Consider the following 106,362-nt stretch of genomic DNA (forward strand, 5'->3'; position numbering starts at 1 on the left):
CATGACAGAGCTAATTTGCCAACGCTGATGGAGTGATAAAGTTTAACTCTTTCAGAATAAACAGAAGGAAGAAATAAAGTACAAAAACATGTACAAATAGCTCAGAATAACAAATAGAGGTGGTATTCTCTATAACTGGCCATCTGGAGCTACATCTGGAGCCTCGGTTGAGTCATACTGGTGAACCCTGTGCTTTGAGGAAAAAAGCTCCATTTCTTTGCTTTGGCCATCAGCATTGAAAACACAAACAGCGTTGAAAACACAAACTGGAGCAACCAGTTTGACTGGGAAGTGAAAGCAGCGGGGAATTGTGGCTCCCTCTGAAGCAACGGAGCAGCAGAGGATCACCTCAAGGAACACGCCAGCAAGCTAGCAACACCCCCTAGAAAAGGCCACTTGAACAGCACAGCACCATCCATCACGGCCTCCCGAGGACAGCTTTATAGCCTCTAGGAACCAGGCTGGTAATTGCAACACAGAAACTTCGCACGCAGAGGGTTCGGAGCCCAAATGGCCCAGGGAGCCAGCAGCCTGCGGGCAGGCATTTGCATTTCCATCCTACAAGCGAGCGGGGCCAGGTCTGCTCTGGCTGGCCTAACTCCGGAGTTGTTCAGCTGAAGTCCTCTCCTCCTCTGCTTCAAAGAGAGGCCAGATGATCTGGTAGCATTATGTAAAACTATCAGTTTCTAATTATTCTCAAAGCGCTTGGCTCTTTCCGTGTGAAAGGCCAGAGCTGAACTCTCCCTGGAAAGGTAACAGAGTACGGATCCCGGCGTGAAAACAGCCAAGAGCGCAGGATGTTTGCAATCTGTGCGAAGGGCCTGAGACCCTGCCTGGCAATGTGAGAAGCCTGTCCAAAATCACGAGTTCTAAATTTAGCTCAGAGCACAGAACATTAGATCTGAATCTGTTTTTTTCCCTGGCAAAATGTATGTTCTGCAAATCTTATGATTTATTCATGTCGTTTGTTTTCCTTGGTCATCCCGGACACAGGATGGGAGCTGCTTGCAGATGCGATCCTGAAGAACTGCGATTTGCCTTTTGGTATCACGGGAAAAGTGTGCTGTGCAAATGCAAGATTTGGAAAGATGATGTGGAGGCTTCCCAAGCCCCGAGGCACCACTGGCACTCGACACGCCGGGGGCCAGCATAAGCAGCAGCACGGCAGCACCAAGGGTCCCCGCTGCAGCACCTGCCTTACGCAGCCCTGCAGAGATCTCTGCAGTGAATGAGGTTTCGCCGAGCCCACCAGCAGCTCTTCCACACGTGCACCACTGGACAGCACGGCCACAGATGGATGCTGAACAGTCCTCAGGGAGCATAGGCTGTTTCTCTAACATGCGTTTCCTACAGGAACATGTGTTATCTTTGGTTTCCAGCAGGACTTCTAAGTATAAGTACCGTTAACTACGCTTTTAGTATTTGTGACTTGCTGTTTTGGCAAGATCGTGGCTTATCCCATGGGCTTGGGCGCCACAAGGATTTGCCTGACATACCGGTGGCTTGCAGGGTGGGCGGGAAGCACAGCAAACCTGGCCACGTACCAGGTAGGGGTATCACTTCTGTTCCCAGTTCTCTTTGATTTTTCCAGTACCAGAATCAGGAATACTTTGACTCCTCAGAGCAAAGCACAACCTCAGCAGAGGTCCCCAAAGAGGGCAGGGCTGCTCAAGAGGCTTGTTGGGAAAGGACTAGCACTAAATAGCATCTGTAGGACCCCAGAAACCCAGCTTTAATGGGGACGTGTGGCCCACAGTGCCTGGAGAGCCCAGCACAGGGCACAGATGAAGAGCACAGCTCCTGCGTCCCCGCACACTCAGCACCTCCTGCATCCCAGCCCAGCACCTACACGCTCAGCTGACAGCCAGCTCTTGCTCCTCTCCGGACTAATTGCTGGCAACTTGTGTTTTCCCAGGCCTTTGGTACAAGCGGAGCAACTGCTCCATCTGATTTTATGTCGTCGTTCCCACGATAGCGCTGGGTAATTGTAACCAGCAGAACTCCTCTCGCTGTGCCTCCAAGGGACGGAGTTGGTCCTGGGCAGTGAGCACGCTCGTCTCTCTCAGCTCCACGCTAGCCACCGACGTGCCTTTGAAACCATTTGCATTTCAAAACCTGGGCAAATAGCTTTTCTAGTGATTAGGTCAGTTGACAGACAGCCTGTGTCCAAGGCAGAAAGAGGAAGGGAGCCTTGGCAAAGTCAGCAGGAAAGGGCAGAATGCTGCGTTTGGTGTGCCTGAAGCCACCCAAGGCCAGGCTGAGAAGGGACTGATAAAAGTGTCAGCATACGTCTATGGCAGCTATAAGTTTGCATACAACACTTACAAACTATTCAACAACACCACATTCACCATAAAAAAAGCTATCTGTTGAAAACTGGGACGAGATCTCCATCACCAAACTAAGAGGTGCTGGTAAAAGTGGGTGCCCTGTGCTCACCCGGACCTTCGGTGCCTCAGCTGTGCAAGGGCTGCAGGAGATGGCAGAACGGTGATGGATCAATGCTGGTAATTCCTCGGAGAGTCTGAGATCAAAAGTACCACTAGAGGAGGGCAAAGCATTATATTAGCAAGAGCCAGTTGTTCTCCTCCTCCCTTGAGATCTCTTGCAGGTGATGTCCAAACACAGAGCTACACGCAGACCATTCCTGCGGCTCGGTATTTTCTTTCTTTTGCATTTATCCTGACTGAAAACTGGAAGGTAAACGTGACAAATATATGCATGCAGAGGGATCTACATCCTTGCTGGGCAGAGGCAGGCTGGATCTGCTCCCACTTCCCATTGCTGCTCACTTGTCAGCACTCCGAACGTATTTAATACAGGCACAAGAAAGGGAAGAGGCTTGAGCAGGAACGTGGGCTCAGTCCAACGCTTAGATCCTGAGAATGGAAAACTTGCTGTCCCTGAAGAGGAGAGTGGCTGGATTGTGGTTTGGGGAGGGAGAAATTTAATATGAGCCTGTAGAGTAAATAAACTGCAATCTCATCCCCATGCCTAGCGTGTGAGAATCGGCAGTCCCAGGCTGCGAGGGAGAAGCCCTGCCTTCGGTGGGTGCTGCAGCGAGGAGCAAAGCGAAACCAGATGCACAGGCAGGGTCAGCATCACCCTGCCATGACATGGGTGTGATGCCCCAATTTGCTCCTTCACAGGGGCTCCACATGCACTTGTGGTTGGGGAATGAATGGATGCTGCCCCTTGCATGTCCCCACCAAGCTACACCCGATCCCACTGCTCCAACACCAGGGTGTGGGGAAAGCAGCTCCGAGGGGCAGCGACAGGAAATTTCCCTAAATCCTCTTTAATCCCCGAGGACACCCATGTGTCACAGAGCGAGGCTCGGCCCGCAGAGCATCATTGTTCGCTTGAAAAATACCCACCGCAAACTTCCCCTACAATAAAAATGAAAACGGGGCCGAAACCATCCCAGAAGAGCAGCGCTGTAAGTTGGTGGCCAGCTCTGTAAACCGTCGGTCCCGGACTTTAATTTCCTGACGTGTCTCATTTCTCTGCCTCGCAAAAGGGAGCTGGAAAAATCCTCTCTCTTTTCCTTTCTCTCCTCCTCACAGTTGCTCTTTGAGCGAGGCCGTACCTAACAATTATTTGGGGAAACATTATGTTGACATTACTGTTTAGAAAATAAAGGGATTTTAAAGCTAGAGAGTAACATCATGACCATATAGCACTAGTGAATGATTAAAAATTTAGATGACTGCCTTTGAAACAATAAAAAGCTTTCGAAGCTTCTTAATGAGCAGCTATCAGAAATAAAGCATTTAAAACTTCAGAAAGTGCCTCTGTGGAAATTTCATTGTCTTTGATGCTGTAAAATAACTGCAGGGTGGATTCATTTCAAGTTCTTTTTAGCATACTGGTCGTTTAGAAATATTGGGAGATATCTTTCTTAGCAATATGTGGGGAAAACAATGTCTTGGTCGCTTTCATTTATCTGCAATTTGACAGGAGTGCAGTTTATTAACTTGAAAAGAGACAGATACATTATCTGAAACACAGAGAGTATAGTGGGTATTGCCTCCTTTTTATACCAGTGGGAGTCCATGACACTTTGAACTTGCTCACCATTAAACGCCTTCCTGAGTTGTTGAAGAGGCCTTTAAAAAGGCAGCCTGTGCATTTATGATGTAAATTCGTTATTTTGACAGTCTTTGAAATCTGTCATATTCACGTCCAATTTAATGCACCGCAAAAATTCTTTTCTTTTAAAATACTTTTCTTTTAAGATTTCAAAGCCATTTTCATGTAGAAAACTATTGTTATACCTAATATATCCTGAAAGTGTTTTAGCAAAGGAACTTATATGATTCTGTTTTAAGTCATGTCAGGTTTTAAAACATGTCATTTCTTCAAATAAGCTTTGACCACGTTATCTTTTTTTTTATTTTTTTTCATTAGTTAAAGTGCACTTGATTTCCACGGATACAATTAGTCGGGATATGTGCTACGGGATCATCACCGGATCAAATGGGGCTCTTTGAGGCTGTGTTCGGCGGAGCAATTGCCCACATATCTGAGATCAATACAGCCCAGCACACAGGTAGGCAGGCGCAGGGAGATGCGGGCTGGTTGAAGCACAGCATATTTAACAAGGACCTGGACCGGTGGGAAAATTAAACCGCTCCTTTTAAAATGATGAGCTCCGAGTATTTGCTCTGAGCGTGGAGTGGGGCGAGGAGGAGCGGGAGAGAAGAGGGCCAACGCGGCATCTGATGAAACCCAAGTTCAGTTTAATTCTGGCCGAATCCAAGCCTCAGACGTTTCAACTCCATCTTCAAGCCCAACAAACCTCCTTAGGCTCGCTAATCCTTATTACACAGTGGATTTTAGCTGTACCTGCACTTCTTTATCAGTTTGCAAGATATTTTCAGCCGGTACAGAGGTCTTCATGCAGCTCTGCTTCAAAGCGCTGTACAGAGGAGGCTCTGTAAAGACTTTCAGAGGGTGTTTACAGATGCCTTATCACGCCGGGAGAGGAGGTCGGTGGGCAGGGGGGACACATTGCTCCAAAGCAGCGCAGAACCATCCTAATCTAGGGAAACGATCAAATAGGAGTTTCAAAGATCTCCTACTACAAAGGGAGGAATTAAGCTCACTCCTCGCCTGCCCAGACTCCGGGGCTGTTTTGGAATCCATGGAAATATGCCTGGTGTACGGGGGAACCTTCCCCCGATGGTTTAAGTGCCATTTCAAATGTCCCCGACGGCTGGCTTTAAAATACAGCGTATCGCCAGCGAGATAAACCGGGAGAATCATTACTTCGGTGGCATTTAACCCTATAATTGGGGTTTTTTTCAGCGCTGATTTTATAAGGTCACCCTGTTATTTCCTTTGCTGGCTGGCTTGTGATGGTGCTCTCACATGTTATTACTCTCTTCCATCACAAGGAATGATATTTCAGGACTGAAAGGTCGGGAGATTTGTAAGGACCGTCCTTTCCCACACGGCGATTGTCTGAAAGCTTCAAATAGTCAAAGGCTGAGCGCAAAGGTGTTTTAGATGGGGTCTCTGGGGCAGAAATCCCATCTGGTCCAGGGGTGGGAAAGAACTGTCAGGATCTGATCATTTTATAGTTAGATCATCTTGTCCCTCCACAAAGGAAGGATATATTTTCCCGATAGAGTTTGTATCAGATATTAAACCAATACTACGCTTGATCTCGGGGAAAAAAAAAAAAAAAAAGGCCATTAAATCTCACAACTTGAAAAAGGCAGCTTGATCCTTGAAGCAGGGAATCCTGCAGTGCTCGCTGCCTGCTCACCCCACGGCCTGGCTGTACTCGTTCACAGCATTCATTTCTGCTATCATTTCCCCGAGTTTCAGATTTCGTTGGCACGAGCAAAACCTTGGGCTGCATGAGAAAATACTTTGAAACGGTGCCTAATTGACTTGGGGCTGGTTCAGAATATAGTACACCGCGTAAACCACCATAACATCAATCAGAGGGAGAAAGGATGTCCCCATGTTTGGCTTAAACTACGGGGTATTTCCTTTGCCGAAAGCATTTTAATCACACTTAAGTATAGGTTTGCAGTGGCAAGGAGACCGACCCATTCCAGTTATTGATTTTTCCCACAGAAGGAGACTTCTGCGAGGCAGCCCGGCCGGAGAAACGCCCCAGGGTTCGTTGCACCAACTGCAGCGACCTCGCGAGCCTCATCGGGTCGTCTGCTCTGCACTCCCCCAGCAGAAAGCATGTTCCTGTGGTCTGCGAGAGCAGCGTTTCCATCCGAGTTTGCTGGTTTTAGGCTCATTCTCTGGGATCTCACACTCCCCCCCAGCTTTCTTCCTAGGTTTTGTGCCCTTTCCCCTCGCCTCCCCCTCTCCAATTACCACCGGTTAGCTCCGACGGAGCCTCCCCGCAGGAGGAGAAACAGGATCCGCTTGTTAGGAACACACAAAGTTTTGTCATGGGGAACGCTGAGCACGGACAAAACCTGTGCTTCTCCTGGGCATGCCCACCCTGCCCGGCCAGCTGTGGGGCTGCCAAAAAATGCAGACACCAGCCAGCCCCAGGGACCTGCGGCCACCCACATCCAAGCATCGACTCCACCGCAGCAGCTTCTGGAGCCGTGCCCGCAGGAGAGCCAACACCTCCTGGCATCGTCAGCATGGTTCAGGGGGGTCCCTGCTGCTTGTCCCCTAGAGCAGGATGCCGTGGGCCATCATCATAGCTGGCCGCAGGGTCTGATCAGCAAAGGGAATAACGGGTGCGAATGGGGCACAAAGGTACCTGCATCTGCCACAACCTTCTGCCAGGGAGCAGCTGGAGATCCACGGAGAGCCTGGACTCCACTACATCCCCAAATTCTGGCACCTTCAGGCCCTGACACTCTTAAAAACCAGCTAAGCCTTTAATTAATGCCTTTAACTCTCAAACAACCATTGATTAAATGTCTCCATTCACGGTCATGCGAACATCAGAGACCTGATTTTCAGTAAGCTTGGAGTGACCTCCATGAGAACGAGGGTCTCGAACCACACCAATCCAAGTCACATTTGGCAATCCACGCTGATCACTACTGCTATTAACTAAACAAGGGCCTCATCCTGCTGCTACATCAGCAGCCCACTGACACCACCTGGTTTCAGGCTGATTCTAGAAGCAGCGAAGCTGCAGACTGTGCCATTAACGTACATCGCCATTGCTGGAATTACTCAGAAATCAAACTCCCTGCCTGGGCACGCAGGGAACAATCATTAAGAGTGGTTTCAGTCATCATCTCCATTGCATAAGGCGAACAAGAACCTTGCCTTTTTTTTTTTTTCTTCTCTTTCACTTCCCATGAAACAGTGGTGATTTGCTTACAGATATCAGCAAGGGAGAGGAGGAGAACAGGAGGAAGAAGCACATGTTCAGGCACTCTGATAAATCAGACAATACAGCAGGAGAAAGGATGAAAACCTTGAACGAGAATAAAAGCAGCAATCTCTAAGAAAGCCATATGAAAACCCAGCCATCCTATGACATGCTGTACATCTGTCTCATCCACTTGCGTGCAGACAAGAGCACAAACACATAAATGACAATTATATCCTGGCTGACGCCGGCAGCAATTTCCAGCCTCTTGAGATACCACCTCTGGGAATAGTCGTGAAATCAGAATTTTATTGGAATGAGGTTTCAGTGATAATTCCAGTTGGACAAATCTAGTTAGCGAATAACAGGCGTATACATGTCAGAGAGGATGGAGAGCCTTCCCCGTGCATCTCCAGCCACCGTTCCTCCTGTCTCGTGTAAGGGGCTGTTGGCTCACATCTATCACCTGATGGTGTCTGCCACCAGGACTCAAGCTGCTCCCTATGCATCCAAATCCAAACTGGTTTGGATTTTGGTGTTAAATCTGCTGCCTTTACTCCTACGTGAAAACTGAGAACAAGTGCAGATCTCAGAGTAATGTGTTCTGGCAAGAAACCCCGCTTAACAGGCAGGCTACTGAAACCTGCGCTCCCCGCAATTTCTAAATGGCTTTCAGGCATGGCCAATGTCCTGCCTGAAAAGAAAGACAGATGCTCCAAGGAAAAGCACGAGGAGCAGACCTTATCCTGCAGCTCTGCGTCCCAGACTCACCGCCACGTGCCTGAATCTGAAGCCCCGGGCTTCTCATGGGACTGGGAGGAACAACGACCCGCGCTCGTGTAGGAAAGAGCCGCTGTTCCTAACGCAAACATTGCCCAACCGTGTGAAAGGGCTCGGTGCCTCGGACACATGGATGCAATTCATGAAAGAATCCAAACAAGGCAAGATCAAGGAATCCTGAGCTGTTTTGCAACGTTTAGCCCAAGAACAAACACAGAGAGTCACTAAGGAGCGTCATGGCATTGGGAGGGACGCCAGGACACCCCGATATAGCAGCTTAACCGTGTCGAAGGGCAACGCAGAGAGCCAGAGACATCGCTGTGGCACAGAACCAACCCCTGCACGCTTCTTGTGGCTTCAAGCCCCTCCACATCACCCCCTGCCACCTGCCCACGGGTGCATGTGCCCAGCCCAGCTGCCTGCAGAGATGCTCTCAGTTCAGCCAGGCTCCCTCAACCCGCGCCTTTTGCTAATATTTGCTTTATTGTTATTTACCATGTGATTTATTTAATTTTTTGTCAGAGTAGCAGATCCTAACAGCAGGATTTACATCTATGACAAAGATAGAATTAAAAATAAAAAAGGAAAATATAAAACCAAGAGGCAACTAAATATCTCCCAGACAGAAAGGGAAAGAGTAAAACTGCAGCAGTGGGTTGCAAAAGCAAAATCCATTGAACTTAGCAATCCTAGCAACACAGCCCTTTGTTTATGAGCCATCTGAAGCAAGTTTTACCCTGCAAGCTCCACGGGGATCCTTGATTTCCCTAGCCAAATTAACTAATTTTCCTAAATCATGCTAAAATCTGATCATTTGATCTGTCACTCAGAGCCTGTCCTGTACATAAATAACAACTCGGCACAGTTCTGATTGCGCAGACGGGGAGCAGTGACAGCACCCTGCGCGAGCAGGGCTGTGATGGATGCTGCGTGTTCTCCAGCAGCACGCCTCGGCGTAACGCTTTTTAGCCAGGAGGATCACAAGGAGCTCACCTTTTGCAGGAAAAAAAAAAAAAAAAATCTTGAAAATGGCTGAGAGGAGAACTATTTTTAGGTTTGCCATAGATACAGAACAGATCGCATTCTTAGGGGGTATGAAAACATTGGCATTTAAATTCTCCAGTAGGTTAAGTGGGAGCGAGAGGCAGTGCAGCTTTGTGGTGCCTCTGGCTCAGAGCCCCCCGAGCACCAAGTGGGCAGACCTGGTCCTGCTGCTCTATAAGCAATGAGAAAAATCATGCTTTTTGTGGCTGGATGCAGCAGAATGACTCTTGACATGAAAATTATGGTCCAATTTGAATTTTCCAGGATATAAAATCCATCAGACTCGGGGCTGCTTCACTTGCCTATCTTCCGACAGGACTCCAACAGCTTTGCAGTCACCACAGGCTGATTCCTTCCATCCTGGTCCTTTTTCTCAGAAGGCTTTTGTCCATCAGGACCAGATGGAGATCTCAAACCTCATTGCAGTGAAGCTACAATGCCAGAGACGACACAAAGCGATAACCTAAATGGAAATGCTGATGCTAGCTTCGTCTTTAAATATTCACATTTTTCCCTGCTGTCATTTCAGCGTCAAAGACTGTAAGCCCAGATAGACAGATATACAGACACAAATAAAGCTGTAAAAGAACCTGGCACCTCTTTTTTTCTTTTTCCCCCTCGTGTTTTTATAACAGTATTTGATCTGTTTCCCCAGCTACTAAGGTATGACTAACTACAGAAGAGGCTTGACAGAAGCAGCGGATTGCATCTGAAATTCATGCCATGTAGGTAAGTGACTGGGCACTTCAGGCCTGGGACACGTTCCCAAGGCTCCAGTGTCCGTAGCTGGACAGGTTTCTTCTCCAGACTTTGCCCTAAGTGGCCATTCACAGAGCTGCTCCTGACAGCAGGGCCACAGCAGGAACATTTCGAGGGGAAAAGCCAAGGGGAGAAAGCACAGAGAAGCCAGTTTGGAAATGCGGATGAAAATCTGACTCTGCCTCGCACAGGGTGGTGCCAGCAAAGCTCCCCCTCTCCAGAATTTGAGTGGGAAGCTGCTAAATATACTTTATAGCCTCATTTTATTTTTTTTTTTATTAGTGTTTTACGGGCTTTTAGGTGAAGCTGTTGCTCACCTGTCTGGAAGCCCAGCTCACTGCAGGAGCACATCATCAGCATGGGCACTGCCCCTGCACCCTCCTGGCACCGCAATTGGGAGAGTTCCCAAGGCACAAAGCTGCTCTTGTAAGGCCTGCTTCATCTTTAACAAAAAAATCATTAAAAGAGTCAAATTTCCTGCTGCCTGCACACGCACGTCCAGCAGCCCTCCAGCCTGGGTGCATGTGCATGGCCCTTGGCACGTCTCGTGCGTGGTCTGGCAGCATCGCAGCTGAGCTGGGCAGGCAGAAAGGATAACTGGAGGCTGCCGACACCTCCCGTGGTGATGCTCAGTGTCAGGGGTGCAAATCCTCATTTGGGTTGAGGCCTCTTTAGGTTGGCGAAGTGATTCAGAAGGGCTGCAGTGATGCAACAGTCGTGGCACTGCCAGGAGCAGTGGAAGGATCTGCTGATATTCAGCCCCTTCAAGTTTTTCTTGGGGAGGAGGGAGTTGTTTGGTTCCCAGTTCCAGATTTCCTCCTGCAATTACATGTTTGTCCATGGAGGGGGGAAAAAAAAAGCCCTCTATTGTAAAACTTGTCAAATGAGACCACCCAAGTGGCTGAAGGGAGGGAATGGGGAAGGAGGAAGAAATGCCTTGAAAACCATTTTCTTTTTGATGGTTTAGAAAGGGAATTGAATGTTATTGTCTCACTTTAAATATGTTCTTTATGAGGAGGTCATGTAGCAGGCACATCATTTTCTAATTACAACCACGCAGATAACATGGAAACAAAATAGATGGAGACTTTCCAAAACAGAGGACGCGCTTGCAAGCAACGTGCGGCACAGTTCATCTTCTGAGCCTCAAAACAAAGCGAGGAGCTTTACTCAGAAGGAGCTAGATGGAGTCGTAAGCTGTTAATCGCTTTCTTTTCCCCACTGTTTTATTGCCAGTGGGAAACCCAAACTCGGGCAGTCACTGGATATTAACTGGAAAGTGTTGTCTGGGCTCGGGCTGAGTGTTCCCAGGACGTGCTGGTGCTGTCCGTGGAAACAGCAACGGGTGAACCCAGACCTGCTGTAACACTGCCAGGGCCCAGGGAGCTTTCCCAGCAAAATTTACTCACTGTAAATTGGGTACGAAGGGAATTGTGTGCTCAAACCCCCCTCAGCTAACAGGAAATGAGGCTTAAGTGAAAACCAGCACTCATCTCTGAGCCCTTCCAGGCAGGCAGTGCCGAGGGGAGGCAGCAGCACGCACAGCTCATGGTGCTAGGGACAAAATGGACAAAAAGGGAAGCGTGGTCTTGGGGGAGATCTCAGGCAGGGCGATGGTGGATCTGCAGCATCCCAGCTGCCTTCTGGGCAGAGCAGAGCCCTGTCCTCCCTCCAGCCCCTCCGACGTTCCTGCTGGAGTTGCCTGGGATGTGCTGTCTCACGATGATCTCTTCCCTTGGGCTTTGGGAAGCTCCCTGCTTGGCACTGACACCAGGCATTCCCAGGATGCTGTGATTTCCATCTCTAGCTCAGGATGACGTGAAAGGCAGCACCTTCCCCATCAGCAGACAGAGCAAGGTGGCAAAAAGGAGAGGAAGCTGCGGGGAGATCTCACTCTGTGACACCCACAGCAGGGTGGCAAGATCAGAGGCATTCCCATGGTACAAGGGGAAAAGCAGCACCCAGGGGAAGCTGCTTCTCCACCAGAGCCAGGGAGTCCATTTTCCCCACTGCCTCTCCAATGCCCCAGCTCCCCCTCCCTGGGGTGGCCAGGGAGGATTGGGGTGTCCTGCACTGTCCACATGCCCCAGGACATCCACAGGATCGTATCCAGGGGGCTGGGTGAGATGTGCTGCGGGTGGGACACAGCCATGCATGGCCCAGTGCAACGTGAATCTCGCCACAGGGATGGAGAGCAACAGGAGAGGGCTGGGAGCATGTCCCCAGGGTGCCCTTCATGGCCTGTCCCAGCTGCTGAGGTTGAAGGAGGGGATGCGTTTGGGGAGAAATCACCCAGAAAGGGTCCCCACAAGGGAACTCTGGGCTTTAATCCCCTCCAGGACTGGGATTTCCTACACAAGGAAAACCTTCCTGCATGAGATGGCGCAGTGGCTCCTGGTTGTTTGCTCTTACACTCCCTAACCTGCATTTTCCCACAGGAAAAGAAACCAAAAAAAAGCAAAAACCAAACCCACACCACCTTTGAGTGAGGCCCTGGCTCCATCCAGCCTGGACTCAACCATAATGAGCGATCAGGGCTTTCCAAAAGGGCAATTCACATTGTTTACACTGCCGCAAACCCCTTCTCTGTTTGCCCAAGATGCTCAGGATAAAGGGATGGCTCTGGCCTCTGTATCTGAAGCAGCACAGTAGCATGTAATTGAGGGAGGACCACGTTTAGGCTAAGCTACCCTGATTGCAGTCCCCTATAACAATAAATCAGGGGCTGAAAGCAAAGATGATGGGCTGGATCCTGCGCTCAGCGGCACTGTGGGAAAGCCTGGATTTAGGAAAACCCAAAGATGCCTCTCAGGTTCCTTCATCCTCAGCCCTCCCTATAAGAAGTGAGCCCATCTCCTTTTTGGAGGAGGCAACTCTGTCCGATAGTTGCACAGCATGGTTCAGACCCTGGTGTAGACTGAACTGCTTGCGTTTTTGTTATCTGTGATAACTGCAGGAGAAAGGAAAGCAGCAACGCCCGCAGCACCGCACCGCTCTTCTCTCACAGCTCGAGATGTTTCAGTTCCTCCTGATGCTTCACAAAAAAAGAGCAACCTCCCCCAAATCACATCCGTGGGTGCTGCGGATGGAGCCACTTCTCCTCCCAGTCCAGATAAACTGCATCAGGAATCACTGACGGACAGATCGGTGCCATAACTTCTGTCACTAGCCTGAGACAATTCGAAGCCCAGCATCTTCTTCATTCCACACACTTCTTCTGCCAGGCAATTCTAATGAGGTCAAAATTATTTTCCTTCCTTTGCTCTAATCTCCTCAAAGAACAAAAAGAAGTATGAAAAGAAAACACAATATTTATTGTAAATCAGTGACTTCTGCATTAAAATGATCAAAGTGTGTTTGCTGCACACTTGAAGTTCAGATGCAAAGGGATTTCCAACTTAAATAAATAAAAGATTGTTTTTCTGTAATGCAAATTCGGAAGGAGCGATCCACACAAAGTAGTCAGACACGCTCTGCAGAAGGACTGTCCCCCTCCTACACCCCATGTATTTTGCATGGGGGATGCTTTAAGCTGTTCAAAAGAAACATCTCTCCGTCAGGGCCTGCTGCCGTGTGCCGAGGGGAAACCAGTGGACGCCACTTGATGTGTGATTACGAGATGCAGCCTAATAATATAATTTCTCAGTTCAGATATTGATCCTTGGGAGCGATGCAGGGCTGGGAATAGAGCGAAGCAGGGGGGTGGAGAAATATCTGCTGCCTGTTTTCTCCTCTAACAACTCCCCAGAGAGCCAGAGCCTCATCCACCCCACACGGCCAGGCATGCCAGGAGATCAAAACTCACCGGGGACACGCACTGTGCCTTTCAGGTAACTTATACTATTATTAACGATCATAAAAGAAACGATCACGGCGTTTTGCATCTCTTTCATCTGGCAAGCCTGCGAGCACACTTATTAATTGAGGAAGCCTCGCTTCTCTGCAAGGTGGATTTCAGCACTTCCTTGCTGGAGCAGGGAACTGAGGCACGGAGAACGCGCCGTGACCCCGGTGCCACCGCTGTCACCGCATTGTCCTCGTTGCTTCCTCCCATCACTGCCCCACGCTCCCAAGCTGAGCTGTTCCCTTTGGTCTGTGTCTCCAAAGACCACACACGAGAACAGACTCGCAGCCAAGCTGCTCGGATGCCAGGCTGGGCTGCTGCAAGCTAAATGCTCTTGCTAGAGTTCAGGAAATAATGCATATTCCTGACAAAATCAGGTCTCACATCTCACCTGGCATCGCCGTCCTCCTGCCACTAAGCTCTGTGCATGCTGCAGAGGGGCTCACACCGAGGTGCAGCCACCAGCACTGCTCCAGCTGCTGCTAGAGCCAGGAAACCGCTCACAGGTGGCACTTGGGAAATTGAGACCTTCCCTCCTTCCCTGTGTTTCCAGAAGCTGCTCTGGTTAACCCCAAAACCACCACCGCTACCACCACCTCACATGTCAGGAGCACTCATTTCAAGGAGACAGAGCCTGAAGTCATCAGAAATATCCCGAATTCACAAAAAAATAAAAAACACTGGAGGTTAGGGACATGCTCATGTCAGTATGTCCAAAGGGCAGGAAGGGGATTAGCGCATCAAAGCGACTAATTAGGGCACTGGCTTATTTCTGAAACACGACCGGCTCTAACTCAAGGGGTGCAAAATGGAAGTTGAACCCGAAATATTTGTGGCAGACTCCTGGATCCTGTGGAAAGCAGTACACATGTTTAACTGTAGGTAAGTGAACGCTCCCATTAAGTGTGAGGCAAAACATGTGCTTAAGTGTTTGCAGAATGCAGGGCTAAATGCAAAACCGCTGGGTAACAGGGGGAGCAGCATTTGAGGAAAGTAAGGTCACCTGCCCTCCGCAGATTAACCAAACCATCTCTCACTGCAAAATGACAAAGTTCACCCACAACACAGTCCAGGCTCCCTCGTAGACATGCACATTTTTTGCAAACTACCCCAGGATGACAGCTTTTCAGCAAACCAGGACAAGCTCCAGGCCCTGGCTCAGGATCACGCTGCAGAGCTCAGATCCAGGCGAAAACTTCTCCAAATTCCCATGCCCTCCATCCCTCCAGGATCTGTGCCCACCTCCACGGCACCCTGGTGCAGAGGCTGCTCTGCCCGAGCAGGACAGGTCCCCACAGACCCCAGTACATGAGCAGCACCAAGAGCTGGGCTCAGATGCTGTATTTTGAAGCCAGCTGCAGCATCCTCTGCTGAGTCCCAGCTGCCAGGAGCTGGTGACGGGCTGGGCCCAGCAGGATGCTGTTTGTTGAGCTGGGAGCCTGAAAGGTGTCTCTTGCTTATGCATCTGAGCGAACGACTACATTACCATCTGATTTTTGGTTCCAAATAGGATAAAAATAGAGACTCATATACAAATTAAACATTGCTCTATGTATATTGTGAACCCTATAATTAGCAGGTAATAGTCGCTCTTTAATTAAATAAATTGTTACGCTAAATAGAAGGATTTTTGCTTAATTACAGGCTAATCCTATTTCCCCAGCATATGTGATATTTTCTTATCTCCCACAATGGAAGAGGCGCATTTGAATGGGAAGTACGTTTGTGTTATCCTATGACATACAGGCTCGGGGAGAGACCTTGTTTTTCCGCAGAGCTGCTTGGCCCCTCATGCTGCAAAAACCTAAGGCCCTGTCACCAAGGAGGGGACAGCATGAAGAACGTGCTGAGGCTGGCCCCAGCCCAGCTCCAGCCTGCTGGGGTTTTCAGACATGTTCCTGAGGGTTTGCATCTTGCAGCAGAGCACAGGTTAAGTAAGACATCCTGCTTGTGTTATTTCCAAGCCCTCAGACCTTTAGAGAAATGAGTTGTAGCCAAGTAACTGAACCTGACAAAGTCAAAGGGTAATCCTGCCAATTTAATAGACGAAGAAACTGAGGCCAGAGAAGCGTGGCAGCAAACCTTGCATTGGGTCAGCAAACACCATCCAGGCACCGCTGCCAGCGCCTGCCTCTAACCACTGGGCTCGGTGGCTTTTGTGTTTCTCCTTTCCATTATGCATACCCTTCCTTTTTCCCTTAATGATTTAGTGATGTTTGTTCCCTCACACTGTGCGCAGACCTTGCAGATCAAAATAGCCAGTCATCTAAAAAAAATTCTTCATCCTTTGTTCTTCAAAGAAACCAAATAATCTCAATCCTTTGAGAAAACTCAAAGGGTGAAGGCAAAGCATCAGGACTGATGAGAACAATAGTGGTGTATCCCCCGATGAACAAGTAGATCTCTAGTGCTGTGTGGTTATTAAAAAAAATAATAATAATTCCTTGTAGTGAAAATTCCTGGGTCAATTACTTGTTGCCACAGGGAGATTTCCTAGTAGTTTTATTGTTATTATCACTATTCAATGATTATATGCAGCAACACAAAGGTGAGTTTTTATGTGAAGAGATGCAATGTTTGGTAAATCTTAAGCAGCACACAGCAGAGGAGGTGGGGGGGGGAGATCAAAGCCCCTGCTATTCCTGCAACATTTTGGAGCCAATGACAGCCATTTATTGTTTCTTTCAGAGGCCCATAGTGTTTTTCCTCAGTAATGAAGGTTAAATAGTAAGATGGTAGTGACTGGACACGCAGCCATGGCATTTCTGCTATGAGCATGTCCACAGGCACCGTGGTCTTGCTGCCACATCCCTCACCTCTCAGGATGGTGGAGGAAAACCTTTGGGTTCCCATCACTTGCATCTGGCTTGGTTTCTGCCATCATGCTCCAGACTGTGCCCAGTCAGAGCCTGCTCCGTTGGGCAGGAGCAAACACAAAATGGAGCTGGACAACGCTTCTGCAAAGTGCCTTTCTGATCCAAATAAAAGCTGCCTGTAATTCCCTTTTCAGTACCACAGCTTTGTGCACAGGGAGCACCTCCTCTGCAGCAACTTCCTCCAGCATGCAGAGGGCAAATACTGGTTTGCCTTTTATTTTATTTCATTTTTTTTCTGACTAAAGGCAAAAGGAAATATCAGAAAATACGAGAAAAAGTAGAAGGCCAATGCTTCTCCCCACATGCTGTGAATGGTAGCCTTCCTCTGACAAAGTTACACTAATTGTCCTTTTAAAAAAATATATACATATGTATATCAATACATATTTATAGACATACTGTTCCTTTCTCCTTCTGAGATGAATTACACATGTTTCCCAACCAGGTACAGCAGAAATGCTCCAGTTCACACCTGGAGCCTGCACTGAGAGCCATGTTTTGACTCATAGCCTTCGACAAGCCCTCCGCAGGGTGTGCAGGCACCAATTTCTCCACACCCCAGCCCACCAAGCACACAGCCCCTGCCTGCACGAGCCATTTGCCCACCACTGCATGCCAGCCCAGCTCCTGGTGCCACACGTACAGACAATTTATTTGTCCCATCTTATTTTCTGAATGACAGAAATTTGGATTTCGCTCTGTTCACACTACCACAACACAGGACTAATGCTTTACCCAGTAACTCAATCCCAATCCCCTGCTCCCAGCAAGGTTTGTGCATCTGAATCACATCTCAGGGGGCCCCCACGGGTGCCACACAAGCAAAGCCACCGGCAGCCACACACCTCGTGGTTGCAGAAGCAGGGCCTGAAGAAGGAATGGTTCCCATTTAACCAGTTGCCTGAAGAGAATTAATGTACTAAGTGTTCTGAACAGATACATTTGGATGTGAGCACTGATATGAAATGCTGTCTGGATATCAAATAGGTAGCTGAAATACATCTACCAAGCCCCTACTCTTTGATCACCAGAAGTCACTCAGCATTTACACATCACAGGAGGATGCTCAACACCAGAAGGCAGAGAGTCAGCCAAAAAGGAAGAAGGATAGCTGAGTATTTGTGTCTTAAAGATGTGCAGCCATTAAAAAAAATAAAAAATATAAAAATCACATATCCAGCCTCCCAAGGGCAGCAGCGCCTCATGCTCAGAGTATTTATGCATGCTTCACGTGATGATTAGCTCTGCCGTTCACCAAAGAGTTAAGAGATGTTTTCATTGCTCATGTCACCGAGTAATCTCACTTCCGATTCCTCTTACAAAGTCATGCCACAGGATCTCCTGTATTATTTACAGCCTCTCAAATGCCACTCCACAGCTGAAAGGCAGGACAGGGCTGTGGAAATACAGTTAATGCCTGAGGGCCTTACCCTCACCATGCCTGGACCCACACATCTGCGACATGGCCGCCTGCAGCACCCAGGGCTGGTGCCAGCACAGGACATGAGCCTGGCCAAGGAGGAAGGCTTCCTTACACCTCCTCAGTGCCCAGAAAGCCAGGGAAGGACATAAAAAAGAGACTTACTTTGCTTCCATGAACAAAAATGAGCATTGCACAAGGCATTTTTAGACTATATGGTTAAAAATCCCCTCAGACTGACTGATTTTAAGGTTAAAATAGGTTGTGATGCAGAGGGAGGAGCCCTGCCTGTTCTCACACAGGTACCAGGACACCAGACATGCCCCACACACCATGGGACCAGGTCAGAGCAGGTCCTGGACACAGAACACCCCCATCTCTGCCCAGACCTTTGCATCAAGGCCTCACTCACCCCCACCATGCTCAACTCACCCTTAGGGCCGCAGTCCTGCTAGCGCCTCCATGCCAGGCTCCCCCATCCTGTTGTCCTTCAGGGCTGTAGCAGAATCCCCAGCGTGAGCAGGACTTGCTGTCAGCATCCCCACAACAGAGCCAAAAGGAGCAGACTGTGATCCTTGGGTGCAGATATCCCTGAGGAGGGCTGGGGCAGGGCTGGCAGCCTGTCAAGGCCAAATGAGAGGCACTTGTGGCCTGTGCTGCCACCTGGGCCACGTTCCCCTCTCAACTCCCCTCTGTGAAGGCAAAGACATCCCCACATAGCACAAATCAGCCCCAAATCAGCCCCAGGCCTCTCTCTGTTAAACTTACGGCCCTGTGAAACCTTTGGTACCTGGCCCCACGCTCACCTGGCTTGCTGCAAGTTCAGCGCTCAACCCGGCTTTTGCTCCAGCTTGCAACCTCCCCGAGCAAACCTGGTCCCAATTTGGAGTTGGTTTGAACTCAATTTGAGCTGATTTATAGTCTGGCATTAAACAACAACAACAACAACAACTGTGCTTCAAAATGGCAACTCTGACCATAATTTATGTGAGGCCAGATGGAACTCGGTGTTTTCCATTAAGTTTCAGCTGGATTTTGCAATTTTAGTTTTTGGTTCAAATAGAGAGCTAGAGCAAAACATGGAAGAAGGAATGGAAAGCAGCAATTAATTCACATAAAGCTTAACAGGAGGGTAGGTATATAAATGGCTTGCAGCACTGAGCGGTGCCCTTGGGTGTATGATTAGCTGTAAATGAAAGACAACAGTGGAAGTGTTGCTTTGAGCTTGTCCCTGTGCTGCTTGGCCAGGATTTCTTTCCACTCACCAGCCAACTTTGCAGCCCCTCAGATCAACTGTGCCATACACCACGCTGCAGTCCAAGCCATTGCAGCCTTGTCTCACAGCTACTTTCCTTGAGATCCCAATATTTTAGCACCTAGGATTAGGCCACAGTGCAGGCTGAACCTTTGGCATTTCTTCCCAGCAAAGAACTCATAAACTGATGTTTGAATATGCTCAGACCGAACCAATAGTTGAAAATTTGCTCCTCCCTGAGGTACCAAGTTTCAGGCTGGGTATTTTGTTTTTTTTTTTTACAGAGGAATATCTGGAACCTTTTAAAGGATTAAAAATAAGTTGCAGTGGATCATTTGTTTGTGAGACAGAAGAAGCTTCAAAGATCCTCGAGCGGATCAAATAGGAGCGTTCAGAGGCTTCACAAACTGATGGAGGCCACCGGGCAGGAAGCGTCTCGAATGGCTTGCTCTTTTGTGCCCACATCAAAGTGCCCCTGCGTGACTGGCAGCCTTCTTTCTGGCCGGTGGTCCGCCGGGGACTGGGTGGCAGCAGAAAGAAGAGGATTTGCCTCCTAGTTCACCCCTGTGCAGTGTATGTGCAGGTCAGAGGAGATACTTGCACAGCGGTATGGCTTACAGCAGGACCTTCCCCTTGTGTTGCTTGCCCTGCTTGCTCTCTTGTCCTCTACTCATCCCTGCTTTTCCCTTCTTTTGGCTGGGCAAGAGGAAGCCATGTGAATGTGAAAATCTGCGGTGTGACCTACAGCCCACGTTGTACTCACCTTATAGCTGGGGCTGCTATGCCAAAAAGTTTATTTATGGGATTTGTGGCCAACTGAAGGCAACGGGAAGAACACCGCTGGCAGAACTGTCTCGTGGGTGAGGCCTTGGGCTGATGGATCCTGGAAAACCTAAGTGAAGGGTTGGAGAATGCAGCTACTTGTCAAAGTGGGGGGCCTGAATCCACTTGTGCTCCCCTTTTCTTTCTTCCTACCATTACTCTGAAGCTGCAGGAGGAGAAGGGAGCCTTCTGCTACCTCAGTCCTACAAATCTGGGCCCGGAGGAGTAATAGCTAAGGTGTGCAGTGAATAACTGCAGCCTCAGTACCCCTGCGGGCTGTGGCTCAGGACCAGGGCCCTAGGCTGGCCCAGAGACACCGCCTGCCTCAGCTGCCTGAGGTTCTGGCAGTCTGCATGTCCCAAACTGGACGGGGTCAAACTGGTGCTCAAAGGCTGCTGAGGAAAAGCTGGACCACAGGGTGGGAGGCTGGAGGGATCTGTGTGACCAGGGCCTGATTCTGCAGCCGAGGACCAAGCCCATTGATCTGCAAAAGGCTGCAGGAGCTGCAGCCCGCCTGCATTAATTCAAGGCAGATACACCAGCAGCAGCCACGTGTGCCATGTGGCAGTGAGAACCTCCAGAGTTCATGGCAGGGGATGGCAGTTTAATGAAGTTTACTGTGAAATTAGCTAGGAAAACTCTACATAAAGGGAGGAGAAATACAGCCTGTACAGTGTGTGAGATCATTATATTACAGACACTTTCAAGGCCATTTCATAAGGAGACACTGAAAAAAAAAGACCTTATGAGAGACTAAAAAAATCCTGCACCTCTTAACATCCTGCACTTTTAACCAAAGGCTGAACTTGCACAGAGAGCAACGCTTTTCATATTTAAATCCAATCAGCACGATGGCAGGCCAGGGAGAAATATATCCAGGCTTTGGAGCCCAGCGATGATGGGGGGAGCACATAAAAATGGGGTCAGCTGGGAACAGAAGCTAGCAGAAGCCCTGGTGCAGCCACCAGTTCACTTTTGGGTTTTAAGGGGCAGCCAGTTGTTGTTCTACCAACTCTCCTTCAGCTGATCAGCAAGCCCTAAAGAGGAGGTGTCGTGGTGGGGTGGTCACCCAGGTCACTGTGCAAAATCAGCAGCACTCTGCCCCTCAGATATATGGTTTTAGGAACTGTTCAGGTGGCCAAAAATGTCATCCATGGGAAGGAGAGGCTTGCTCCACTCCTGGGGAACACACTTCTTGCTCCCACTCTGCACACCCCAAGGCTCAAAGCCTCCTTCGAGGCTGGCTGCTGCCAGCTCACCAGGGCATGCAGTCAAGGGGCAGGTAGGGAGCCCATCTCCAATGTGTCTCAAAAGTTTACCGTTCCTAACAAGACTAAAAAGATGGCATCTTAATTAGATGTAAAAATTACATCAAGCTCATTAACTAATTACAAGGGAAAGTCCCTGCAGCAGATGCCTGGATTGCCTAAAGTACTGCTTACTCTGAACTACTAACTTTGAAAAAGGATTCTGCTATTAAAGCATTATTTAGTTCCAAAAGCACAACAAACTCATCTATTTTTTATCATGTCTGTCCCATCTAATCCCTTTACAGCTTTTATGAAGTGTGTGCGAGGCAGGACGGGGGCGTGGGAAGACGTCCTTACAGCTGCCTGGGACCCTTCACGATGACACCAGGAGCCTTGGCAGGAGCCATCCGTCCCGTACCTGACACTCGGGGTCTGGGCTTCAACTGGTGCCTCCGCAGCTCCGTCAGGAGGAAAATATTGAATGGCCTGCTGAGGGGTGAGGGCTGAAGCATAAAGTCATGGAGCAGCCAGGAGTAAATGCAGCCAATAAACTACCTATGGACAGCAGATCTTCTCCTTTCCTTTCCAGTGGGAGCTGATAAAGCAGGAGACAGAGATGGATATTGTGGTTACTCCTCATTGCGCCAGACAAGGACTCGAACTGGAAATACCATTTGTATCAGCGAGCACACATCGTTGCTTCCCAACCTGCTGGAGAGGCGCAGCTGCAGCAGATTCAGGGTACACAGGAAGCCAACGGGGCTTCTTGTTGACCTCGTGAGTCAACGTGAAAGTGTTGTGAAACCCTCCCTTGCGCGGAGTGCCTCGGTGGTTCAGCAGGGTGAGCGTGCAATTTGCTGACAAACTGAACTCAGCGGAAACGTGCTGAGTGCTACGCAGAAATATTTGCGAGAGGTGGGCTCGCTTCAGGGAATACCAATTATATTTTCATTTTTTAACTGATAGCAGCTGACATGCAACCTGCAATAGCACACTCTCCACTTAGCTTTGAAAGGGTAGTTTCATGTTCAGAGAGCTAGCACAGGAAAGTAGGAAGAAATCTTGGCCAGTAGCAAAACAACAAACTTGATATGATCTCGAGAGGCTCATACAAAGGCTGGGTGCCCATTTGTCACCTACAAAGAAGCTCTGCTAATCCCAGTGGGAGTTACAGCAGAGAGAAGGTGGGACTCAGAGAGGAGAGGTGGCAGAGTGTGGCTGCAGTGTTTGTGGTGCTGGATCCGTGATGGAGTGTGCCCAGAACCCAACCGGGATCTTTAGCAGAAATGCTAAACTGCACACCGACGTGAAAGAGAAATAATCTTTGTTTTCAGGTGCTTACAGGCTGCTTTCTGTCTCCCAGTGCGAGGGAACAAATGAGGGCTACACGAGTGACATGGGGCAGTAATACCAACAACACAGCGGAGATGAAGGGAAGGTCACCTGCAGAAAAGAGAGATTTGAGGCAGGGACCGGCGCTTTGTTGTGGGGTTTCAGGCACTGCAGTCACACCAGTAACATTTTCTCCCCGTTAACTTGTAGTGGGAATTGAGTCGGGCCAGTTTTGCTCTGCTGTGGCAAAGGGACAAGAAGCTCCCAGGGTGTCTGCACCAGGAACCGTGGAAGATGCTGCCTCCGTGTCGGCGTTTCTGGAGTCGTGGCGCCCTTACTGACTGGAATACAGAAAATGTGGAAAGGTTTCAGAGAACCACAAGAACTGATCCCAATTTCACAACAGCCTGCCCCATATCTGGCATCCCACAGCCTGCGGGGCCTCGAGCCTCCACCAGCGTGGGCTCCCGGCTGCCTCCCAGCCTCGTCCCCTGGGGAAGAGGCACCCCCCTGCGATGTGTGTTCCAGCCATCCCAAAATATTTGCCCTCCTCCCCTCTTGAGGCTGCAGGAATGCCTTAAAACGTTTCTAATCGTGTAATCTCAGCTGTCACATGACCTCAGCGAGAGAAAATGGCCAAATTCAGAGGAAACTGTTTGCTTAAACCTACCATTAGCTCCCCCTCCCCACCCCCCTTTAAACAAACAAACAAACAAACGAAAAACCCCGCAGCCTGTACGGGTGCTGCTGTTTTCCTTTCCCTCGAAAGCCGGAGGAATTGCATGCTCAGGGCACTTCAGAGATTCGAGGGCGCTCTGAAAGCCCCACGGCTGGCGAACAAGCCTCTCCTCTGCTCGCAGGGGCATTATCAATAAGGAGCGCCATAAATCGTCCGCTGAGCAGGAACTCAAAGACCAAAGCCGTGTAACTCAAACAGGCTCAAAGCAAAAGGAGTCCCTTTAGTGTGAGGGTGGTCTGTGTAAAGTTAGGAGACACCTGCTAGCAAGTCCTGAGACACTAGCATCTGTGTAAACTTGCCCCCTCCCTGCGCCCACAACCCTTCTAAGGTGTTGAATGAATCAGCTCCATGAAAAAGGCTCTGTCTGGGGCAGTTCTAAGGCTTACATACACCTAAGTAAAACAGAGCCGGTGCTGTGCGGCCCTGGGATGGATTACCAGGGACCACAGGGAGGCCTATTAATTATTGTGACAGCCCGATCTGCTTGCTGACTGGTGGCTGGAGCTGCGCAGAGGGGCGGGGGTGCGATAACACGGCCGCCCGTACGAGGGCTTCGGGAGCCTGCCATGAACTCAAAGGGATGCGAGGAAAGCAGAGCATGAGGGAAAAGCCCAGGACTTTGGGGGTACCCACCCTGGAGGGGATGGGGCCAGCCCCAGAACCCCGGTGCCACCCCAAAGGAGCGTGCTGGCAGCGCGGATCCGGCCGTCCAGGTGTGTGGGGCTGCAGTCCTTCACCCGCTGAGATGTGCCACGAGCAGGATTTGAGCCCTGGTTTGCTCTTAATTGAAAAGCAAAAACTAAACAGTGAAATCTCTCCGCACAGGCCAGCACGCTTCCCTGTGAATTAAGCAGCGGGAATACATTAGCACTGGCAAACTGGAATCTGGAAATGCCAATATTTCACCAAAGCCGTTTTTTAATATGCAGCAGAGTCACACAGATCACTCTGAAGTTTCTAGCTGTAGGTGAAATCTTCTCATCACCAGCTCTCGCTATAATACGCGCTTATCTTAAAGGACATTTACTTTCCTGTGCTTACCGACTGTATTTGAATTGTCAAATGACACTTTGCTGGAAATATTAAAACCTAGAGGTCATGGAGGACCTGACTTGAAAGCAGGAACACGCATTCTTTCGTCTGAGCAAAAGTGCATATTTGGAATTTTAAATGCAAATTTTTTTTTGGGGGGGAGGAAGAATCGCTCTTCTGGCAGTCGAGTACAGGCAGCGCATTTGAAAGAAGGCTCTGCTTTAATTTTTGACAAGTGTTGCGAGCAGATACCCCACGCTGCTCTTAGGGGGAAGGGATGGAGCAGGGCTGTGACAGCGGGGTAACGGGGAGCCGGGGGGCCCTACAGCCCCCTCTCCGCTTATCCTCCTGGTCGGTGTCTGCAAACAAGTGCCCCCGCTCCCTGAGCAGCTCGCGGGCAGTCTGGCAGCCCGGTCCCTCGGGAGCGTGGTGAGGAGACGGGAGGTCTGGGGGCTCTGTCCCCCCCGGCCGCACGACCTTTGGCTCCGGTCCTAAGCCCCAGCAGCGAGCCAGGCTCCGGCTGCTGCGATACCCGCACGGCTCGGGCTGAAGAAAGGCAGGCGGTATCTGGCTTATATACTCTGACTGCAGGAATGTTTTCTTTCTGGGGGATAAGGCTTATCTGTTCCCCTCGTTCCTACTTCCTTTTAGGGTGTGCGGTGAATGGACAGGAAGGGGAAAGTAAAGATGTTTGGCATCTCTCTAAATAAAAAAAAAAATCCCGGAGCAAAACCCCCTCATGGGACACTTGCAGATTAGCCAGAACCTTGCTGCTGGGCGGTGACACTCCACGGGACATGCCGAGGTGCATCCCAGGACGTGCCTGGCTGCGGGGCCAGATCCTGCCAAGGGTGCTCGGGCAGCAAGCAGTGAGCCTGCACGCCTGAGAGGATGAGCAGCGACCACGCATGGAGGTGAAAACAAAACCCCTAGGGCTTCTGAGTGCAGTTTTCCTGACACCTCTCAGTTCCCCTAGTGCTGGGCTGCTGGTAGGTCCAATATTTGGATGCAAGCCCCAAAAACGTAAAGGTTGCTCTGAAGAAAAGGGGGTGGAAGACACCTGCACATCAGGGAAGAGAATTCCCATCACCAGGCCCTCTCCTTCCCTTCCTCTTTACAAATACAGACGTGGTTTGAGCTACACAGACTGCAGACTTGCTCCTGGAAGTAACGCAGGGCAATCGTCCAGCACCATGACCAGCACTGCGCTTACCTGTGCCTGCAAATGTATTCATTGCTAGCCCATGCTGACATCAAGTTGTCCACCTCCTCCTGGACATTTTACCCTACACAACCTGGCTCAGTCTGTGCAGATGTGCTCCCAGTCACCCCATCACCTGGCCGTGGGTGCAGGACCTCCACCCCACGGGACTGCTTCACGCCCTCCTCGCCATCCGCAGAGCCCGCTCCGCGCCTCCCGGAGAGCTCCTCGGTGCTGATCTGCAGTTTGGATGCGGCGGTGTTTTTATACAGAAATGACATTATGACAAATGGTGAAGGATTAAATTACACTTCAATCAAATCAAGCCAAACCAGTAGGGATTGAGGTCCCAGTGGAAAGTATACATGGAGTTCCTCAGCTTCCTGATTTGAATGACTTTGTTCTTCTTCCAGAGAAAAGAGGGGGGTGAAGGAGAAGAGAGGGGAAAGGGAGAGGAGGGGGGAATTTGGCCTAAAATGAAACATTTTCCTTTTAAGTTGAACATTTGAAAATGGCTGGGAGGAAAGAACTGAAACCCTGTAATGGCTGATACTGAAGAACAGCCTGGGACTTTTGCTTTTCGAGAACAGAAGCCAGGGAGAGAGCTGTGGTGTGAAAAAGGCAACGCTGTGTGCCTTGAAGGGGAAGGTGTTTGCAGCAGCCCATCTCCTGCAGACACTGAAAACCCCCTGCAAGGCACTAACCCAATTAGCTTTGCGGAGAGCTGTGCTGTGAAAAGGCAAAGGCACTGACAGTGGTTTTGGTAAAGGCTAAAGACAGCTTCACTCTGCCTTGCACTCCCATCAGAGTCACTTTATTATCTTTGTATTACCAGATCTTGCACAGGTTGGCTCAAGAGCCTTTAGCTCCGCATCTCTGTCCAACTGGAAACCTTTCGTGCTGGTTCACGGCGCTCTTCTGAATGTGGGAGCCTTTCGAAATGCTGCAGGAACAGTCCTTGCATGAATGGAGCTGCCTGTAGACAGACAGATGCGCAGACAGACGGACAGGTAGCATGCTCTGGAAGTTGTGTTGGGTACTTTGGGCCAGAGCTTGTCCTAAATACCCACAGATTGCTGATTTTTACGTGCAGATCTTCAACGTTGTGCCCAAGAGATCCTGTAAGACAAAGCCCCTACAAGCCAAGCAGAACGTGGCAGGGACCCTTTGGCAAGCCCCTCTCCGAAGGGCAGTTTCCATTATCCTGGCCATAAGATGAGTGTCAGCCACGGGCACACCTGCTAGAAGACAAATCAAAATTTTAGCCTTACCGAAATGAAAGGCAAAACCTCCACTACAGCAGGGCTGGAAAATCATCCTGAGTGTATGGGAAAGCCTCTTCCACTGCCAGAAGAAGGAAGGCCACAACAGCACGCACAGGCACACGTCTACACATGTGCTCAGGCACACGCTCCAGCCCGCAGCTCAACGGGATGAAAAGCAGCAGATCATCCCTTTGCAAAAGTCGCTTTGCTCTGAAGTTTCTCCCCGCAGTAATAGGCTTTGCAAAGTATTTAAAGAATAACTTGAGCAATAATTCCCGGGAAACCGTTTGTTACCTATGGTTAATGTCCAATCTGTTCACATCACATCTCAACTTTCTTGGAAAAAAAAATCAAGGAGAACACTCGCGGAAATCAAGATCCAAATTGGTTCAGCCTCTGAGGATAATAAAGACTTAGAAATATGTATAAATTTAAGTGGTTTTGAATAAGGACAGCATTTCAAAAAGCAGTTGAATTGTTACTTTGAAATAAGCCATTATTTTCTGCTTTTTTAAATTCCAATCTTTAATAGGGGATGAGATCCAGACCGCCACGAACCAAGGAGAGTTTTTGATGCAAATGAAAAGCAGCATTTAAGAAGTCGAAGGATCCCATAATAGAGCCCACGCCAAACTGGCGGCTCCAAGATCTGCCTGGAACATCCAGGGGAACATCGGGCCCGGGAGATGAGAGCAGCAGGGCTGGGAGGCTCTTTTCGCACGCGCTGACCTCGCGATTCAGCGGGTGAGAGCAGCCCAGAGCAGGGTGGAGAAAACCCACAGGATTCTTATCCTTGTGCAAACATTTTCAGGAATGATGACGGGAGCTGTGGCTAGGTGGGAGAAGCTCGGTCTGTAGGTGTTGCGTGCTTCCCCTGGCTGTACTGAGGCTTGAGCCCAGCCTCTCGGTGCAGCACCAGCCTTCCCCCGCTGCTGTCCTTGGAGGAAAACCCCTGCAAGGAAGCATCAGGGGTGTGAACACGATGCCAAGCTTCCCCCCCACGCCACCCGTGCAGGGAGAAAGTGGGGAGCGGGGCGAAAATGGGAGCCGGCCCTCACAAAAGGGCCCAATTAGCCAACAAACAGCCCTCGTCCCACGTCCTTCAAAGGTGGCTCAGAAAATAAAAGGGCAGCAGTCGGGATTGGAGGGCCCAGGCGAAGTCGTGTACATCTATTTAACAAGAAAACTCATTGATAAGCAAACCACCTGATGCTTGCACAGCAGAAAAGAAAACACCTGGTTCTGCCTGTGGGTTGATAAGCCAATATCTTTAATCTTTTTTTTTTTCTTTTTTTTTTCTCTTGATGACTGAAGTACACACTCTGTGCGGCCCTATGCTCCAGCCACATTGGTAATAGTAACAAAGCTTTGATGTCCCCCTCATTCAACAGAATGTTGTTTAGTTCAAAGCGAAGAACAGAGGCAATTCTTTGCTTTTAAATTATTAGCTCCCTAAGTCTTCTGTAATGATATAGTTTGACTGAAGTGTGCAGTTTATTAACTACATAAAGACGATATTATTAGAGCGGAGAAAGGCAGCCGAAAGTTTTGCCTTTCAGCTCAGCAGCAGGGGTTTTTGATACTTTGATCTCAATCAATGCTAAATGTCTTTGTGAGATAGAGGGAGCAGCAGAAATTACCTTTGGCACCATGACTACATCAATTATTTAGTTCTTTTTCTTATAAATTAAAGTGTTCTTCAACTTTTACCCCAATTTTTTCTTCTTCGTCTCTCTTTTTTTTCTTTTTTTTTTTCCCCTTCAGTTGATTGGGAAAAAGAAAAAAAAAATAATAATAAAAGCTGACTGGAAGAAGTCTGGCTGTGCACGTTAATAAAATTCCCACTGACCTTTCCCAGTCCTGGTCTGGAAGGGTCTTGTCTGGGGCGAGGAGACGGAGGCATGAGAACAGCAGCAGAAGGGGGGCTTGGGTTGATGTGCTGCTTAACCAAATGACTGCAGAGGTTCTTGCTACAAATTTGGCTGTGTCTAGCCTAATTTTATTTATTTATTGGTCATTTCCAATATTGCTAGCGTGAATGCAGCCAGAAAAATGGGCCGCTCGATGAGAGCAAAAGGATTGCTCGGAGCAGGATGCGAAGTGCTGACATTTAGCAAAGCGCCTTCTGCTGCTCCTGGCGCCATGAGTGCACCAGAGGGAAGGTTTCGGAGCAGGAGAGACCGCCCCACCCCAGGTATGATGCGGATAAATTTGGTCTCCTCGGGCATCATGCTGAGCCCTCACTTTCAATAAAGCCACTAACGCGAGTTAGGGTGGGCTGAACGTCACCAAATCCTACCCATATGCGAGTTTTGTCCTGCCTTGAGTTAGTCCCCTAGGGCTGACTGCTTCCACAGCCGATTTGTCCCGTCCTAAGGGCTGTGAGTGACCCCGTTCCCTGGGGACAGAGGGCACCCGGCATGATCGGAGTGGAGGTGAGCGAGGATAAAGCAGCCCGGTGCTTCCATGGGATGGCAGCAAGTGCATGGACATTTCAGGGGATTTTGTGCTTTTAAATACTCAGGGAAGGGGCAGAGAGCTGAGCCAAGGAGGGAGGGTATTCCTGGGATTTATGGGGCAGAATTGGTGGCTGGGCCTCCGTGCTGTGTTATATCATGGTGTGTTAGAAGGCACTGGCACCAGAACCTCAGCTGGCAAGATGAGCAGCAGCAGGACCCACCACCGGGTCCGAGGCAGCCAGAGGATTGAAACAGTGTCCTCTGGCCTGAGGAATGTCAGTAAGGGAGAAATAAAAGAGGGCTTTGCAGAGATGTTGAAGCCTGAACTATGGGAACTTCAATATATTTATATGTAGAACATGTCGGAGAACAACATAATTCTGTTTTCATGGTGATCAAAGTTTTGCAAGAGGGAGGACTTGAGACAGTGTGCTAAGCTGCTATGGCAACATGAATTTTAAAAAGTAAACTGACTTGCAAGAGCTTATCTTTTCCTCTTTAGTGTGGTGTGGAAGAGATCTGGGGACCTTTACCCTACCGGGGATCCTGTGAGGTGCTCACCTCTGCTTGCAGGCCAGGGGTGTTGCAAAATGCACAAAACACATCCCTCGCGGCGAGGCAAGACCTCCCCCGCCGACTGGAGTCCTTCCTGCATCCCCGAGGCCCTGCACCCCAAAAAGCCAAGTCATGCTGATGCTTTCATAACGTATTTATCATAACGCAGACCCTCAGGTGTCGGGGTGGCTGTGCCGTGAACCACTTGGGCTCCACCAAAATCCTCTTTTGGGCCCCAGGTGGGATGCTGCACACCGCAGTCCCCGCACAGAGGTGAATTCCGCCCACGGGGCAGGGTTTCCAAGGGCACCGTGACGTGGGCTCGGCTCGCAGCTCGGCTTCCAAGCCACCCGCCCAAAATGTGAAGGCAGCGGCGTCAGGGATGCTGTGAAGAGCTGTCATGTTCTGAGTCAGCTGTTCTTCCCCGGCTGGCATTTCAGGCAGGAAGAGGCTGCTCGCAGAGCTATCCAAACCATGCGGCCTGCCAAAACCACACTGGGAACCTCATGGGAACGAGCCCTCTCCCGAGCCAGCTGGTACTTCCTGCTCCCGAGGCCTGATCCTGCGGGATGCTGAGCATCCTTTGTTCTGTTTTTAAATTAATGAGACTTGAGCGATGCACGCTCCGAGACTTCAGGAAAAATTAAAAAAGAGGTGCTCAACGCTTTTGGCACTCGGGCTCCGTTTCCCAGCTGGAGAGAACAGAGTGAAATGTCAGGCTGGAAGGGAGGCTTGAGAGATGCCGATCACCTGGGAAATAGACCTGAAATTTGGACATTTCAATGGGGGTTTAGCTTCACTGAGATGCTGTGTCCCATCCTCCATCCTGCGGGTCGTGCCCAGCTGGATGCCCCCAGCCCCACAGCACCACCACAGCCGCGGTGAGGCAGCACAGGAGGAGCAGGTCATCCCCAAAGCTGGCAGCAGGATGCTGCCCATGGCTCCCATCCTATCCCAACAGTGTCCCCTTGAGGCTGTTGGCTGAGGCAGCCTGGGAAGAGCTCTCCCTGCGGCATGGGGAACCCCAGAAGCTGGCCCATGGCTGCAGGGCGAGGATGCAACAACTCCCACGGGAGCTGGGGAGGCTGGAGGAGCCCAGCCCAGGAACCTCCACCTGGGAGAGGAGCGTGTTGTAGACACCGCGTGGCTAATTAAGCATCTCTCTTCTCCCTTCCCAATTCATCCAAACAATACCTAACATTGCAGCACGCCAGCATGGAGCTCTCCTGCAGCTGGAGATGCCCTCCTCTCAGGTGGTGGCCCCAGCAGCACCAGTAGCACCAGTAGCACCAGCAGCACCAGCAGCTGGCAGGCCACAGAGCCGTGGGAGGCGGGCAAGCAGGGCACGGGGCTCCCTCGCTGCTGCCAGAGCCTCCTTTCTTCTCTCCGCCAAACAGCAGGGAGTTTTCTGAGAAACTGCCCACAGGGAGCGATCACTTTTTCCAGTCATTAACCTTACACATCCCTCACATTATCGGAATACTTTGGATGTCTAAGTTGCTGCAGTGAGCTAATTCCTCCAGGTGACTCCAGGCAGCTTTAAATGGGCTACTGCACAGCGAGGGGATTTGAACTGCCGGAGCTGAAAGCGCTCCAGACTCCAGCACGCCAGGCCTCCGACGGGGGCGAGATCGTCAGATGTCACCGTGCGAGCGCGGCGGCGTGGCAGGAGGGATGTGGGGCCTCCGGAGCTCTGGTTTCCCTGCAGGCAGCTGGGGGGTCTGCAGACCACGGGGGCTGATGGAAAGGAAGGAGGGAAAGCGAGGCGCAGGCTGGAGACTGACCACACAGGTGCCTGCTCCCCTGGGGAAAAATATACGGGTCTACAAAGTGAAAGAGATTGAAAGGAAAGCATTTCCTGAAGGGGTAAGTGATGGGAGCCCATAGTGCTGTCCTACGGGATGTGCACGGAGCTGTGTCTGGTGTAACTGCGTGATAGAGGGTGTCTGAGCAGCCAGGCTTGGATCCTGAGGTCTTTCCTCTGGTTTTGAGGAGGAGCGTGAGGCCGAGGGACCATTTAATGCCCTGGCAATATTACAGTAATTCTTATCATATAGTGTGCGTGATATTAAATGGCAAAATGTAACTCTTATCCATCACATCTTCCTGTCGTGTTTCCTGGATTACACCGTAACTGCCTGATCAAGAGAGGCTGAGTAACAAGATCAACAAAAGCTATCACAGGAAACATATTTGTCTCTCATGGGCAGTGGGTGGACACTGCTAGTGACTGCCACAGCAGAACCAGATCCTTCCAGTAAAGCAACGCCAGGAAGAGCAAACACAGAGCCATATAAAGAGAGGCACAAAGTCCTGTTACCCTCAGTCACGTCAAAACCTGGCGTGCAGGCACCGCGACTTCTGATGCAGCAAGGACTGCCCAGGTCTCATCCACGTTGTGTTCTACCAAAGTTATACCTCCTTTGCCTTTCTAGAGTTCTTGAGGCTGATTTATCAGGGCAAAGTCAGCCATGTACAACGCGCTGAACAGCAGCTTCACCTCCTGCCATGCACACGGGGACCACTGAGCAGGCAGGAGGGGAGACTTCAAATCCCACAGTAGAAATCAGCATGATGAACCACGTCAGCCACACAGGCAAAACTTCATTTACACTTAAAAAGTACAAAATAGCAACATCAAAAGTCACAGGCCGCATGGCCAACTTGCAGAATAATGGCCCATGTCACACACATCCAGGAAACCCCTCTACATTTGAACAAAAAAAAATATCTTGAAACTCCAGTGAGACATAAGGAAAGCAATGTTCTGAGACTTTAGATTAAAAATCTAAGACTATGATAAAAACACAGTTAAAAACTGTGCATCAGGCAATGCATCAGTCTAAGTTTGGAGAGGCTCAAAACGCCACCACAGACTTACTTCTGACCTTCCTGAGTGTTGCAGGGATACAGTCCAATTCATGGTTTCAAGACCCATCCTGGCACTGAGAAGCCACAGAAGGGAAACTGGAGCTGAGGCAGAAGTGCTCTGGAGCCTTTGTTGCTCTCCTGCACCACTTGCTCTTCAGGATCCTTTTTGGTTTTGCTTAAGGGATGGTGCTATGCCATACAACACTTGGCTTCTCAGGGAAGGTTTGATTTTTTTTCCCCAGCTATCAGCTGTTTCTTAATGAATTTGATTTAAAATTAAGAATTCTTATCAATAGTAAGAGGTGGAACCAAGCTGGGACACAGACACATCTGATCTTGGCAGTGCTTGAAGTCTTAGTCCTGCTCTGAAAAATGCCTGCAAGCTCTGCTCCAGCTGTGTTGTGTACAGTGTGCTGACACCTCATGGCCAAGCAAGTAACTCCGATAAGACACCATTTCCCAGGATATATGTACATAAATTCTCCATCTGCTATAAGGCAAGAAATGAGGTTAATTTATCAAGAAGTCTATAATGAATGGATCTGAATATACTAAAGATAGGAAACTCAGTCCAGAAATGCTTCAAATTCTTGAATTACAAACAGATGGGTATATCAGAGTTCATTACTCATAGATGTCATAGCTGGAGCTGCCTTGATGCTGAAGGATGGCTCTAGTGCACTTCTTTAACAGCATGGCCCATGTACTGAGCCATACGTGGCAAACCTCAGCATCTCAGCAGGCGTCTGTTCGTTAGGGGGTCACATCTCGGCTGCTGCAGGCGCTGCTGGTTACCCAGCTCTGCCCTCCTCTGCGGGGCTCTCCCAAGGGCAGATCACCTCCTTTGCAGATTCCTTACAAACCTGGTGGCACTTGCGTTCTTCCTCCGCAGAGTCTACGGGGTAGATTCGTCTCTCCAAAGGAACGTCCATTTTTATTTGGAAGAAGCTGTGTTGTGAAATAAAAACTCATCACGCACAGGGCACTCCTTGATGTGCTCTCTGAAACAGCAAGCCTGCAGCACGGAGTCTGGCTTTGAGTGTTTTATTGTTCAAACCCCAAATCTCAAAGCAAAACTCCTGGGCACAAGCCCACATAGATGGAAAATGGAAAGAAAAAAAAAAAAAAAGTGCACTCCAACAGCTTTGAAGCAAAACTGCTGTGTGCTGGCGTGCACAGCCAGGTGGATAAAGAGCCCTCAGATTTGTGCTTCTGAATTTACAATATGGACTCAGCCACTTGGTCAGCAGTGTAGGTGGATTAATAGGGGCTGAGTAGACATTAATTTCAGCAAGGGACAAGGCCAGGGTTTGGTCTCAAAAGTGGCAGATTCTCTAGGCAAAAAATCCCCACTCTTACAGTATCCTGTTCCAAAACAACAAATGTTTTGAGGTTCTCTCTCAAGGTTTCTGCTCTCTTGTTACTTCTGGGTCTCCTCTGACCATTAAACCATACCTGAACCAGAGCTTGAGAATAAACACAAGCATTCAAGTGACTTTCAGAATTCAGGGACCTAAAGTAAAACCTGGGAACCTTACAGCATTAACAGGAGGCCTGAGTGCAGCAGAAAGGAACAACCAGGACCACCTCCTGCCTGTCTATCAGCAGAGAAAATGCTTCATGCAGAAAACAAACAGAAGCCAACAGGACAAGGCAGTTTTGAAAGGCTTTCTGTGATTCAGGACAGGCAGATCAAATACTGGTTGTGATTTGAGTTGTAAGAACCCTTCTGTAGCTGGGTTCACGGCATCACACAGCCACACAGTGCTAACAAAACACGCCAGCGACCAGCTGCCGTCGGTCTGAGGACCTGAAGGGCACCTTGTGGAGATTGTGAGACTGAATGGGAGAAATACCTGAATCGGACAAATTTCTGCTAATGCAAACAACAGCTCGGCCACACCGTACGCAGCTGCCTCATGGCCGCTGGTGCCCAGCACAGGCGGGAAGATGGCGGCTCCTCCATTTTGTGCCCAAAGCCTGTGAGGAGCGGAGGCACTGCCCGCTCGCCATGACAGGCGAGGGAAGCCCTCAGCGAGCGGGCACGGGGGAAGACGGCGAGAGCTGACTGGAATATGAGGCAAAAAGCCTGCTTTGAGGGCTCTGTTGAGAATATTTAGCCATGAACTAACCACAAAACCAAACAATCCCTGAGGCGAGCCCTTGGGGGAGGCACCCAGGCGCAGCGCTTACCTGCTCACCGCCTTGGCGTCCTGCCGGAGCTGCCGCTCCCGCTCGCCCAGCGGCTGCACCTTTCCGTGGGGCATGGTCGGGCACCTTGGTGAGAGTGTGGCGAAGACGGGCGAGTTCAGGCAGCCCCTCCTCAGGAACCGTCTGAGGGAGAGGGCAGCCATACGGGGCTTGGCAGGTGCCGCAGCTCCCACCTTGTCGGGGAAGGGGCTGGGTATGGCCCCGCCGGGCTCCTGCTCCCTCTCGGTGCCCGCCGTGCTGTCCAGGGCCACGCTGATGGGCGATGGGCAGGCGGTGCTGTGGGGCAGGGCTGTGGGGCCGGGGGACGCGGGGGGCAAGCTGCTGGTGCCAGCGTAGACGGGCGGGCGAGGGGCCGGGGAGCTGAGGCGGCACGGCTGCAGGGAGGAAAAGGAGAGGCTCGGTCAGGGCAGCTGGCTGGTGTCCCCAAGCGTGGGGACAAGGCTTTGTCACCAGCCCCCTGTCCTGCACCCCCAGCCTGCCCAGAGGGGAGCGGAGGAGTCACGATTTTCTCATGGAAAGCACCAGGATTGGTGCTACCGGCCTCGGTGGGTGCTGGTGGATCAGACGGGGTGCTGCAGGAAACAGCAGCTTGTCTGAGTCTGCTGTTCTGAGAGTGTGAGCGCGGCTGTGTGTGGTACAGCCACGTTTAACCCAAAGCACCACTGTGCCAGCTGCTGTGGTGCCCAAGAAATAGGACAATGAGCTCAACCCCCTGATGACTGATAATACAAGACGTCACATCTTGTGCTGAAGGCCCCACTGTCTCTAGCTGGTGCTGTGAAGACTCAGGCTGAGCTAACCAAGCCCTCAGGAAGAGCTGGGGGACAGATTTGTCCACAGAGTATGTGGTGCGTGCTCAGGACCTTCACCCACTTCACCACCAGCAGAAATGAAATGCAGCTCAAGTGTCCAAAGAGAAGTGCTGAGAGCAGAGGCACATACAGAAAATACACGCATGCATGGCAAAGAGATGACACAGTGAGGGATGAACATGCTGAGACAAGACAGAGAAGGATGAACCGGGTTCTTTTTTCATTTTCTATTTATTTTTATTAGACAGATGAATGCGCGGAAGTGATGGCCAAGAAACAAACAACATGCTGCTCTGATTTCCAATGGAAACAAACAATTTCTTGGCTAACACAAAACAAAGTTCAATTTGTACCATGGTCACACTTTGTACCATGCAACCTTCCTCTTCAGGGACCGAGCAGCAAGGGACCAAGGAGTGGGACGTTGGGTTATACCAGCTTATTCAGCCTATAAGCAGAACAGAGCCAGCTTCTGCCTGCAAGTGGGGGACTGGTGTTTCACAAGCACGGTGACTCGAGAGCAGGCAGCATTAACCCATGGCGGTGGGGCAGCAATGCAAAGCGGAGATGATGAGAAAATCAGAGAAAGGAATGGACGGAGATAACATAAAAAGCACAGAGACAGACAAAACAGAAGGAGAATCACAGGGACCGACTGGAACACACAGATTTGTTATTTATTATTTATACCCTGACTTGATCTTCCACGTGTTGCTGCTACTGGCAATCCTGACACGCTCGGTGTCCCACAGTACACAGACTGAAGGGACTGTAGAGCTCATCACAGCCAAGCAGCTGTGGACCAGCCCTGCCAAGCTCTTGAGTACCCTTCAGTGCTTTTATGTTAAGGTGAGGTGATGGTACAGTACTTCACATACAGAAGCCTTGAGGTTTTAAGCATTTACAGGCTGAGCCTGCTCCCCCTTACAGCATTGCAAAATTTGCTAGTGCTTCCCTTAGGAACATGAGTAGGGACTCAGCAAGCAGACCTTGACAGCAGCACTGAATACTCCTGTAACTTGATTTCAATTCCTCTAAACCATTTATCACTGTTAGGTTAACAGAGGTCACACAAATCTCCATAGCTCAGCTGCAAAATGAAGAAGGCTGGTTCTGAAGTGACACCAGATCAGACCACGTAGCCCTGATTCTGCCTCTGATAACACATACAGGGAGGGCAAGAATTGCCGTTCAGAGCTGTCTGGACCCATGGCCTGGCTGTCTCCCTGTCAGGGAGAGGCTGGTCTCCATACACCCTAATACCTCAGAATTCCCACTCGCATCCAGTTTTCTCTATCTCCATTTTCCTGTAAATTCATTGCAGTAATAAAAACGGATGAATAATGCAAGTAGGAGTTCAGAAGTTTCCTGTATTCCAGTGCTTCCCACCCAGTCCCTCCACTTCCCCTAAATTCTAACAAACAAGGAAGTTTTTCTGCTCCCCCACAATTCTCTTTACTGGCTTTGCAGGAATCTTCCCACTTCTGGTAATCATCAGCCTGGTCCAGACAGGCAGGGGGTTCCCAGCAAAGCCTGGAATCTCCCGAAGCTCTCTAGTGCTAACACAGTTATTTAGGTTTCCTTATTCTAAAGAGCAAAAGAACAAATGAAAAAACACTACTTAAAGTTGAAGTCAGCTCTTAACACCTCTGCCCTGTTTTCTCCTTGCCTCTGGGCTACAGACCAGTGACAACTAGAACTACCTCCTCTGAATTTTTTTAACATTATAAAATACAATAGCAGGAAAAAGACAAGAGAAGAGGCAGAAAGGATTTGATAAAAGAAACACAAAGCTGTGGCTGTATCTCTTTAGCTCTCCAGCAGGCTCCTGAGAGGGATAGCTCTAAGCCTGCACACCTAGCTTGTTGTGTAGGGGAGGAACAGGGAGAGCAGAGCTTTCTACTGATCATCTCCAACGAGATGGGGGGGATGTTGTTAAAATTCAAAGGGTCACCCAAACCTTCAGAAATGGCCGTGGTGCTATTCTCACAAGAAGCCTAGCCCACCCTTCTCTCTGTGACTCCTCTGCAGTGACTTGGAGGTGGAGGATACTTCGGGTGCCTTATGGCAGATGGAGAATTTATGTGACCGCTCCTCTCAGGGGGGTGCCCACTGTGCACCCCCTGGGAGGGTGCACGTCCTGCTGAGAGGATGGATGCCAGCACGGACATGCTCTGAGGTGGACTGCCTCACCCTGCTCCGGGGAAGGCCGATTTGAACCCAAAGGACTGGGACAGCACAGCTCCACTCTCCCCTGTGCCATCCCAGCTCCTGGAGGAGCAGGAGGCAGGGAGAAGGGCCTGGGCTGCCCAACCTCCTGGGGTCTTGGGGCAGCCAGGAGGCATCGCACCTCCGTGGTGTGCACAAAGGGGTTCTGGCCCTGTGCCACGAGCCTGGCACAGCCAGCGGCCTGGCTCCGGCAGCATTCCCATGCCTGCCGTGCCTGGGAAGTGACATCTGCTGCTGCAGAAGCCATGGCAACATGCAGGAAGCAGGCTGCTGGCAGAGCTGGCCTGGGAAACCTAAAGCAGCACTGACACCTTCAGGAAGGGGAGACGAAGCTCAACACCAGCCTCAGCTTGTCTTTTCCCTGCGCTGTGCCCTGCAGGGCTCAGAGCCTACTTGGGAGGTTCCTGCTTGAGCTGGCTCCTCCGATCCAGCTTGCTCATGACCTGTGTGATGTCCACAGTGGTGGCAGCTTCTTTGGCTTTGGCCTCTTCCTCTTGCTGCCTCAGGATGACGGGGCTGGGGCTGGAGCGGAGCTGACGGCGGCCAAAAGGGAAATTGGAGCTGGGCAGAAAGAGAGAGAAGCAGGGTGTTACTGAGAGGTGGAAGGGCACCGAAACCACACCGACACTAACTGAGCAAGGAACAGTGTCCCTGAAACCCCTGCACCTCTGGATGGCCTCAGGGACACGGAGTCACCAGTTAGAAAAAACACGCTGGTTAAATCCCCGAGGCTGTGCACGGGGAGCGGGGCACCTGTCACAGCACCGCTGGTACCTGACCAGGCAGAAGAAAGGCTCTTCACACATGAAACAGAGATGAATCTCAGCATTTTGGCTGACTTTGCTCTCAAAGACTTTTGGTCTCTTAATGTCTCTCCCAGAAAGAAGCCAACGAGCACTCCAGGAGCTCATTACAGGAGGGCAGGCTCAGATACCGAGAGAAGAAATGCCGCTGGGCGCTGTCACGCACCCAACAACAGGGAAGTGCAAGTGCAGACTAGGTGGTTTAAACAGGGCTCGGTGACTCAGTGTCACACGCCAGCTGCAGAACTCCTAAAAGAGTAAAGGCGGTCTTGTTTCTGCTCCTAGTGGGGACACCGAGGCCAGCAGATGTCCAGTACACCGCTCTTTTGCTGTAAGCATTCAAAAGTAACTCACAGTCCTTGTGAACCCAAACAACGGCCATGGGGTGATTTTCTTCTCAGTAAGATCAAGATAAGGAGCAGTGTGGGTGGTTCTGGCATCCCCGAGACCCCAAAAACACCTGCTATCTGCTTCAGCAGATGCATTACCAAGCAGTGCAAACAAATGTTAAACCTCGTCCGGATGGGGTGCCAGCCCTGCAGTGCCCTCAGCGTGCTGTCTCAGCACTGCGTGCCCAGGACAGGCCCTGACAGACGTGACGGTGGTCACTGGGGGTCAACCAACATCTGCCAGCACCCTTGTGATGCGTGGCTCAGGGAAAAACTAACCAAGCCCCAAGCAGGAGGGTTTTGTTGGTTTTGTGTTTTTTTTTTCCACTGGCTTGAAACGGGCTCTGGATGAAGCGCTAGTGTGAAAGTCCACGATTCCTCTTTTTGCTTGTGAGGCTGGCGAGGGGAAGAGGAACAAAAAGAAGCACACCACCCAGCCTGGCTCTGACACTGCACATTCTGCTTCAAGAAGCAACTGCAGTTCAAACACTCCAAATTTGCCATGCAGCTCTTAGCTTGGTTTGAAAAAAGCCATTTCAAGCCTGCCCCTTCTACCTTGTGCCCTCACAGGTACGGTGCCATTCGTTTCCATTTTGGCTGCCTTTCACCTTCACATCACAGGGTGTGAGCAGCTTTGTCCAGGCAGAGCTGAGCAGAATCCACCAAGGACCCTGCAGTGGCTCCGTCGCTCCTCCAGCAGCCAGTGCCTCGCGGCTGGGAGGTTTCCCATGCCCGGTACGCAGTGCTCTCTCCTTCCAGGAAAGGAGCCGTGATTAATTCAACAATCACAGCCTCTCTAAACAGACCCAACACACGAGGCAGCTGAGCAATCGGCAACTATATCCCGGCTGCACGTGAGCCGTTTCCAAAGGGCTCATAAATAAAGAGCGTAATCAGTCTCAAAGCAAGGCATCTTCTAGTGAAAAAAAATTATTTCATTAAGCACAGCTAAATCATAGTAATTTTGCTGCAGCTCAGGCTGTTTCTACCCTTGCTACAACAAGAAAAGCAAACCCCACAATTACATCCAGTTTCACTTGCCTTTTTTTGACAGTCTCTTGAGGCACAACAGCCTTGGCCAGCATTTCCTTGTATATTGGAGACTTTAAATAGCGGCCATAGGAGTCCTACTAGGAGAAAAAAGGGAAACTGGTTGTTACGGGCTGCAAACACCAAACACCACCAGATACAGCTGCTCGGGAAGATGGGAATTGGAAAATCTCACCCAGCAGCCTAAGAAACTTAGCATCTCTCAGGAAAACGTAGTTACTGAAACCAATACCCTTTCATCTTGCAAAATTCCCAAGATTTTTCTTTTTCCAGTAGAGTTTCCCAGGTAAGATTCAGACCAAGAGGTCTTAATCCAGGCCAGAGCTGTCCCACAGCCATTGCAGGGAGAAGTACTTATGTTTTGGAAGCCAAACCTTTCAGCAGCTGGCTAAAATCAATACAGCTCTTTTGCTTTCATTGTCCATCTACATTAGCTGCTGACCTGGCCAACGATGCTCCTTCCTGCTACGTGCATTTTGTATCACTTATAAGGAGGAGCTGTAGGCTATCGGTGGTCATCATGCCCTAGTGAAAGCCCCGACATTATTACCTCCTGCCCCTGTCAGCCCTCAGCCTGCTGCACCAGGCAGACCTCAGAAAGGGGCATCCATCAACACAACCACAGAAAAATGCTTTAAAAAAATAAAAGCAGTAAAACTTATTTTCAAGAGATTAATCAGGTCTGGCTATGCTCTAGGGACACAACTCATGCAGCTGGATCACAGGTGCTCCTGCCTTTTCCATCCACTGCTATGAAACAGCTGGACACAAGCATCCCCCCACAGGGACACCTGATGTTGCACACAGCGTGGTACCAGCCAAATAAAGGAAAATAAAAGAAAATGTAGCTGACACTGTACTAAACGCTGATACTAGGAACATCTAAAACTTTCAGGTGCTGAATTAACACTGAGTTAGCCTCACACCGGTTCTGGAGGTAAAAAGGCACCAGCATTTCAATTTTTCAGCCAGGGAGTCAAACGATTTGCTCAAGCCTTGCAGGAGCTGGTGACCAAGCTGATGTCAGAAAACAGGACTTGGAGCAGACACCCAACCTCGGCCACCGTGGGGGCAAGCTGCCTCGGAGGGAGGAAGCAGCAGCACAATACAAAGGCCTGAGCCAGTGCTTGCCTAAGTCAGCACATTGGAGGGATTTTTCCAACAGAGGCCACTTGAAAGCGACAGCTGATAACACTCAAAGGCACGGAAAGGCCCAGAGACCTGGAATCCCCCTCAGGCTTTGGAAACAAACACCAAACCTTTTTCATCAGCATGTAAATGTGGGTCTGAGCAGCATCCAGCACGTAGCGATGAGGGTGCTTGAGGCCTTTGACAGTGATGCCCATTGTGGTGCCGTCAATGTTAATCCAGCGCCTTGCTCCTGGAGCCAGGAAGAGCCTGCAAGGAGGAGGATCAACAGGGCCATTAACAAGTGAATTCCCAGAGATTCCTCTGCCTCCGGATGAAAGGAAAAGTCCCTTCAACTTCCCACTACAATTTGCTGTCCTAATCTTGGGCAATCGATCTCCTCCTCAGCAGAGTGAGCTGTGTGACCTACAGTTGCTTCCTCAATGTAAAACTAATTTTACCTCATTGGAATCAAAAGGGTCTCTCCACTCGCCTTGTGGCAGCCCCAAGATATTTGCTATTCCAAACCTGTATTGAAAATACACGCTGAGACCTCTCCTTGATGAGATTTAAATGTCATACTGGAGAACAGAGGGGAAAAGGAGCTCGATAACAAAACAGTATTTATGCTTTCATCTTCACGAGCTCCTTTCCTACACGGGGACATAGCACAGCCATACTTAATGACAGCTTACAGAGGAAAGCCTCGGGAATAAATTGTTTGGAGAATGTGAACACAAGGAAGGAGTATATGGGACTCATGCAGAAAGTTTAAGAAATGTAAAATTTCCACACTCACTTGTAAATTTCTTCTGCTTTTTCTTTGACCTTGGATTGGTCTCCGTACTTGAGATCCTCACAGGCTTCCCAGAAACTCAGATTCTCTCCTGCATAACAAGGACTCAATCAGCAGAGAGCGAGAGCAAGGAATTTGCAATCCCATTTATTAACTCCTAAACCGAATTTGTTTGATTCAGTACAAGTTGGCCCCAGCTCAGAGTCTTACAGCCACCTGTAAATCTCCTTGAGCCTGCAGGAGGAAACCGCCTTCCACTGCCTTCTGCTCAGTGATAAAACCTGCAGGAGGATGTGAATTCAGCCAGTTCCAGCTTGCCTGGGACCAGTCCCCTCGCCCAAGGCTGCTCTGCGCTGTATTTTGGGTCCTGTGCCACTAGGTGGTATTGCACGCACTGGCAGCACAGCCACTGCCTCCAAAATCACTTCTACTCGCTCCACTTTTTGACTTTGTCATTATGTAGGACCAAAGCATCTATTGGAGTCTAAAGGAAAGGGGCAGCGAGCAGACCCACCACTGAACTCCTTCTTCAGGAAGAGCTGGAAGTTCTGCCGACCTTTGGGGTCCCGGATCAGCTCGCTGAAGTTGAAGGCCCAGCGCTCCACACGCATTCTGGTGGGGACTTCCACCCTGCAAAGGATGAAGGCAACCAGCACCGCCAGTTTCACGGGGCCCATCTTAATGGCAGATTAATTAAAACCGAACCGTGCTTTGCTGGGGTGTCAGGAGACTTCTCAGCATTTTCTGTTTTGCAGAATGCTGTAACGAGCTCCTCGAGTCAGCCCACTAAGCAAGCAGTAATTAAGCAACTTGGTACACAGTGGGATGAGGATTTATCTTGGGTTTATTCTGCTCTCACAATGCCGGCCCAGCTTTGATGGAGGTTTGACTCAGTCCCGTTCTGGAGGAGGGACTGGTTGGTGCTCAAAGCTTTGCTTCGCATAAAGGCACTCTGTGAAGGTACCTTTGGGGCTGTCTAATGGGATATCAGCACTGTAACAGGATTGCTGCTCTCACGTTAGAACCAGCTACATGCTGTATGCTTCAAACCCGGAGATGCCTCTGTGTAATTACCAGATGCTGTCTGAATGGAACACCAAGGGAGACTGCAGAGAAGGGGTGGACCACCAGCAGGTGTCTCCAACCCAAACTCTCTATAAGAAAGCAACTTCAGGTGTGTGTGGAGACCAAATAGCTGAACTCCGAATTGCTACACCACTGGCAGCAGCTGAAGTAGTAAGGTTAGCACTAAATCCAGTGCTATACCTGAGCATAACTGGTCATGTTCCACACTGCTGTGCTAGTAAAACTGGACTGCACTTATCCTAGGGGAGGATTAGACCCACTCGGCAGCTTTTAAGTGCATACTCCCAACAGTTCAGACATTTCTGTAACATTAAAGAAGGCCCCACTTCAAGAAGATAATGCTGCAAGTTCAGCACAAAGTATTCCCAGGAGACACTTTCTGTAGCTGTGTCAGAAAGGGAATGCTTCCCTGCTCACAACCAGAGACCGGATATCACGATGAGATCAATGCTTCCCCTTTCTGATCTCTATCAGCATAAAGGTCAGCGTAAACCACAGGCTGGCAAACGAATATAAATACATACAGCTTGGCGTTGAGATCCCAGAACTCAGGGTCGTCTGTTACCCAGGGGTTGCTGGGGAGACATCCCGACAGGATAGGGTCATTGGAGAGGAACTGCTCGGAGTACTTCACAAGCCTGCAGGCAAATCCAGCAAAACAAAAATCTTAATTTGCAAGCAGAGTTGCTGCCAGCCCCGTTACAACCACCAAGTGGCTGCACAGATTTCGGGTATCTTCAGAGGTGCAGCCTTACCACGGGGGTCTGCAACGTGACCCCTGCCTTACTGCAAAAATTGATTCATTAGTGCTGTTCATCTTTTCCCCTTGCCTGGCAGTAATCTCCCGAGTGTCTTTCAAAGCAGGGATTTTGTCAGCTGAAGTGCTGGGAAATCCCAGACTCTCCTCCCTCCTTTTTGCCTCCTCACTTCAAGAAGTGGGACTGAGCCCCCAGACGAGTGCTGGTTCCTTCTCCAGCCAGCAGCTCAGCCTGAGAAACGTCTGCCTGTGCTGTTTCGTGCCACACACTACAAGGAGGGAAGTGCCAGAGAAGAGGAAAGCAAGCACGGCGTTTGCTCGGGCTGGGTTCTCTGCAGCCTCCTGGCAGGGTGTGGGAGTGCCCAGCGAGCTCTGGGAGAGGTGAGGTGGTGCTGGAGGCTTCCCCGTGCCACTGCTCACCTACCACACAGCCCATTCCTCTGCAAATGAGTCTGAGGGCTCAGCACAAAGTAAAAATCTCCCTACCCTAGCAGGAACCAGACAAACATTTCTCCTACCTTCTAGGCTGGCGAGACTGGTAATTACAACCAATTTCACTAATGTCCTGGAATTTTAGCTTTCTCCTCCCTTTTTCATTCTTGAAAAAAAAATAAATTCCTCTGGTTTCTCTGTTTCAAACTCCTTCCAGGCCAAGCTGCTTTTACGTGCTCAGAGCTGGGAGCGCACTGTCCAAGGGCCCGTAGCTAACAGGCACCTTGGCACGGATCCCTCGGTTCTACAATGCGACTGCACAAAGCACACCGCAGGTTTGGCACAGGAGTGCTTGATCCTATCTTCTCATCCGAAATGCCAAGGCATTCAGCACCTGCATAATTCCATCCGATCCATGTATTCTAATCAAGCTGCAAATCTAAACCTGTCAACTCGGGTAACATTGCTCCGTCCTTTGAATGATGAGTGCTTTGCAGCTCCTCCTAAATCAATGCAATGCTCTGATGCATGCACATTATCTACTCACTGATCTTATCCTCATCAATAATAATTTGATTTGGAGCAAATCCCATAGCTCAAGGTGGGGATCCAACTTTTCTAAGGAGTTTTTGATCCAGACACTGGGTATTATCCATCATAAGACAAAGAGTACTGTGTAAAAAATGTTTGTGCCAAACAGTTAAGCACTGCAAAATTCCTAAAGGCAGACAGGTGCCCCCAGCTCCAGCTCACAGGTTGGAAAATTGAGGCAAGAAGCATTTCATGCAACCAGGCAGTCAGTGACAGGTGAAGAAAGAGCTGCTGGTGCCTTGCAAGCTGTGGTTCTCAGGAGATGGCACAGCTTCCTGGGCTCATCCTCCTATTTTGTTCATCCGTAACTATCTTCTGTCTAACAGGCCTGAGCATCGTGTTTATCTCAGGTTTTATAGGAAACACTGGATGGCAAGGACTATGTGAAAAAGCCTGGGGATGTGGACTGCACCTCCAGGGAGCTGCCCAGCACACAGGATTCCAGGTAAGAAACACCCGTGGCAAATGCAGCAGCAGCTAACACTGGGACTGGGAGCTTTGCACTTAATTGGCTTCATCAAAAATCTGATCAGGAAACACTCCCACTGAGAAGAGGACTTGCTAATTAATTGCTTGGACTTTTCCTGGGGAGGAAAGTGTGTTCCTTCGTAATGCAGACTAATCAGAGACTCCCCCAGCCCTGCTGCCTTCTGAGGGCGATACCTTTTGAGCAGGAACACTCCCTGGGGCTGAATCCTGGGGCCAGGAGGGTCGATCTGTCTCCCTGCCTACTCATCCCACACAGAACAGGCACAGGACATAGGGCTGCACCCCAGCAGGCCAGCCTCCAGAGCTGCTTTTCCAGCCTGCAGAGCCAATCTCAAAGGGGAGCTCAGCACCCCCCTGCCTCGTGCCTTCGGGCGCAGACAGGCAGGACGCAGACAGCACTGAGCGTGGCCACCGGCTCGATTCCCCCGGTGAGTCACTGGCTGCCAGAGCAGAGCTGAATCATCTCGCTAGAGATGAGCGCCGGAGCCTAATTAAGGTGTGGACAGAAAGAAATCAGGACTTACCCTCCAAGGGAGACGGAAGATTTCACTCTGGACTTCATGATGGCCAGCTGATAGTACATGATCTGAGAGGGATCAGAAACAGCCGTGGTTAGGAGCAGGGAGATGTGAAGACGAGGCCAGCTCCATCCGAACCTGAGTGCTGGAGGAGGGCATCCTCCCAGTAACCCGCTGGATGCCCACGGAATCACAGAATCCCTCAGCTGTCACAGTGAAGGGGCTATTTTCACCGAGCTTATTGCAAATATCACCAGAGCATTTTGCAATGTGCAAGTAATTAAAACCACTCTCCATGCTATATAAAAATTGGGTAATAGCTACCATTCTGGGCACCTAGAAACGCTCTGGATGATTTAGCATGTAATTATCATTGATCCTTGGCTGTCTCTACGCTGGCGCCGCTGGATGTAGCTCCCATGATTTCCCCACCACTAATTTTGATCGATTGGATTTCAGCCCCGGTATCAGCCCTTGCTGAGCCTTCCCATCGCTGGGAGAGCTGCTGGCTGCCTGTAGTGGGAGAAAATGTCCTGAAAACATATTGACTGGAAGCTTCATAGCTCAGAGACTCTGACAGCCAAACCCAGGCATTTCTAAAAAGTTTATACCCTGTAAAGGGGGCTTTGGTCCCCCACACAATACTGAAATAAGCAATACATACAGGCTGAACGTGTAGAAATAAGGGAATGGTTAGTTACCTCTCTCCTATAAACATCCATTGTTTTTTTCTGTAACATAAAGAAACAAAAACCATTAAATTGGGGTGGGTGCTTGCACTCACCTTTTTTTGAAACACGAAAACACTATCGTGGGGCTGCTGTTGTGCAGTGCTCTCCAATTAATTCTCATTACAATTAAAATCAAACACAGCAGCTCAGCTAATCAGGGTATCATCAAAGCTAAGAGCATCCACACACCGTAAATCGTGCCATTAGCTCTATTTACTATTTAGTGTTGCTTCTTCCATCACAGCCTGCCTGTGTGCCTTCAATTAAGGGGGTATTCTAATGTAGCTAAAATAGATTCGTTTACGAGACACAGATTAGATCATTCAATACTCGCTAAAGGAGACAGGAACCAACACATTGCAAAATACAAACACCACAATTAAAAGCCTCAGATGCAGTATCTGCTGCGCAAGGGGTGCTTACGTCGGGGTTTGAGGAACGCAGACTGTGTTAGATGTCATCCACAAATGAGCAAGCAATTGAAGGCAAGAAATTAACTGCAGGGTGTTTATTCACCCAGCTTCCTTTGAAGCACAGTTACTTTGTGGGAAATAAGCTTGAGGAAGGAGAGCAAAAGACAGGCTCAGTCGGTGATGCTCCCAGCAAGCCTTTAAAAGCTTCTGCAGCCTTTCAGTTCTGCATCTCCCATTTTAGCCAACAAGAGCCCTGCAGCTCCTCTGCGGCCCAGAATCACCCCAGCCAATTAACCCCGTGGCAGACACCAGGCTGCAGAGTGCCTGCTGGAAGCGCAGCGTTTGTGAGCGGTGAGGAAGGCAACATCTGGCAGCAAATGCCAGAGGCAGCCTGCGTCTCCCACCTTCCCAGCAGGGAACCTGCACACGGAGCTGCCCCTTTTGGGGCTGACACATCAACGGGGTACAAAGCTCCTGGACAACAACAGGATCGTTGGCCACAGGGCTCTACAGCCTCAGAGCTGGAAGGCACAAGGACTACAGAGCAGCTTTTCACCCTTCTGGGCTTAGCTGCACCCCTGATGCCAGGAAAGCTCTTGTGCGGGCACCTCTTCTTCCCCCCCATTTCTACAGCAGCATTATTGTTTCAGATACGCTGTAGAAATGGAAGTCAAAATTTAAAAAAAAAAAAAAAAAAACTCGCCATCTGCTTGCACAGAGAAACGAGCTGCAGTCACTGTCCTAGAAACGCCCTCTTTAGAGAACTTTCTGTTTCAGGTCACCTAATTCCTGCACAAGAGGAGCTCACTGTCTGCTTGGGGAACCTGAGACACAAGTGAGGCCCCATCAGATTTCCAAAGCGCCAGCTGACCTGTTCCGTTTGAGGAAACTTAAGAGTGGCTGGGGCATTTACTTCAGGAAAACCAAGAGGTTAAAACCATTAGAGGATTTTAAAAGGCCCCTCATGTCGTCTTCTGCTTTGTCAGGCGGGTGCCTTGGGCAGGCGCGGTGCAGGGGTGAGGAGGTGGATGCTGGCTAACAGCTGGACGGCAGCTCACGAGGCTGTTAGGTTGGGTTTGTCTTCTACAGGGGTCTCAGAGTCACGCAGCACACCACACACACACGAGACAAATAGCTGTGGGGAAAGAGAAAGAGAACCCAGTGAGTTAAGCGTTACACAGAGCCAGAAATAAATTAAACTACCAGCACTGAAGAGAAGTTATGTGTACATATGTAAAAAAAAAATCAAAGCTAATGAGACATCTGCATACAGGGAAAGATTTTTTGTAGGTGCATCCTACACCGAGGACCCCCTCCTGCTGCAGCAGGTAGGAGCTGGGGGCGATGGCATGAGAAGGGCTGAGCATGGCTCAGTTGTCACAAACACTGAACTGGAGAGGACTCAAACAGGAACCCAGCACGGAGCACAGCATCCATCGCCACACCAATGACTGCAGGCGCTGGCTGTGCTCAGCCCTCTCCAGTTCTGAAACCAATAGCAACTGGGAAGGATCTCAGCTGTCTCACGCCATGGCTGCACATCATTTCATTTTCCTTCCTCCCACAGTGCTCCCCACAGCAGCATTTCCAGCTTTGCTGCTGGTACCATGACCCTGGCTATTCTCTGTGTCCTTTGAGCTCTGCCCCACCCCAACCCCCAGCTGCTGACAGCAGCAAGGCCCCATAGTACCCCTCCACCCTCTGCCATTTAGAAGGAAATCACATTTGGAACAAAAGTGTAATTTCTCATAACGAGATTAATTTTGCAATGCGCTTAATGAGTGACTTAGCGCAATTACCGTGGATAAGCTCCCCAGCCCTGCAGGCTTCCAATCAAAATGGCAATTAGTGAAAGAGCTCCGGCTGACTCAGGCGAGGGCCACATGCTCATTAGAAGCACATCCTCCTCCCCAGGACCCAGAGCAGCCTCGTCACAACCTGCTGCTGCCAGCTGAGCACTCCCCGTGCACGCAGCTGCAAAGCGGAGCTGGGAGCCAGCCAGCACCCAAGCTGAGGGCTGATCCACGTGGCTGGAGCCCCGAGCTCCTACAGGGAGCTGGGACATCCCCTGCTAGCTTCCAGCTGGATGACGGACCTCCTCTGCTCTCGGTGTGGGCTGTCCCGACCATGCTGTGGAGATGATGGTGATGGGTTTTGGCCCATCGGGCTGCTGCGCAGTGTTTGCAGGGGATGCAAACAGCTGGACAGCAGCTTTCACGTGTGCCCAGATGGAGCTCAGAGGGAATTTTAGACCTGGTCAAATCACCCTGCAGCCTGCCTGTTCCCCGAATGATGGCAATGCCCCCCTTGCAGGTCAGTAAGCAGCAAAAATGAGCACGGGGATGCTGCGCAAAGCACCTGCGCCAAGCACGGGGCAGCACCAACAGCCTGCCCCCTGCACAGCTCACTTTCCTGCAGTCAGAGCAAAAACCTGCAGGCACAGCCTGTCTCAATGAGCAGCAGCACTGGAGCATGCAGCCAGCTGCTTCTGCACACACAAACCCCCCTTTTGGTGTGCAAACCTCCCTGCAGGCAGCCAGCAGGGAGCCCTGCACTCCAGAGGTGAATTCAGCACCTAGCACACACCCATCTGCACACACAGCCCTGCTGCGCTCGTGTTTCCCTGCCCAACAGCTGGAAATCAGCCTTTGAGCAGTCCAGATGTTGGGTTCCTTTCAAATAGCCGGTTTTCCCCCCGATCTTGTTTATTTGCTCCTGATCCCGTTGGTTCACCAGACGGATGCAGCGGAAGCCGCGTGTTTATGGGGCAGCCAAACTGACGGGGGCTGGGGAAATTCAAGGTCAGCAGCGACTACAGGGAACTGCTGCAGCTGGTTTGCTGCATGCAGCACACCAGGGTGTTTCGTTCAGGAGTCCCTGAATCCAACACGGTGATTTTGGCTAGGCTAGAGCACCATTTTAAAGGCCTTCTGCTCACAGAAGAAGGCAAAAGCCGCACCTGCAGGAGAGCCAGTGGGCTCTGGCAGTTGCCTGGTAACTCACTGAGCAGCGATGCTTCATCCTGAGCCCGAGACCTGGGTTAAAAAAGGCTAAAGCAGCCCTTAATTAGCTGATCAATGGACAACGATTGCTGCCTTGCTTCTCCTGTCCAGCTACAACTCCTAACTCATTCTCATAGCGTGCCCACGGGTCAGTGATGAAAGTCCCCTTGGAAGGAGTGCAACGTGTGGCTGAGCGCCTGTTTATCTATCAATTAGGGCAAGCAGCTCACCAAAGGGTCTGAGGCAAGCGAAAAAGAGATGTTCTTGCCACTAGCAGCTTCAAAGAAGCCATCCTGATGTCAGGAATGAATTATCACTGGGAGTCTTTTCTTTCTCGGCTGTCAAGATAAAGGTAAATTAATTGGCCAGTGAAGTCAAGCTATTTCTAGTGGGATCGGAGTCAAAAATACAACAAATGGGTGCTGGATTCAAGCCCTCGTTTTCTGCTCCTGTTGTTTCACCTATGTCAGAGCAAGAGGCTGGGCCCATGGAAATCATCAGTAAAACTCCCTGCTGCCTTAGCGAGGGATGGGATACAAACAAATACAGCCCAGGTCCGAATTTACAGACAGATTCACCCCTTCTGCTCAACAGAGGCTGCTGAGCCACAGGTGTTTCTGTTTGTTATGCTTTCTGCAGCCTGCAGGGAAAAAGAAAAAAAAAAAAAAAGCTTCAAGTCCAGTGGTGAATATGTGTGAGCTTTTGGCTGTCCACAGATTTTGGATTTTTTTTTTGGTTTTGGATGCCTATGGGCTGTCAGGCTATTTGCTAAGCTAAAACCTCTTGTGTCAGCTGTAAAACTGTGGGTGAGAAGCTGGCTACTCCTCTTCCATTTCTCTCTCTTTCCCCCCTCCTGCTCTCTCTCTCTCTCTCTCTGTTTCTCTTTCCTTCTCTCTCAAAAAAAAAGGGCTCTCTGCAGCTGCTACTTACAGCAAGAAAAAAAATAAAATACACCCCAAACCTACATTTTGCTCATTTTCAGTCTCTATGGTAACAGAACACAGTTGGCCAAAGCAATTATCCTGCCTCTGGCTGTTGAGATGTTTAAAGGCTGTTACAAAAATGAGAAGTTGTGGGAATGCAGCGAGTGTGATCGCAGTCCCATTTGCATTTAATTGCTGAGACACGCTCTGGCTTCACTTTCAGATGAACACCATTAAGTGCACAAACACAGGATCGCTTTAAAGGGCTGAGGAAGGAGCAGGAGATCAGCTCCAGCTCCTCCTCGAGCTGCATTCACCTCATTGTGGACTCCAAACCAGTCCCACCCAGTTGCAGCCTCCACAGTCTCAGTTCATTAATTGTGTTTCTTGATGGTTCGGCCTCACAATGTGAATTCTCACACAACTATTGTGTCTCCCACCCACCACCCCAACTTTTTGCCACACGTTTACCCTCACAGAGGGATTTTGCCATTTTAATTTAAACTCCAATCTTTCCTCTGGTCCTTTACACTCCTCAAGCCCACGCTGAGTTCATTCAGCACTAATAACAAGGCAGCAATCAGCATCTGCGGGTAGAGGATTCCTTAATTCAGCCTCACCAGCAGAGAAAACACTTCCTCTAGCTACACACACACTGACGGCTGTGTCATGGAAGCTGATAAAGCCAGAAGAAGCTGCCAAAACCTATTTTGAGGGCCCCACACCCTGGACAATGAGACAGCTTCAACTTCTGGCACATTTGGCTGTCGTGGCCGGGCTGACTTGCACAGCCCACGTTCCCCCCAAAAACACCATCCCGGGGACGTTGTCTGGGTCCTCCCAAACGAATCCAACAGTGAACAAACGTTGCCTCACCTGGTTTACCTTATTTTCATTGGGATCGGTCGCGCGGTCTAATCCATACTCCAGGACGTCGAGCATGCCGGGCTGTTAGGAGCAGGAAAGAAGCAGAGCTTTGTCACTGATTTAAAGTCAGGGGGACACACGAATGCACAGGGAGGCTCCCAAGCCCTGAGGGCTGCCACTCGTCACTCTCCACTCTCACCTTCAAAGCCTCTGACCTGCGAGCACGGAGCACAGCCCCAGAGCAGGCTGCGAGCAGCACAGGTTTGCCTGGCACTGCTGAGCACACGTGCCCCAGGGGAGCTCTGCCCCATCTCTGGGAACTCTCCCCTTGAGCACGGATGCTGCAGCCAAATCTCCTTCCCTTGCCCCTGGGAGAGCAATCATGGGGAAGGTGGTGTGAATTCTGGGCTCATTTTGCATCCCAGACTGGTTGTGGCTGGGAAGGCTGGTGGAGCTGTGGATTGCTCCCGTTTGGGCGTACAACCTCCCCCCACACCTCTTTTCCATGGTTGCCACCGAGTCAGTCAATTCTTCAGCCCCGTGGCCCCCTTTTGCTCTGCTCATGGCTCTCTACATTTCATAGAGGGTCCAGGCTGACCCCTTCCCTGCAATGGGGTGCACACCCTGGGGCTGTGACCATGGCTGTTCCCCTAGCAGGCAGGAGCTTGTCCCAGGGGCTCTAAGGAGGGCACTGCTGAGATACAAAGCCACACACCTCCATCCTCTACTTACAGGAGTCCTGTTCACAAGCCAGTAGGCTCTCTCCTGGCAATCCAGGGCGTACCTGTCCGCCTTCTTCCGCTCCTTCCCTGCCCTGCAAAGCCAAGAATGGGAAATCAGGAACGTTTCTCCCCTAAAAACATCAAGATGACAAAGGCGGCACATCCTCAGCCCCCCCACCATGGGTCCCAGCCTGGCTGCACCATGCTCTGCATCAGGCTCCTGACCACAGCCTCGCACAGCTAATTCTGGCCTACACCGCCCGCCGTTCACATGGCCGCGCATGACTGCCGCTCCTCCCTGCTTCTAGCTTTTGAGAAATCGTCTTCTTCCCGAGCTCAGCTGGAAGCAGACACATCCTCTTTTGATCAGGCAGCCAGCCCTGCGGTCGGGTTTCACCCTGAAACCCCCGCTGCCTGCAGCCAGCCCTGCTGCTTCGTGTCCACCCACCCCCGCTGGCACCGTGCAGTACCTGAGCAGCGCTCTGCAGAGATGCTGCCCACACCCAGCCTGGCACCCCTCGGTAAAAGGCACATTTCTCAGAGAAATTATTTGGAAAGCAGTGCCAAGCTGCGTTCCCAGGCACTAAAAAACTCAATCTCTACTATTAAGCAGAAGAGGAACTAGCGTGGTTTGGGGCTGAACCAACTCATTTTTTCCCAGACGAGTTCTGGGCACATTTCAGTGCTGAGCATGGGCAAAGGAGCATCCCCGACGGGGTGTTTGCATGGGGCCACCCTGCTGTGGCCGAATGCGGTGGCTGTGGGCTGCTCTGCACCACTCAGCACCACCGAACAGCCTCAGCTACGCTGAATCCACTAGTTCAGGCACTGTGTCAGCATCCACCTCCAGGACGGCATTTGGTATCTCTGAGCCCAAGTTTGACCTCAATTTACAAGAGCAACAGCGCCGTGCTTAATGAGACAGTTATCTGATGAGCTGCACGCTGACGGCTTGGCTCCCATCCCAGCGAAGGCAGAAACGGCTGCAGAACGGCAGGGGCAGCGCATGGCACGCTGCAAGGTAAGAAATGCTAAAAGGAAGCCACAGAACGAGGCAAGATCTTATCTCCAAAGGAGCGATCCCATCTCATTTCCACCAACTTTCCTGGGAATCTGATGGATTCAGCTCCCCACATCAAGTCGTTCTGGCACGCTGCCTAAGCATGTATTTCAGAGTTTTCTCCAGAAGTCTCTGCTGGGAACACTTCTTGATTCAGGCCTGAAGTTCTGCCGTGAGACGTGTACAAACAGTAACTGAAACAGCCCAGTAATAGCTGGTGGCCAGACCTGCAAATGCTCACGGACAACCTTGGCATTGAGCTAAAGGCAGCTGTACCTCACGGGGTTGCATGCTGCAGCACCACAGCTCAGCTTCTGCAGGGAGTCGCATCAGGTGCAACATCTCAGCCTCCCCTTTCACACTTGTACATGTGCAAAAACCACTTGTGAAGAGCCATGTGCTTATGTCAGCTGGAAGGGCTCCCACCCCTGTGCTCTCGCTCTGACAAACCACACCGATTCCTGGTCCCTGGTGGACAAACGTCAGGCAGGGAGAGAAATGCAGGTGCAGCAGGTGAGGGTGAGACTTCACAAGGAGGTGTCCAGTCATTTGGAAACGGCCGAAATCCTGCACTTGTGATGTGTGTAGTGAGCAAAGTTTCCATGTTCAATGGAGAACCCCTCAGCCCGATATGAACAGCAGCTTTATTTCACCATCCTGAGGAGCACTCGCAAGTTATTTTAAAACTGCAGTTTATGCTTTAAGCTGTAATTTAACTGTGTACCGAGACAGGAAAGCTCTGCCTCCTCATACCCTCCCCAGTGATGCAAATAACAGAACGCAAGTCAACTCACTTATACTGCTCTTTGGCTTGCATAATAACAAAATCCCACTTGTAGTTTATTTTTTTATTGAGCATGTTGTAATGTTCCTGGAATAAAAATGAAAAAGCAGTTAGTGTGAAAATTCTGGATAAGGTGCTCCCAGACTGGGGTTTTCTTCACTCTCCATAGCTCCACCAGGCCAGGCTGGCAACTGAGCCAAAAAATCTGGATTGCTCTGAATGTAATTATATGAATTGCAACAATTTGAAATGCCCTAGCAAGGAGAGCAATTACTCCTGCTAAAATTGTCACTGAATTAAGAGTATTTTTCTGCATTAGCCAAATATTTCAATTCCACAGCTTTGGTTTTTGACACAAATGGAGTAACACCTCATTGAAAAGAGATGATTTTTGCCATGCCCCTTTCACAGCAATGGAGGGCTACAAATTATACAGCAACTTAGGGGGTTGCAGTGGAATGAGTACAGCATCTCCTTACCTTTTCATATTCTTCTAAAATCCCCTTCCTCTTAATGTTCTTCTTTGCTAGGTAAATTGCTGTGGATGGAGAAGCACACAAGCGGTCAGCTATACTTACACCAACAAATTCAAGAATAATTAATAAATTGCCCCCATGGAAAACACAGGGACTTTGGTCTGTTATAATTCCCTCCTGGGCATGAGCTCCAAGCTCACAAAAGCTCACTGAAGAAAAATGAACCTGCTGCTTTGCTTTGTCACCAGCACTTCGCAAGGCAGTGTTGGTGGGGAACAACCACGGTGGCGTGTGCCTTCCACCAGCAGCTCCTCCTCCTCTGGGAGCTCAGGCAGGGCTCCAGGGGTCAAACTATACTGGGACAAATCTTTAAGATGTTGAGGTTTCTTAGAGTTCATCCTCCAAGTTTTCCAGTTACAGGCCAATGTTTTCTTCCGAGTTCTATTTAAAGCATTCCAACGTAAAATGTGCTTTTTTTCCAGAAGTTCTACAGCACAACATAGATAAAACCACAGAGGACAATCTTGGCATAAACAAACTCATCCATGAACTGCACAACCCGGAGGAGCAAATCAAGCTGATCAGCCCTAGTTTCATCACCAGCCCGATACTAAAAGGCATCATCATGGCAGCAAAAGATTGAGAGGGAAGAGCTGTCAAAAGATATTGGCAGGCACCGTGCATGATGTAAAGAAAGAACCATCTCTGGATGCAGGGCTCGATCTGAACCTTCAGGAAGACAGCCTTGGGCTCATATCCAGAAATACACTTAAGGATTTAGGGAAATCTGACCTTGTGTTTAAAGTCTTCTGTACCCAGCAGAGCATTTTAGGTGCATTCCAGTCTGATGGAACTTGTTGGAATGTAAGAGGAGTTTAAGCACGTCACATCACCAAGGGCACAGCAAGGTGTGCACATCCAGAGCGTTCTCTCCGTTCAGCATCACACACCACCGTTCACAAAACAATATGAAAGAAAACCTAAGAGCTGGTCACAGGACTGCAAGCACAAACACGTGGACTGGTTATATCCCTCCTAGACACATACAACGCTATCACATACCATAGTCTGTGTCATCAGCAGGCCAGCTCTGCGTGGGCCAGAAATACGGCGTCTGCAGAAAAAAACAAGCCTTTTGCTAGTGCACAACAGCCTTGAACTCATGCCAAGCAGCACACAGCACTGCCCACACTAGAGGGAGAAGAAACCTTTCCTCTGCCCCGCTGAGAACCTGAGCTCCTTAGCGGTGTCAGCACGCGCGGCGGTGCAGGACGGCTACAGGAGAAGAATCGGGGTCATCAGGCTGCCGATGCCAACCCCACTTCTGCCCTGCAGCCACTTAACGTGGCCAACCTTACACTGCTGCCTGGGCATTTGGACTGAGATGTTGGAGCCTGATCTGTCAGCATGAGGGAAACGGACTTCTCATTCAAAGTACCCCTAATTTCCCATCATAGTGGAAGCTCTCCAGCCGTGAACCTTGATAAAATCCCACCTTTACTGTGGGTTTTGTGCATTCACTATTCAGCCTCCCCACATCATGCTACAATCACTCACGGATTCCACTTGCTACATTAAAGCTGGAAGGAAGCATACATTTGCAGGAAAGGACAGCTATTTTAAAGCTGAGCAGGAACACTAATTTAGTTAAAGGAAGTATCACGGTTTGCCTGTAAACCGTGCTCTGATACCCAGCACTGACATCAGGCTGGGGAAACTGGCCTGAGGCTGCTCTGTGGATCCCTTCCTCCCATACCCTGAGTGATTTGCACGGCTACAGCGCAGGGCCTCGTGGCTCCAGCTCCTGGGGAACTGCCCTCGGAGCCCGTTTCCAAACCTCATGCTGAGCTCCCTCGCTTTACACAAGGTGTAACTCACCTGGAACCTGTACAGACTCCCGTCTGTCTTCAGGGTGAGATTCTTTGGCTCCTGAAGAGGGTAGATGTACCCATATTTGACGAACAGGTCCCCCAGGTGTAGTGCCTCTGAAAACGGAGAAGGCAGAAGTTTGATTGCACGGAAACACTGAGCTGGAATTTGGAAGTGAGCTGCTACTCAGGAGAGTATTCATCTAGGAGGTTTTGTCCATGCAGATCTTAAAGTTTTACAGCTCAGATTTGCACATCACTTTTTACATTTTCTACCCACCTTCATCAGTGATCTGCAGACGCTGGAGAATCCACTGCAGTATGTCGTTACCTGTAAAGTAGAGAACACATCAGGCACTTGAAAGCAGGAGTGTGCAATCTGCAGGCCAAAAGGAGACCTCTCCACTCCTCACCTAATGCCGTCCCTGGAGCCCAGGGACTGCACAGACCCCTTCTTGCAAACATCACGGCTGGTATCTCCCTGGCCATGCTGTCATTATGGTGTTCTCCTGACCGTGTAGGTGTCAGTCTTTGTCTGGGAGCAGGAGCACGAGGCAGGTAGCGAACTCAGGAGGACACACTCACGTGTACAGAAGCACACACGGCCTGAGCAACGCTTAAACCCCAACCACTGGGTGACTTGGGTGGTGCAACCGCTTACACTCACGGGAAAAGGGAAGTGCCCCTTGTTTTGCAAATCTTGCCTTGAAAGATTCATTGCAAAGCATCTCCGGGTTCACAGAGCATGGTCCTGTCCTGATTGTAGTAACAGCCCGGTGACCGGTCCCCTCCAGCCCTCTACGGGAGACAAGTTTCAGAGCAGAAGGGTACCTGGGTCTGAGATCCAAGCTGCAGCAGTAACAGGCCACGTGAAACTCAAACAAGATCTCTGCATTCACAAACTCTCCATCTCCCCCTGGTTTTGGTCAGTCCTACCCCGGTCAGCACAAACATCCACTGGTTTTAGTTTTCTGTTCTGGGAGGCAAATTGCATTAACCTCCTTCCACGTAAACAGGACCAGAGGAAAACGCACTCAACTCCTGATCAGTTATTGGCCTTTTCCTCCAAAAGTCTCCCAGGATTGCAGATCGAAACGCTGACCTTTCTTGACATTGCAGTGATGACTTAGCTTTCTAATAGGGGCTTAGAGCTCTTATCCTACCGCCTGCTTCCTGAAATAGATGAAATTAAAGGATTATCTCATCACTCATTTCTAGACAGCTCGCTCTGTAAGCTTTTTCTCCCAAAGGCACGCATTGAACACGAACGTTTCTTTGTCTCCTCGGCTGTAAGCCATTTTACTGATGCTGAATCCACCCAGTTAGCTGCCTGCACGCAAAGACCTGAGCTCTCCTCTGTGCATCTGCATCCACTGATTGAATCACCCTCCTGTCTTCACCATCCCTTTATTAAAAACGAATTAGTCTCTTAGGCAACACCCAGAAGCCAATCGGTACACATGCAACTCTTGCAACACCAAAACCATCACAGTTTAGAGAGTGATGACTGTGGTGCAAGGAGACTGCAACCCCCTTGCCTAGCAGAATTGGAGTAAAATGCATGACTTGTGCGAGAGGTAACGTGCAGCAGGTCTGGCTAAGGAAGCAGAACAAAGCCCACGGCACGCAAAGACAACGAGCAGCAACGGGCATCTTCCCTCCACACCAGCCAGCCACGGCCTTTTGGGAAGTGGTGTTTCACACCGGCCAGACATCAGGAGAAGTACTTGTTCCCTCTGCACTTGGTGTGGCTGGCACGTCATCTGCACGACAGGAGGAACTTTTCTGCCCTAACCATGCAGTAAGGACTAGGGGAGGCAAGAACGCGTCTTTTGCAGATGCAGAGCACCCCAACAAGGTCTGCTGTGTGACAGCTGTGTGAGCCAGGCTCTGGATATGCTACAACACATGGAGGGTGCTCGTGAGAATGAGCTTCACCCAACTTCTCCTTACCCTTTCACTGACTCTGACTGGATCCATGGGCAACTGCCTTAAACCTCTGTGCCTCTGCTTCTGCATTTAAGGGAAAAAAAAAACAGGGCAAACAAAATGCAGAGCCTACAGGGCTTCGCAAACGTGCTCGGGATGAATTCAGCTATTTGGCTGAGCTCTCTCCTGATTTGCCCACAGCAAGCTCTTTGGTTTCAGGGGGATTTTGTGTTCTGAATTTCAAAGTTCTGCAGAAAAAAAATAAAAAAAAATCAGGAGGAAACACTGGTTCAGTATGTGTGAATATTTATAGGTTGAAGGTCCCCCACAAGAGCTTTTGTGGAGGCTTGGAGAACAGGGAGCGGAGGTACTGGTGGTGCATTGCTGCTGCCCTGTGAAAGGAGCTAGCAGGCACAAAGGAGACTGTGCTAAGAGCTGCCTGTACCGCTAGACGTGACACCTCACAACCCAGCTACACGTCTTGTTTCTTCTCCAGCCTGCTTGAAGGAGGGAAAGCTGTCACTTAGAGGCAAAGGAGTGGGCTGAATATTTTGTTCTTTTCCTGCATGATGAAGAAAAATGATTATTATCAGAAAATGTTAAAGGGGAGACTAATTGCTTGTTGCTCATTTCTGAAGCATGATACCTCATTTCGATTCCACTCTGCCTCTTTTAATCAGATCTTAATATTTATCCTTATTTGTGACCCAGCATCGCCAGCAATACTCCAGGTCTGGAGCTGCAGCACCTGTTCACCTCTGCTCTAAGAGAAACTCACGTGAGATAGGTGAAAGTGCACGATTAGAAATCTGTGTCTCTTATTCAAAGAGCTAGGAATGAAACAAGACACGAGTGAAAGATAAAGGGAGGGCCATACAGCAAATATTCATTGGGAACATGGGCTCCAACATGCCCCCATGAAGCAATAACCCAGGGGTGGCCAAGGAGCCTGCACACACAGTTTTTCTGTGATGAAGTTTTTGGCCTGGACCCCAGAGAAGCTCCTACCTGCCACAGCATGGGGGATGTTGGTGATCATCACCCTCTGCGTCTGCGTCTTGATGCCCGTGTCTGGGTTCTGCATCTCCATCATCAGCGCCTCGATCTGCAACACATAATGGGACAGGATGGGTTACAGGAGGGGGCTCAGCACCACTGCAGCTCCCAGCAGCATCCCAGGAATGGGTGCAACACCTCAACACCTCCCCTTTCCAGGAGGGTTCCTACTCCTCCTACAAAAGCCGATGTCAGCTTTTGTGCTGACTCAGTGTCACTGCCTCCTGCAGACAGCACATGCACAGGCAGGGTTTGCAGACGAGGGACAGGAACTAACCACGCCATGAGAGATAAATGTTAAAAAAAAAAAAAAAAAAAAAACTTATTTTTTGTTTGTTTTCTTTTTTAAGCAGGCCTAGCACCGCAACATTTTTCTTTTATTGACAGAAATCTCTGCTACCCATCAAAGTTCTTCTCTGGTTCAGTGGGCTCCTGGCTGGGGCAATAAGGGGAAAAAAAAAAAAAAAAAAAGGAAGGAAATAAAATCTGGAAAGCTGCTTTTGTTGCAAAAATACCCCAGCTCTGCACACTTGTAGGTATTGCACCATGCACCGAGAAAACAAGCAATATTTTGGCCGTCACCCAGCCAGCAAAGGTTCTGCTTCTGGTCTGCAGAGAACAACCAAGAAGAGCACCGGGAAAAACCCCGCGCTTTGCTGTGGGGCTGAGCAAGAAGCGAGAGCCCCGGGGAGACGGGAAGGGCCCAACCTGAGGAAGCACAGCTGGGGATTTTCAAAAGCATTTTCCTTCTCTTACATTTGACGTCCTGACAGCAAAACCCTAACGGAGCACGAGCCTCCTGCTCAGGTGAGGGGTCTGCAGAAGATGCTCTTCCTTTTGCCTTCTGCTGCCGGAGATATTCAATCAAAATTGCCCCACCAGGACCAATTCGGTCTCTCCACACTTCCATTCAGAGGCAGTAGCTTTTTAGCTGGGATCAGTGGATTTAATGAACGGGACTTGATGACACCCCGGCACAATGAGGGGCATTGTTTCCACAGGCACCACAGTGACTTTGGTCCCCGGGCTTGCCAAGTTCAGCGAGGATTTAAGCTGTAGTGACAGGATGCAATCTGGGCTTGACAGTAAAAATGTATTTTCAGCTGCTTTTAAAGCCAGTGGCAAATTATTACTGTAACAGAGAGAGCTGCTAACATCTCACACAAGTACTTCGATATAAATACTCCCATAAAATACTTCAAAATAGCAAAACCAGACCCAAACCAATGCAATGTGATGATTTTTTAAAGACATTTTAACTGACCCACTGAGCTGAACCCATTTCAGTGACAGCACCATCTTGGCCAGATGCAGCACGGACAAAGTCGTCACCTCCTTGGTTACCTTCTGAGATCTGAGACTTGTGGGTTCAGCTTCAGCCCTGAGGATGAGGAACGGGACTTTTCTCGTGCAAGAGAGCTGTGAGACCCTAATTTACTCACTCTGAGCTGAAAGTCCTCCCTCTCTCCAGCCCACATGGCTCTGCAGTCACTTGGGTCCCAATTTCAGCCTCAGCAAGACCCAGACCAGGCGTGGAGAGGCGCCCACGCAGCCACACAATATGGGATGAAGCAGGACGGTCCCACAGGCAGGGCACTGATTTAGGAACCTCATATTGAGTTCAAATCCCCGAGATCCCCCTAAGCAAATGCAGGGGATCTCGGGGAATTCCCTTAGCCTTTCTGTAACCCTCTGCTCTGCAAGGCAGCATCTCCTCACCCCGCAGGGACACCGGGAGGTAAATTCAGGCTGCCCATTGCCACCAAATTGCTGCACACCGGGCAAACCCCAGCTCAGCCTGCCTCTTCCCCTTCTCCCAGGGGAACTCCAGCTCGTTCCAGGTTGCTGGAGACAAGGAGCCCGCCAGCGGGAGGCCCGGTTAAAACCCAGCGAGGGTATTTCCCTGCTTTGCTAAGGGCTGTCACCCATTTTGTCACGCTTTGGGCCGGGGAAGCGGCGCCTGGTTTGAGCTCTGCAGGGCGAGAAGCCACATCCTGCCCTCGGTCGATGGGTGGGGGACGTGCAGAGAGGTAAATACGAGAGGAGCCGGGCTCTGGAGCAAGCTCGCCTCGAGCACCGAGCCGCCACAAGGCTCGAACCCCGCCGAGGAGTCCCGCCGGGCCAGCCGGAGCATCGGCACGGGGGCGGCGTCACCCCAAAAACCACAGCGAAGACAACAGGAAAACTGCCTCCCGACCGCTCGGCGGGGCTGTGATGTGCAGAGTGAAGCTCTCCAAGCCGGCAGCGGTAAGAAAAAGCATTTCGGGAGCCCCCACGATGGAGAGGGGCCTCCCTGCGAGGTGCTCACCGGCGGCTGATGTGCTTCGGATGGAAAGATGAGGAATTTTCCAGCAGCTTTGGTGCTGGAATTAAACACCTGCAGCCTCTGCCGTGACCGTGTGCCCAGCTCTGGTCCCCCCCAGTGCCTCGCACCACCTGTAAAAAAACCCCAAACACCTCCCTGCCCCGCTCCCCAGCACACACTCCCATCGTTACTCCAGCCTCGCAAGGCTAACTCCATTATTTTTTTTTCTGTTTATGGCAGTCCTGCTTTGCATATTCAGTGATGATCAGGAAAAATATAAAAGAAAATAAAAGGAGTCCCTTGTTACCCAGCTAAAACTTCCTGCTTTTCCTTAGCCAAAGCTGAGGGCTGGAGGCCTGTTCCCATCCCACACACACACACCCTGAGGCTGTAACTGGGGAAAGGAGGGCTGTAAATGGGGAAAGGAGGGCTGTAAATGGGAAAGGAGGGCTGTAAATGGGGAAAGGAGGGCTGTAAATGGGAAAGGAGGGCTGTAAATGGGGAAAGGAGGGCTGTGGCTGCCTCTGCCCTTCCTCATCAGGCCGCCAACCCCACTGCTAATTGAACCCACAAGGAAGCAAACCCAAAGCAAAGGGCAGCTGTGTGCCCAGCCTCACCAGGGCACGAGCTTCTTGTCCCTAGGAGACCATGGGGAATGAGGAAGGGGCTCGCTTGTGCCCACCTCATCTGTGGGGATGAGGCAGGACAGACGGGGCATCACACCACCCACAGGTTTCCTGGCAGCTCAGCTCCAGCAGCGTACGGGGCCTCAGGTAAACGGGAGCCTCCTGAAGGGCTCCTTCCAGTGACACCCCAATTCCAGCACTAACACCCCGCTGGAAACGGCCAGGGGGATGAAGAGAAGCTGGAGAGCCTCTGTGGGATGAGGGGACCGGGATGAGAAGCCCCTGGCCCCACTGTGGGCCCAGGAGGAGCCGCCTGGCCGCCAGGGACCAGAGCGAGGAGGAGGCAGAGGCAAATCCAGCAAACCCTACCCACCAGCTCTGAGTCACGATGCAGCTCCTGTGGCACAGCAAGGAAAAGCACACAGCCCACCAGCTGCCAGTGAGCACGGCCCCAGGCAAAGTCCCATTGCAGCATCTGGCCTGAAATGTGTCTTTTGGGGGCTTTTTCCCTGTCCTGAGGGACTTCCTTGGCAGTTTAGGAAAAAATAATATGTAATAAATCAGCCTAAGCATCAGTCACGGGCATTTTGTGGGGAGCATCACAGAGCCCTGGGGGGCTCCTTGGTTCCCCTGGGGGTCAGCCACGAAGAGCGAGGCCCGCAGAGCAGCCCCACAGCAGGTACACGGCGCTGCCCACCCCCAGAGCAACCCCCTTTTTATCTCCCCTGTCTGACCACGGGACTGCTCCGGCCACGAGCAGCCTGCTGGAGACACATCACAGCTGTAAGGGTACCACGGACCCGCGGGCACCCAGCACTGCAGGAAACCCCTTGTGCTGCTGGCACGAACCACGGCTACGGCATCCGTGCCAGCCGGTGGCGAAGCACGAGCACGGATTTAAGCAATTAACAAAGCTTCTCTCCAGGATTTTAGCTCCTAGAGGCTCTAAGCCCGCAGGGCGCTCGCTGGAGGCGTGCCAGGCACTTGGATCCCACCAGGGACAGTCACGAAAGGTCTGTGGGGTGGCAGGGCTGTGCCCCGGGGATGCAGCCATCAGCACAGGTACTGTAAGAGCTGAGGCTCGTCCACAGCTTCCCTGAGGTCTGGAAGAAAGAGAGGAGGAAGGGAAGCAGAGGTGAGAGCCGAAGCTGGCCTGCTGACCATCCAGGAGCTCCCCTTCCTAAGCACCAGAGCAAGAACTCCTCGAATCCTCTGCTGCTCAGTGAGCTGCTGTGCTTGAACAGCTCTGCCCACCTGAGGAACTCCGAGCGCTTTGCGAGGATGGCTACACCCCCACGGAGCAGCTGAAGCACGGCTGGGGGAGGTTTTCCCAAAGCACACAGCTTCTCCTCCGCGCTCCTGCGTAAAACCCCGTGGGGTGTTACTCAGTGCAGAGTTTGGCCCAGCGTGTTTCCTCCGGCAGGGCTCCCCAGCCGAATTTACCTCGAAAGACACAGCCCCGAAGAAAATCTCCTCCTTGCTTCCTCCAGTAAGAGGAGCATGGGGGGGCTCTTGTCGTGCCGGGCTCTCACCTGAGTGCTGAACAGCCTCAATTTTCCCCCCTTTTTCCCCCAGAACCTCCCCAGCTCCTCAGGTCGGGGGCGTTGCAGGAGAGCTGTGATTCGAGCAGCGGCTGGGGGCTGTGCTCGTCGCTGGGAATCCAGCTAATTCCACTCAATGAGATAAGCCATGGGCAGGAGAGGTGGGTGGCAGGGAAGCTAGCTTAACACTCTGCTTTCTGAAACCTCGGCAGAGAGCAGCTGGGCTAAAACCGGTTACACTTCTGAATGAATGCTGCAGGAAAAAAAAAAAAAAACACACCGAACGCTTTACAAGATTACACATCGCATCCAAACGCGTGGGCATGCGTCTTCCCACTCCTTCAACTGTTTCTGGTCACAAATACGCTCGTTTCTGGAAAAGGAAAAAGTGGAAAGAGGCAGGGAGCGAGCAGCTGGCCAGGATGCGTGCCCTGGAAGCAGGCAGCGGCTGGGAGCGCTGGGAACGCACCGCAGGCCGTAACACGGAGCAGAAGTGGGCGGCCGGGCACCGTGTGCGATGGGATTTCCCCTAGGGAATGACACGGTTTTTGGGGAAACAAGTAGGAGAGGGAGAAAAACTGGCACAATAATTCACCTGAAGCAATTCTAAATAAATAAATCAAAATTGCAGATTTCTTTTCCCCCGTGACTTCTGACCAGCTCGCCCCCAGCCCCTTAACCCCAACCCGGGTGGGTGCCAGCGGGGCTCCAGGTGGCTCCGCAACAGGTCCTGGCCCCGGGGATGGGGACGGGACCCCAAAAAGGCTCCGGGGAGCCGCAGCCCAGCGGGATGCTCGGCTGGCTGGGTCGCGGGGTGAACACAGGGACCCCTGCCTGGAGCATCCGAGAGCACTGCCTCGAGCATGGCATGGCATCGGACGGCATGGCACGGCACGGCACGATATAGCATAGCATGTCACGATATAGCATGGCATGTCACGACACGGCATGGCATGTCACGACATGGCTTAATACGAGCCCGGCGTAACCCCCAGGGCTGCCAGGCGGGCTGTGAGCTCACCTTTTTCAGGAAGGCCATCCGAGGCCGGTAGCGCTGCCCCTGGTCCAGCCGTGTGACCGTCATTGCGGAGCGGAGCGGGGCCGAGCCGAGCCGAGCCGTGCCCGCCGGGCAGCACCTGCCCCCCGCCGCCCCCCGCCACCGCCGCCTCCCGGTCCCCTCCGGGGGCGGAGCCTCCGCCGCGCGTCGTAGCCAATCAGCGCCCGCCGCGCCCTGGATTCATTTGCATAGAGGCGAGGGGCGGCGCGGCTGCCGCCTCGGGGCGCTAGTGGGGAGCGGGAGGGGGGCGTGGCTTCAACTGGGTGGGCGTGGTCTGGGAGTGTGTGGGCGTGGTCTGGGCGCGGGTGGGCGTGGCCTGGGCAGGGTCGGATTCTGCTCTGGGCGCTGGGGGCTGGGCGCTGGGGGCTGGGCGCTGGGGGCTGCCCCTGGGGGGCTTTGGGGGATGCTCCTGGGGGGCTCTGGGGTCTGGGGCTGCCCCTGGGGGGCTCTGGGGTTTGGGGGCTGCCCCTGGGGGTCTCTGGGGTCTGGGGGCTTCCCCTGGGGAGCTCTGGGGGCTGCCCCTGGGGGTCTTTGGGGTCTGGGGGCTTCCCCTGGGGGGCTCTGGGGTCTGGGGGCTGCTCCTGGGGGTCTCTGGGGGACAGGCATGGGGGGCAGGCAGGGATTTGTCCCCAGCAGGCTCCCTGCAGATCCCCCTCGCAGCGCTCCCATCACAGAATCAGGGAGAAACCCTCCCCAAAACGCTGCTGGCAGGGGTAACGCAGGGTGCGCAGGGTGCTGTGGCCACAGGCAGGGGCTCAGGCGCTTGTGCCCTGAATGGCAGCGGCTGTCACCGGCCCTGCCCGCGTGGTTTTGGGGCTTGGGTGGATTTGTCATGCAGGGAAAGGGTGAGTAACGGTGCCCGGAGGAAGCCCGCAGGGTTACGGGGTGCTTCCTCGCAAGGCAGACGACTCACACCGCTGGGTGGGGGATCGGGACCTGATGGCAGCGCTGGAAACTGTGAGCGGGGTTTGTGGGGTCGCTCGGCTGAAGGGCGGAATTTCCTCCTGCTGCTGGGGAGCACAGGGGGCTGGGACACCCCACACACCGCAGCTGATGGTGTTGGGGCTCGGGGTGGGCATCCCCTGCGCCTCCTGCCCGCCGGGTGGGCACGGTGCCTTTTGTCCTTGCACACCTATAGGTGCTGCGTGCGTGCAGCCACCCACTGCAGATCCGTTTCCACCACACTTTGTGACAGCTCTGACATGCCACGCTGTGCTCATGTGCTTCAGGAAAGCACGCTGGCTCAAACAGAGCTTCCTCCCCTCATACAGACACCCTGAAGGCACAGGCGTTGCTCTGCTGCCCTCGTGGAAGTTTTATCTCCATCTCTGCTCTTTCACAGCGTCTGAACAAGCCAGCGCTTTGGAAGGCTCCTCTCCTGTGTCTGCTTGGAGCCATTCCCACGTGAAATCCCCGCATGAGTCACAGCAGCCGCTGGCTCGCAGACACTCCTTACTTTCCAGAGGCTTTTCCACCGTGCTGCGGTCTGTGCTGCTTGCTAACTTGATGCTGATGAGTAACCTCTGGCATTCCACACGCTCGTATCAAAGTTAGCCTACCTCATGCTCCAAGGCATCAGCTGCCTGCCAGAAGGAGCAGGAGGAGAGCTCTGCACACGCTTGCAGTGCCTCCTAATTCAAGTGCTGAGTTGCTGTTGTGTTTCTCAAAATCCTCAGATCCTCAGGCCCTCCGAAACTGCCAAGACGACAGAAGCTCTGGTGGCACTGCCTGTTCTGTGGGCAAACAGGAGAGAGGGAATTACAAAGGGAGTCAAACGAAGAAAGGGAAAAAACAGTGAAAGCGTGCAGGCATTTTGAAGGTGGTAGCGAACAAAAGTGAGACAGATACTGGCAGGAGAATAGGATGTCTGTAACTCCTGGACATGATACCAGGGCAAATGGCACTCAAAAATATGTAGTTCAATTTCTTGGTTTTGTAAGCCAACTGGGAAAACTCTTTATAAACTACAGATGTTTTTTTTTCTGAACTGCTCTTGGCGCTGCCCCCCTGCAGGACCCAGAAGCACCCCAGGTGAGATGCAAACACCGGCCTAAATAAAGGATCGGTTACCACCAACTGCATGCACCCCGTGCAGAGGAGCACAAGCAGTCATTTCACCCCAAAATACTGCCTTTACATGTGCCATTGAGGCATCTAGGTGTCTTATTTAGGAGACACACTTTTGAAAACTGGTGCTACCCACGAATTCAAAAAAAAAAAAACCCAAAACTTCTTTGCAGGAGATCCAGGAGAAATAGCTGGAAGGAGCTCCAGCTGAGGTGGGAGCTCTAACCTTGCCGAGCCCCGAAGCTCCTGGCGATGTTAGACCCTGCTGTCCCACCCTGACACCCTCCTCGTAGCCCAGGTTTGGATTTTTTCAATTTCTATTCTTCCCTGACAAGCTCAAATAAAACTCATGAGCACGTCTCTGCCTGTTACAAAGCAACCTCATGTCTTTGTTACAAAAACGCCCGATATAAATTCAGCGATGATAACACCTGGAAATGACACAAACCAGCAAACACAGAGATCAGAGATGAGCCGCGCTTCACCTGCTGCCCAGGTGAATTACCCCAGCTCCTAATGCACCACGGCAGATTTGCCACGTGAAGCACGAGGCATCTAAAGCTGATTAGACAAGCTTGTAAAGGGCAGACAGCCCTGGGCTTTAATGACAAAACCCTCACTGGTGGAGAGCAAAGAGACTTTTACTGTCCCTGATACAGTCCTGCAGTTATTTGTGTGAATTTGTGAGTCAGGAAAGCAATGGGCTTGGACAGCGGGGCAGAGCAGCAGACAGAGGGCTGGCAGAAGCCTTGCGGGCTCCCTGCCTTCCTACTGATTTTTGGTTCCCTGTGTTATTCCTGACCTGTTCCGCACAGGGAAAGGTCTGCTCAGAATTAAACTGTGTCTTCTGGTCCTCTTCGTGAAGTCCCTGTCGGTAACTTTCACTCTCACCAGATGAAGCAACAATTCTTGTCGCTTTCTCTTGTGGAAAGCGCTGCAGGTGGAATCCCCCCTGGTTTAAAGATCACATTTCCTACGTGGTTGCCCCTTCTTCACACATCAGAAGTTCATCATGCAACACAAAAGGCATGTGGTGAGTAACTACCTTTCTATCTAAGGAAACAGGGGCCAGCGGTGAGGGGAAGGAAAGAGTAACGTAAATGAATCAGTGAGAATGGCCCTGCAAGTGTGTCAAGCTCAGGCTGAATTTCGGTACGCAGTTCCTTCCAGGAAGATTTCAAAGCAGTTTATCAAAAAAAAAAAGAGTGCAAACTTGGCAGAGAGAGAAGCATGACTTAATCTCAGGTCTCCCGATAAGGCAATGGTTGAAGCAGTATCTCCCCAGCCCATTGTCCTGTGTGGCAGGGCACAGGCACTCCAAGTGAGAGGCTTCCTCAGCTGCCGCATGGGAAGAGCCGTGAGCAGGAACGGGCAGCAAAGATTCATTTCCCATCACTCCTGGACTTTCCAGGGACAGGAATGCTAAGTTAAGAAGTGTCAAAGGGGAAGGAAAAAAAAAAAAAAAAAAAAAGAAAACAGAAAAACCTTGTGCACCCTGCCTTGGAGATGAAACTTGGCTGCTTGGGAGAGAGGATGCAGCTGGGCTCGCTCACACCTGATGCAGGACGGAGCTATTTGGCTTCCCCTGCTGAGCTGGCTAACATACAGTCTCCTCTCCATGGAAATCTGTCATCCTCAGAGCAGGAATAGCCCTTCCCTCTCTGCAGTACCCTGAGGGCCATGTTGGAGATGGGGAACGGTGCACCTAGGAGGCTCTGAAGGGCTTGGCCGCTGCTGGGAACGTGAAAGGGAGAGGAGCAATGGCAGCACTGAGGGCAAGCCAAGGATGGCCCAGCCCTTAGGAGATGTGGACAGCTGGAAATGTGGAACGCGAGTATCAGAGAAGGAGGTGACAAATTTGGGAGCCAGCAGCAGTAACAGGGAGCTGCCCAGGGACGGCCAGCAGGAAGCAGCTGCCTGGAGCACTGCAGCTGGAGGGAGAGGCTCCAGCAAGTCACTGGGAAGGCAAAGGGGTGGGCAGAGTGACACTAAAAGAGGGAAAAGAGGAAGGAAAAGGGCAAAATTGAGACTGCCAGGGAGAGCTGATGAGGAACCGAAGCAGCCTTGAAGGAAGCACAGGTAGACCTAGGAGACACCTGGCTATCCTGAAGCAGATCTGACCTCTGGTGAAGGATATCCTGGGTTAGGAAGGTGGTTTTGCTGTTGAAAGACACCAAGAAATAGCTATTACTCTTCATTCGTTCCCCTGTTATTGTTGCCGCCCAGGTTTTAGTTGCATTTTGCTGACAGCCTGGAAGAGAAGGACTCATTATGGCATCCCTGCACAGGCCTGGCTGTCAGCTACCTCTTCTGCTTCACAACTTTTATTTTTCCTAAACTGCATCTACTGCCTTCTGCATTTTTTTGTTGTTATACTTCACTGGTAGGTGTTAATTTGCTTCTCAGAAAGGAGGTAATCACTGTTTTTAAACCTTGGACAAGAGCTCACAAATTACTGTCTTCCATGTCTGTACTAAAACCACCAGGATGTGCTTATTAGGTGACTATATGAATTTTATACCACATCCTGCCCTCCTATAAGAAATATTGTTTTGTTTTGTTTTTGCAAAGCCATATGGAAGGAGACCCTTCCAGTAGAGGCACAGTGATATTTCCTTGAGTTAAATTCGACTCAGTTTCCTCTGTCCTTTCTTCCTATTTTCTAATTTAGGATTATCGTTAGAAAAAGCAGAAACACGCCGAGAGAAAAGATCAGCAAGCATCACATTTGAGATGTAAGGAGAGATGAAAAAAACATTTAATGTTGCCAGTTATCCCGTGGACCACATCTTGTCAGCACAGTCCTGCATTAGCAGTGTCGTGTCACCTCACACAACGCTGGTTTATGTGTCAGCGTTTGTAGGGTAATTTTTTCATGTTGTATACGTGATTAGCAGAACAATTGTGCCGAGGGATGGATCACACGAGGAGTGGGATTTTCAATCCTTGTTTGTGCTTAGTATATTACTTGCTTTATCCATCACGTGAAGGGACATTAACTTTTAGGAAAAAATCACTATTAAATACATTCAAGGGCCAAGCCCCACTGGGAGGCCAGCAGTGTTCGTTCAGCGTGTTATATATGGAATGGTAATTCGTGTCAAGAAAATGGTTGATATTAATAAAGAAGGGGGAGATTTGGGAGTGTATACTTTAAGTATAAATATTACAAAATTCAGATTGAGTTGAGAGTTCATTTATAACAAGCGTGTTGCCATCACCCAGCAGCACGGCAACGCTCTCCTCAGCAGAACCAAGCTGCGCACACCGAAACGTTGAGCCCACCTCCACAAAACCACTCGAGCCGCAAAGATATTTTAGTATAAAACCATTTTATTTCCTCGCCGAGAACGCTTCACCAAGACCTGAGCACCCCGAGGTGTGTGTGTTGGGGAGGCGGGGGGGGGGTGGTGAAGCGCCCCACATCCACCATGGCGCCGCGCTTCCCGCCATTTCCTGTCAGGCCCGGGCGGCGCGCGGGCGGGGCGGTGGCGGCGCTGACGCGAGGCGGGGCGGGGGGCGCATGCGCGCTGCGCAGGGCGGGCTGGTGCGGGCCGGGCCGGGCCGGGCGGCCGCTCCCCTGGCTGGCAGAGCGCGCTAAGATGGCGGACTTCCTGCCGTCCCGCTCCGTCCTGTCGGGCTGCTTCCCCGGCTGCCTGCTGACCAGCGGCGAGGCCGAGCAGCAGCGCAAGTCGAAGGAGATCGACAAGTGCCTGAACCGCGAGAAGACCTACGTCAAGCGCCTGGTGAAGATCCTGCTGCTGGGCGCCGGGGAGAGCGGCAAGTCCACCTTCCTCAAGCAGATGAGGATCATCCACGGGCAGGATTGGGATCGGGCGGCTCGGGAGGAGTTTCGGGCCACTATCTACAGCAATGTGATCAAAGGTGCGTGTTTGGGGATCGTCTCCGTTCTGTGGTAGACTTGGGTCGCCGCCCTGAGGGGCTGGGGGCGGCTGTGGGGTGCTGGGGCCGGTTTTAGGGCCGCCCCGTGGCTGCCCCGGCCCCACAGTGAGGAGACTCCGGTCCTGGCCCCTCATAGGGTTAGTCCCGGCCGGGCTTGGTGACCCCCAGAGCGAGGGGTGAGCCCTCATGACGGGAAAAAGACCCCCCTGGTAGGGTGTGGGGAGGGGATGGGGCCTGGGGTGGAGGGGGAAGGGGTTTGAGCCCCTCGTTTTGGGGGTAAAAGGGCTGCCCCCGGCTGGGGCCTCGCCCGGCAGCCACCTCCGGGGTGCGTGGCTCCAGGTTTCGCTGCTGTCACCCTCCTGCATCTGCCACGCTTGCTCTCTCTGCTTCCCAAATCACTGCCTTTGCTGGTCAGGTTTGGAGTTGGAGCTGGGTGACGTTGGGACAAAGTCTTAACCAAGTTTCCTGAGGCAGCACAGTACAGGTATCAGCCCCGCTCCTCAACAGGGCTCCTAAATCCCACCGGTTCTCAGGGAGTTGCTTTACAAGGCTTTACAAATCGGGTCTGAAAAAAATCAAAAATAGCAAGGTAGTGAAAATCACAAACAGGAAGGTTGATGAGGTTACAGTCTATTAATAAAGTAATTCTTACTGCGCACGAGTATACCCGTAGGAACTGCAGGTCGTCTTTTGCTGAAATCATTGCTTTTGACAGATACAACAGTCAGAGTGGAATTGAAAAAGTACCGTGGTGTTGAAGGGGCATGTCATCTTACAGCAGTCTGTCAGTGCGCCTTACTTATACCTTCCCCCACACCTTTACAGTTGCTTATTCTTCCTGGATTATTATTTCTTTGCCACTAGTAAATCTAATAGTAGAATTTAGTTCATTTGATTTATCAGTATCAGCACAGTGGTCTTTTTTTTATTCGAAGACCTGTGTAAGGCGAGTTTAAAATAATCAGTTTCTCCTACAGAGCATTTACTTTAAAAAAAAGAACCTACAATAACTGTGGGAAAGTCTTTATGTAAAACAATTCATTCTGCTCTTAAGTGGTAAAACACTGAGTTCAGAAAGTGCTGTGACTTTAGTAACTGTAGTCTACGTATCTGTGAAAATATTAAAGGCAGTGACAACTCTCTACAATGAGTTATAACTATACACAAAGTTAGTAAGAATACAAGGACTAGGCAACCTTAAAAAAAGCCATCAGATGCTTTAACGTATTTTGAAATAAGCTTTTAAACGTGTTTCCTGTGTCTTGTTTTTCTGCCAGGTAAATATAATGGCGGTAAAATGTTTTTGGAGATCAGAGGAAAGTAGGAATATCTGTAAAAGTTATTTACATAGTAGCATAGATTGGGGATTTAGTAATTACTGTACTTCTGCAGGAGTTAAACTTGTACTTTGGATGTTACACCGTTTATTAAGGCCGTGCTTTTCTGCTAGCAGTTCTCTGAGTTTTGATATTACCTGGAAATGTAGTACTTAAAATCAGTTTTTCAGACCCTTTCTTATTTTCTGCTGGGTGCATAGTCTTACTGAGCCTCGATTGTACAGAGTGAGGGTATTGTTTGAATCCTCACAGACTTGTAGGCCAGTGAAACTTTAGATGCTGAGAAATCCTAATTGCGCTGCTCTTTCATGTTGTTAAAGGTGTGAGAGTCCTCGTAGATGCCAGAGAGAAACTTCATATCCCATGGGGAGATCCTGCTAACCAGAGCAATGGAGATACGATGATGGCTTTTGATACCCGGTCGGTCACGGTGGTGCAAGGGATGGTGGAGACGGCAGTTTTTTTACAGTACCTCCCGGCCATAAGAGCTCTCTGGGCAGACAGCGGCATCCAGCACGCGTACGACAGGCGCAGAGAATTCCAGCTGGTAAGATTTGCTTTTTGGAGTTTTCAGCGGGGTGTGTGCCGTGTCTTATTCCTATTTCGCTTTTCAGTGAAACGGGAAAAATTGATTCCTGGGCGGCCTCCTTACGGGTTTTGAGCGGTGTGGGTGGCAGACTGGTACACTGGTGTTGCAGACGGATGCTTAGCTCCTTCCCCAATCTTGTTTTCCAAAACCAAGATTAATGTAGAGCTCCTGACATAATTGTCCTCATTTAATATGTGAGAAAGCTCAGCTGTAGAGTGCTTTTTATGTTCTGCCACAGGGCTAGGACCTGTCTAGTGTTTTTTATGTATGATTATTTTACCTTACGTATGATTATTTTTTACCTCGTGCTAACTGGTGCGTTAACTTTAAAAGTTAAAAATCTTAGTTCACCATAAAGGAAGACTTGATAGTAATGTGATTTTTAGGAAAAGGTATGCATGGGTTAATGAGAAGAATTCAAAAACCACTCCCTTCTCTATTCCAATTTGAGCAATCTAGCAAACATTCCCTCTATACTTCCTGTTTAATTTAGAATGTCTATGCTAATTCTCGTGTAATGAGATTTTTGTTATATGGAAGTTCTCGGCTGAAGATGGAGTATACAATTCAACAGTAGGGTTGGGAAGGAAAAGGGAATGTCCTGATTCTCGAGTTGGAGCTTTAACTGTTCGTGACAGCTAAAGTCCCTCGATTTCCATGCTAATGGTGTAAAAGGAAATGAAGACTTAAGTTAATTTGCTGTTTGTTTTGTAGGCCTCTGTAGTGAAATGCCAATGGCATAGGGTTTCTTAGGGGTGGGGTTGCAGGTTGAGAACCTTAAAATAGATTAAATCTGTTCCTGTAGGTCTCTTAAACCTAAGTGGCTTTGTGTTTTTATGTCTTAAAAATAACCTTTGTGTTAGCGTGAATCTGAACAATAGCTGATGATGCCTCCCGTTGAGCTATTATGAACGATTGTGTAATTGTAGGCTGTCTTAAAGAGGTTGTGTAAATACTCTTTATAAATATGTATTGCCCTAATCCTGGAGTGTCTTCCAGAGCCTGCTGAATGGCAGGTGCTCGAGTAGCCTATCGCCTGCCCGGCCTGGTACTGCACTGGCTAAATAGGTTCCTAGGGAGATCTGACGCTTGCATTTTGCATTTGGAGTGATCAGAAAGGGGTAACCGACCGCTCTGCTGCGTTCAAGATCCTCTTCTGGTGCAGATGTGACTTCTAGTGACGTAACTGCTGTGCTGGAGTGAGCCGTTTTAAAATCCGTTAAGTAAAATCGTTTCGTCTTTACTAGGCACGCTTGGTGACTTCAGGTTAAATAGCTCCCTTTTCCTTCGCTGCTGCTGCTGTCATCTTGAGTTTCTGACAAGTAGGTTCTTTCCATAACTGAACCATGTGCAGAGTTTCACTTTGAGTAGGAGCTGAAGAGGTTTTCTTCTGAATCTACTGAGGGGAAAGAAAAAGATTGCTATGTTTTTGGTAGCCCCTAAATCTGTATAGTATTATCTACTATATATATATGTCTTGGTTTAGGACAGAATTTAAAGTACTTCTTGAAGTGTTACGCATAGTTGAGTATTGTCCTAATACTAGATTTTGCAGATAGGTAACTGCTTTGTTTATACTTACATTGCTGTATTTCCTAAATCCTTTCAAAATCTCAGCCCAATGTATTTCTGCCAAGTTAGAAGCATGAGGAAAAAAGACAAAAAACAAAACAAAAAAAAAAGCTGAATGATGTCATTGTATTGAGTACAAGCAGCGTGATAAAGTGATGCCTGAGCGTCAAGTCTCAGTTTTGCCCCAGTAAGCTTAAACATGCGTTATGAGAGAGCTCCACGTGCAGAACGGAAGGACAAACTCCTGAAAGCAGTGCACGGTTTTGTCATAGCTGCTGGCAGACTTTTATAGAAACATGTTCAGAGTTCAGGTACACGTCGTGGTGTGGAGGGAAGACACCAATGATGGAGGAGGGAGTTATGGGTGTTCCCCGAGTCAGGAGGTAGGGTGGAGGAAACTGGAAGACACGCAGATCAGTTGTATTGAGAACTGACTCTTGAAATAAGGCTTAAAAGACTGAAAATGGCTGGTATTGGAATATGGGGAGTAAAAGACAAATACTGTTCTACGTCCAGTTCAACTGCATGCAGCAAAAAATGAAAGGAGAGAGATCAGCAATAGTATAATTATATGTTTAGGGGAGAGGGAAGAGTGTTGTTTAAAAAAAAAAAAAAAAAAGTCCAGTGCTGGGACCGAGCATGGTAGAAGAGAATTATTTGCCTGCATATACTCCAGACTGAGGGAGCTGAGCTTTTTTCCACTGGACTGAGTTTGACACTGCGCTGAAAACATGGTTCCTATTATGAGGACACAGGCAGGAATGCTGAGAAAATGCTGTTTACGATGGGAATAAGACAGTTTGGGGCAAAGGTAGAGGTGTGCAAATGAAGAACAGCGGTGATGGATAAGGAGTGAAACAAATTTACATGGAAATCCAGGAGAAAAGGAAGCAACAGTGCTGCTCTAGGAGCCATTTGCACTTGGAAGAGATAGGTAGTACAGAAAAAGAGAGGCCAGGATTAAAGTTTCTGCATTTATAAGCTAAAATTTGAAGGTGTTTGTGAGAGATCATGGAGCTGTTCTTGCTCCTGTTTCGTTTTAGTCCGTCTGCCATTCATAGTGCCAGACATGACTCTGGGAGCCTGAAGAAACAACGTAGGCTTTTTATAGCAGTGTGAGGGGGAAAAACAGAACGCGGTTAGATTTTAATGGAATTAGAAATCAGCATTTCCATGCCCAGTTCTTCCTCATTTTGGTAACCTCAGTGGTCATGCGAATAGAATATCATCTGGTTCCCTTGGTGACATAGGGGCCTGCTGGCCAGGCACAGCACTGTTTGAAAACTCATCAGTTCGCCCCGTGTGATGCTTTAAAACTGGAAAGAGCTAATGGCAGTTTATAGTGCAACATACACAACTTCAGTACTGCTCAGTTGGTCAGTATAACAATCCCTCAAACTTTGTTACAACCCAAAGCCATTGAGGTACCAACATGGGTACCTGCAGGTTATTTTGGATCCGTAGCTTAGGTTCTGCAGTTAAGCTTGGGATTTTGGGCATCCTCAAGCTTGCTCTTCATCTCCTGAAATTTTCTCCTATGGCCTTGCGTTGGATAGCAAACGTGGATTATTGATGGAGTTGGTCTGTATCACCCTAATGCTTTGTCATCCAATTAACGTTTTGGATTTCCCATTGCAAATTGATTTCCAATTAAAAAAAAAAATAAAAATCTCTTGAAGGGACTTGTATAACCATACCCATTAGCTTAATTCTGCAACATGCAGACCAGTGGTTAATTTCAGCACAAAACCCAGTCACTATTCCAGTTGGTCAGAAAGCCGATGAATGCTGGAGTGAAATTTGTGTCACTTTGTTTGGAGGAGGTGGGAAGCAGCATATTTATTCGTATGGATGAGGAAGAAAACAGAGGTGTGTTGTTTTTTGTTTCTTTTTAAACTGTAAAGGCTGTCTCAGGACCTACCTAGAGCTTTTTCCTGGCTGTTATGTTTATACTCAGGAGGTACTCAGACTTCTGTGGCTGCAAAGGTTTGCTGCTCTCATCGAGACTTGCTTTGAGGTGCTGGCAGCTGAGGAAGCGCCTTGCTCTGGCGCTGTGTGTCTGTACCACCGAGGACAGGGCCCCTGTGTGCTGCCTCTCACCTCAGTTCGCCATGAACCTGCAGGTCCTGAGGCTCGCTGCTAGAGTCACTAACAAAGAAGGATTTTGAAACCATCTCCGTGAGTCTTCTGCTTCTCTGAGACTGGAAAAGAGGGATGCAATCTTCAGATGCATACTGTACATGCCCTACTTGCAGATCACACCAATTTTTGTAAATGCTGTGACCCTTCAGTGCCAGGAGGCAGCGATGACACTCTGTTCTGACAGCATTTGCATAGAAGTGCAGCCACGGGTACAGCAAGGACGACTGGATGTGCGTTTGCTTCTGGGTCCTGTTTACTTTTGTGACATGTCTGCTAGTGCTTGATCAGATTATAGAAGACAGGAAAAGGCGTGTTCAGCTTGAAGTTCTGCTAGTTTTGCTGCAGCTTCTCTGTAGCATTTTCAGAGCGTTGTTTGTTTTACTGGAAGATAGTGTTTCGTCTTATTCTTTTGGGGCTTCTCTGCCTTCTGTCTCTGAGTATCGATGGGGCTGTTGTGTGTAAGAGATCATCAAATTTCTGTGAATTTTCATTTATGGAAAGAGTCCGCCCTCAAATAGCCACTGCAAAGCATTAGCAATATTTGCCATTCTTTCAGGTCCGTGGGCCACAGGTCTGTGCCTGGTTATAGCATAGTGGTGCTGAGAAGGCCGGTGGTTTGACAGCTGACTAGGCTGCCCCGAGTTGGCGTCTTACTCTTTCTCAAGTGTGGACGCACGTCTTAGGAAACCGTTGTGAGGTCAGTGCCCTCAGCAGCTCTGAAGTCACTGGTGTAGAACTTGGAAAAAGGCAGCGTGTGTTATCTGCACTTTGTCGGTGTCTTCTACATCATGCTTGTGACACAGAACTTCCAAAGCTTTTCAGCAGCTTGTGCCCTCTGGCATGTGTAAATATTCCTCCCAGTATTCATCCTCTGCAGCCTCCCCAGACCCCCAACCTGGGGGCAGAGATGTCTTTTGTTTGCTTTTCTCCCTTCAATTTCCCAGATCTCCTGAAGTGTATAGGTAGCTCTTCTATTTCGGATGTGCTTGAGTGCATAAACTGTCAGAAAGTTTCCTAGACTGATGTAAGAGTCTTCATTGCAGGCATGAGATCCACTCCCCCAGTGTTTCTGTAAACACATGCATTGACTTAATCATATAATTGAGAGTTACCGTATTTAAATAAAGCATAGTGATTACACTGAATGGTACTTAAATCTTAGTGGTGGGGGAAAAAAACACACCACAAACCTGCTTGCTGCTTTGTCGGTGTTGAAATATGAATTATTTTCCCCTTTTACCCTGGCCTGCCAAATGTCCCATCACAGGATGGCACGTGTACGGTGAGCTTTGCTCGTTAAAACCCCTGGAAGAGTTAGAGCTGCTTGCTGTCCTTTGGTCTTTCCTTACACATGAAATGGATTTACCAAAGATTGTTGCTATAACTGTGGAAAGAAAAATGTTTTACAAATTTCTACTTAAAAATGAGTCATTCAGATTCTCGGGAGAGGCTCGGAGTCTTTGCTGTTTTGCTGTTTTTCTTGCCCTGGTGACAAGATCATGCTGATTTGTATTAATAAGGCTCTTTATAGCGATTAACGCTTGAGTCAAACAATAAGGAGGCTTGAGCTTCCTTATTCTTGCTTTTTGGCCAGGAACATGTGTACTAGTGCTCTGGGTAATGGGGATTGGCTGTAAGATTTTAATTGAGCTCAATTACCTTCAAATGAGCTTTAACTTTTAATTTCACACAAATGCTAATTTTCTTCATCTTCCAAATTGGGATTAGGATTTCTGTCTGAACCTCTGAGTTGCTGTGCCTTGAACGGCTGCTGCTGGGGCTGCCGGCTTCCCTTCGTGCCGTTCTCCCTTCCCTGCCTGCGAAGTTTGCAGCAGCAAGGCTCTGAAGCACCTGGAGTGGTCTTGTAGTTCCAGCTGATTTGTGCTGCAGGCTGGTCTCGTTTTACTGATGAACATCTCCATCAGTTTTCTTTCCTGAACGCATAGGAAGTAGATTTGCTGGTGCCCACGGTAGGGGTTTTTTCACGTTTAAGAGTTATTTTGATATGGCCTTTGTCTCCACTTGCAAAGTGGTGACTGTGGTTGTTATGCTGCATGCTGCCAAGGCCTTTGGTGCAGAATGTGCAGCTACTCCAACTGTGTGCGTATATATACAAACAACATAAAAAATATTCTTAATCCAGAGTGATATCTGTACTTAAAACTGTATTTTTTTTTCAGTGAGGGCCCTCTTGGTATTAACATGTTATCCCGATACACACACATGAGACAGAAGCACGTTGAGTCAACTTCCAACCAACAATGCTAGCAACTTTCTGGGGGCTACTGTGCTACTTTTCTCAATTTAAACTCAATCCAGATACCTGCTTATGGGCAACAACTGCTTTTAAAATGCTGCCTTCCACAATAGTTTGAGAGCACAGTGCCGGGTTGTTACGCAAATTCAGGCTTGAACAGCCAAGGCAATATTGATCGTGTGCCTTAGTTTTCTAAAGATTTTGTTGCAGAAGAGTAGAAGGTGACGTTGTTCTTTCTGCAAAGCTCTGGATTTCTATAAATGAGCCTTGATTAAAAGCAACAGTAAAGGTAAAATGAAAGTGCTGTTCTGAACACGCTGTACGTGTCAGCAACCTCTAAAGAGTTCACAGGAAGAGACTTTCTCAGCCTTTCATGACTTGAATGGGTAAACCAGTTCTCAGCAACTTCTTTTAAATTGGTGCAAATGTGCTAGATGAGCTTCAGCTGCTCCTGCTGCCCAAAGGCTAATGTGAGACCTCGGTACAAACGCTGGTTCAGAGCCGATTTCCGTATTAACTAACCTGCAGTACACGACATGTTAGTACCTGTAGCACTGCATATTGCACCGTTTCACAAAACTTCAGTATAGCAATGGCTAGGACTTGTTCTTTGGCCACGTAGAAATGAATTACTAAACATAAGCCCGATCTACACTACAAAGTCCCAGTATCCATAGCTGTCAGCAAATCTGCATGCTGGCAAAACATGTGGGATGAGAGCAGCTGTGACGTTCCATCTATACAGGTGAAATTAATTTTGCACCTGAGGCAAAGAATAGAGCGATCTTTTTCATATGCAAAATGGGATCCTCTAGGATTAAGGTGCAGTGCCAGGGGCAGCGTTGATTTGTGCTGCTGTTCCCTAATTTGAGTTTACTGTAATGAGATTTCAGCCTTGGAGGCTGGTAAGTCTCCTCTCGCTGAGCACGTGATACTTGGGTTGCATTCGGGTGACTGGGCTGTCTGCGTTGACCTGAACTTCAGTTTGTGATGAGTGCTATCGAAATGCGTGCTGTTTGTGCCACAGCTCCTATGCAGAAGCAGCAAAATGGTAGGAAACTTTAGCTGGTGGTAGCTGAGGAAGTTGCTTAAGAAAATGTGAGAAAACGTAAAGTACAGCTGACCTGACTGCAAAAGAAAAGCAATAGAACAACGTTACTGGTGTAAGAAGTAAAATCCGTTCCATGTCACTCTGATTCTCCATACCAGCCTCGTGTCTGCTCACACTTTGGTTTTGAAGTATCCAAATTTACCACAAATTGTCTGAGAAGTTCAGATGGTGCAGGGCCTGTCAGAATGCTGAGCTGTAATCTTGACAGAGTACCAAGTGGTATCTTGTTCTGCTCTGGAATATGAAGCTTTTGTTTATAATATGTTAAGGATGAAGAAATTGGTCATAAAACACGACATTAGTTAACCCGAGAACCTCAAACATTAAATGTGCTCAGTCTAAATGGAATAATCCTGGTGAGCAAGAGCTTGGCCTTGTTCTCTACAACCAAAGTTGCTCTGTGGAACAAATTTAAGTGGTGAATAAAGAAGTTGAAGACTGTCAGCAGCTAAAGAAGGTCCTAAATAAGTTCTAATATGTTCTTATCAACAACGAGCATCGGGTAATATGACTGAAAGGTTATGGAATTTTAAATGCAGGAAACAACCTGATTTTTTTTTTTTTTTTTTTTTTTGCCATCACAATGCTTTTAGCCTGACAAATTTAACAATTTCAGAGAAGTAAAAATGTGGACCATAACAGGCAGTGAGCTGCCTTCTGCAGCACTTAATTCACTGTACCGTGCTGCATGCTTCTCTGTCAGGCATTCGTGCCTTAAATTTCTGCCTGGTACTTCAGAGTCTCTTCAGTTAAAGTAGCTAGAGTGTCGTGCACCTCCTCCTTGACTTATAACCAAGGCCACAAATCCTCTTTTTGGTGAGAGGTATGGGAAGGCACAATCATGTGAGTTTCTGTGTCTTTCTCCCACGTTTAATGATGCCAGAGAAATGATTCTAAAAAAACGCCTGCAGTCTCAGCAGGCTGCCTAGAGACGCGTGGTGGTGTTTGATCACCCACTGGTGACCGAACGGAGAGGATGCAGAAGCTGCAGGGAAGGAAGGAGCAGCGTGCTGCTGCCTTCTGCCAGCCAGAGGCCTGCCTCAAAACCCTGTGCAACAGTTGCACAGGGCCTTTAGTAGTTTAATTGCTAGTACAAAATCCTAAATTCTGCAAAATGTTCGCAGCCTCTTGGATATTGCTCCTGTTTAGGGAGTCTTCAGGACCTGGCTTTATTATTTTGAGTGCTTTGGATGCAACTTTGCTACTTCTTAAAGAAATTAATGTTCACGTAATGGTACTTGTAGGTCTTTCACAAGACATAGTAAATTTATCGCTGAATCTTATCAGATAGCTTGTAACAAGAGCTGGGATGTTTGTATGTTACAGATGCTTAATTCTGCTGGTGGAGCGCTGTTTGCAAACAGAAGTACCAGAACTTAATTGAAATGGATTCTGCTAATTGAGGCAGAGGAAGGAAATAGAAAGCATTTGGTCGCCTGGATTTCTCATGAGGCTGAAATAGAAACCAAATGTGTGTCGTAAAACTGAATCCTAGGGATACTTCAGTGTCTGCATCAGTGTCTAGTTTAGGGTTCTGCTTTTAAAACATTATGATTTAGTTTACAGAATATGCAATCAGATGCTTTTCAAGCATCTTAAAGTTCAACATGACCAGTTTTAGTGCTGATGCGTTTCCGCATGCCAAATATTTCTTGTGTTTTTTGGAGCCTTCACCAGTCCTGTCCAACTTGGAAGCGAGCAGAGCTCTCTCTCCGTGATGGATGGCAGATCTGCAGACTCACTCCTGCTTCAGCATTAGATGAAATGCACTTGGAGTTGCAAACACATGAAGTCATGGAGCCAGTGGGTCACTGCACTGAAAGAGGAGCAAATGTTTACAGTCTGGTTCCAGTCTGTGTTGTGTGCAAAACATCGAGTTTATATAGATGCTTCCTGGAGTGTAAATAGTAATTGGGAGGTGGCTGTTTCGTCTCGGTCAGTGCCTCTTTTCGGATGGCTTCTGCTAGGCCTGTGGGGGGGTGTTATGACCTGGGAGAGTTGTTTTGTCAATGAAATTTTGAAAATCTTTCACAAAGTATCGGTGTCTTTCCTAAAGGAAATTTTCTAGAAGAGGAGTTTGGATCTGTAAATAGGGAGGGAGTAAAAAGGTCTTTGAAGGAAGCAAGTGCACCTGATCGGGTGGATAGCGTGTCCTAATTCGTGTTCATGGATTGGTTTCTCTTCAGGTTCTGGCAAACGTAAGCATCTTTATTGCATGGTCTGGGTTTGCAGATGCCGTGTCCCAGCTGCCGTTTATTGCGTTTGTTCACCTGGCTCTGATCTCTGGAGGAGGCTGCAGCAGCCTTCTGTTTGCCTCACGTTCAGAATGCTCCTGAGCTGGTCCTGAGGCTCTGTGGGCTGCCGGTATAAATGCTGTGTGTGGCTGGGGTTTGCTGCTGGGCTGCACAAACAGCACATCGCTTGGTACAACCTAAAGCTACTCTGGTTTTTAGTATTTTCAGCTGCTAGTGGAATATGGCCTGCTCTGCTTTTTGAGCAATCTTTCAGAGTTAGCTGGAAATGTCACAGCTGAGTGCTGTACGTGGAAGCGACTGCAGTTCAGTAGGTTTTAGTGCAAAGTTGTCTCTGCTCTCGCCTAGAAGCTGTAGTGAGTGTTCGTACTTACTTGTAAGGGAACTTTATTAGGAAGCTGGCAATTAAATCCCTCCAGGAGCGAGGAGGGGTACCTAGCTAAGAAAAATGAAATTGGATTTTCTGCCTCATTGTAAGACAACTCAAAACTGCTGGGAGCAGCGCCAGGTTGGCGTTTTGTAAGTCATTGAAGCGCTTTGCAGGGCAGTGCGACACCAGATTTGGTGCAAGAAAAACAGTTTTGCCAGGGCCTTCTTCGAGCAGCTTGCTGTTGACTCAGGCGCACGTGGTTTGGTTGCCTCCCCTGCTCCACACGCAGCTGTTGGGGTTTGGCAGCAGGAGCAGCTCCGCGTGCCTGGGTGCCCAGCAGCCCGCAGGTGCTGCGGGGTGGCTGCAGTGCAGGCGCCCAGGTGGACGTGCTCCGTCTACCTCCGTTCGTTAACCACGTTTGGAGAATTGTGCTTTAATTGGATTGCCCGGTAAATAGGGGATAATAGATTAAAGGGATATTGTTGGGTTAAAAACCCTTCTTAAACTTTTTCACCTTTCGCTGTTAGTGCCATTACACAAGATAAAAATGTCAATCGTGAAATAACTACGTGAGACTCCTCCCTTGTTTGGTTCTTTTGGAGCTTCACACAGAGCCCCCTCCACCAAATTGCATCCAGCTGCTGTGAATCCAAACTCTGCTCTACTACCGAACGGTTTCTCAAATCACTACTTCTTGAATCAAGGCTTAAACCTTTCTTTTTTTGAGGACAGACACTCAGCCACGTGACTGAATGCAAGAGAGGTTTCACTTCTACGCTGCGTGATGCATTGCTGATTGCTCTGAAAAAAGGCAAACACAACTTGAGCTGCACATAGGAAGTGCTGAAAAGAGGAAATAGGATAGTGCTCTCAGCAGAGGTAGGATGAGCAGTGACGCATTTGTGACGTGCATTGGTGGAGAAAAGAATTGTTTTGTTGCCCCTATAAAAGCAAATGTAGTCTCTATCTGAAACTCTCCAGGTCAGTAGAAAAAAAGAATGCTGAGACTAATCCCAATACGCTTAAGTTTTATCTTGAAAATGGACAGATCAGAACTGAGCTGGCTGTTCTGCTGGTTGAACTGGAGAGAAAGAAGCTAGGAGACCCTAAAATGTCTGATCTTGACATAAGGTATCTGCATTATCCCCTTCTGAGGCTGCTGTTTCATTAATGCTTCCACTGGCAGCAGTGCAGGTTTCAAGCAGTTTGCCCTCCCTTCTTGGGGGGGATGAGTTCAGTGTAGATCAGTTGTTGGATCTGGTTGTACCACAAGGCTGCAATCCTGCTTTTGTGGGCATAAATGGGGGCTGCTTTGGGAAGGAGTGCCAGTTTGTGCTGGTTTTAACATAACTTGGTCCATAATTAACACTTAGAAAAAGGAAACATTTCAGGAAATGTTTTCTGTTAGCACATTTTCAAATATTTTGATCGAGGCCTGCAGTTTGGTAAGTAAATGTACTGCTGCTTATGCTGATGTGTTTCTCTCAGTATCTTAGCACCGTTATAACAAGGCTGTCTTACTGTATAAGCTTACTGTACATTCTGAAACACTGCTAAGAAAATTGTTCCCTAAACAGAGAGTGGTGTATCAAGTGTCAGAGCAGAGGAATGGCAACTGGGAAACAACTGGTTTCCCCCCAGCCACAGGAGATGCTGGGGGAGTTACTGAAATGTTAATGTAAAATAGGGAAAATACCTGTTTATTTATAATTCAGTTCCTTGAATAAATAACAGCCATGAAAGTGTAGAAGTTTCATCCTTTTCTGTTGACTGAGGCATGCTTGAAAGAGGAACCCTCGTTAGAAAGCACCGGGAGCAGTGAACAATTATTAAGTTGTAGGAACATGGGAGTTGAGAAGGAACCAGGATTATTTTAACTCTGAGGCTAGTGAAAGAAACTGAACAAATTTAATGCCTGGACATGAGACTGGGCTCAGCTTTTACTGCTCTAACAATCGATATAATTTTGGATGAGCTGAACATCTTAATTAGGGCTGGATGCATTCATGGCATGAGTGCACCGTCTCCATCATCTGCTGCTTTCATGCAGAGTTCTGAGTATCACTGGTTTTGGGGGAGAGGGCTGTGGTGCTCTTCAGTGCAGATTTCCTGGTGAGAGAGACCTCTCTTTGAGTAAACCATCTCCGTGAACTGTTTCTGGGCTTATTACGGGAATTTCTGAACACTGCTAAAACCTCAAATGCAGCACTATTGATCTGCAGTCAGACTTCTTCTGAGTCAGCAGGGTTTGGGGTGGGGCTCGAAAATAAAGGTTAGAGATCTTTTTTGTTGGATTTGTTGTTAAAGTCCTCAGTCTTTAAGTCTTCAATAGCAAAAACTGTACATAATGGGGTGTAGCTTTTAAGGATTATTAGGGTAAAATGAAGCATTTTAGTGCTCTGGGTCTTTCTACATTCTCTCCTCCTTCAGGCTGCTTTTCCACAGTTACAGGTGGTTTGCTTTCTATGCCAATTTAGGTATATCCATGGCAACTTAAAAACAGTGTAGTTACCTGGTCTTCCTCTAAACTAGGCTTTCTTTTTTTTTTTTTTTTTTTTTTAAAAAAAAAAAAAAGTGCTTTTTGTTGCTGTTATTTTGTTTGTAACAGGAGAGGAAATGTTGGTTGCTCTTTTCCCAGAAATTCAAATAAGGTCAAGAAGAGAAAATGATTGGTTTCTGTAATTCTATTCTAGTAACCAAGCTGTATCTCCTATTAGCATTAAATATCTGATTTACTCTTCCAAACACTTAAGTCTTGTCAACTTAGTGTGCTCTATTGAACTTGCAGCCAAACTGCAGTTTGATAAATCGTGTGTTTATTTAAAGCTTGCGATGACTAAATCTTTATTTGATGCTTTTCCTCTCCCTTCTTTAATTGATAGCTTTTGGGAAAAAAACGTAGTGTCTGTGTTCCCCCAGAGCAACTAGAATTCATGTAGCTATCTTAAGGTGTCATCAAATCATGTTTTGGTTGCTGACATGGGGTTTTCATGGAAACCAAATAAATTGGTGCCATTTCCGGGCTTTAAAAGCAGTGTTCATCTGCTGTACGTTTCACCTAGTTTTCCTCCCCTCCCCAAAATAGTTTGTGGTTACTGTCCAGAATGTCACCACTTAGTGCCTCAAGCAAAGTAATCTCTCTCTGTGCCATGTTTCGTTTATACAAGATTAAGAATCTGCTTTACTTCAGGAGACCACACGAGCACTTGTCCTGTTGGTAAATAACCACTGCTGTGGTCCTCTTCTTGCAGGAAGGTTGTGTTACCCACAACTCGGGCTCCTCAGACAGGCATGAGCAAGGCTGGTTGAAATGAACACAGTGGGAGGGGAAGCTGTAGTTCTAATGTCAAATACCTTGATAAGAGCATGATTTAGTTGTGCTTTCTTATAAATCACTTGTGTGTTCGTGATAAAACGACTTGGCTTGACTTCCCTCAGTAAGGATCATAAGACTCCAGGAGGCACACAAGCTGTTTTGATTCAAACCTTTCTGAAAATGGAATAGTTGACAGTTATGAATAAAGTTATTTAACAGTCAACTTCCTGTGGTTTACATGCATTTCTGAATCAGGAGGAGGCTGGAGGGTTGCAGCTGAAATATATATGCCTCGCCTGAACAAAAAAGGGCATCTTTTACCAGCAAAGCGATCGCTTCAAATCCAAGATTCTAATACGGCTTACTTAAATCCTGCACTGGAGGTAGGAGAGCACAGTTGTCTGACACGGGGAGATGTCTGAAGCTAGCAGAGGCCGGTTGTTTCTGCAGCACATGTTCAGGAAGATGGCTTTGTCACAGCGCTTGTCGTTTCAAGTTGCTGTACATCAACACGTGCACAAGAAGTGTGTTCAAGCCCACTACACGTGTGACTTTGCTGCTTGTGTTGGCGTCTTTGGGCCTGTGCTCGGAGCTCAGCGGGAGGAAACGAGCAGTGGACAAGTCAGAGGGGCTCGGTGCCGTGGTCCATGTAGCAGAACGGGTCGCTGGTAACCTTCAGCCACACCTCGGGAGTTTGCAGTTGAGAGCTGCTGACTGTAAAAATGACTTGAAAGGGCTCACCTGCATTAAAAAAATAAATTCACCTGGGGCTAATTTAAGACCTTCCCATAATGTGAGTAGCACCATCTATATGATGTAATGTGTTCTGTGAACGTGTTCGTGGCCCTAAATTTCAGGGGCTGTGCTCTAACAGTTGCCTGAAGTCCTGTGTTTAGCTTGGACGAGAAGCTGGGTACCAGAGAGCAGCTGGTCCCTACCTCATGTTTATATCAGGTATCAAATCAGCACGTGGTTTTTTGTTGTTTTTTTTTTTCCCCCCTTCACTCCTAATTCTCACAGGTACTTTCTGATACATTTTTTGACCCCTAAAATAGAATTAAAGATGCATTATTTCTGGCTTTGTGACCTGTTAAGGACTTCTGTGTAGAAAGAGGCTCCCGAAGTGAGCTGGCTGCATCGCCATGCCTTAACTAGATTTTTAAATTGGAGTTTGGTGCTTTGTGCTTACAGGAGGTGGGTTTAAAGACAACAGTTATGTACTGGAAAACCCAACTTCTTCAACGGAGAGAGACCTTGCAGTTCTCAAGCTGTTAGTTTTGTTTTTGGGTGGCTCCCCTGTCTCGCGGCTGGGAACGCTGGAGCACCGAGCTGCTGCTGCGGCGGCCACGTGGCAGGGGTAGGACGTGGTCAGCCGCATGGGAGCTACTGGGGCAGAGCGGGGAAACCCGGCTGCTTTTTTTCGAGTCCTGTCAGGTAAAGCAGCTTGCTTACAGTTTGTCTGAAGGGAAATTCTAGAACGTGCCAGGTGGACGTTGAAGCCAACTGCCTAAATACAGCCCATGTCATCAATTCACCGTGCGAGACCTCGTCCTCTATCTAGTATCAGGACAGTCAAACACCGAAACTGTCTTTGGACCTGCTGTCATACGAGACTGCAAATGGATCATCATCTTACTCAGCTTTAATTGCTGGTAGTAAATCTTTGCTTGGTTTTCTTTTTTTTTTTTTCCTGTGGGTTTCTCTTAATCATTACATAAAACATACAGCTCTCCAACCTCTGCAAAGCTATCTAAAGCCTTGCTTGGTTGCTTTATAGTGCTGCCTTTTTAAAGCTTATTGAAGATGTGTCAAAACCCTTCAGTATTGCAGTAGTGCTCTCTGATAACAATCTGTTAATCGTGGCAGTTTGTCTGTTCAGGAGTGTCAGTGGTTAGCAGCGTTTGGCCTGCAATGTGAAAATGTCCAGGTCAGGGAAAAAATTACCTCAAGTCAAGCCCCTGGCTTGCAGCTGTATGACATGGGGAGTGTCTGGGATAGAGGGAAGAACAGAAGATAAATTTGAAGGTCTTTTGAGTTCCTGATCACATGCAAATTGATAAAAGCCAATGACTGAACAGCTTTTATCCTCAAGGATAATACAGGTCCAGTTTGCTGCTGATGTGGAGGAGGGAAATTGGTCTGCTGCTGCTGCTCTAACCTCACTGTGCTTGCAGCTGGTGGCTTTTATAGCTCAGTCTCCTGAGTTTCACACCAGCCACCATGATATTTATCTGCTGTTGACTTTGACCCATGACAGCCTAAGAGCTGGAGCAGTCTTCTCAGCATGTTTTCTCCCCAGTTACTTCACTGATGTTGGATGTGTGCCCCTAGAGCACTACCATTGCTACAGGACAATGTATTTTGTGTGTTTTCTGGAAATCCCTTCTTTTGGGAAGCTGCTTCTGTTGCTTTGTGACCTTTCCAGGCAGTGGCTCACTTGCATGCTTGCTCCAAGCCCTGGGATTCACAGGAGAGGTAGCAAGTTGTGCATTCCAGCACTGTGGAGTTAATGCTTCTTCAGGGAGTTAGCATTGCTGTAAGTAGCATGCAAAAAGAGCTAGGATTAAAATATGTGTATGCACACACACAGCCCTACAGCCTCTGAGGCCCAGGTATTCTAGAATGAATGCCTCCACTTAACGAGTCTGAAATCTGGCCAATTCGTACTTACTCATGTGGGGGAGGAGGGTTCTCGGCTCCGACTAGAACCTAAACAAGAAATTAAATCTGACCTTAACTTTTATTTTGCCTTAACATTCACCTGAAGACGGTGGTTTTAGTACTTGGAAGGCCTGAATTCTGACCCTGCTACTCCTGTTAAGGAAGCTCTAAGCAGAAGTACTCGTGATAGATTTGTGCATCAAGCTTGTGTTTTTGTTGCCTGTGGAACAGGAAAGCGCTTCCACCTACGCTTTCTTTACAGGACTGAGACCAGAACTGATTTCTGAAGTGCTGGAAAAGATGTAGGTATAAAGTGCTCAGTGCAGTCATGGCAAGTGATTGCTGCTGTGCCCCAGCAGTCTGGCCTGTGTTACCACTGCAGCTCATCACTGTAGAGAGAATCGGTCATGTAAGTCAGAATGGAAAGTAGAATAAAGTAGTAGATAGCTGATGGACTCTGTTCCTGCAGGTGTGTCGAGCACAAGGCACATTTCAGCCTTGTCTAGATAAAGGTTGGTGTTCAGAGTGCACGGTAAAGGTGCAGTAGCTGCCTGCACGAAGTGACTCTTGAATCACCTGCAAACCTTGCAAAGGGGCATGGCTCAGGTGTGTGCCAGAACCCTTCTTGTGCTGTTACTTTACCCTAGCCTGGCACTGCTACGTAGATGACAGACTAATACTGAGATTCGATAGTCTTCCTAGATAAATCTGGCAAGTTCAAGTGAGGGGAAAGTCATGACTGAGGTGTGACTGCTGTCCTAGTTCACTTGTCTGGCTTGGGGGTAGCTGCCCTGGTGTTGGATACGTGGTGGGTTTGTAGAATTCCTGCTCTGCGTCCACAGAGTGCGAGCACAGATGGTTCGCTTTGAGTATTAATAACAAGCAAGCGACGTTACAGCTTGGTTAGCAAGAGCTTTCAAAAGGAATCACGTTTCTGCTTCTGTCATGAAGCTGAGAATCCTAAGAAGGTGGTACTTTACTTTGCGATGATCTTAATTGGTGTGTTTTGCCTGTTGTAATTGAACTCAGGTCCAGCAGCATCCCTGTAAGGGTTCTTCCTTAATGTCAGCACCCTAACAGAGGCCTGGAGGGCTGACTACAGTCAGGGTTACAAACACAAGCTTTAGTTGTGCATTTCTGGAGGCATTAAGAACCGACCTTACTACGTGCAAGGTCAATGATGGCTTGATTTGGAAGGTAGGCTGTGTGGTAGGTTTGTTAACACGCAGTATTGCTGCGTGGAGGGAGCTCTGATTGCTAATCCCAAGGAAGGGGTTCTTGTCCTACTTGGTTTTTGACGTGAAAGTTCACCAAAATGCTTCAACTGCTGTGGTTTCTCTTCTGCCCATCGTCTGTTGTGTGCAGGGGGAGTACCTGTATGAATGGGACCTTAAGGCAATGCAGTTATAAATTAACTTATCTCCCATGATTAATCCTTGCCTCTGAGTGCCTGTATGTGCAGACTCTTCAAAGGGCTGGAAGAATTGAATGAGTCTTTTCATAATGAAGGCGTGGTTGCTTCTTTGGTAGTCCCTATGAATAACACAGTAGGATTTACCTAGCGATTCTAAACTTGGAAAGAATTTAACTACCATCACTGTGGCAGCCTATGCTTTATAAAGCTTAAATATTAACTGGCCTCAAATAACTTCAATTGTGCACTTAGGATTGCTTTTTAAGAGAAAAAAAAAAAAAAGTATTTAAAGCTTCCAGCAGTTTAGATTCAGGTGAATTAACAGGACTTCAGAATATAAACCACTAGAATCAAGTGTTCTGCTTACTAACTAACCTTTCGCTTTGTTTTCTAGGGGGAATCTGTAAAATACTTTTTGGACAATTTGGATAAACTTGGAGAACAAGTAAGTTTGTGTTTTTTTTCCATTTGTGAGTTTTAATTGGTCTTTAATCTCTGGATTTTAAGTAGATGAAATGTAATTTTGTGTCTACTCCAGTAACTTTAGCTGACTTTGCCTGTCCCATTATCTCAGCAGATCATCAGTGATGCGTCAGAAACACAGGGCGTTGTGAGGGCCAAGTGTCTTTGGCAATAGAATTTCTATGGAAATTGAACAAAAAGCAAGTTACAGATGTTTGTCCAGTCAGAGAATTGTTAAAGTGGCATTGCAGCATGCATTGATATCCAAAAATGGTTGTTGTTTTATTTTTGAATACCCACTTGTAAACACGAAGCTAAATCAGCATACAAATCGGGGTACCTTTCTGTAGTTAGAGTCAACAGATTTCCTATGGAATAAAATGTTTTTTCTCTGGGGAAAAAGCCGAAACTTCTGTAGAATACTTTTAGATAAAGTGCTGGTTACTGCTTCAATGATGAAGCTGTGTGCCAATAGTCATTAGTCTTGTATTGCAGAAACAGCATGTGAAAAATTGCCTTTAAAAGGGGATGGCAGCTTGAACTCCATGGGGAGGTGGTTTCTCCATGGTCATTTCCAGCTGATGGGTAACAAATAATGAAGGGATCCAAACCACTTCAAATAAGTAAAATTAAGCATGATGTAACAGGATTCTTTTTCTCTTCAGCAGATAAATAAATTTTGAGCCAGCCAGTTCAAAGCAGACAAGCAGTATTTTTTCTAAATAGAGCACTGGTGATCATCTTATTGAGTCCATGCTCTTCCCAGGTATCTTGCTTGAACTCCAGCACTCTTTGAATTTTTATTGGTCTTGAGTTACAAGAGAATATAAAAACTGCATTCACTTTTAACATACTACTTAAATTACCATTACTGGTGGGTTTCTCATAGCCTCTGAATCCAACGCCACTCTAATTTCAAAGATTTTTTTCCCCGCATATTTGTGCACACTTGGGTGTGGATCTTTGCAGCTTCTCATTCAGAGAAGAATCCTGTACTAGAAACTTTGATCTGTCCTTTGATTAAAGCATAAAACTAGAGGTCAGTAGTTTGAAGGACAAAAAATCTATGTAGGTATGTGTGCACACAAATTGTAGCTCTGATACTGTTGTGGGAGTGCTGAGCTCTGAATTACAGCATTCCCAATTTAAAGTTAGACCAAATGCTACTGAGACACAAAGGATTCTTCAAGATCTGATTCAAAAATGTTAGGTCTTTGTGGAAAAAGCGCTAGCTACGTTTTGTTACTGAGAGTGAAAGATTTGATAGCTTCTTCTGGTTTGTTCTTATCTATATGCAAGATTTGTCTAATGATTGTTTCTTCAAACTGTATTAATGTAAGTATTTTACTGTTCTTATCTGATAAGCGGATACAACTAGGCTGGCCTGCAACTAAATTGCTTATAAACAGAGAGACCTCCAATTCATGCGCCTCTTGCCAAAAAGGAGCTCCCGTGCCTCATGCCAAAAAGGGAGCTGCTGATAAGAGCACATAGGGAAAAGAACTCACTGTTCAGATCTAATCAGCTCAGCAGAGTAAGAGTGGCTGGGGTCGGCTGGATTCCTTGCAACTCCTTGTGAGTTCCGCTGCCAGGGCAGGCTACACTTACTCAAAGTATCTCATAACAAGACATCGGTTTCCATGGTGTGGCTGGATCTTACTCATACCTTAAATGCCAATTTTAACTGGGCAAACAGTGATGTGATAGCTGAAATAGCTACCCGATAACCAAAAGTTCTCCTTTTGAAGAAAGCAGACCATAGTGAATTTGAGGAGGACAACAATTTGGGAAGAAAGTGAAAGGTAGAAAAGAAGCTGAAGTCACTTTTAGGGGTCAGTGTCAGTCTGAATCCCTGGGAAGAGCTGATGCTTGTGGACAAGCTGAGCTGCACAGAAAGGAGGAAAAAAGGTGACAAAACAGTCAACATAAGTGGGAAAAGTATAGAAAAGTAGAGAGGATTGAGATGCTTGCAGGACAAGTACAAATTAACATTGGAGAGACACTGAAAGGACATGGAAAATAATCCTAGGTGCTGGCCCAGGACTTACCTAGTGCTGCAGGCTTCAGACACAGAGCATGGGATCAGCAGTGAGCAAAGGGCTGTATCTGAACTGCTGTAGGAGCAAGCTGCTAGTATCCAAAGGATCTCTGCACGAGGGAGTAAAGAACAGGATCATCATTCAAAAAGAGCATTAAAGGGCTGGGAGATCTCTTTTGGAGCTGTTGTTTTTAGCCTCCAGTAGCCAAATGATGTCTCTACACCAAGCACTTGACTTCCAGTGCACTCATTTGCAGCCTGTTACATCAGAGTAGCCAATTATCAAGGATAAAACGTGGTAGGTTTTCTTCTGTGCATGTAGAAGTTGAAAGCACTTGAAAATGTTTTAGTTGTGGTTGCAAGTGTAGAAGGAATTTTAAATGAATAATGATGCTCAAGAGGGAATTTGTCAGGAATTCTGGGATAAGCTTTTTTTCTTGAAAGCTTTACTGAATAAATGGCCAGGGCTGGCTCCCAGAAGAGTCTGCTTTGTCCTCGTTCCAGTAGTGAAGACTATGTATATGGCTCTTCCTATTTGATTTTATTCATTTATTTACTTTAAGGATAGCAGTCACTCCTGAACTTCCCTAAGGCTTTCTGGTTTTGTTCTGAGACCTTGTGACCGACTTCCTGAATAAAAAATACATGTTTGTAAGATGGAAATAAGCGTTGAACCTGCAACATTTCTCTTCCCAAAGTGTTTACAGTCAACTTTACTCAAAATATCCTTCCAAGCACCCAGTGCCATTTGATAGTCATTGCTCTGTTTAGTCACAGGAGGGCTGAGGTTGGAACGGACCTCTGGAGATCAACCAGTCCAGCCCCCTGCCAAGCAGGGTCACTAGAGCACATTGCACAAGATATTCCTCTGGTAGCCCACAGGATTCCTCTTGTTGGTCTCCCTCCCTAACAGTTTTTGGTTGCAAAGACCCAAAATAAACCTAACAAATATCAAAAATCTCACTACCCTTTATATTTGCTTCTTTTTTTTGTCAGAAGAGGATGGAAGTATGTCTGGTGCTCATTTTGAGGAGAAGTTGGTGCTGCTTTACAGTTGAACTGCCTATAGATTTGGGTGGTGCAGGCTCGAGATGTGTATTAGATGGACAGCAAAAAGTGCAGGGTGGGGAGCCTGAGCTTCGGAGAACTGCTCTGTGATTGCAAGCCGTGATAAAAATACGGGGCTTAGTCCTGGGCAGCTCCAAATAAAGACTCAGGAGTTCAAACAAAACAGCCCAGCTAGTTTCACTTTCGAGCTTACATAGTAAAGGAACTTGATCCTTGAATTTTTGGAGCATTACACTTCCCTTATGATATTTAAGTTGCTTTCTTAAGGCTGTGGGTCACATTTTTCGAGCTCCCTTAAATTTGGAATACTGGTATTCAAATTACCGTGTAGTTTGCCTCCTGCCCCCAGCTCCCAGGTTAGTAGTTGAATCAGCCTTTGTGGGCTATTGCCTTACACATCATAAAAGCTTCAGGCTTGGTAGCTGGCAGTGCCAAAGGAAGGCCACAGATCATTCACTAAGAAGAGAGTAAAGATCCGGCTCCGAAACCCAAATCACTCCCTCTGAAGCTATGAGAAATGCTGGAAAAATGTAAGGAAGAGTTTCAGTAAGAAGGGAACAAGAAAGCTGTAGGCTTCGGCACCAACCAGCTGTTATAGGTGCACTTGTTAAATAGCACAAGGCTTGGGCCATATGGAAGAATGTAATTCTTAGAGTGAAGAAATCCCCAGGATGAGTCTTGATTTTTTCATGCCATCAAAAGCTGACTAATAAGAATTTGGCTTTTCGTAAGCATCTGCTGACAATGATTGTGTAAAAACTGCAGGAACTCGAACAGCCCCTGCTTAAACAGCTCTTTTTTTGAGGCAGCTGTGCAGTATGCAGGAGAACATGGGGCAAATTGAGTGCCCACAGTTAAAATAGGATAATACCACGGGTATTGGTTTGAGAAACCTGTGTGAGACCCCATTTGCTGCATTCTGGTGTTGGTGCCAAGCTTGTCCCCCAGATTTATGGGAAGATGAATGAAGCAGAAAGAATCCAGAATGAGGGGAACTGGCGCAAGGAGCTGCTGGGACACCTTTCAGGGTTGTTCAGGGATGCTTGTCATGTGGCGAATGGAAAGCTTCAGTTCTCTGCGGGTAGCAAATGTTAGATTTAACATGGGGTGGGTTTCCTGCTTTAGACTCTAGATCTTTACAAAATGCTTGTGTTGGAATAGAAATATACATACGTGTGTGCGTTTGTTCAAAAGCTCATGCTGTTCCCCTGCAAGCTTGCTCTTGATTGCAGGTCAGCTGCGATCATCATGCCTGTGCCTTGTGTCCTAATCACCAAACTCCTTTATTTTTTTAGGATTACCTTCCCTCACAGCAAGACATCCTGCTGGCACGAAGACCCACAAAAGGGATTCATGAGTACGACTTTGAAATAAAAAATGTTCCTTTCAAAATGGTTGATGTAGGTGGCCAAAGGTCAGAACGGAAACGGTGGTTTGAATGCTTCGACAGCGTCACATCGATACTCTTCCTCGTGTCCTCAAGTGAGTTTGACCAAGTGCTTATGGAGGATCGGCAAACGAATCGCCTCACGGAGTCCCTGAACATTTTTGAAACAATAGTCAATAACCGGGTTTTCAGCAACGTCTCCATCATTCTCTTCTTAAATAAGACGGACTTGCTTGAGGAAAAAGTACAAAAAGTGAGCATCAAAGACTATTTTCCAGAATTTGAAGGGGATCCCCACTGCTTAACAGATGTCCAAAAATTCCTGGTGGATTGTTTTCGTACCAAACGCCGGGACCAGCAGCAGAAGCCCCTCTACCACCACTTCACCACTGCTATTAACACAGAAAACATCCGGCTAGTTTTCCGTGATGTCAAGGATACCATCCTTCACGACAACCTCAAGCAGCTTATGCTACAGTGATGTGCAAAGAGACATTTTTATTTGAGTAACTATTGTGTGTTTTTTTTTAACTAGGAGTTTACAGCAGGAATAGAGAAATTCAGATCCTGTCAGACTTCTTGATATGTGGCTAAAAGCTGCTGCTGAACACATTATTGCCAATTTCTGCAGTAATTCAGGCTTAATCTCTACCAGTGTAGCTTCAAGTTGACTCAAGTTGTAATTTCATAGCAGACCTATGTCTAAGTTACCTGTAAAGTGATTAAATTTGACCTTTTGAGAAGAACATGTACATTATCCTAGAAAATTCATTCCACCTTCAGAATTCCAAGCCCAAACTTGAGTGAAATCGTTGCAATTGTTAAGCTTTGGCAGTAATTTTTGGGGGGAGAAAACTTTTCACATTTGACTTCATAACGAAGACTGTGATACTGTAGCTGACTTACGATTTCTCAGGTCTGTTGTTGGCTAGAAAACCCACAAATCCCTTGCTGGAATCGTGTATTTGAAGCTAGAATTCCTGGGTGTAACGTACTTCCTATTCAAGTATAAATCTTTGCATGGGGTTTGACTAGGATACGCTTTAAAAATACTTAGGTTGGGAACTACAGACATCTGGCAGGAAGTACCCGTGCAGGCAGCAGTCCCGAGACGAGGGATCAGCGAAAGGCACAGCACACTGCTCCACTCCTTCGCAGCGTAAGTACTCCACGTCTCAGAGCCATGGCGAAGCACAGAGCACTATGAGATGGTCCTCCTGAAATTCGGATGTGGGAAGGGGGAGCAAGCTAAACTTGTATTTCTGATCTTCACGAGCCAGATGTTACGTGCAGGTACCTTACCGTTCTTGAAGCGCTTCAATATATCGCTGGGTTATCGTAGTGTGCCTCCTCTCAGTCGGTAAGCATCTGGTGATGGATGGAAGTACTCGCAGACCTAAGTGCCTCCTTGTGTTCTGTCCTCCTACAGCAGTTTCAGTGGCCTTATGAGCGTTTGTGTTCCCAGCAGAGGCCTTGTGTAGCTGACACCGTGAAGATGAATGTTTTTTTTAAAGGGAAAAACCAACATATCGCAGCAGAACGTGCTTCAGCTGATGAGGTTCTTTGGGAGACTTCCCAAATGGGGTCTACCAGTCCGAAGTGTACTTGAGCCAAATCCGTTGCACAGCATGCTCCCGAGTGCTGGCTGTGACTAATAATACTTTACCAAAAGTTCCATTTCAAATTTTTTTTGGGGGGTGGGGGTACTGTTGCCATATGATTACAAAATAAGAAAATGCTTCTTGCCCAGAAACCCTCATGCAGCATGCATCTGAGTGAGCTCGCCAAGGTGCCAACGTGTTTTTAAGTAGTGCCGCTACCAAGTCTCCCCCAGGCTGTAGCTTTAGTCTGTTCAGCTTGCCACTGGCAAATTCCTGTGGATTGTGATGCTGGCCAATGTTTCCTTCAAGGAGTATTTATTAACACGGCACGTGGGTGGCGAGAGGAGTGACGTGATAATCCTCACTGCTTGGAGCAGTGTCCCTGCAGCTGTGAGCACGTTAGGACATAGGAAAACTGCCCATCGCCTGAACTTAGCCTTTCCTCGCTGTGACTGTAAGTTGTGTTAACATCTCTGGACCTCATTCTCCTGCCCGTAGAAGGGGAATGGTGTGTTTTAATTTAGTTAAGTGCTTTGAAAGACCTCTATTTTTTTATATCATCCAAGGAGTAGTCATAGATTAGTCTGCAGTGTCTGCGGTGAGGCACTATTTTGGGAGGAAAGGGTTCTGAAAGGAGCTTTGGAGAAGTCAGTGCGTAATCCTCTCAAGGAAGTCAGTGCAGCACTGATGTCAAGAGGATTAATACAATCTTTAGATGGGGATATTTAATGGAGATTTTGCCTCCGTAGCAGGCATGAATATGATTACTTTGGGTTTTGTCTTCAGTTCATATGTCAGCAATTCAAGAGGGGTGAACTAAAGGCCTTTAAATACCCTCTGTAGCCCTTTTTGAAGGATTGGGCAACGTGCACGTAACGAGGGTCCAAAAGTTCTCCCTTTTCCTCCCTGGGGAAGGATTACAGGTTGATCTGGCTGAGCTCTAGGTGCTGTGTGAGCAGGCAACAAACCTCTGTCCAGTAGCCTCCGAGTGTGTAACAAAGTCCATTGTTTGCAAGCAGAAGTTGAACAAACCCACACCCTTGGAGTGAGGGCAATTAACCATTGGAACAAATCAACAGGAGGAGTAAGAGACTTTTTTCTTTCCACTGCTGACAGTCGTTTGAACAAGTTTCTTTTGAAAAGAGACTTAAGTCTGCTCTAATTAAAATAATTAATTTGGAGAGGGTCTGTAGTACGTGTTTTGCAGGACGTCAGACTTGATGATTAAAGACTGGGTATTGGATGATGATGAATACTACCAGGAATCAGTCTAAAATCAGTTTTATGTGAAGTGTTGATGAATTTTTGTCTAGGGACCTGTTAATTTACTTAAAGATCCTCAGAACTGATGTCAGTCTAAGGATGTAATCAGTATCACCAAGGCACTGGACACTTCTGGTATTAGCTAAAGTAGGAAAAATACTCAGCAGGCTTCTCCCTGAACCAACACCAAAAAATAAACCCAACCCCTCCCTGTTTTTAATCCTTTCAGATCATTTTCCCTGTGAACACCGGGGCCTGCGAGGTAGCGAGGGGAGCCCAGCAATGCTGGGTCACTTCTGCCAAAGTCGGCCCTGGGAGATAAAAGCACTATGTGAATCTCAGGCAGCAATGAATTAATTTTAATGAACTTACTGAATCAAATCACTTGCCTTTCCCACTCCCACTTCTTTCCAGGGAGTGAGGCAAGCAGCCTTGCTGTAACTGTTTACATGGTTCCTAGGTTAACGTGCTGGGTAAACAACGTGAATCAACATCGGGCTTCTCCGTCTCCAAACTCACTATTCATTAGCTACCTGAAAAGAAGCACATCACGTACTGTTGTCTGTCTTTTTGATTTCATTCTAAATATAACTCCTTCATAGCGGGATTTAATTTTGGTACAAGAGCTGAAGGGCTGATGTTGTTGAGCAGACTGATTTTATTTTTCTGAAGCTTGAGGCAAGCGAACAAGTCACACGTGGCTGGTAAGAGTCACGCTCGTTAGCGGCAGCCAGTCTGCGGTACGGAGGCAGGAGATGTTTCCAGTGAAGGTGGGGAAGCAAGGTTCACAAAACTTTATACCACTGTCTTGTCCAGTCCTCCTGTAGGTGAAGGTGAAATCGGTGTTTTTGGGACTGTTCCCGGCTGCGGTGCGTTCAGCTGCGTTGTCTGATACCTTCAAACTGTGGCTGTTCATCAGGGCTTTAAAAATTTGTACTTTTTTATGTCTTGTATGTGGGAGCATAAGCCATCAGCTTGTGTAAGACTTAAAGCTTTCTTTTGGAATACCCACTGATTTAAGAAAAAAAAAAAAAAAAAAAAAGATAAAAGGTGGGTTCATTGATCTCAATGGCTGTATATTGGACTCGTTTGTCTAGTAAGTGGCTTTAAATTCTGCCCATCAGAATTATCCTCGCAAATTGTTCAGATGAGGTGAGTGTTTCAAGCTTCGTGACACTTGGCTAATAATAGTATTTATGATCAGTTCGGAGAGCTTATCAAACTGCTTCTGCTCGTCGTGTTTAGAAGCAACTCACTGCTTAAAGACTGAGAACTGTACGCGTTTGATGTGGCCGTTGCCATCAGGAGACTCCTCTAGCTGTTTCTCTTCAAGGTTGATTGCAAATTGTTCATTTTCCGCCAGTAACGTTTCCTGTTCCAGATCGGAAGCTTCATGCCATACCGAATTGTCCACAAGTGAACTTTACAGGTCTTGTCTGTTTGATGGTACCATTAATTAACATAGTTGTTTTTTAATTACACAGCATTGCAATACAGTGCCATTTTGCAATTTCTTTGCATTGTACTTGAAAATGAATTGCAGACTATTTAAAACCGCTTTCCTGCGCTTCCAGTAGCAGTGAGAGCTTACCTTACGTGAAGCCTTTATGTAAAAATATATTTTGTAACAACCTCATAGATCTTTAACAAAACCAAGATTTGTATTAGCTTTGTATAAATGTTTGTGGCTTACACTTTTATATGTTTAACTTTTTATAAACTTTCCAGGGACTACTTTTTATTGTAAATTTTTTTTTCTCCTTGCTTTAGTTTAAGATTGGCAATAAGTTATTTCTAAGGGATGGCTTAGAAGAAAAAGCATCGCTTCCTTTTTATAAAACGGTTAAATCAATTAGTTTAAAACCTCTTCCATTTGCTTGTACATCGCTCTGTACATACTCTCCAAAAGTGTTGCCTTTCAGCTATTAATATTTGCCTTGTGTACAAAAATTACTGACAATGAATAAACATATACAGCCTCATATTGGTATGATGAAATCATTTTTTGGATTTGTCCTCAGTGTGTGGAGGCTTTCAACTGACTTCTCTGTTACCTTTCAGCCACGTCTTGTGTTTCAAACAAAGGAAGTACCCGTGGAGGTCTCTGGTCCCCAGCAAGCTCTTTGCTAAGAGAGCTCGTGCTGATTCCTGATTGCTTTTCCTACAGTAAAAGTGAATTTGCTGAAGTTGCGTTTGGCAACCAGTTTGGTACTCAATATTTAAAATACTGATGACGCTTGTGTGTGTCGGTGTGGGTGGCAAGCCTCTGTATAAATCATGTATCTCGGTATTGCAGAGTTAGGCTCTTCTTTAATTATTTTTAGCTGTTTTCTGAATAAGCCAGCCTCAGCCTCCTCCAGAAACAGTTCGCTGGCTGTTCTGCAGCAAAACAGTGATTTCTCCTTGTCAGCCTTCATAGGCCTGAGATTTGCCTGGCGTGCTGTGAACATGAAATCTCTGAAAACACTCAGAGCAAGTCATGCTGATGTATACGGGTAGTTCTTCATATGAATGTTTGTGTCGATAATGGTAATACATAAGCTGTAAAAGTTCTTGGGTCTATGTAAATCTTCTGTGGATTAACAGGAACCTGCGTTCTCCTCCATACCTTCTGCACTGTGAAGAGCAGAATTCATGTATGGCAAGGAGACACCTCAGCTCTCTGAAACCAAGCGAGAAAACCCTGAAATATGACCGGAAACTTTACCCTGCTTTGCAGTGCAGTTTTGATTCTGGGTCTCGCCGGTTCCTATAGCAGTTGTTTCTGAAGAACTCCAGCCCTATCACTCGATCACTTCCCTGCACCAAAATCATTTTAGCAAATGAACGGCATCGGTGGTGGTGCTCTGGCTTTGAAAATCAATCCAGGTTTGCTTGAAAGCTTGTTTTCTTGCATACCGTGTTTCCTGAGATGCAGTCAGCTACCTGAGGAATAAAACATCCAGAACTTACCAGATATTTAGAAAATAAATCCAGTGTTACAAGAGTAATTGTTCAAGGTTCATGTAGGCTTCTAGTTAAGGACTGGGTGAATAAAGCTGTCATTAGGAATGCCTTTTCCTTATTGCCTGGGAGGGCCTTCTGAGGATTCATTGAGTGCTGGTCATGTAAAATGACTTTTCTGAAATATGCATGCTCTCGGTGATTGAAAATAAGCTCCTTTAGCAGAACCTGGTTAGTAATGTTGTTCTTTTCAGCAGGAACTTGTGAATTCTGGTAACCTCACAGCACTGAGGGACCTGCAGCTGACAGTGCAAGGAGAGCCAGAGGAGGGGCAGGGAAGGACTTACTGGATTTCTGAGCAAGTGGAAATTTCTTCACTTTCATCAAGCTCTTGATTTAACAAAACACCTAATTGCACACGCTAGTGAAAGTAGGTTGGGTTTTTGAGCCTCTTCCTTCCTGTTAAAGCAACTCGGTGATTACACAATAACTGCCATAAGGGAACAAAAATCAAGAGAAGTTCTGCTGCGAAAGCTCCCTGCTGCCCGGGCTGGGCATGGCTACGGTTCAGAGCTGACCTTGGGTCCTGCTCCTGGTGGGGACCTGGTGGGTTGTGCTCAGCTCTGGGGCCGCTGAAGGGCTGAGTGCTGGAGGAGCAGCTGCCAGGGGACAGCTTGTCAGGGGGTAGGGGTGGAAATTAGACAAGATGTCTTTGGTGCAGGATTTTTTCCTTGAAAAAAAAAATGTAATTGCATCAAGTTATTTCTGGATGTCCTACCTAAGGCATTGCTCAGGTGTTTTCTACACAAGATGTTTGTACCATATGTGAAATTAGTAAAAGTCCAGATAGCCAAAGTCCCACAAGGTCCTGCAGGAGTGTTTTTTTGTGGGTGGGTTTTTTTGTGCCTAATTTCAGATAATATTGGATTCTTTTGTTCTTTCTTCCCGTGTGCTTTTATGCACACTGAAAAATGAGGGACAAAACATTTGTTCTTGCTGGAGTTCAACTCCTGTGACTAGCAGCTGCCTGGGCTCTCTGATTCCTGCTTGCTAAAGCCAAAAGAAAAGCTCTCGCAAGACCGCAGAGCGAGCCTCGTGCTCCGGCCTGTGAAAACTGCTGCGGCGGAGCCCGAATCCTTACACTTGAGTTCAGTAAACAAGTTGCGATGACTCGGAGATAAGGAATCAAAACATCCAGCAGAAACAAGCTGCGCGCTCGGCCGGGAGGAGCAGTTGCCGCCCATGCATGGAGCCGGAGGCGCTCGGGGCCAAGCAACCGCGCGGCGGAGGAAGTGGAGCGGTTTGATCAACAGCTGAGCCCTCGGCCTAGGAACGGGAGCTCGCTGTCAGCCGTTCCGGGCTCTGCTTCAGCACAACCTCCAGTTTGGGGCTTGGAAGATTAAAATTCAGAGGGTACCGCCTGTAAGCCCCAGGCTGTCCCCAGCAAGTTGTGTGTTTGCTGCCCTACGGGCAGCGAGGGCTGCAGGGCACCGGAGGGTAAGGTAGGAATGTGTTTGTCAGCAGGCACAGGATGTGCATAAACCTAATTTCTCTGGCTGGAGGGTTTAAAATGTGATGCAACAGGGCCCAGTAATATGATGCTGATCAGCACAAACTGATTTTGTTTCGTTTAGGACTCAGGAGGAAGCCTAAGAGTCTGTGGACCCATCAGAAGTGAACCCCCCCTTTGGATTCCAGCGTTGAGCAGAGTGGATCTTGTGTCTGGCCAGCACAGAAGATGCTCACTGTCTTCGTGGGCCCCTTCCTGTTGAAGTTTTGCTTACAGCCAAACTCCTGCTCGATTCCCATTTCTCCAATCCAGCACTGGACTAAACTTCTGATGTCTCTGAGCCATGTTACAGGCTCTGCCCTGCGTTCGCTGTCTTACGCTGCCTGCAGCCTGGAAGACAGTTAACTTTATGTAAAAGAAAGCCACCCCTTTATCAGATTCAAAGGGGAAGCAGTAGTGGAGAAAAGGGTGTGCGTTTTACCTTGAAAAGTCCCCCCCCAGACTCGTGTGCTGTGTTCCATACACGACCTATACCACACAAGTGATGTTTGTGGCATGACACCAGCCCCAAACAATTTATCTCTAGCAACTCACCACATCAGGCTGTGAAGTCAGTGAGCACTTCCACAATTAGTATGTGTGATCAGCGCCCCTGACGGGAGGTTCAACTCTGTACCCGCAGCCTTTGGTTGGGAGTTGTTGTTTTAAGCTTTTATAGAAAGAAAAGGCAGTATCTGTAAACGATACAGATCTCTGTGTGGTTGCCTAGGCATAATGTTTTGCACAGTTTCTGTACGATCTTGAGTCTCTTACATTAATCCAAACCTAATCACGGAAGCAGCTACGAATTGATGGCCGTTCCTGGTGAAACCTCTCTTTTTCCCCGAAGAAAAAGAAAACAACCAAACAGAACCTTCAAAGAAACCAGCATTTTCAAAGAGGTAAGATCAGGATTTGCATGGGAGCAAGTTGAGCGAGCCTTCAGCGGCAACAGCCTTCTTAGCTCATGTCTGGCATTTGCTAAAAATTGCCTAGAATTAAGGAGAAAACTTCCTCTTATTCATGCAGCAGACCCAAGCAGACTGTTCTTCCCTCACCTCTGCAATACTAAGGGAGAAATATTTTCTCCAGAATTTAGCAAATCCTAAATCCTCTTTTTGTTCCAAGCGAAATGTTGCCGTTCGTTATGCTTGTAATAAATCAGTGCATAATTATCTCCACTATCTTTTATTTGTGGATGCCTTTGAGGCAAGGGAACATTTTTTTCTCTGTACGAACGTCAGCAGTAAGTCACCCTGAATGTTTCTTTGTCATGTCAGAGCACTGATTGACACTGATTTCTTCCTTCAGAAAGGAAACTCTGTTTGCCTGCAACAGTAGGATAAATACGGGGAGAGTATTTATACATTTGATATGCAAATTAATCGCCAAAAGTAGCTCCTCTCTAAGAGGCTAGCAAGGTAAAATGTTTTATATTTCCCTCTTAACAGAAGCAGGGATCAAATATGAAAGCATCTGGATGACAGCCAACCCTTTAGCTGGAGCCAGGCTGTATTTTCATTGTCTCCATACCCTGTCTCATTTGCTTTCAGCAAGACAAATGCCTGCGATTATGCCAAAGTCAGGAGAGCACAGGAGGAAAATACAGCCTCGCACCTCTGCTTATGCCTTTGGTGGTGGAAATCACCACTTTGCTGCCCAGAGCTACTGCCCAGTTTTTTTATTTAGTTTTTTATTTAGGCAGTTTGGAGGACCAGCCTCTCCGAGGGCCAGCTTCCATCATTAGAGGTGGAGAAGCAGCACCTGAGAGCAGTTCTCAGCCTGAAGCTGTGTCCCAGGTAGCTCTCCAGTCACTCCCCGGCGGGGCCGCTTTCTCCCCACAGCAGCGACCAGCTCAGGCTTCGTCACTGCACTTTCAGACACCTCGGGTGAAATGAAATCACCTCCTGGGTGCTGTGCTTCCCCAACAAATGTAGGCAGTGTGATGTTAGCATGTAAATTTTGGCAGAGCACTCCGCATCCTTGGAGGAAAGGATCTATTCTATTCTGTGTCTGCCTTCTCACTAAGAATTATTTTCCGTACAGGATCCTCCAGTAGCTTCATGGCAGCATTTCACTGCTTCCGTCTCCATGTTCACTTTTCAACAGTCACAAGCTACTGCAAATAAATGGCTCCAGACCTTGGCAGTTGTGTAGGAAATAAGCCCGCGTTTTACAGATCCTTAAAAGCAAGGAAAAAAAAACAAAACACCATAATTCCTCGTTTCCTTAGCTGGAGCTCTTTGGATCACATATTTTTGTCTCATGGGCTAATTTTTTTTCTCCATCTTCCTGTCAGACAGGACTTCTGTTTGTGCAGGCGTCAGTGTTGCTCCATCTCCACGTCTTGCTCAGCATGGGTAAACTCAGCCTGAGAAGAGCTCTTAAGGCAATACTTAGGAAAAATAGGCCAGAGCTGAAAATGTTAGGACGAGAACCAGCAGATAAGTAACACGCAGCTAGGTTGTTTGACATAACCAGTGAGATTATTTACTGCTCTCAGTTCTGCCCAGAGCACTGGTGATGTTTGGAAGCAATTCGCTATCAGCTGCAGGGAAGCACCGGCTCATGCCTTGCTGGGCCTGAAAGCAACGAGGACGATGGAGGTCGAGATGTCGGCGGCGTCTGAACCACCACTGTTTACTGCAGACAAAATCGTCTCGGAGAAGCACCGTGATCCGAGTGCGGAACTGGATTCCAGGACCGTCTGAGCACTAAATATAGCGGCCGTGCTAACTCAGCGGCTCTGGGCGCAGCAGATAACATCCTGCTTCGGGACGGCTCGCAGGAGTCAGGCGAGGGGAGGTGTGAAATTCAATCCCTGTCAGGGCACTGGCAAGCCGTTCTTGGGCATCCTGGGATCTCTCTCTTTTCACTGTCTCGGTTTATATCTTTTTGAAATGTTTGAGAGAACAATAAAAAGATTAGGAAAAATTAAAGGACATATTTTGGTATCGTGGGCTAAACTTCATCTGCACATAGTATCTTCCAGCAGGCCTCCGTCATGTTTGCTAAAGCTTCTGAACACGGAAAACATCACAAGTGTTAAATATCAGACCTTTGTTTGTTTGTTGTTTTAATAAAAACACCCAAGGACTATTAGGCGTGTTGGGGAAGAGCTGCTTCTGGCAGGGGAATAGAGAGGGTGCGCCTACAAACCCAGTAAGCCCTGGGTAGCTCACACCACAACGTTCCTGTGCAAAGCTTCTCCTGCCTGTTGTAGGCAGGCCCCTGTGGGGTCCAATTCCCTCGGGACACCCTGTGGGGTGCCTCTTTGGCTGTGGCATTTCATTTCCCCATTGCTACAAGTCCTACACGAGTCCTACACCCGTGACAGGGCGATGCTCTGAAGGTCCCCATGAAGCTCCCTTTTGCTCGCTGCTGTTTCCACGCAGCTCTGGTGTGTAAAGTTGCGAAGTGCGTGGTGTGGCCCTCTTTGTTGTACCCTCCTTGCCACCGTTTGCTCTGCTTGTGCCACCAAATTTATCGATTTTATCCACCCTGCTCAGGGGTGACCATGCCCCGTGTGGTGCTGTGCTGTGTGTGCTGTGGGAACGGGCTGCTCGGGGGGGGATTTGGGGGCCACCAGCCCG

The 106,362-nt window shown here is 48.6% G+C and overlaps 2 protein-coding genes across 2 annotated transcripts; one reads left to right on the forward strand and one right to left on the reverse strand.

The window, feature by feature from the left end:
* Positions 1 to 32,576: 32,576 nt before the first annotated feature.
* On the reverse strand, positions 32,577 to 65,541 carry RGS9 (regulator of G protein signaling 9). The gene is made up of 19 exons (XM_032199983.1): positions 65,432 to 65,541; positions 59,891 to 59,987; positions 57,234 to 57,284; positions 56,964 to 57,070; positions 56,148 to 56,199; positions 55,089 to 55,147; positions 54,620 to 54,696; positions 52,776 to 52,857; positions 52,062 to 52,124; positions 46,809 to 46,838; positions 46,114 to 46,175; positions 43,845 to 43,958; positions 42,749 to 42,864; positions 42,238 to 42,325; positions 41,570 to 41,708; positions 40,302 to 40,387; positions 38,512 to 38,629; positions 35,010 to 35,401; positions 32,577 to 33,764 (listed from the first exon to the last, which is right to left on the reverse strand). Exons 1-19 carry the CDS (start codon positions 65,492 to 65,494, stop codon positions 33,608 to 33,610), a joined length of 1,953 nt encoding a protein of 650 aa, XP_032055874.1. The 5' UTR covers positions 65,495 to 65,541; the 3' UTR covers positions 32,577 to 33,607.
* A 5,559-nt stretch (positions 65,542 to 71,100) lies between these two features.
* Positions 71,101 to 100,259, forward strand: GNA13 (G protein subunit alpha 13). Its single transcript, XM_032199984.1, has 4 exons — positions 71,101 to 71,419; positions 73,095 to 73,321; positions 90,853 to 90,903; positions 95,322 to 100,259. The coding sequence occupies exons 1-4, from the start codon at positions 71,137 to 71,139 to the stop codon at positions 95,892 to 95,894; spliced, it is 1,134 nt and encodes a 377-aa protein (XP_032055875.1). The 5' UTR covers positions 71,101 to 71,136; the 3' UTR covers positions 95,895 to 100,259.
* The last annotated feature ends 6,103 nt before the right edge of the window (positions 100,260 to 106,362 follow it).

Source organism: Aythya fuligula, chromosome 18 (genome assembly GCF_009819795.1).
Source record: "Aythya fuligula isolate bAytFul2 chromosome 18, bAytFul2.pri, whole genome shotgun sequence".
NCBI classification, from domain to species: domain Eukaryota; kingdom Metazoa; phylum Chordata; class Aves; order Anseriformes; family Anatidae; genus Aythya; species Aythya fuligula.

Bases quoted from the DNA above. Each gene is read 5' to 3' on its own strand.
- RGS9 (XM_032199983.1), bottom strand. From the start codon at position 65,494: ATGACGGTCACACGGCTGGACCAGGGGCAGCGCTACCGGCCTCGGATG. The intron at 43,959-46,113 runs GTAAGTCCTGAT...ATTTGCCTGCAG, and splicing joins TCTTCCGTCTCCCTTGGAGG to GCTTGTGAAGTACTCCGAGC. The intron at 42,865-43,844 runs GTATGTATTTAT...CATCCTTTGCAG, and splicing joins TGGGATCTCAACGCCAAGCT to GGTGGAAGTCCCCACCAGAA.
- GNA13 (XM_032199984.1), top strand. From the start codon at position 71,137: ATGGCGGACTTCCTGCCGTCCCGCTCCGTCCTGTCGGGCTGCTTCCCC. The intron at 73,322-90,852 runs GTAAGATTTGCT...TTTGTTTTCTAG, and splicing joins GGCGCAGAGAATTCCAGCTG to GGGGAATCTGTAAAATACTT. The intron at 90,904-95,321 runs GTAAGTTTGTGT...TTATTTTTTTAG, and splicing joins TGGATAAACTTGGAGAACAA to GATTACCTTCCCTCACAGCA.